This window comes from Girardinichthys multiradiatus, chromosome 22 (genome assembly GCF_021462225.1).
Source record: "Girardinichthys multiradiatus isolate DD_20200921_A chromosome 22, DD_fGirMul_XY1, whole genome shotgun sequence".
Lineage (NCBI taxonomy): Eukaryota > Metazoa > Chordata > Actinopteri > Cyprinodontiformes > Goodeidae > Girardinichthys > Girardinichthys multiradiatus.
The window spans coordinates 10,135,075-10,279,253 of record NC_061814.1 but is presented as its reverse complement, the minus strand read 5'-3'; the positions used below and the strand labels follow the sequence as shown (position 1 = coordinate 10,279,253).

The 144,179-nt window shown below is 38.8% G+C and overlaps 1 protein-coding gene across 1 annotated transcript; it reads right to left on the bottom strand.

Moving 5' to 3' along the window:
- Nucleotides 1-29,349: 29,349 nt before the first annotated feature.
- LOC124859668 lies at nucleotides 29,350-142,831 on the bottom strand. The gene is made up of 5 exons (XM_047352573.1): nucleotides 141,409-142,831; nucleotides 56,999-57,103; nucleotides 50,445-50,581; nucleotides 43,769-43,893; nucleotides 29,350-40,137 (listed from the first exon to the last, which is right to left on the bottom strand). The coding sequence occupies exons 1-5, from the start codon at nucleotides 141,517-141,519 to the stop codon at nucleotides 36,164-36,166; spliced, it is 4,452 nt and encodes a 1,483-aa protein (XP_047208529.1). The 5' UTR covers nucleotides 141,520-142,831; the 3' UTR covers nucleotides 29,350-36,163.
- Between the last annotated feature and the right edge of the window lie 1,348 nt (nucleotides 142,832-144,179).

Below are 144,179 nucleotides of genomic sequence, written 5' to 3'. Positions count from 1 at the left end.
TTGAAGGTTGACGTTTTTTGTATTAAAAACACTTTTATTTTATTGGTCGGATGAAATATGCTAATTTTGGGAGATAGTAATTTTGGGTTTTCATGAGCTGTATGCCAAAATCATCCGTATTAAGACAATAAAAGACCTGAAATATTTCAGTTAGTGTGCAATGAATCTAAAATATATGAATGTTAAATTTTCATCATGACATTATGGAAAATAATGAACTTTATCGCAATATGCTAATATTTTGAGAAGGACCTGTAAGCTGTTTTTGAAAGGAAACAAAATCCTGTTTTAAATTTCAAGAAAGATGTGTTGGTGCTTAATTTGAATACTTAGGTTATGTCATGACTCTAGGATGTTTCCTGACCCACATGCAGAATCAACTTCAGGACTCAGAAGATCTTACATAAAAATATTTATTTACAAGAAAGGAATGATAAATAGTGCAATAATGAAGGTTTCTGCAATGTGCAGAATCTGCAGCAGCGTCTGGAGGGAGAGAGGTGCAATAAGCTGGAGTGGGAGGTGGATTGAGAAATTTGTTTTTTAACTTGGATGACAGCATTAGAACTGCTTACTATGTGGTCGTTGGTGGATGACTCTGGAGGATAGCCGGGATCCTGGTGACACACTGAAGAGGATGACTTCTCCACATGAGTTTGAGTTTCAGAAAGGGTTTCAATGTGAGTGGAGAACGTGGGTGTTTGAGATCCAGACAAAGTAGGGACAAAGGATGGCTGGAGAGCAGGCAGGCAGAGGATGGCTGGAGATGCCAGACCTGCAGTGGACAACTGTAAGGATTTACAGGAATCCTCATGGAGATTCTACCAAGAAGGCTAACCATTAGGCAAAAAAATAGGTCGTCCAACAGCACCTCCCCAGCAGCCAGATAATTCAACAGAGATCCTCTGTCAGGAAAGATCTCAACACAACTCAAACTCACATTCACTTACAAGGACCATGACAGGTTATGGTTATGATTATGCATGTAAAAACATTGTATCCATCATCCTGGATGAAAACACCACAATGACTAACATTTCAGCCCTCGTTTCCAATTTTCAGGATTTGTTTTAAACAAGCTTTCAAAGTTCCTGTTTGTGACAGAAAAATCACTAGCAATGCCAGAAATGACACCGTCGAGACTTTCACTTCAAAATGAAAGTAAGCACCATGTTTCTTTAATCCATTTAGGTCCTCTGGACAAATCAGACCTCTCCACCTACCTGTAATGTACTTCACTGTCAAATCAGATGAAACCTTTAAGGCGAATGTCGATGAGTAGCTGAAATGACAATCATCTCCCAGTTGCTGCCAGTTCATCCACTCAGCTCCTAAACCCTATTCAGCCAATCATTCACGTAGCCGCTGCTGCAGGCCAGAGTGATTGCCTCTTGTTCCGACAGTCCTGGCAGTGGCAACAGCGAGCACAGCCAGGAGACACATTAGCAATTCATCATCAAAATATGACTGCATCAGACTTTTTAGGCTGATTTCATCCAGTAATCTGTGAAATGTGAACTTCACAGCTGGGAGACACAAAGAACAACAGATGATATACCCATGAATCTGTCGTTAGAATGAGACTAAAATAAACATACATGAAAAAACACCTTAAATTATAAATTATTTAACAAAACTAATCCTAAATGCAAATACAGTGCAAATCAATCCTGCTTCAAAAGAGGGAACCATTTTTCTCAGTGTTAAGGTCTGATAATTAAGTTAAATTCTAAAACATATTGCCTAATTTATTTTGTGCTTGGACCTAATTAATTTCTAAGTAAAAAATCCAGCATGAATAATTTCTGCTCGTATTTTAACTTCTGCGATTTGTTTTAGCTTTGCACACTGTTGGGCGAAGCTGGAAAGCTGTAACAAGTTTATCACCTGTATGACCAAAGTTTTCCCATATTCACAAAGCCATAGCAAAGACAGATTTTTTTTTTTTTCGCATGACTTCATTTGTATGATGTTTTTTTTGTTTTTTTTGTAGAAAAAGTTTAGCAAGATTCATAATGTCCCTTTTCATGCTAATGTGCATGGAGCCAGTAGTAGAGCAGTTAGTAGATGTTGAAGTAAGACTCTAAAGTTATTAGTAATGGTTCCCTTGCCTGTGGTAGAAAGATAACAGAGAGCTTACTAAATAGTTTTGCATGCTGTTTTATTATTGTTTGAGGTTCTTGTTTTGAAGTAAGATAGGAATTAGTTAAGTTACCCTGTTGTATAGACAGAGTTTTCTAAACACTGTTTGTCAGGTTCAGTTACAAAAGCAGCAAAACCTCCTGGCACTTTTAATCCAGGAGCGTTTTGGATACTTTGTAAAAATAGAAAAAGAAATACGGAGTAACAAACTGCACAGGTTAGTGACATGCTAACCATTAGCTGCTAATAGATTTAAAGCTTGCATCTGCTTTTAAGCTTAATACAGCCTGAAAGGGGATTTTGTACTGGTCCCAAGACTGGATAAATGTAGATGGTTGTGTCAGGAAGGCCACATGTATCATCCCAGTCAAGAACATGATTTCAACACTGGATCGGTCGAGGGCCGGATTAACAACTGCCATTGGTGCTGATGACAGACAGGAAACTTGTGGAAATTGGGGTAACGTTGGTTGGCAAAGAAGAAAAAGAGGTGGAAGTTGTGTCTGTTGGCAGAGAGAGAAGAGGAATGACAAGAGTCTAGAACTGAGAGTAGGGAATTTGAATGTTGGGACTGTTAGGATGTATGATTATTGAATATAATTATGTATCAAAACATATTATTAAAAATCATAATTAGAAGAAGTAAATTCTAACCAAAAATCATTTCCTACAAATAAAGATCAGAGATACACTCTGGTGATTTGACTATTGGGCTCACAGCACTTAATTATTACCATTAGTTAATTATCATTAATAATTATTAACTATAACCTTGCCAAATGTCAGTGTGTTATCAACCATTTCACTGGATGGTGGGATTTGAACCTTCTCTTGAAAGATACTTACTCTTACACAAGCAGCCCTAAATCTTGAACAAAGGGTCATAAAACTCCAAGGCAGGCGTTCCTGGCTGATTTGGCGATCAGCAGGACGAACACATCCAACTTGAGCGCAACAGTATTCAAACAGTAAGTCAAAACAGTTCAACATAAAACACTTCAATCAATATTGCATGCAACAAGGTAATACCTTGGATTAACTAATGATGATACTAATTCACCTTAACTATGCCTTACCCTGCCCAGACCTCTAAATACGCCTATCCAATTTAATATAAAAAGAACAAAATTACTTTGACGTTGATTTCTTCTTTTCCCTGGCTTGAGGATGGGTTGTAGGTCTAAAGAAAAAACAGGGGAGAACCAGAGTGTCATGCAACCGTGATCAATTAAAAAACAGTAAACTTCTCATTTTATCAAAATGGGCAAAATATGACGAACCATCGCAGTAGACTAGAAAAACAAGGAGGATGTCATCTCCTTGGAAACAAAACCTCTGTGGGCTATCACCTGCGCATGGGTGCATCTAACGGTCTTCAATCGGTATATGAATTTTCTGATGTTCCTGTATCAGACAGATTTCCAGCTTTCAAGCTCTTCTGGGAATGGCCTGTCTGGAGGAAAAATAAACCCCCCCACAGGCTTCTATTTCTCCTAAGATTGCCCCCTTACGCCACAGCGCTTCACTACAGCAGGGAAATGACTGTTAAAACTTTGTTTCCTCAGCTTTTTATAGCTCCAATGACATCAGCTTCGATGTCCATCACTGCCACGAATGCTGAGCTGTGCATGTCGAACTGCACAGCCCAGTCGGTCTATCCGACCATAATGGATGACCCAATGGAAATTCAAGGTGTGATGTTCAATGTTGTTACTGGTTATGCCCCACAGGTAGGACGTGAACAGAGGTGAAAAGGAAGTATTGGGCAGGTTTGGTATGTAGAATGACAGATGGTGGTAGACTTTGCAAAAAGGATGGAAATGGCTGTCATGAATACTTCCTTCCAGAAAAGGCATGATCACATGACTTAAAAGAGCGGAGAGTGGAGCACACAAGTGGATTACATCTTGTTTAGAAGATGAGCCTTAAGGAACTCAGTGACTGCAAGGTAGTGGTAGGTGAAAATATTGCCAGGCAGCACAGAATGGTTGTGTGTATAATGACTCTGATGGTTAGGAAGATGAAGAGAACAAAGGCAGAGCAGAGGTGGGGGATGCTGAAAAAGGAAGAAAGTTGTGTAGCTTTCAGGAAGGAGTTGAGACAAGCTCTGGGTGGCCAAGAGGTGCTTCCAGATGACTGGGCAACCACAGGTAATGCTATCGGGGAGACAAATAGGAGAGTACTTAGTATGTCTTCTGGAAGGAATGTTGATAAGGAGTCTTGGTGGTGAAATCAGGTGTACAGACTGTGTATGGAGAAAGGATGACAAGGAAGATGGAAGAAGTACTTTGGAAAGTTGATAAATGAGGAAAATGAGAGAGAACAAACAGACTATTGTGGATTAGAAAGTAGCAATAATTGGTAAGGAAGACATTATAAAGGATGATGAGTGGAAAGACAGTTAGTACTGATGATATACCTGTAGAGGTATGGAGGTGTCTAGGAGAGATGGCAGAAAGGTTTTTAAAAGTTGAGGCTGTTTAATGAGATCTTAGAAAGCAAGAAGATGTCTAAGGAAGGGATGAGATGTGTGCTGGCACCAATTTTCAGGAAGAAGGGAGATTTGCAGAGTTTTGGCATCTACAGAAGAATGAAGTTGATGAGTCAAACAATTAAGTTATGGGAAAGAGTAGTGGAAGCCAGACTGAGATCACGAGTGAGCACCTGTGAGCAGCAATGTTGTTTCCTGCCAAGAAAAAGTACTACAGAAGCAATATTTGAGGTTATTGAAGTACAGAGGGGGTCAAAGGGCGTTGAATTGAGTTTTCGCAGATATAGAGAATGCATATGATAGGGTGCCAAGAGAAGAACTGTGGTACTGTATGAGGAAGTTTCAAGTGGCAGAGAAGAAGTTTAGAGTGGTGCAGGACATGTATGAGAGCTGTAATACAGGGATCAGGTGTGCTGTAAGTCTGACAGAGGGGATCGAGGTGAAAGTAGGGCTGCATCAAGAATCGACACTGAGCCCCTTCTTGTTTACTATGCTGATGGACAGGTTGAAAGATGAGGTTAGACAGGAATCTACATGGATTATAATGTTTGCAGATGACATTGTGATATGTGATGAGATCGGGGAACAGGCTGAGGAAAATTTAGAGAGATGGAGGTTTATCCTGGAAAGGAGAAGAATGAAGGTTAGTCAGAGCAAGACAGAATATGTGTATGTGAATAAAAGGAACCCAAGTGAAGTTGTGAGTTTACAGGGAGCAGAGACAAAGAAGGTGGAGAGTTTTAAGTACTTAGAGTCAACATTCCAGGGCAATGTAGAAAAGAAGTAAAGAAACGTGTCCTAGTAGGGTGGGACAGGTGGAGAAAAATGTCAGGTATTATATGGTATAAAAGAGTATCAGAATGAAAGGAAAGGTGTAGAATATGGTGGTGAGACCATTGATGCTGTATGGTTTAGAGACAGTGGCCCATCAGTAATAGGATAGGATAAGTAATGAGTTCATGTTAAATGTGTTGAAGATAAAGCCAGACAGACCAGGCTGAGATGGTTTGGAAATGTAAAGAAAAGGGAAAGTAAATACATTGGTAGACGGATGCTGAGGCCGGAACTGCTAGGGAGGAGCCCTAGAGGACCAAAGACCAAAGAGGAGATTAATGGATGGAGTGAAAGAAGACATGAAGGTTGTGGGTGTAAGAGAAGAAGATGCAGAAGATAGGGTTAAATGGACACAGATGACTTACTGTGGTGACCCCTGAAAAGGAAAAGCTGGAAGAAGAAAGAAGATCTGCTTTTAAGCTGCCTACTGATGAAACACCAGAGGTCTAGTTTAATTTTATATTGAGTCTAGACCATATTTGGTCATCTTTAGTTAAAAATCTGAATGGCTAAGCATGACTAGGAAATTTTTACACAGGACAGATTCTTTAGTACTGCCCAACTCTAGCATTAGGGTTTTTGTTTACAATTGGCAACAATGAAGACTGAAGGCTTAGACTAAGACTAAGATAATATTCACAAAATTTGGATTTCAGTTTTGTTTTTTTCTCCAAGTGTTGTCTGGGTCAGTTATTCATTGCGTTTTGATAAATTTAACCACGCTAAGCTTTTTTGAAGTTGGGTGATTAGCTGTTAGAAATTCCCAAAAAGAGAAATACTTGAATTGAGCTTTGAACCCCTGCCCTACTTAATAATATTCCACTTGTAACAAGAAAGGTAGGGATTCTTAGATTCGTCTCATCTCATTTTCATTATAATGTACCATCTTGTGAGCTGAATGTATCATTACTCCCCTGGTAGGATCTGTTATCTATGAGCGGATTTGGTGTTTTGAATCAGCCAACACAAAGATGGGCCAGCTTTGTTTTAATTGTTTGGTATGTAAACACCGGCTGCCAGAATCAAATGTTCTGGTATTTAAAACAGAAACATAATTTGTTCTGTGTTGTTCTGAGAACTGTACAGTGACTGGAGACAACTCACTTTGCACCACTTAGAAGATACATGTTAGGTTGGAGAATGCACAAATTAAAATAAAATGTAACACACTACTGAACAACAGTAACAATAACCAATGCATAAGCTCACTTCATCCCTTTGTGCCTTTGTCATTATGCATGTAATAATAGCTGCATATGGTCTATTGTCCCAGGTAGTAGGAAGCAGATGCTTCTTGTGCAAAATGTAGAAGACCTGTGACATATATTAACATATATTAATATGTGGACGGGCTTAATTTAAAAAAGCTTAACATGACTAAATGTACCACAGCACGACAAATGGTTATCAAATTTGTTATAGACAAATCTTTTCATAAACATCAACACCACGCAAAAAAAAAAAAAAAAACTAAAATGAAATGAAATTACGGTGGATATTATCTTGCATTAAGCAAATGATGAGCTGGTACACCCTGGACAGGTCGCCAATCCATCACAGGGCAACACAGAGGGCAATCATCCACACACTCATTCACACCTAAGGGTGATTGAGAGAGACCAATTAACCTAATAGTCATGTTTTTATACAGTGGGAGGAAACAGGAGTACCTAGATAGATACGAAGTCCATGGGGAGAACATGCAAACTCCATTCAACGTGGCCAAATGTATCAAAACAATAGTAACCACATTTCTTAGGGACACATATTGTTATGGACATTAATAAATACCTGGCTAACTAATTACAGTAACTTTCAACACTGCCATGCCAAAAAAAGTCGGCACCAACAAAAAAGGTCACACACTCTCACATTTCGTTGAACTGCCTTTAGCTTTGATTACCGCACGCATTTGCTGTGGTATTGTTTTGATAAGCTTCTGCAATGTCACAAGATTTATTTCCACCCAGTGTTGCATTCATTTTTCACCAAGATCTTGCATTGATGATGGAAGAGTCTGACCGCTGTGCAAAGCATTCTCCAGCACATCCCAAAGATTCTCAATGAGGTTAAGGTCTGGACTCTGTGGTGGCCAATCCATGTGAGAGAATGATGTCTCACGCTCCCTGAAACAGTCTTTCACAATTCTAACCTGATGAATCCTGGCAGTGTCATCTTGGAATATGCCCGTGGAATCAGGGAAGAAAAAATCCATTGATGGAATAACTTGGTCATTCAGTATATTCAGGTAGTCAGCTGACCTCATTCTTTAAGTGTTTAAATTTAACTGATCGCCGATCACGATCATTCAGGACTTTTTTCCGGCCACATTTCTTCCTCGAAGATGATGGGTCCCGACTATCTTTCCAGTTTTTAATAATGCAATGGACAGTTTTTAACCCAATTTTGGCAGTTTCTGCAATCTCCTTAGATGTTTTCTCTGCTTGATGCATGCCAATGATTTGACCCTTCTGAAACAGACTGACATCTTTTCCACGACCACGGGATGTGTCTTTCGACATGGTTGTTTAATGAGAAGCAACTCATTGCACCAGTTGGGGTTAAATAACTGGTTGGCAACTGAAACATAATTGCCCATGCAGTAATTATCCAATGGGAGGCTCGTGCCTATATGCTTAGTTAAATCCAGGTGGCGACTATTTTTTTGGCCATGCAGTGTATAATTAATAAATAGTCCAATATCCAATAAAAAATATGTTGGTTTGATTAGAGGTAACAATCAGTCCCATTTCGTAAGAGTGAGTTAGTCCAATTGGGCATTGGAACCACAGTTATTAGAAATAGCCTATAGTATATAGCTTATAGAATCCTTTTAACTTACAGAAAATCATCTGAATCACTGATTTCCACCTGCCCTCTTCAAAACACTCCCTTATTAGAACTCATTACCAAGATCCTGCTTGGGATTTCTCTTTTGTTAGACATCAGCTCAGTGTCAGATATGTTGTATCCTGAGACATTGAGAATATAAATCTCTGCTAGAGCTTGTGCATCTGGGTTGAGACATCCTGTAGATAAGAAAATGAAGGTCAAGGGAACTTGAACACACTTTGTTACTGAGCACAAAATAATTATTTCCTCCATCTTTGGTTTTGTTTCCCTGGATGGATCTGTAAGATTGTTTATGTTCAGACACAGCACTAGTGTTAGATTTGATTACGGATAATGAATCACTTTGCATAGCAAGTGTTTGGAAGTTGTTACGTGGCTGCTACTCTCTCGGCTCTATTTATTTTTTTTGACTTGGTCAGAGACTATGGCAGTAACTGTGTGTGTGTGTGTGTGTGTGTGTGTGTGTTTTTGTGTGTGTGTGTTTTTGTGTTTGTGTGTGTGTGTGTTTGCATGCAACGTGCGTCTAAAAGAAAATGGAAAGAAAAAAAATATATACAGTGAGGTGGGGTCTACCTTCAGCGTCAGCATGATGTTACCCGAGATACTGGTGATTGGATGATGGATATTTTTTATAGTGTTTTTTTTTCCCAAAAGACTCTAAAAGTTGTTCTCCCCCATTTCTCCAGTGGTTAAAGCAGTGCAAGGCATGTAAGTTTCCCAGTGTAACAGTCTTAATAGCATCAAGTTGGCTTTCCTCCAAAACAAAACAAAAAGCTAACTGTAGCCAGACCGAAATCAAGCTCAGTTAATGAGTGCCGAGGTAAAGTCTCCTTTTCTGATGTCTTCCAATACCGTACTTCTTTTTTCTTTTTCAACAAAATACTCATCTGTAACTGCTGCAGCAACTCCACGCATGCCGATGTAACAAAGTGCAATGGAGAGTTCTTCAGTTTGAGGCAACCTCTTGTTTTGTCTAAACAGGGGCACCAAGGGGAAAAAAAGAAGAAGTGAGGTGCACATAGTTGTCATAAATGAGCCGAAAAGTGGAAAGACTCGAAACTAAAACAATGTCAGTGTTTGAAACCGGAGCATTGACAGCATGCTGGAATAAAGGCCCATCAGAGCTTTCACTGACTCAGATGACTATAAGATGTGTGATGTGTTTCTGGCAGCCATGACCCATTTCTGCACTAAAGCAAGAATGATCAAAAATCTTAGAACAATGTTTTTGCTTCCTGCCTTTTCTGCCTCCCTGTGGTTTGAAGCACTTCAAGCCTTGACTTTCTGTGAAAGGAAATGTTTGGCCCGTCCTGCACAGCCATTACCAAGGAACCAGCATGTGTCAGCATATCGGACAGAGTCACACTAATGCCCTGAGGGTCCCATCAATCCACCACTTCCCTGAAGTTAATGTAGTAATGCCACAGGGGTCACACGACGCAGATCAGCACGGGGGTCATTTCAATACGGACGTAGCAGTTAGTTCTGATCAAATAGGACAAAACCCTCCAGCCGTGGTTGAACGTGAACATTTTAATAACCATGAAATAAGGAGACCTTTTACCATACCGCCGCCCTGTCCAAGTAACGTTCCAGATTTAGCAGCATTCTATACAGACATCATGCGTATTATCATTGAATTAGCCGACGCTGCGAGATCGTTAACCAGACGTAACGACGTTGTGCAGCTGGAATTAGTGGGGGAAAATCTCAATCGTCACATCACATTTACTGTTACAGATGATGGAAATATGATCCTGCCTGCTTTCGAAAACTTCCTCGACGATTTAGTACAATCGAATGCAAATATACCTGTAGATAATAACATGGAATTTGTTCTTCAGGTTGTTAATGACCCAGCAGGAGGTTCTAAGCGTAAAGCTGCAGGAACGTTAGACTGTGAACTGTTTAATAAGAAAATGCGTCATTTGTATATTATAAACAATACCGGTAATCAATTATGTTTTGCAATCAGCCTCGCACACGTCTCTGATCCTGAGCTCACGGATCACCGTGCTGTAGAACTGGGGAGGAGATGGCAGCATCAGGCAGGCCTCGACGAGCTAACAGCAGTTACTTTTAGTGATATTGGTAAATTTGAAACCATTCTGAAGAGAAAAATTGTAGTGTTTCACAGAACCACGGGCTCTACTGCTCTGTGTAAATTTGAGACCAGTTTCCCTGATCGTTCAAACCCTCTGTTTTTGCTGTTATTTCAAGGTCATTACTATGGGATAAAAAATCTCAAAGGTTTTATGGGGTGCAGATATATTTGTAATTACTGTTACACCAGCTATGATAATGCAAATACACACCATTGTGAAGGTTATTGTCCAGTGTGTCGAACATATAAATGTATGCAAGAGATTAGCAATCCTGTAAGCTGTGCAGGCTGTCAAAGAATCTGTCGTAATTCCTCATGTTTCAGCAGACACAGGGAACCGCGCATCAGAAATAGTGCTGACAGGCCTATGAGTGACTGTGAGTTGGTAAAACTGTGTAAAGTATGCAAACGGATATACGTTATTCCAATCAGTAAACCGAATAAACCACACGTGTGTAATGTAAAATGCAGTATTTGCGGTGAAAATGTACCCCCCAGCCTAGACATTACATGCGATGATCATAAGTGTTACATTCTGCCTTGCAGTGCAATTAATCAGCTTGATGATAAACTGATTTTTTATGATTTCGAATGCCTCGTCAATGAGAGCGGCGTGCATACCCCCTTTCTGGTCTGTGCTAAAACGTTGAAAGGTGATGAATGGGACGCTTATGGACTGAATTGCACCCAAAAATTTCTCCTGCATTTCAGGAGGCCGAAGTACAGAGGCTTCACCTTAATAGCGCACAATGCGCGGGGGTACGATGGTTACCTGATTCTCACAGCAATGCTGCAGTTAGGCATTAAACCTCATCTCGTCATGGTAGGAAGTAAACTTCTCTGTTTAACCGACCCTGATTACAGGTTAAAATACATTGATAGCCTGTCCTTCATGTGCATGAAGCTTAGTGCCATGCCGAAAGCGTTAGGCTTTACCGATCAAAGCAAGGGTTTTTTTCCCCACCTATTTTCCTCTGAACCACGTCTCCAGTATGTGGGGCCTTTTCCTCCTCCATCCTGCTACGCTGTAGAACGCACGAGTCTTCAAGAACAACAGCTGTTTAGCAGCTGGTACAGAGAAGCGAGCAAAGAGGTCTTTGACTTTAAGAAAGAAGCTATTCGTTATTGTAAAAATGACGTTGAAATTCTTTTTCAAGGATGCTTAAAATTCAGAGACGAGTTCTTTAAGGAGACAAGTGTGGATCCGTTTAAAAGTATCACAATAGCATCAGCCTGCATGAAGGTTTTTATAACCAATTTCCTTCCTCCTCAAACCTTAGCCATTCCATCACCTCTGGACTACAGACGTAGCAGTAAAACGTTCTCCAGCGCGTCCATTCAATGGCTCGGCTGGATTGCAGACAGCAGAGCCATATTTATCGAGCATGCATTAAATAGGGGTGAAAAGAAAATCGGGCCATATTCAGTGGATGGGTATGCAGAGATTAACGGTGTCAAAGTTGCGTTTGAATTTTACGGCTGTTTTTTCGAAGGCTGTAAAAAGTGTTACATGCCTCATGACAAATGTCCGTTGAGAGGGGTTGCATTTGAACAGTTTTACGCAGCCACTGTTGAGAGAAGCAAGGTGTTACAAACTGTGTACGGCCTTCGTCTCGAAGTCATATGGGAGCATGAGTGGATTGAAATGAAAAAATCAGACCCTGGGGTGATCAGCTTTCTTGAGAAAGTTAATGCACCCGAACCGCTATCCCCCCGGGATGCTCTGTATGGTGGTCGCACCTGTCCTATGAGGTTGAGGTACACAGTGGAACCGGATGAAACTGTACACTATGTGGATTACACATCTCTGTACCCTTATGTAAATGCTAGCTGCGTCTTTCCCCTCGGTCACCCCACCATCATTTACAAAGATTTTGATGACCCCAGCAGCTACTTCGGTATAATCAAAGCTGTGGTCTACCCACCACGTAACCTGTTGTTCCCTGTTTTACCTTACAGAACATCCCAAGGTAAACTTGTGTTCACTCTCTGCCGCACATGCGCTGAAATAAATAACCAGTCAGGTCCCTGCATGCATAATGATGAGGACAGAGCTCTGACGGGTGTTTGGGTGAGTGTAGAACTCTGTAAAGCGTTGGAGTGTAGTTATCGTCTTGCTAAAATCACAGAGGTGTGGCATTTTGAAAAGAGAAGTGATACCATTTTAAAAGGTTACATTCATTGCTTTTTAAAGGGTAAGCAGGAGGCTTCAGGCTATCCGTCTGAAGCAGTGGATCAGGAGAGTAAGTCAAAGTATATAAGTGACTACAAACTGCATCAGGGCATCCAATTAGACCCTGAGAAAATCGAGGTGAATCCTGCCAAAAGGCAGGTTGCAAAATTGTGTTTAAACAGTTTTTGGGGGAAATTTGCGCAAAGAAGTGATCTGTCTCAGACCACAGTCATCACTAACCCTGAAGACTTTTTCAGCTTCATGTTCTCGAGTAAAGTAGTAAACTATTTTCATTTTTTCAACCCTGAAATGTGTGTAGTGCAGTGGAATTTCAGTAAACGTGTCATATATCCACCAAGTAAGACAAATAATGTGTTTATTGCAGCATTCACCACCGCTTATGCACGTCTAAAACTTCTCAGCAGCATGGAGAAGTTACAGGACAGATTGATTTATATTGACACGGACAGTTTTGATTTATGTGACAAAAAATGGTGAAACTCCTCTGGAATTGGGAAATCATCTGGGTGATCTTACTGACGAGTTAGATGGTGACAGCATTTCGGAGTTTGCATCGACAAGACCCAAGAGTTATGCATACCAGACCAAAAACCGTAAAAATGTAATGATACGTGCTAAAGGCATCACTCAAACGCATTAATGCAGCCAGAGGGTCAATTTTGACAGCATCAAAGGGCTGGTCGAGGGCTACTTACAGGGGTCAAGTGAGGGTGTCATTGAAATCCCTCAACACACGATCAGGAGGGATAAAAAGAGATTCCGTTTGACAAACGCGACATTTCTTAAAAAGTTTCGACTGGTGTATGATAAGAGACGTCTTTTTTCTGACGGGACAACTCTGCCTTTCGGTTATTAGAGTTGAAGAAGAAATAAAATAAAAAGTCACATGGATTTACAGGAGATTGATTTTGATCCTAGATTTAGAGCACCTTTTTCATGTATGATAGTTGGACCCAGCGGCTGCGGGAAAACTTTCTTTGTAAAAAGTATTTTACAAAACTGTAATTATGTCATGGATATTGTTCCAGAAAATATTGTATGGATTTACACATCTTTTCAACCCATGTATGCTGAATTGCAGAAGATGAATAAAAATATTACCTTTGTGGAAGGATTGCCTCATTCTTTTGAAGATGAAAACCTGTTTCCTCCTGATCAGAATCATCTGATTATTCTAGACGATATTATCGCTCAAGCCTCAGATGATGAAAACGTGATGAAGGTCTTTACCCAGTTTCGTCACCATTGTAATATGAGTGTTATGATGTTGACTCAGAATGTTTTTCATCAGGGAAAGTTCAGTCGCACTATTAGTTTGAACTGTAATTATATGGTGTTGTTTAAGAACCCGAGAGATAAACTCCAGCTGAATATACTGGCCCGCCAAATGTTTCCATCTCAAAAGGGTCTCTTCTTGGAGAGTTTTGAAGACGCAACGAGAGAAGCTCATGGATATTTAATCATCGATTTTACGCCTACCTGCCCAGAACATTTCAGACTGAGAACGGGGATACTTCCTCAGCAGTGGCCTGCTGTGTACGTGCCCAGAACAAAGTAAGTCATCATGTCTGCGCGTATAAAAAGGAATTTACCATTATTCAGAGCTTTGTACCAGGCCTGTCCACAGAAACGTAAAGATATTCTCGCACACTGCTCTCCCGACTTTATTCAGGCTCTGTGCGAGATTGCACTGAATATCCTAAAAGGTAACATTAAACTATCACCCTCTCAACACCGACAACTGAAGAAACAAAGAAATATCATCAGATTGTTGGGTGATAAAAGAACCGGGATAAAAACTAAACAGTTGGCTCTCAAAAAGCAACGAGGTGGTTTTATTCTCCCCATCTTAACGGCTCTTGCACCCTTGATCAGTGATCTAGTGGGTGGAATCATCAGGAGATAATGTCTCTCAGAACATCGCAGAAGATGTTTCTCATTTCACCTCATCAATTCAAGCGTCTGACCCAGTCAGACACGTCCATCAGACAGACGGCGGAGGAGAATTTGGATGCTGAAATGAGAGCGATATTAAACGAGCCGGGTTTGACTTCTTATGAAAAAATCAAGAGATACGATGCTCTTCTCCAGAGGTATCTGACTTTACTTAAGCAAGGTGTCAAAGAAGAAAAGCAGCGGGTCAGTTTAACGCTGCAGCATGACACAGAGGTTCCTGAACATGAGCGGTCCCAAGAAAAACAAGGCCCAGGGCAGGACGAGGCCCCTAAGGATCAGGTTCTTACGGAAGTACTGAAAAGCCTTCCTAAACACAACCGTAAAAATGCCGAGTACATTTTGAAGAAATTATCCGAAAGAAGTGAGAGTTGGACTTCGCGAGGTGAATTTGTATTTAAAGGAAATGTTATAAAAGGGTCCCACATGATTGATTTGTTGAAAAATCTCATGCTTCCGTTTAAAAAATCTGGAGCCTCACAAACCCGAGGATGGTCTGATTTTCTACACACCTTGTCAGAAGTAAACATCCCTATATCTTCAGTCATTAACCCTTATGCTCGTGAAGAATATAGACGTTTCAAAACAGAGGGTACATCGATTGAAAATGGGGGTACACCCCCCAGCGTTAAGCAGAGAAGAAAAAGAAGAAGAAGGCAGATAACTCATTCTCCCTACTGGTCGAGATCTGAGCTGGAAGATCCAAAAAATGCTGATGGGAGATCAAAAAGGTCTCTTCGTAAGACGACACTACCACCCCGATGGATTACATTTTCACCATAAACCGTTATAAGAAAATGAAACATGTAGTCTATTTCTTTTATTCAATAAAATATTTATTGATTATATTTTTCAAATCTAACTTCATTCTCTACTTCACACACTAACATATGATATCATTACACAAATATTAAATCATAAGAAGAAGAAAAAAAAAACAAACAATGAAAAAAAGAAATAAGACAATTTAAATTCCATAACAATCCATAAATATCTCCAAAGAGCATGTTCCGTGAGTATAAAATTTACAACTTTGATTAACGACACATTTCTGATATTTTTTCACAAAGTTAGATACCATTAAATCATTCTTAATCACATCTCCAGTGTATTTCGACAACACTTGCTGCAGTGATAATCCGCACGCTCTATGACATAGATAAAAAATGCAATGGTGACCGCACACAGTGGACAGAGTGTTTTGAAGCTGATTATTATGATACAATATTTTTGAGGATCTGTCTTCTAAAAATGTTACAATGCTTGACGGGTAGAACTCGAAATCCGGAGAGAATCCATAAGAGTCAAAAAAGCTGGATTGACCATTCTCATCCAATGTCAGAGCTAGCCAGTGTTCTCCCGGCATGTGTGAAGGATGTGTGTTCACAATAAAGTAGGCCGGCCCTGGGAATTTGTCAGCTAGCAGCGGCAGCTGGTTGCACGGCCATACACCACAAAACAAATCAGGCTCTCAATTTCATGATTATTCATGCCTGATTAGATTAATAATAATCCACCAGCACACACCTCTTTGAATCAATCTCTAAAATAGAGTCATAACAAGCGTAGATGATCAGCGTGGTGGTATGAGGCAACGGGTTTCTGAAGCGCATTTCCAATCTTAAATTCCCACTGGAAACTGGAGATAGAGCATCTGTGTCCTCGCCAGGGTTAAGATTAAATGTGAATAGAGAGTATCCTTGATTAAATTCCTGACGTGTTATACTCAGTGGAAGATCTTTTAGATGTCGTCCTGTAGCCGTAAACAAGTTGTAATACTCTCTCACTGAATTACCTTGGTTAAAATTGGGCTGGAAGGCTTTAGCAGGAATTTGTCTGCCATCCTTACACAAAGCTAAATATTCCATATCAAAATGATTAAAGTCAAACGGATTGAGATTGCGTGTTCCTGTAAAAGCGTCATGATCCAGTAACGCAATCACCACATACTTGGGAAAGACGCCTAAGAAAAGATTCTCTTGGTTGCATACCCTTGAATTTTCAGGGATGGAATATGTTTTTACATTCACACGTGAAAGTGGATACAGAGCATTTGCTTTCATTAAAGCTGAAGCGTGCCCCAGTCGTACAGCTGGAGAGACAGTAACTTTTTTGATAAAAAGAGATGCTCCTAATATCCTGAGTTTTATTTTTATCAGTATGTTTTTACTGGTGTGATTTAAAAATGGACCCACTAAGGTGTCCAAATATGTCTCATATTAATTATTTTTTCTACCGGCTCTTGAAGTTGCACCCTGGTAACAACACTACCAGATGGCAGCAGTAATGCACCTTGTTTGCCAATAACCATGATGCTTTTCTATGGGTGCTAAGTTCAACAATGACCAACCTAAGTAAATGTTTAATGGATGTGTTTCGGCTATTTTGGTTGGACAAGATGATAGATAATCAACGTAAGCCCCTGCACTATTTATATATCAGAGTAGTTTTGTATTTTTAGAAATAATGGAAATAAACGTTTTTCTGAAAATGTAAACATTGTATACTATTAAATAGTTTTTAACTGATTGTAGTTCTAACTTGTCATAAATTATTCAATATTATGAACTTGATCAAATCAAAATAACACCGAGCAACCTTCTGCTGGTAGATATTTATTGGAGTCAAATACCCATAATTTGTCACACAACACTATAAGCAGATAAAGAAAATACCTTAAATGATAAGTAGTCAGTTTATTACAAAACTTCCTCATGGCAGGTTTGAACAGACAAATAATCACCATGAAATAACAACAGGCGGCACAATGAGATGACCCCAAAAACATAAATTGTTTTTCGGGTGGAGAACACAAACATTTTTTCTCTTCTCATTTTTTTTTTGTGCTTTTCAGTAGTTTTGCATTTGATCAAGGTTACTGACACTATTATGAAGATCTTTAACCCATCAGCAGGACTGGTATCTGCTCCGTTGTGCAAGAAAGAACAGGATGAGTGTTGCCAGAGCCCTACAAGGTGGCCTCCAGCGGGCCCCTGGCGTGAAGATCTTTGACCACACCATTAGAAACAGACTTCATGAGGATGGCCTGAGGGTTCGACGTCTTCTAGCAGGCCCTGTGCTCACTGCCATGGAGCTCCACTTAAATCCAACTAAACATCTCTGGGAACATCATGTTATGGTCCTTCTGAGCCCACTAGGTTGCACCTCACCCATCATCTCATAAGGAGCAAGCTCCAATGTTGTCAGTCATGCATACAAGCATGTGGAGGCCAAATAAACTACTGAGAACTGTTTTGAGTTGGTGCAATGACATTTGAGCAAATTGTTGCATCAGTTTGTTTGCATTTTAATTTTTATCAAATGATGTGACTTTATTTTGTTCCTAACACATCACCCATTCTACATCTGTAAGGATATCCAGCCCAAGCTGAGTTTGATGTGTTTTCAAAGTGTGAATTTAATATTCACCGATGCTGTTTCAGCAGAGAAGCAATAATTACTTACATATACCAAAATTCAACTTAGTCTTGAGAAATTAGTGGAACTGTCAACATGTCAGTGTGTCTAACAGAATTTTATGGAGTGAAACAGACATCTTTGTTTTTGTGAGGAGCTTTAACATGTCAGCTTTGTAAACGTCCCTCCAACAAGCGCTGTGTTTGATCTAACTCCAGCTGTAGTTAATGTAGCCTGGAGGCCTTAGCCTCAAGCAGAGATAAGGCAGACTGCAGTGGTCAGATTAACTCATGTCTCCACACCTCCAGAATTTTTCAAACTTGTAGTCATTAGTCCCAACCAACATTTTATCACACTGGGCACGTCTCAATTGGTCTTTTTCATGTTTTTAGAAAATCTGAAGCTGCAATGAGAATACCTAGCTGCAGGCATGACGTCTGACCACAGGGGCAAGAAAAAAACCCTTGTAGGAAAAATGGTGTTTTATAATAACAATGTGTTGTTGAGGCTAAATGGATGTGTCAGAGCATTAGCAGCTAAAAGACAAGATGGCTAACACTGCTCGCTTGCAGACTTTCATCCATCTATCTTTTTTTCTCTACCCGACTAATCGTGTTTAAGGTTATGTGGGAGCTGGATCCTGTTCCAGCTGGATGTAGCATACAGATCACTTGACCATCAAACAGACACGATTGGAGAATTCAGATGACTTAACATTTCTGTTTTTGTGCCATGAAAGGACACCAGAGTACCCAGAGAAACACAATGGGTGACATCAACCCCTTGTCAAAACAGTCAGTTAAAATCAATTAATTGCAAGGGGCAAAGAACGCATGTAGAACGTGGAACAGAAGGAGGATCAGAAAGCATTTCTATGCAAGCATAAGGGAAAAGTTTGTTATTCACACATTAACCGCATTCATGTGCCTGTTGCTTATCAGATTACTTTTAAGAGTTTTGTTTTTTTTCTTATCTAAAAACGAAAACAACAAAAGCAATTTGTCTGAAAACCTAAAAATAGGTTTTATCTTTAGTTTTAAATGCGACCCCAATTTCAATGAAGTTAGAATGTTGTGCAAATAAAAAAACAGGATACGGAGATTTACAAATCCTGTTCAACCTTTATGTAGTTGAATAAACCACAAAGACAAGATATTTAATGCTCATACTGATAAACTTTTTTGTCACTGGTTGTTTTTGTTTTTTTTGCACATATTCACTCATTTTGAATTTGATGATTGGAGCATGTTCATAAAAAGCTGGGACAGGGTCATGTTTACCACTGTGGTCCGGAGCAGCCAGCAGTGTTTCTGGGTGTTGTTGATGTATGGCTTTCTCCTTGCATTGTAGAGTTTTAACTTGTAGATGTAGCAACAAAGTGTGTTAACTGACAATGGTTTTCTGAAGTGTTCCTGAGCCCACATGGTAATATCTGTTACAAAATGATGTCAGTTTTTAATGCAGTGTCTCCTTGGGGTCGAAGGTCACGGGCATTCATTGTTGGTTTTCAGCCTTACTGCTTACATGCAAAGATTTCTCCAGATTCGCTAAATCTTTTGATTATCCCTAAATTCCTTGCTATTGTACATTGAGAAACGTTGTTCTTAAAGTGTTGAATTATTTGCTCACGCACAAAATTATGAACCTCACCCCATCCTTGCTTGTGAAAGACTGAGCCTTTCAGAAATGCCTGTCCAACTTTTTTTGAAGATGTTGCAATCATCATATTCAAAATGAGGGAATATTTGCAAAAAAAAAAACCATAACGTTTATGTTTGAACAGTGAATAACATGTTTTTCTAATGTATTCAATTGCATTTACGTTGAACAGGATTTGCAAATAATTCTATATTCTATTCTTTTTTTTATTTATGTTTTACACAATGTCCCAACTTCATTGGAACATTGTTTTCACCTGGAACAATTTCATCTTTTCTAGGAAGATGGTTTTACAAGGTTTATGGGTATGAGAATTTTTCACCAAACAAGTCTGCAATGTTCTAGACTCCAGAGACAGCATCCAAACACTTGGTAATGTACAGTGAGGCTTGAAAGCCGCTGCTTGGCCATGGAAAGCTAATCTAATGAAGTCTCAACACATTCTTTTTGATCTAATCTGAACGCCACATAAAGGTTTGAGGTCTGTTGCCATTTTCTCTTTAGAAAGTTTTGAAATCTGCACAATATGCGCCTCAGCATCTGTTGACCCCACTCTGTGATTTTACCACATCACGGCTGATTTCTGTCGTTCCCAATTGTTTTCACTTTCTTAAAAAACCACTAACAGTTCATTGTGGAATATTAAGGATCAAGGGCATTTCTCAGCTTGGCTTGTTGCACAGGTGGCATCCTGTCACAGCACCATCCTAGAATTCACTGACCTCCTGAGAGTGACCAATTCTGTCTCAAATGTTTATAAACGCAGTCTGTATGCCTAGGTGCTGGATTTTATTCACATGTGCCCATGGAGGGATTGGAAGACCTGAATTTAATGATTTGGAGGGCAACCCAACATATTTGATGATATGTATGACATGATACGTCATGCCATACATATACATGATATGTCTACTGTATGAGAGTCAAATAATAATGAATGAGGTGTGGAGAGACCATGTCCCACTCTCTTGAAATATTTAAATACCATAACAATTATCACCTAATAAAACCTGTCTCAAAAAGCAGTATCCAATGCAGTCTGCACGTGAGTTCTCTGTTAAAGTCAGTGTAAAGTAATATTAAGAGGCTTAGATAATAAAGTGAGTTTCTTTATGCTTTACAGCCTGTTTGAGACTCTTATTATGAGGCTAGAAAGGACGTTGTTCCTGAGGTTGTGGTAAAAGAGTTAACTAGTAAAGGCTTCTTGCTGGACTGGCCAACAGTTGTGCCTCTTTTCCATTAGTACCTATTCTACACGGTTTGGTTCGTTTCCCATTACAACTGAGTACCAATCTCAATGTGGGCAGGATCATCAAGCAAGCCAACCCCAAAGTTTGGAAAAGTAATGTGATGTAATTTGTTGCGACACAAATATAACAACAGACTTGACTGCTGCTCAGTCTATGGCTGTTGTCACACTTAGAGTTAAAGAAAAGATCCAGAGAAGGGTACAGGCAGCAAGACGAAGCACTCTGGATAAGTACAGGAAAGAGAGGGAAGCCATGGAGCGGTATCAAACTGAAGGGTGCAAGCTAGAAGATGAGGTTAAGCTAACGTTACCTAATGCTAGCTTGCTATTGTGGTCATATACACAATAAGCCCAGCGTACAACAATTAAAAGTTGAAGATATTAGTTATTAAAATATGCTGTGACAAGTGATGCCACCGCCTATCCAATCAGTGACCGACAGTCTTCTGACATTGTGTTTACAGCATGACTTGGAATGACCAGAACTGCATCCAATCAGTTCTGGTCTAATTACTAATGTTTGATGAAACGTTACTAATGGAAAAGCCTGAATAGCGGGTAGAGCCGTACCGAACCCCACTGAATAGTGACTAGTGGAAAGGAGCATTGAAAGGGCATTGAATAAGTTTTCACTAAATTTAAATCAATTTTGTGGCAACATTTAAAGCACTCAGAGAAAAAGCAACAAAAAGGATTAGAACTGAGACAATAATTTCTAATCACTGTATGTCTTGGACAGTGTGGCTGAAGCAGGACCAAAATGCAGACAGCAGTATGGGAACCATATGGTGCAATGAAACAAAATTCAATAACAGACTAACCACTTAAGGATCCTTAGTGCTTAATTAAAGACTCCTTTTGTTTTTGTTGTTGTTGTTGTGATTAATGAACCTTTTTTGGTTTATTTTTAAATGATCCCACTCTTTACAAAGACCATCCCATTGTGAAAAATCATCAACTCCAGCCTGCAATTTTTAGACATCCATAAAATTTAGACAGTTAACCAGCTTTTATCTCCAAACAGCGGCCAGATTCTCTGGTGATCCTTTTGAACAAACTGTACAACTTCACTCAGGTGTGATGGGTGCATTATCCCAATTGCAAGTAATCAGAACAGTCCATAGTTTTGCTGTCGTCCATTCCTGGTGCTTTTAGATGTGTATTTTGGTTGATTATGTTGTTGGAGGAGCTATGAACTGCAGACTTTCCAAGAAAAATAAGTCTGTAACAGCTGTGGGGCCTTTTTGTCTCACACTGGGGTGGCTGCTTCTATTTCAAAGCTTTTAGTTTTTTTTTCTTGTGTGAAAACGGAACTGTTATGACTTGATGTGACAGAAGGCCCTAATTTTATCTCATCAGTTGAAAGGACATGTCTTAGAAGAAATCTGGCTTGTCACTCAGTATTTTGATAAACTCATGTCAGGCTCTTTCTTTCCCATTTGTCTCTCTCCCTATAGTGATGACGTTTTAGATGATTTTTTTTGTTTGTTGCTTTAAGTGGTGCCAATTGTCAGAGCTGTGTGTAATGAAGTGAACACTTTTATATCATGATCTGGTCTGTTTTAAGTACTTTTGTGCATCTAAGGTGGCGCTGTTGTTGATGTTTTTGCCTGAGCTGTCTGAATGAGTTGCATTTCAATTAAATTAAAACTAAACACAAAAACTGCATACAGTAGATTTTTAACATAGCTACATTTCAACATAGAATGTGAATATACAGTGGAAAAAGAGATATTATGCCTTTATTTTCAGTCAGTCAGGTTAAAGAAATTATTTTTATTATCTAAATGCTAGAATAATAAGGGATAGAATTTGTTAGAAATATATATTTTTACTTTCGTTGAAGTCAGAAGGTAGGAGTATGTCTCTACCACTACCGTACTTCTAGAGACTGACATTTTTGCTAAGTTTTCTTTGCAAAATACTGCATGCTCAGTTAGATTTGAGGAAACAGCAGTTTTCAGGTTGTGCCAAAGATTCTCAAATGGATGTTGGTTTGCTTTGACTGGGCCATTCTAATGAAACAAAATCCTTTGATCTAAACCATTCAATCGCAGCTCTGGCTGTATGTTTAGGCTTGAATTTCCGTTGGAAGGTAAACCTCTGCCTAAGTCTTCAGCCTCTAACAGGTTTCAGTCTTCCACTAATTGCTCTGTATTTACCTTTATCTATCTACCCGTCAACTCTGAACAGCTTCTCTGTCCCACCAAAGCAAAGATCCCCATAGCATCATGCCTCCACCACCATGTCGGGTTGTTTTCAGTGTGGTGTATAGTGCAAAGCCACCTTTGTGTAAAGATAAAAGTTCAATTTTGAAGTCTTCTGACTAGAACACATTCTTCAACCCTATTTTCCCCCCACATGGCTTGTGACATTTCACTTCTTATACCTCTATTTAAACAGGGTATTCTTTTTGCCACCTTCCATGAAGAACATATTTGTTGAGTGTGCAACTAACAGTTGCCCTTTTGACAGATTCTCCCACCTGAGCTGTAGATCTCTGTAGCTCCTCCAAAATTACCATAGGACTTTTGCCTTCTCCCACCCCCCATCCTATCGGTTTCAGTGGACATTCGTGTCTTGTAAGGGGTGCAGTTGTGCTACTGTATAGTCTAAAAGCTAAAACACGAGAACATAACTTGTTCAGTTATGCATCAATTGTATCAGACACAAGCATGACTTATGTACAACAGATGACACTGTCGCAACTCTAATCAAATAACAGAAACACACCTCAAGCAGTCCGAAAGTCAGCAGGAATGTATGTGGGGACACAAAAAGTGGCACACCGACTCGGTTGCTGTAGAGCAAGCACCTTTAGTAGAGTCTGTGTTCCAGTGCTCTGTTGTACAGGATTGCATTTGCTTGCATCACCAGGGTTGTCAAATTGATAAAGTTGCTTTGTTAATATGCAGAATTCTCATCTATTTGCATGGGTTTTCTCAACTTCAGAGTACTAAGAAATTTTGGCTATTAAGATTATTTTTGTGGAAAATGCAAAAATGTTCTCTGTGATTTATCTTAGTATGCATAGGAAAATAATTTACCTTCAATGCTTAGAGGACTAAAGCTTTTGCTCACGTTTGTTGAGTATGTGTCTAAAACTATGAACAGAACAGAAAGGAATAAATGTTCCTAACATAAAAACAAGTAATATTTGCTTTCCAATTTGTTTTCCAGTTCTCTTAATCTCTGGAGATAATTCTCCTTTCGGGGCTTTGAGACAGAAATCATAATGAAGTTAAGTGCCTTACAAAACAAATAATTCATACATTTTTTATCACGTTTGTTTTACTTCTGTTCAAAGAGAGTGAAGGCTGCCACAACAACTCATTAATGGGCCTGATCTTGAAGAGCTTTGTCTTTTTGCTCCAGTCAATGTGAGCAATGGACACCGCTGAGGTTTCCTTAACACGTTCTTGAGTAATTTCTGTGGTTGAAGCAAAAGCAGCAGACTGCTGATGCACTAAGATGTTCATTAAGCCTCTCATAAAGCAACTTCCTGCACTAAAACATTCATCAACCTTCTGTAGAAGATGTGGGGAGAGAAGTACACATTTGTTTTAAGACCATTTTCCAGTCAGATTTTAATGTGAGAAGGTTCTTTGTTGGTTTTTAAAGGTCAAGTAAATTGCTGAAAATCGTTGATTCTGTACTCCACTGGGTTCATCATGCTCACTGAACATATTCCTTCCATACCCTAAACCCACACACACACACACACACACACACACACACACACACACACACACACACACACAGGTTCAGAGAAATATTCCACAGACTTTCACACAGCCCCAGGTGTTGAACATGTTGAAATTTGACGCTATTTTAGTCATTGAACATGATGGTCCCAGCTGTCGAACCCCCCTCTGGCCACACACACACACACACACACACACACACACACACACACACACAATCCCAAAGCAAGCCTCTATTCAACCCAGGGACTATGTACATTTGAATCCTTTTCCCTCGTTTTCAGTTACTAAGCTAAGTTCTCTTTTTGTTTTCTGTAGTTTTGAAATAATCTGTAAATTTAACCTAATTTTGATCGTTCTGTTTGTTTAGTTGCAGTTCTTCGCATTCCACTTTTGCCAACAGTTATGTTTTTGTTTTCAATTCCAGTTTTCTTTTGAACATATCTTCATGGTTTAGCTGGGGAAGTCTGTTTTATAGGTTTGGGGGACCCTGTTATCTGCTTGCATCAGCAAGGGCATCCAGCATAAAAACCTGGTCTCTGTGTGAGTTGTGCTTACTTGCTGTTGCGACCCCTGCATAAGTGAGCAGCTAAAAAAGACTCCTTCTCAGGTTGTCTTTTGAACAAACGGAGAGAGGGTGGACAGTTCACAATCATCAGTGTGAATGTTGAATCAATGTTGGGATCCATTTTAACAGCTGTTTTTCCAGACTGGACTTATCATACAACACACAACTTCAATGAATTTCAAAAAAAGGAATTGGGTACACAATTTTGATGTAGTGTTGATTTATTTTAAACACAGGGTCAGAATTCTGTACCTAAGCTTGAACATATACTTACAACCATACAAATATTTGTTTAAATATCCCACACAACATTTTAGAGAACATATAGATTCCTTGTAGCCATCAAAAAGCTTTTGACATACTCTGATAGAATATTGACCGTTTAAATAGTTGGTTCCCTGCCATAAACTTAGGTTTTTAAAAATAGGTCATCATTTTTCAACAGGGTTGAGCTCAAGGTCATTCCACAAGCTTAATGTTAACCTGTTTGTTCCATTGCTAAACCATGTTTTTCAGGATTAACGCTATGTCTGAACATCCAATTTGTTTTCCAAATTTCAAACATCTAACTGATGATTTAAAGTGGAACTAAAGGATTTAGAGGTAGTCCATCCACCTTGTGTGATACATCACTACACCTAGTACCTTCAGCATGATGCTACAGCATTTTTTAAGTTTGAAAGCATCACCCCCCCCAATCCAGTCCAACTTCTTCTTTTTGTGATCGGACAGCTCTGTCTTTGTTTCTTTTCACCATAACATGCTGCAAAGTGTATATAAACTTGAAGGTATCCCTCTATATTGATACATTTGGTTCACTGTAGGGAGTGACACTCGTCTTCTAGCAGTTTCAAGTTGATGATCGGGTTTGTTGGCATGTGTTTGATGTTTTAAAGATTGTTCCTGGACTTTATAAAAAATATTCTTTCATCTGAGCGTGACAATTCTGGTCACAGTGTTGGGTCTTGGACACAGCTAGGTGTTCTAGCAGTATAGTTAATACACATCAAAATGGCTTTAGGGTGGACAAGGCAGGCTAGCATTAAGCTTCTGGAATGGCCCTAACCCCAAAATCATTGTGTTCTTGACTGCCAACCATAAAGTACCACTGCTCTCATTTAGAGAGTGGATGAGTCAACATTTTCAATTCAGCCCTGAATTGTCTTTCTGTTGCTCACTTATTTATTGTTAGTCATCAGCTCCTTAGTATTGATCTGGTACAATTTATTTTGCATTCTGAGACTTTATTTTCTTATTAGCTTTTCTACTATCTAGTTCATTTCTCTGAATCTGCATTTAGGTTTTGTTTTTTGGATATCCTGCCATGCAAAGCTTTCTGTTTAGGTCTCTGTAGTTCATTAGGACTGTTTTCTATCTGGCTGACTCCAATGGATTGAATGTTTTTGACAGTCTTTTAGTTCATTTCACACAGAAAAACAAATCATGTCATATTTCTGGTTATTGTAAGGCATTGACCTGCCAATAGCAACTTTAGCTGATTCAGATTTCTCTTTAAGTGAGCTATTACACAATATTGCCAAAAGTATTCCCTCACCCATTCAAATCATTGGATTCAGGTGTTCCAATGACTTTCATGACCAAAGATGTATAAAATCAAGCTAATACGTATGGAAACTACTTCTACAAACATTTGTGAAATGGGTCCTCTCAGGAGTTCAGTGTATTCCTGCATGGTGCCACCTGTGTGAAATTTATTTGCTATTTAATATTTCACAGTCATCTACAAACGATGTAGAAGTGTCTACGCACTTGCCTGCCTGCATCCTGACAAGTTTACGTTTGGTGCAAAGGGGATTCTGGTTTGGGGCTGAACACTTAAGCTAAAGCATTTCAAGACAATTTCTGGACAAATTTATGTTCCCCAACTTTGTGGCAGCAATTTGTAGATGGTTGATACTTGTTCCAACATGGTTGGGCATCAGTGCATAAAGCTCCATGAAGACATGAGTGAGCAAGCTGGCAAAGAACTTGACACAAAGTCCTGTCAGAACATTTTGGGGATGAATTAGAGCAGAGGCTGTGAGGCAAGCCATCTTGTCCAACACCAGTGTCCGACCTCACATGTACATCTGGAACAATGATCATAAATTCTCATAAATAAACTTTATGAAAAGCCTTCAATGAAGAGCTGTAGATGCAAATGGTGTGCCGGTTTTCATGTTAAAGCCCTATGGATTAAAGAATGGGATATCACTTAAGTTCATATGTGTGTGAAATCAGATAAATGAATACTTTTGACAATATAGTGTATAAAAAGATTTAAGAAAGGGAATGAAAATATTTTTTAAGCCTTTTTGTTGGGAGGATTTATTAATAATTCACAAACAGTTACAAGATGTACTGCCACTTGTGTGGGAGGGTTAGTGTTTCTACACTGCTCAAAAAATAAAGGGAACACTCAAATAACACATCCTAGATCTGAATGAATGAAATATTCTCATTGAATACTTTGTTCTGTACAAAGTTGAAAATGCTGACAACAAAATCACACAAAAATCATCAATGGAAATCAAATTTATTAACCAATGGAGTCCTGGATTTGGAGTCACACACAAAATTAAAGTGGAAAAACACACTAGAGGCTGATCCAACTTTGATGTAATGTCCTTAAAACAAGTCAAAATGAGGCTCAGTATTGTGTGTGGCCTCCACGTGTCTGTATGACCTCCCTACAACCCCTGGGCATGCTCCTGATGAGACGGCGGATGGTCTCCTGAGGGATCTCCTCCCAGACCCGGACTAAAGCATCCGCCAACTCCTGGACAGTATGTGGTGCAACGTGATGTTGGTGGATGGAGCAAGACATGATGTCCCAGATGTGCTCAATTGGATTCAGGTCTGGGGAACGGGCGAGCCAGTCCATAGCTTCAATGTCTTCATCTTGCAGGAACTGCTGACACACTCCAGCCACGTGAGGTCTAGCATTGTCCTGCATTAGGAGGAACCCAAGGCCAACCGCACCAGCATATGGTCTCACAAGGAGTCTGAGGATCTCATCTTGGTACCTAAAGGCAGTCAGGCTACCTCTGGCGAGCACACGGAGGGCCATGCGACCCTCCAAAGACATGCCACCCCACTCCATTACTGACCCACTGCCAAACCGGTCATGCTGAAGGATGTTGCAGGCAGCAGATCTCTCTCCACGGTGTCTCCAGACTCTGTCACGTCTGTCACATGTGCTCAGTCTGGATCTGCTTTCATCTGTGAAGAGCACAGGGCACCAGTGGCGAATTTGTCAATCCTGGTGTTCTCTGGCAAATGCCAAGCGTCCTGTACGGTGTTGGGCTGTGAGCACAACCCCCATTTGTGGACGTCGGGCCCTCATACCATCCTCATGGAGTCAGTTTCTAACCGTTTGTGCAGACACATGCACATTTGTGGCCTGCTGGAGGTCATTTTGCAGGGCTCTGGCAGTGCTCCTCCTGTTCCTCCTTGCACAAAGGCAGAGGTAGCGGTCCTGCTGCTGGGTTGTTGCCCTCCTACGGCCTCCTCCACATCTCCTGGTGTACTGGCCTGTCTCCTGGTAGCGCCTCCAGGCTCTGGACACTACGCTGACAGACACAGCAAACCTTCTTGCCACAGCTCACATTGATGTGCCTACCTGAGCCACTTGTGTGGGTTGTAGAGTCCGTCTCATGCTACCACGAGTGTGAAAGCACCACCAACATTCAAAAGTGACCAAAACATCAGCCAGAAAGCATAGGTACTGAGAAGTGGTCTGTGGTCCCCACCTGCAGAACCGCTCCTTTATTGAGTGTTTCTTGCTAATCGCCAAAGATTTCCCCCTGTTGTCTTTTCCATTTGAACAACAGCTGTGAAATTGATTGTCAATCAGTGTTGCTTCCTAAGTGGACAGTTATATTGTGTTGTTTAAGTGTTCCCTTTATTTGTTTGAGCACTGTATTTTAAAGCAAATTAAAAATATAGATATGACGTGTTGTCTAAATGTTCTCCTGAAAGAGTGGTCAAATATTTCAGTAGAAATAGTAGTTTCTAGACAGCCTTCCCAGAAGAGTTGAAGCTGTTGTAGCTGTAAAGGGTTGGGCCCATTAGGGAAGAAATGTCGTTAAAATGCATGTGAGCAAAGGACAAGTGACCCAATACTTAAGGTAATACAATGTATTTATGGTGCTAAAACAAAACAAACATGCAGACGTATATTCTGATTTCAAGTCTTCCAGATTTATTCAAACTGTCAGACTAGATTCACTAGCTCTAATATTCAGGGACATAATTTGTGTGTACAAGTTTGATATTTCCCAACAAACAAAAACAATCTGGTAGATATTTGTTTGACAGATTTCAAGACATTTCTATTTCACAAAATTAGAAAAAAAAATGCTTTTTTTTTACGTCATTTACTTGACAAGAACTTAAAAGAATATGTACAACAGCATGAACAAGAGGACAAATTAAGTTAGTATGCGGCTCATTTACTAGCTAAAATAGGAGTACATGATACAAAATCAGCCTCATTCAACTGAGGATTCGCTACAAAAATACATCTAATAACAGCTTTGCTCTTCTCTAATGTACACAGTTCATCACAGTAATAAATAAGACCTATGTTCATAGAGAACATTAAGTTCAAAAACCTCTTTTGTTGTGCACTCCTTGTTCACACATGCTTTCCTGCGCTCAAAGCTGCAAGGAGAATTTTTTGTAACACCATGGTTCATCAGTTGCTCTGTTGGGTTATGCCTCACCCTGCAGACATGATCTGTAAGAAGACTTTTTGATGACCTCAGGGAGCGAACACAAAGTGGGCACCGGTGGGGACAGCTGCAGTGATCAAACAACAGCATGTGTCCATGATTCTGCACGGCTTGCTTTATTTTATAAAGAGCGAACGCTGTTCCGCCCACAGCTGCTTCTGCCGGATGAATTTTAATGCAGATTATTGTTTGCTTTATTTGTTTGCACCAGAATAATCTATTGCCGGGTAGACGGATAGGCGCTACATGCTGATGCCCCAAAGCAATCTTTGCCAGATGTTCGACTTGAGAGGAGTGGGAGAAAATGTCAGGAAGGAAAAAAGCTTTGCGTAAGAAAGAGTTGGAGTTACTCTGCTTTTTTCTCCTTTTCCTCTGTTACTTTCAGCTGTCAACGTGCATCACCAATAATCTTCTTCATGACATATACCAGAGATAATTAGCATTATAATAAGAGTGAAAACAAGTGGTAGCATAGTTATTTACTTAGGGAAAATGGACTGGACTTTCCGCATTTGATTTGTCCTGTTGCAGCCTAATAACAACTAAAAGCAGGAAGCTGCCGTTGATAAACGGCTGTTTTAGCGTATGATTACCTGACAAACCTTCACATCTCCGTGCGTTTCATCGCTGCTCTGATGCTGGGCTGAAGTCAAATACCTCATGTGACGAGCCGAATCAATTACTGTGTGTTTCAGCCATAACAATCCATCACTTTGGGATATTTTAAACTGACTAAGATGGCAGAACATCAGCTGTGTGAAATGCTGAGTGTAAAGGTTGGAGCTGTTTCTCAGATCAAAGCCAGTTTACAGCACTTCACATTTAGACCCACTAAAAACATCAGTGGGTCTGTAGGAAGAAGTTGTAGCCATGGTTTTCAAACTGTGGTACAGGTTCTGCTGGTCATAGCTCCTTGAGCTGCCTTTAGGGGTACAGACACAAATCAAATAGGGAGTGCAGTGAAGAATGTTTTGAGACTATCCTGTCTAAGCTCATGCAGGCTACAGGTAACTGAGAACAATTGCTGGTGACAACTTATTTCTCTATGAAGCAGTAACATTGGGAATGACGGCAACTCCAACTAAACCAACTACCAGCTGCTAGTTGGACATAATGTTGTAACTGCTGTGCTCAGCGACTGGACAACTACTTTTAGCAATACTAGTTAATACAAGCTCAGACATTTTGAAAAAGCCAATGCAAGTCATCTTTTATTATTGTGTTAAGAGTTCTGTCACTACAGTGCTCCTTGGAAACATTAATATTCACTGAGGTGTATGTGTTATTGAGCATTGGAAAACCTCTGATGTGTAGTCTATTCTAGCTGTTAGTCTCCAGCAAATTACTATAGTTTTTTCTGGGTGCCTAATATTTCTTGGCAGTGACAAAATAGCTGGAGTCAAATATCTGACTTTAGTTATGATTATTCTTTCATTGTACTCTGATAGCTGTAACACACCTTCTTTTCTGGTAAATAAAGTTATTTACTGCATAAATATTACACTAACAATTCCTATTGGACCACGTGCCTGTTTTCACAAAATGGCAAAAGTGAAAGGTATTTCCAGTTTTAGTGCCGCTCACCTCAAAGTTGGAGTCTCGTTTTTTTCTTTTTTGTACAAATTCCAAAAAAAACAGCCAGTTTTATTTATATATACTATATATATATATATAAAACTAAGGCAAACAGAATAACCTCTGTATAACCTCTGGTTTATTGTCTCTTCACTCATTGCCAGCTGCAACCTTTATAGCTTTGCATGGTCAATGCCTCAGATTATTTCTGACCTGTTGAAGCCTTATAATTAAGCTCTGACCTTCAGGTCCTCTAACCAGAGATCCTTAATAGCTTCTCAAACTAATTTAAATCCTGAGGGGATCGTTTCTTTCAAGCTGTTGCATCTCATCTGTGGAAGGAGCTGTTTATATGTTGTATTGACTGTTGGTTTGTTTAAAAAGCAACTCAAGGGAAAAACCTAAAGCCGTTTTCTACCAGTTTTTTTTATTGTTTTTTTCCCTATTGTATTTCAGTGTAATGCAGTTTGTAGTTTTAATGATAAATGAAGCACCAGCCAAATATATTGGCATCTCTGTAGTACTCATATTAATGGGGTTGTTTTGGAATTTGTTTCTTTGCATCACAACTATGTTGGACAAAATAGGACTGAGCACTTCATAAAGTTGAGTCTCATCCTGATTTACAGTGGATTGACCAATCAACTAACGATCACTAAGAATATTATTTGGTTTGATTTATGTACACTACATCCATAATAAAACTTAGCATAGAAGCCTTCACTAAATCTGATTAACTCTCACAATTCTTGCATCTGGGATGTGGGGTTTACATTACAGAGTCTGCATTTGCCTTTTTATTCAACTTTGTTGGGCTAGATCATTACAGGTACTTTAGTAATTGCATTACTATATCAATTTATAACACCTTGCATTTCATATTTAAAGAGAAAGCAGCTATTTCTAAATGAAAATGCAAAAGGAACATCTTATTCCATATTAGCAATTTGTGATAGTGCATTGCCCTGCAGAGACAGCCTTTTATGCATGTACCTCTAACAGACCTGGATAATGTGGTTGAAAGATGAATTACTCTTGGATATGTTCAATTAGACTCCGACGTGGGTGGGTGGTCAGTGCATGTTCCAAAGTTTTTGCCTGAGGCTTTGACACAGAAGTAACAGCAGCAGATACACAGCAGAAAAAGCAGCCCATAACATCAGAGACTTTCCAGCAACAACAGAGACGGAGTTCATGCTGCTGCCAGCCGCCAGCTAAATCTATTTGTCAGCCGTTTTGATGTTTAAGGCAATAGGTCAACTTGGAAAAGGTTCAATAAAATCAAGGTGACAGGGATTGTTTTGCCAGTTGTCATAAAAAGTGTCACAAATGTGTTTTGCAAACTTTGGGAAAGTTTTTGTGGTGGCAAATTATGTATAAATTATGCTTACATTTAAAACCCATTTTCACTGTATTTGTAGCCCAACACAAAAATGATCAGCTGACTTCATGTCTGCATTAGAAAGTTATGATGAAATCTATCTATTAATTTAATTAGAAGGCTGTCAATACTCCTGTCACACTATTACATATCTGTGTTGCATTTCAGTTTCATAGGAAGATAAACTGCCTTAGGCAAGTAACGATTCAGTGAACACCTTCCAACACATTTAACACTGTTGCAGATGTTTTCTGATCACTAGATAAGCCAGGCTGAGACAGACTTTTGAACATGTTTAAAAATTATCTTATCTCACTCTGATCTCTCTTATGAAACACTATGCAAAAGCTCTGTCTGTGCCAATGAAGGTTCACTCACCTGAGGTAGCCGGATGCTTGAAACTGAAAATCAAACTGCCGACATGACCTATTTTTTGATTAATAGGTCCTGATGAAGGACTGTGTTATTAGGTAATAAAGTGGCTCTGGCATCAGTGCTCTGAAATTATTTATCTGGATCTAAACCATACTGAGAAACTGAAGTCAGTTTTCAAAAACCAGGTGATGGAACAGACACCAATAAACTGAGATGAACTGTTGAAAACTGGGTCACCATCAGCAAGGATTTGGCCCAGATGTTGATCACCAGCATATCAGTTAACAATGCAAACATGGACTCTTCACATAACAAATCTCTCGTTTTCTCATTCTTTAGTATACCTAACAAACATAATGTTAAAAGTTTAAAAAAATCAATATTTGTGTCACTGCCAAAATGTGTGGTCATAACTTTCTAACAAAAATAAAACCACTTGCTTTTCTGTATGCTTTCTGGGACGACTGTAGTCCCAAAAAAATCTCTCAGTGGGTTTAGGTTTATTGTTCATACACAATCTCAGAAATGGAATGAGTTGTTCTAATTGTAACACCAATCCCTTTTGCTGTGTTGAGATCTGCTGTAAACATAATCAGGTTTCAGGAATGATATAAAACCATCTGATGATGTGCTTATCTGTGCTTTTATACTGAATTATGCATCCCCTTTCCTTCTAACCATTTCACCGGTGTCCACCTTTAGTGTCTCCCAAGTTTGGCCAAAAGCTGCTGTGACATTTTGCATAAAGCCCCTGCAAAATGTACCACCAGTTTGTATCTACCTGCATCTCAAACTGCAGTAACACTACATAACCAGCCTGACAATTATTTCAGTCAGGTCTCTACTTGGTTCTGGTCCAGTCCACGTTTTGTCACATTTTGTCACATTTGTCATGGTGTCCTTCACAGAGCAACTGCAATTTATACTGAGACAATATTACATACAGGTGGACACTATTCATAAGGTGACTTCACAAGAGAAGTAGTGGCATTAGATTTTATTTAGGAGTGTCAGAAAAAAAAGTGGATGAATAAAAATTATATGTAAAGATCTTAAATGAGAGCCATGTATAATTTTCCTTCCATGTCACAATTACCCACTAGTTAATGTTTGCCTATCAGACGATATCTCAGAATAATACATAGAATTTTGTAGTTTTGCAATAGAAATAGTTCAAGGCATAGGAATACTGCTTTAAGCCACTGTATTTCTTTGTAAATGAAACCCGCGGGGGGGTGTTGCTCATATTTGTGTTGGTTCATCTGTAACCTACAAAGGAGCAGAAAGCCTTTCGCCTTTTTGCTTCATGCTTTTTGTAAATTCTCATAAAACTCTGAATAATTGCTCTTCCATTTCCTGCTTCTCTTTTCAGGGACTGGAATTCACATTTTATCTGCCTATTACAATTCTAACTGTATAGCTCTTCCCTGATTTTACATATTCAGCGTAGTCTGGCAGAGTGGTCAATTTTACAAAATTCTTGCAGCAGAAGCAGAGATATTTCTTATATCAAAAGCATTTTCTTCTTCATCTGACTTTGGCACCAAAACTACTGCTAATGCAATTTAGAGATAGACATGTCAATAAAAGATGTTGGTATGTCATGGGGGTGTTGGTAATGTTATTACCAAGGCAATAATTTTCATTTAAAACTCAGCTCTTTTCTTTTCAGATTTGTAATTTTCAGCTTCAAGAATCTGTTTCAAACACAATGCTTTAATGCCTGTACATGAACACTGGGGCTATAAAAACATTTTAGTCCCCCATAAATATAAATAAAAACTATTAAAATTAAACTTTTTTGTTTTTGTCATGTTCCATCCACAAATGTCTGTGTTTTTGTATTTAGATTTTAGGTGGTGGACGCACACAATGCAGTGCATCACTGGTAACATGGATTTTAACAGTTTCACAATAACAAATCTGAATAATGTAGCCTGCATTGATATTTACCTCACTTACTTACTCTGACTTGTAAAAAAAAAAAATCTCTCTCTCTCTCTCTCTATATATATATATATATATATATATATATATATATATATATGAAGAGTGTCTGTCGCACAACTGCAGACTAGCCAAAACATGGCCCTCCACCTAAACTGACAGTCCAGATAAGGAGAGCAGTGATCAGAGGCAGCCAGGAGTACGATGATAACAATGGAGGAGCTGCAGAGATCTATAGCTTAGGTGGGAGATTCTGTTAATCAGACAAATATTAGTTGTGCACGCTACGAATCTGGCCCTTATGGCAGAATGTCACTGTTGATAGAATTTTGAAAACCATGTATCATTTTTTTTGTCCTTTTCAGTTATCTTGTATTTGTCTAATCCCAACAACATACAGCTTGTGTTTAGCACAAAATGTGGGAAAGGTGAACGTGTTGAAGGGCTATAAATACTTTTGCAAGGTACTGTAACTCCTAAAAAAAGTGCTCAAATTGAACCTCTCAGAGAGAAAATCCACACCTAGCAAGGCAAACAACCTGTGTTTCTGATCACAGAGTGAGGATATCTGAAAGTATGCAAGGCTGAACTTTTTTTCCTTTTGTAATGTCACTAAAATTCACCCTGAAAGCAAATCTTTGGTTTAAAATGCAAAACGGGAGCCTGAACTGATTTCTGCCAAGGGAAACGAGCCTCAGCTGTGTATTCATACCACGATCCCACCGACTGCACACCTGAGGCTCATTTAGAGCAGGATTGCGGCTGATGAGGATAATTAGCCATCTTTTATTTATTTATTTTATTTTTTTCCAATATTTTCCAGACATGTGAGCCAGTGCTTGAGTGTAAGAATCGCGAGAGGCTCTGCGTCAAGAAAGATCCGCTTTGTTTTCTGATTACGCTCTGCTTAGATTCACCTAAATTTCACCCTGGATGTGATATTTAGGCAATGATGTGGAACTTCTCATGAAAAATGGCAACCTAGAGTAACACCTGTAAGGGCAAGACAGCTGGATGAGGAGGAGGGTACAAAGAAGGGGGGTGACTCTGAATGGGATGAAATGCTGCCCCTAAGGGGTAAGGACTAGGAGCTTCCAGTAGTGGGATGGGAGAGGAGGCATAGAATGAAGGAGGAAGATGTGGAGGAGGAGGTGGTGGTGGAGGGGGAGGAGCAGGAGAGAGGTGAGGGGAGAAAGGGGGAAGAAGGTGGGGGAATGAAGAGCGGTGGAGGTGGGACAGAGGTGGCAGGAGGGAGAGGTTGTGTTGGATGAAGGTGTGCTGGAAGGAGAAGGAAGAGGAGAGGGATGGCTGGAGGAGGAGTGGAGCGTGGAGGGGGATGCAGTGTGGGGGCAGGTGATGAGGAAAGAGCTGCCTCTTCTCTGAAAAGAGATGCTCAAACTCTATCCCCTTCCTCCTCTCCCTTTCCCTCTCCTCCTTCTCCTTCCTCCTCACCCACTCCTTCTCCCACTCCTCTCTCTTCCTTTCCAGCTGCTTCTCTTCCTCCTCCTTCCTCTGCCTCTCCCTTCTGAGTACATGTTCTGCTTCATTTTTGGTGCTGGTGTTATTAACAGTATTACCGCTGCAATTACAATCAGGATTACTGCTGGAATCATCGCACTGACCACCATCAGTTTCACTCTGATGAACACCGCAGCTTCTATAATCACTTTCTGGATCAGAGAGAGGGGTTCTCTCATTAACATGACACTGTGCTTTGGTTTCACCCTCATTGCTGTGATCGCCTCTGTCGTTTTTATCAATAGAGTCACAACTGCGATGAAATGTGTGATCAGTTTTGCAGATATCCCTGCTTGTGGACACTTTTTCATCATTTGTATGTTTGTTTTCACACTGACAATCGTCGTTAGTGCTACATGTGAGGGGATCTGTTAAACATGCACACACAAGTGGGTCGATTTTATTCAAGGTAGACTCAGGATTCTGGTCAACCATACCTATATGACATCCCCTGACAGACTTGGCACTGTGATCACAGCAGGCGGCAGAATTACGTTCATCGTCACTGATAGACTTCTCAGTACCCTGACAGTGCTGTGTTTGTGTGTTACAGGTGTGACAGTCAGGGGGTTGTGTCAAGCCTTCGGAGTGATCAAAGTTTAAATGACTGCAGCCATTAGCAGCTCCTCTGCTGCTTGTGCTTACATCACAACAGCAGGAGTTGTGTAGATTGTTAGAACTGCAGCTACATGTTTCCTCCTCAGTGATGGAGTTGTGGCACAGGGACTGTGTCCTACAGAGTGAGTGGCAGTCTGTAGATCTGAGCTCCTGAAAACAACAGTCGGCTCTCCCACTGAGGTTGAAGGTCAAACTGGCCTCAGCTCTTTCTTGTCTTTTCATTAGAACATTCATGAATCTCCTCAACTGCCTCCTTCCTCTTCTCCGTTTCTTTTTTGGCACAACTGGCTCAGAAAATCTTCCCTTCCTCTTTCCAGCTGTTCCTGTTCTCTGCAGTGTCGTTGTGAACAACTTAGAAGGAAGAGCTGCGTCCCCACAGGACGATCCGGTTTCCAGATCTCTTTCCGAACAGTGTGGGCTCTGAGCTATCATAGCACAGTTTTGTCCTGCAGGTATTGTTTGTGTTGGACCACACGCTGTGTCTCTGGAGGAAGCGGGGATGGGGCTAATCGGTTGATTTCCTGCTGTTTCTCCATGAGGTTTAAGCACGAGACACATTTCCTCCTCACATGCTGTGTCTCGACGGGGAAAAGTAACACCGCTAATCGCTAGCTTACATCTGTTTTGCTCAACATCCTCATTGCTGCTTATCTCAGTGCTCCGCGGATTCCTTTGCTCCTGCCCATCCTCCTTCCCCGCCTGAATGTCTTTGTGCATCACTCCTGTCCCTTTGTCATCCTCAGCAGGGTCGGGTGTAATTGCAGGACAGTGTGGCATCTCCATAACTGACGTGGGGCCGGGGCTAATCACAGAGCTGCACGCTGCACCCCTGCAGAGGAACTTTCTGAGCCCCAGGCCCCATCCGGAGGCTGATTGGTGGGATTGATGCTGGCTGGCCTCCCGCTTCACCTGCAGACACAGCTGGTTACACCGATTACACCGATTCACAGGAAGATTACTTAATAGCTCTCCTCTCTTCTCGTCATTTCTACCTGCCCTCTCTCGCGTCGTCTGATCTTCTCTCATCCTTTGCTCCTCTTCCTTCGTCTTTTTTTCTCTCCCTCCTACCAGGCGATTTGCAGCGAGATTACTTAATAGCTCTTTATCTCTATTCTCATCTTTTATGTTGCCCTTTCTTTTCAGCTTCTCTTCCCCCCTCCCTTCAAACATCTGACTTGCAAAAAGGGGACTCATTATCCTTCCTTTCTGTGAGTCTTTTTTATTCACCATTCCTCTTCTTTTCTTTCTCCCCCTCCTCCTCATTCCCCTCCCCATCCCTGCCCTCCTTCTCCTCCTTCTCGTCGCTGTCGTTTGAAGGCCCAGCGCCGGCGAATGGTGGCATTCTGCAGAAACGGGAACAAATTTTAAAGCGTTTTCATCTTGGCAACTGGAGCGACCCTGGATTGCATCGCCACCATCACAATGGTCGTCAAGTTCCACAGGATTTCCTGCCTGTCCTCCCTCTGCCTCTTCTCCCTTTTCATCTATTTTCACTTCCCTTTCTCCTTCTGTATCTTCATGCCTCTCTTGGCAGTTGGGTTGTTTGATCACAGATGGCTTTATTCCCTCCCTCTCTTCCTCCAGCCCTACTTTCTTTTCGCTGTCCTCTTTTTTGGCCTTGTGATGAGCTCTGAAGTCATACAGCAGAGGGTTGATGCTATAGGAGATGGAGGGTGATGTCTTGGTGTAGTTGACCATCTCTGTGGGCCAGAGAAGAACCCTGCTGCCATCACGGCTTAGAACCTGACAGAAAGGCTCCTTAGGACGATTTGGAGGAATAGGCGATGATGCTTTGTAACAGGTTAATGAGGGGAGGCTTGATTGTTTGGGCTGTGTTGGAGTTGGACTCTCATTTACCACACAAGACAAAGACTTCTCAGGGTAATTTGTGGCAGGGCAAAGCAGATCTTTCTGTGTTGTGTCCTGATTGTGGACCTCATTGGCTCTCTGTACTGAATCTGTGCTGACGCTGTCAGAAATCTGTCCTGGTTTGTCACCGTTTAAATAAAGATGAGATCCAGTCCCATGTTCGGCCTCATTGTCCTTACATAATAAGAGCTGGGCTCCACTTCCACTAATAGTCAAGTTCTCTGTTTCAATCACATTGCGATTGCATGAAGAAATCTGGGCTTTATTAATAGACAATCCCAATGATCCTTTATCAGCATGCTCAGCTGGCTGGAATTCAATCTTACTGTCCACACTGCACAGGTTTCCACTGTCCCAGGCATCCACATCTGAGGACACTGGAAACTTGAGCCCCTGATCAGCAACTTGCTCTCTGAGGTTTTTTGCTCTTTCCTGATTTGCCACACCCACTGGTTTTCCTGACAACCCTGAACCCTGTCCAGCTTGGATGAAGACCGCAGCCGATTGGTGCAGGAGGACACAGGTCCGCTTAGGCAGGGAGAAGGACACAGGGCGAAGTCTGCTTGTCGCTGACATAGCATCAGTCGTGCTCATCGCCTTGCTTCTGTTGTCATTTGTGTTCACTTCAAGGTTGTCGCAGGTTTTTGTGGCAGTGGTACTTTTTGGGATATCTACAGGAGTCATCCTGTTGCTCATGTAGCAATGAGGCTGTAAATGTTTGAAGAAATGATTGGAAACAGTACAGTTTGTGCCATCAGGGTTCATTGTGTGGTTGGGTCTGAGGTGACTGCAGTCCAGGTTTGTCTTTTTGAGGATGCAGGGTCCTTCAGCAGCACCTGCAGAGTTGCTTTCGTCCGTTTGGCCATATGCCCACTCAGTGTTGCTCAGGAGTCTGGTCTCGAGTGCAGGGTCTAGGGGGAGGAAGGGCTGGATGAGTGGGGTCTGAGGCCCTGGATAGGAGAAGAAATCAGAGGATTACTACTGCTGACAGGGCTTATATTTACATGCAACACATCACAGGATTATATTTCTACCACAGCAACAAAACAGTGTAGGAAGAAAACTGTTGCAGATCGGACTTTGTTGAGACTTTTATACAATATTCAGCTCATGTTTCAAGATTTTCTGTTTTGTTGCTTTTAGCACAACTGAATGATTTATTAGTGCAGGACTGACTAAAGAAAAACATACAGTGACTTGCAAAAGTATTCACCCAATGGCATTTTTTTGTTGCCTCACAACCTGGAATAAGAATGGAGTGTTTCAGGAGTTTGCACCATTTCATTTACAGAACATGCCTACAACTTTGAAGATGTGTTTTTTATTGTAAAGGAAACAACAAATGGTACGAAATAACAGGAAACTTTAGCGTGCATAAATATTCCCCCCCCCCCCCCAAGGTCAGTACTTCAAAAGCAGTGACGTTTATGAGCGGTGAGGCACAGACTCCTCTGGAGTTGGATGTACAAATATATAAACCCTAAATAGAGGCTAATATTTCAATTTTGACCTAAATTGAAACATTAATTATTTTAACAGCTTTTAATTATGCTACGCTAGTGTTCAGTCTGTGCTGCAGTTCCAATTCCAAGTCAAATCCGTGTACTCTACGCTGTTTTGGGGTTTACAACTCTGGTTGAAAAGAGTGGGCCATCTTTCTCCCACTTTTTTAAAGCAGATCTTTCAGCTCCAGAGTTGTTCTTCCTCTCTCTAAAACCTCTTGTATCGACTGAAAATCTAGATTGGAAAAATCCTTTTCCATTTTTGTAATCTTTCATTTTGTTGTTACCGGTCTTGACGTTGAAAACACCCCTGCCTTCTGCATAGCTGGAGCTGGAGCCACGTGCTGTTAGCTGTCTTTGTCTATGGGGCTCAGCACTGCCCCCTCTCAGTGCTGCACAGTACTTTTTGCTTCACGCTGTACATTTTCAATGCTCATTTATGGCCAATTAGAAAGATTATATATATCACACACATTCATTAAATATATCAGACTGTGGAAATTTAGCATTTTTAATACATGTGTAATCCAGCATGTATATTGGTAATATAAAGAGAGACAGCAATGGGCATGCGCCAACTGCCTGCATCAGTCAGTGTGTGTGACACAGCACCACTGGTGGTGAGGCACAGCTATTCACTGCCTCACCACCAGTTTTACAATGAACTGTTGTACATTTTATCATCATTCTACCATGAAAAATAAATGGTTCAGATCCATCAGTGAAAACCCCAAATTTGTGATATTCATGCCCATAATGCCTTTTGGTAAAGTTAAATGAGTATCTCACTTGTTAATTATAAAAATTAAAGGTTTTAAAGGTTTTATTCCAATAATTTAACATTGATTTTCTCTAACCCTTTTAGTGCACAACAAGCAGCCAGACACTCATCTGTCTGGACACAGGTTTGTTAAATGATTCAGACAGATAATCCTGAGCAGAGGTTTTCAAAGGACTCATATCTTTAAAAGTTGTCTACCATGTGCCTCCTTCTTATGCCTGGAAACACAGTTTATAAAATATTTGGGTTTTTAAAGAAGCCGAAACTTAAAATGAATTTTCACCCTATTGTGAAAATGTGAATGCATTTAGCACTTAGAGAGACAGGAGCTGTCCAACTTCTCTTTCAGCTTTGACTTTATAATGAGAAACCTTTACCGAACGAGGGGGTGACATATTTTCCAGATCAGAGAGGATGACAGCTGATTGTTTCTCTGAAGTTTGTGTTATGCTTTCTTAGCTTTTAAAATACAGCCATTTTGCACACAAATCCACTTAAGATGAACTGAAGGGATCTGATATCAACTCCTGTTACATAACAAGTTTTGACAAAATGACAGAAGGTAATTCAGTTGAACAGGTTCTCACAGGCAAACCTACTTTATGTAAAGATTTACTATGGACCTAATTCTAAGCTGTGCATTTCGGTTAATCAATCTAAAAATATATATATATCCCCTGCTCCCTCCACACACACAGAGAAGTCAGTGCTTTATAGAACCTCCTATCGCCTTAATGAGAGCTTCCTTTAAGTTATGTTTCTACCAGCTCTGCACATCTAGCAACTGAATATTTATGGGGATATTTATATTGCTGGAAGGTGAAGCTCCACCCCACTCTGATCAGCGTTCTGGTCCCTGCTGAAGAAAAGCATTCCCACAGTATGATGCTATGTTTTGCAGTGCTACTTTTGCTCCACACACACATTTTACCTGGCCTTCTTTCAACAATGGTTTTCCACCTTCCACTGTTTTATAGACCAGGTTTGTAGAGTGTGCTACTATTGTGCTAAATAAACACCTGATCTGTATATTGCTGCAGCTCCTCCAGAGTTACCATGGGCTTTTGGTTGTAATGCTCTTTTTGCCTGCTTTGGTTTAGGTGGATGGCCATGTTTTGATAGGTTTGCTGTAGTGTCTTACGCTTTCCATTTTCAGATGATTGATCGAACAGTGCTCTGGTCTTTAAACAAACCTTTACAGAACAGCTGGATTTATACTAAAATTAGTTTTCACACATCTGGACTATTTAATAATTATGTGACTTCTGAAGGCAACTGGGTGCACTAGATTTGATTTAGAGTTATCAGAGAAAAAGGCACACCACTCTTTTCAGATTTGTATTGGTATTTAAATTTTCTTTCATTTCACAATGATACACTAATTTGTGTTGGCCTGTTGTGGTTGCAATGTGACATCAACTGGTGTATTTCAGAAGTAATTGTTTTCCATAATATTTACCCAAGAGCAACTAAAGATCACAATCCTGGTTTGACTGGGACTTTATGGTGTTTTGGTTTAAAATCTTTATTTATTATTTAAATCAATTTCTTCTTTGATATGTAAGAAAGTGCAGCTGAAAAAAAAAACTGAAAACCTTTTAAATGTCTTAAATGACATGCAGTTTTAGTACAGCAAGGTTATCTATAAAAAAAACGTCCTGCATACTGCAGTATAACTCATGGAAAGCTCAACAGTATTAAAATATGAGTTTCACCCTATCATTGTCAGATGGGGCCATTATTACAAATGAGTGAGATCTAATCTAGGCAATATAAGTATGGGGTTTTTTTTAAACTAGATTTAGATTATCAAAATTCTTTATTTTGGAAAAAAAAACAACTGAATACCTTTTTGTTGAATTATGGGCTCAGTTTAGCTGAACAGTTAAGGACAAAATTAATGCTACAACTTATTGTTAATGGTTTTCAGTTGGGCAATAAAACAAATGTTTGTGTTAATTTACTCAGCAAATTCTCTCTGCCGCATTTTCTACCGCTGAATTGAACTGTTTTTGGTTTGAGAAGCTTTAACAGTTGCTGCTCTTTGTGAATCTCTGCAGTATTATTTCATGTGCTGTACAATTGCCCAGAACACAATTTTCTTGTATTGCATTGCACTGCTTCATGTTCATGTCTATCTCATTTCATTTCTGTTGACAACAGAAATAATTCAGCAGACCACACGCCCATTAATCCCTCAGTATCAAGAGTGATCTCCTCATCACCAAAACCAAACACACTCTCATAAACTATTTAAGCAGCCCAGCACATGACTTTTAAGCGGATAAGAGCTCTTACTTGTTACCCGCTCGGCGCCACTTGAATGGAAATCCTGCCAGTTCCGCTCAACCTTTGGTTGTGGCTGATTCTCTGGGTCGATTGCCACTGTGGTGGACCGGAACATGGGACCAGAACCTGGAGCACTGAGGAGAATAAAGAAAGAAGAGGATGAATACGGAAAGAATATGGTCGAATTTGGAAAATATTAGAAACTGAATCAGGGTGATTAGGGAAGGTGAACATTGATGTGAACAGAAAGAAGAGACAGGAAAGGAAAAGACAAGAAAAGAAAACAAAAGAAAAGAAAAGACAGAATGGCAGGAAAGGAAAAGGAAACCAGAGATAAAAGAAGGGGGGAAATAAAACAAAATAAATACAGAAAAAAGGAAAGAAATCACTGACGAGTTAAAAAAGAACACATTGAAAGGAGAGGAATTAAGGAGGACAAGAGGTAAAATCCAGCTGAAAAGAAATGCATCTATTCTTCTCACTTTGTGCTAGAAACCGACTGGCATTGTTTATCTGAAAATGGGAATGACAGCCGATACTGAGAATATTTACATTCAGTGAGTGTGTGCTGAACACAGTTTTGTTGGTCAGAAAGGCTTTATAGGCTTCCTGAAAATCCATATGAAGCCACACAAGATGCAATTTCTTTTACAGGACATATATCGTCATTTACATAACTTTTTTTTTAACTGTATGCATGCTGGTAGTTCCTGATAGTTACATTCATGTCCATGTACAAAGTGCAATAATGTGAATAATATAAAGCTAACACACCTGATATATATACAGTCTGATATATATGGTTGCTAAAGAGTGAAAAAAGATGCACAGTATAATGTACAATATAATGCAATTCTATATAGGGACGGGTACCTTTCACATTTGAACCGATACGGTACCGATACCTGGTACCTGGGAATTGATACTGGTACTCAACGGTACCAATTTTCGGTAGTTTGAAGGGGTTTATGTGGTAATAAATATTAACTCCTGTGCAGCCAAACTTTTGAACGCCTTCTATCAGACATGCTTTGTTGTCTGTGGCAGTGGCTCCTGACGTCATTACGCTTCTGTGTGTGCAATGCTGTGTTTATGTCCGGCATGAAAAATGTTCCACTCTTCCACTCCCTCGGTGTCACAATGATGCGTTTACGTACCGAAACATGGTACGGTTTGATTTTACGTGGATAGGTACTTACGGAATTTGGTTGGTACCTATAAAAGTACCAAATTCGGTACAACATACTTGGGCATCGATGCATAAAGCAATGGCCACACAAGAACAAAGTAGTAATACTTATTTTTAAAGTACAACATGAGTTTAAATGGTAAACATTTACATAATCTTTTTTGCCTGTAATATACAACAAAGGAGAATCGTCAATTTTGACAAAAACTACATTTAAAGAAATTATTAAAAAAACAGCATTCGGATAGATTTTGTAACTTCTGCTCTGGTTCTGAGCTTCATACTCTAAAGGCTCCCTTTAGTCGGGGGACAAATTCCAACATTTCTCACGCTTTCTGCCATGGCGTCATCAGACTAAGAGAAAGAGCTTATTTGCCTTGTAGGTTTGGAAAAACAAAGCATTATGCCTCATTTACATGTGATCAAACTGAGTCTGCGCAAAGACATAATTTGCTTGGGGAAGCTGTTTCAAGAGCAGCTATTCAATTGATTTGTCTTTGGATTTGGAAGCAAGCACAGACTCGGGTTTGCCAAAATGTAGGACCTACAAATGCCTTTGCAAGTTGTTGAAGAATGGTTTTCTAAATGTTCATATTACCAATGCAACTTCACAGAGGATAAAATTGATCATTGACCTTCGATCAACCAAACCAAACTGTTTTAATTTTTGTGATTCAAAGACTTTAGCTGTGCTACTAATAATAGTGCTTTAAGGGCAATGATACTCAGAACACATACAGTCCAAATTTAAAACACATAGTTTGGCATAAATCAGGGTTACAGACAAAAATGCTATTACTGAATAAGTCACTTATGCGAAAATTATTAGAACAAATTTAGGGTAACATGACAATGGAATTGAACAGAAACTATAACAGAATCAAGTGTTTTTTGCATTGTAATTCCTTTAAAATTGTGATGACTATCTGGTGAAAACCTGGCTTTGAGTTTAGGATTTGTTCAAAATGGTAAATGGTAAACGGCCTGCACGTGTCTCATGCTTTATCAAGTCCCCAGAGACTCCAAAGTGCTTTAGACTACAATCAGTCATCCACCCTTGCATACACACATTCACACGCTGACAGTGGTAGACTACTTTGTACCCACAGCTGCCCTGGGGCACACTGACAGAAGTAAGGCTGCCATACAATCGGCGCCACCGAGCCCTCTGACCACCATCAGCAGGCAAGAAGGGTCAAGTGTCTTGCTCAAGGACACAACGACAGAGACACACAGAGCATGGGTTTGAACTGGCAACCAACCGGCTACAGGAGAAACCTCTACCACTGTTGCCATTGTTGCCAGTGGTGTTGCATTATGCAGGGTCACCCCACACTCTGCATGCATTACAACAGCTTACTTTCACAGTAAAATCTGTGGAACTGAAATCTGTGGAAGTTCTCCACATCGGTTTGTCAGTGAAAACATTTCACATTATGAAACAAGTAGAACAAAGGAAACCTTGAAATCCAGAGCAGCTAATATTCTACATCAGGAATAATAACAGGAAAATGGCGCTTTAAAAGCACTTTAAAACAGCAGTGGATCCCTTCAGTTCTCAGACACTAAACAGTGTTTGCGATGATGCAACTCAATGATAAACAGTTTTTTTAAAGGGCAGCAGAAAACTTTAAATGAGGACATAATAATTAACAACTACACATTCTGTGTTATTTTTAAATTAAATATAAACCAGATATAATTTTAAATGATTGCAAGTTTTGTTGTATGGTTCGTATAGAATCTTGACTTTTAAGCATAGATTAAAGAGCTGTGAATGTTTTTGATGATGTCTGCAGGGACTGCCTTCTGGCACGGATCAATGTTCTCTTGGTTTGGGCATGTTTGGGTTGTGACTTTCAGCTCTGAGCTCAAATCGTGCTCACATGTGGCACTGTAGACGCTGTATTCTCTTCTTGGAGGCATGCCAGATAAACCTCCTCAGAACATGTTTTTAGCAAGAAGCAGCCAAGTCCATGTTTTGTTTTTAAACATGCACGCTCAGATATGTTGATGCTTCAAACACAAAAACACGTGTGTAAATAAGAGTTGATAAACATAAACATGGCAGTATGTCTCTCAAAGATGAGTTTACAAATTCTGCTGTTTGTCTCTTTCTATAATATTTATGCAACCATGTTTTGGTAGTTTAACTTATTTCTTATTTTTGACGTTAAATTATTTTGTCCTTTTAAAATGTATAAAGCAGTAGCTTTGCTTTTTTTAGTTGAGTGTATATAAACCTCGATAATTGGCTTTTATCTTGTGGCATGACTAATTCTTGTAATCATAATTCTTTTTTGGGCCTTTTTCTTCTTTTGTTTAGTATATTTTTAACAAATTTTGTGTGCTGTGTAAATAATTATTTTATATACAACATTTTCTCTTTAAACCATTGTCTGACTTAAAAATCTTAATGTTTTACATATGATATAAAACATAATAATAGTGAAAAACCATTATCATGTGACTGTGTGAAACATTTAACTGTTTTTAATCTGTTTCTAATAAATAAACAGCAGTAAGCTTTTTCAGTAACCATGGTAGGTTCAAGGGGTTATTTTTGTACCTCCTTAATTTCCCCTGCAAGAACAAGGGCCAAATCAGATTAACAATGAAGACATTTACCCGAGGGGTAAAACAAAATTAAATAACTTTTGCAGAAATTTCAATTAAAAGAATTAAATGAATAAGTGTGCAAGGTTTTATTAGTTTTTTTTATTACTCAATAATATTTAGATCTGGTGACTGTGCAGGCCATGGGAGATGTTCAACTTCACTTTCATGTTCATCAAACCAGTCTTTCACCAGTCTTGCTGTGTGTATTGGTGCATTGTCATCCTGATACACGGCACCACCTTCAGGATACAATGTTTGAACCATTGGATGCACATGGTCCTCAAGAATGGTTCGGTAGTCCTTGGCAGTGACGCGCCCATCTAGCACAAGTATTGGGCCAAGGGAATGCCATGATATGGCAGCCCAACCCATCACTGATCCACCTCCATGCTTGACTCTGGGCATGCAACAGTCTGGGTGGTACGCTTCTTTGGGGCTTCTCCACACTGTAACTCTCCCGGATGTGGAGAAAACAGTAAAGGTGGACTCATCAGAGAACAATACATATTTCACAATGTCCACAGCCCAAGATTTGCGCTCCTTGCACCATTGAAACTGACGTTTGGCATTGGCATGAGTGACCAAAGGTTTGGCTATAGCAGCCCGGCCGTGTATATTGACTCTGTGGAGCTCCCGACGGACAGTTCTGGTGGAAACAGGAGAGTTGAGGTGCACATTAAATTCTGCCGTGATTTGGACAGTCGTGGTTTTATGTTTTTTGGATACAATCCAGGTTAGCACCCGAACATCCCTTTCAGACAGCTTCCTCTTGCGTCCACAGTTAATCCTGTTGGATGTGGTTCGTCCTTCTTGGTGGTATGCTGACATTACCCTGGATACCGTCACAAAGACTTGCTGTCTTGGTCACAGATGCGCCAGCAAGACATGCACCAACAATTTGTCCTCTTTTGAACTCTGGTATGTCACCCATAATGTTGTGTGCATTTCAATATTTTGAGCAAAGCTGTGCTCTTACCCTGCTAATTGAACCTTCACACTCTGCTCTTACTGGTGCAATGTGCAATCAATGAAGACTGGCTACCAGGCTGGTCCAATTTAGCCTTGAAACCTCCCACACTAAAATGACAGGTGTTTCAGTTTCATTGTCCAACCCCTGTACTTGGAACAAATATTCAAATTGTTCTAAAGCACTTTCTCTGTGAAAAATATGATTTCCTTTAGTTAACAAAGACCTGCTTATTCTCTCAGTACAGTAGTACAATAAATGGCAGATAAACTATTAATTTAACTCAAATTCCCTATATAAATATGTTCCTAGCAACAACAAAAAAAATTTAAAACTGCTACACACTTACTTCAATGTTTATCTGCCTAAATGGTTGTCATATGACAAAAATCTAAATAACAATAAAGGACATTGTGGAGCAATAGTATATAAGAGTTTAAAACTTCTATTTTTATAACTTCTTGTATTAGCTAGTTGTGTTGCACTGCACAATATATAACAAATATATTTTCAACTTTTTGCTATCTAAAATAACATTCTTTATTTGCCATTAATACACATACATGTGATGTACATCGTGCTTTCCGGGCTAAATGTTCGATTTCCAACATCGCTTTTCCATTCATACCGACCACTCAAAGCACTGTTTGCTAGAGCCACATTCCCTCAGTCGCACTCACATTCATGTACCAATACATAGATTGGTAGGCAACTTGAGGTTAATTGCCTAACCCAGGGGCACATTGATATGTGGTAGGAGAAAGCTGGAATGGAAGATGAGCACTCTCCCTTACTGAGCCACAGTTGACATTGGCTGACTTATATATTTTAGCCAACACAAGTTAACGGTCTTAAAGACACTTTGAATGAAGAATACGTGAATTAATAGCTGCTACTCTATGAATTTATAGATAAATTATAAGGAAAAGGTGATTTAAATCAATCTAATTCAGAAAACAATATAAATGAAATTAAAAGGAAATTTGCCGTGAGGTCATTGTTGCCAATTTCTGATGTGAAGATGTGAGAAAAATATATTCAAGCCCTATTTTTGTTATTTTAATACCACGTCAGGTGTTTTTAACCTTTCCTAACACAGCAACTTTGTTTGTAGCAAGCAGCTAAGAAAGGTTATGAGATTAAACTCCATTTTAGTGCATATCTGGTTCATTTTAAAATAATTTATAATGCCTGAATTGCTTTTAGGTGCTTCATTTTTAAGATCCCAGAGGTGAGCATGTAAAACTATGAAGGCTTTGACTCCTGTAGAGCACGACACTATCATTGGTGGTGTTGTTCTTATCTGTCTGTCTCCTGCTATGACATGTCCAAATGTTAGCAGTGAATTAAGCGAACTCCTGCTGCTTAAAAGCCTAAATACAACCCAGTTAGATACAAAACATCTTTTTTTTATCAAGCCTGTTTTCCAGATTTCAACAATTATATGCCTTTTACTGTTTTTGGGCTCCACCTACTCAGATAAATATGTTGAATAAATGTTCACCTAACCTTTTCTGTATGCTGTTTTCATGCTGAGTACATGTTAGAATTTTCTTTCATAGAAAGCAACATAGAAAGTACTTTCATTAAAGCTGAGAAAATGCAGGAAAAGGATAAATGTCAGCCCGATGAAATGATAGAGTGAATGCAGTGAGAGCTGCACAGTCAGGTGATTAGCTTCTGCAGATTTATTATTACAAGCAATCTCTTATAATAAATACATTGTAATATAAAAGAACATAAACTCAAAGTTGAAAAAAATATCTTTGCAAAGACGTAACATTTTCACAAAAGTTGCATAAAATATTCAAAAAGCAAACCAACATCTGCTGCAGTGAGAGACAGTTGTGCACCACTAGAGCAACAAATGGATTAAAGTGTAAACAAAAGAAAAAATGGATGTTGCTCACCACTCTCCAGTCCTCCTCACGTCACGTTGTTGGACTCTCCTCAGTGCTCTCTTCTCTCTTCTCTCCTCCCTGCGCCTCCTCTGCCTCCTGCAGGCCAATGCTCTATAAAACTCCCTCTGTTTCAGCTCCTTCAGGCGCTGTAGGACAACCAAAGTTCTTATTGTTTGTAGTAAATTGAATACTACATGCATTTTTCTTACAAAATATAGGAGGTCGTATGACTACAGTGTTAAACAAATCTCTTTATTTAAGTTGAAGCATGTGGGAATTTACTGTTTGTAGGGTCCTGGTGAGATATTCTACATGATGGATCATGAAAGTGAACTTTTTCTGAGCATGCACATATCTGCCCTGGTGACATCAGGGTACCTGTCTTTATCTGTTCCATCAGCTGGGTTGAGAGACGTTTTAGTATATCTAAGACATGGGGCTCATACCCACTGCTGTTCAGAATTTGAAGTAGGCTATGTCTAGGCTATGACCTCATCACACTGTCAACCAGCTCACAGTGTTCCCAAAAAGCCTTTGTAAGAATCCTGGCAGCTGTTCTCTAAGAAGAGGCATGTGCTACACTTCCTGCTGGAGTGTGGGGCTAAGAGGGGTGGAAAAGGGAGCACACCTCCAAATTGCATACAAGCTCAGCGATACAGATTACTAGAAATCAGCACTGCAGCTTAATTATATTGATAAAATCAACTTTAGTCTTGAGAACTTCAGTCTAACAGAACTTCAGTCACTAGCAAAACAAAAGCAACAAGATAATTTAGATTTTGTGTGTATGATTTCTTCTGATTAGACCAACCAGGCTTACTAGTACATATACCAGGATGGGTTCTTAGCATTCGTGGATGAATATTTAGGGGTTCACTTTGTCCAGGAAGGTCTGTGGTCAAATCCAGCATTACTAATGATAATAATGATGATGATAATATTATTATTATTATTTCATCATCATCAGAGAGTACATTTCTAGTTGTATTTTTTATTTAAATTGTAATGCATTTTGCCTTATTTAATCTTTTTTATTAGTTAAACCGAATAAAGTCAGACTGTCGAAAAATAAATAGTAAAGAAAAAAGATGCAAAGAATAAAACAAAAAAAAAATACTTTTAACAAAAACATAAAATATACATACATTTTCCAAATAATAGGCTCATGAATTAGCATTTAATGCATGATACATAATCTGGCTATATAACTTGAGATATCACATCTGAGTAAGGTTTGTTTTGCATGCATGTATGCTTCTTATATCACCACATTAGTCCTTGTTCATTGGAAATAGTCATGTTTTTGATGTTGCATCTATTCTTTAAAGATACAAACAGGACATTTGCTGCTGTGAAAAATATATTAAAACCTTAATTCATTTGTTTCAAAGCCATTTTAGATCGTTTTTAACTTTTTCTAATACAACTAAATTGTGTAGCAGGCAGGTAAAAAAGCTATTCGATTAAATTCCATTTTAGTTCATATCTGGTTTATTTTATAAAACACCCTATGTGCACCTTGTATTTATAAGTTTTTATATACTTTTAAATACTCTGTTAAATTAAGTTTTCTTCACATGAGGAGAAAATAATGATTAAATATTAACTGATAAAGCTGTTCTTTGTAGATGCCTCACATTTTATGCAAACCATGAAAATTATTACTACATCTTTTAAATCAGCACAGCCCCATCTGACAAACACCCAACCAGCTGCCACTGGTGCTCACTAAGTCAGCAGAATCAGCTTTAACCCGGTCCAGATCAGCTTAATTCACTTACTGAACTCTGTCTGCAAACCCACAGCTACTTACACACCATGTGTGTGTGTGTGTGTGTGTGTCACAGATAAAAATGATAATAACACAGGGATGAGTTCACATCACAGACAAAATGACAAATAGACAGCAAGGCGGGCAGTGGGAATGACAAATGGATGAGTGAATAAAAATAGACAGACAGATGAAACACAGAGGCAAGCAGGCAGGCTGGAAAACAGTTGCAGTGGGGTTTGTTAAAGCTTGTACTGCATGCAGCCTCTGCATTTCATGGAGTGTTTGGATGTTGTGTTAGGGTGGAGGAAATGACAGCAGGGCTCACAGCAGGCTGTAATCAGAAGCCCAAAATATCTCAAACTACAATCTTAGAAATGGGAGTAACTCACCACAAAGCAAACTTTAGAAACTTTACATCACCACAAGTTTATATTTATTTACTAAGAGGAAGTAAAATTAACACTGAATCTGGACTTCACTAAAATGCAAATTCTGATTGTTTTCAAGTGGGATTCTGTGTGTTTCTTATCAGCAGTTAGTGTCCCACATTGCCTTTAAATTTTTATGAGTCATGTGTTCATTAAGAATTTAAAAAAGGTTATTATATTTATCAATTAATTCATTAAGTGAATTGTTCCTTTTCTCTTTGACTGTTTTGTTGTTTTGCTCTTTTTGTAGAAACATTCGTATCCAGAGACTGATGATTGTCACTCAGAATCAGCTTTATTTTAATCTTGCAAGAGACAAGGATTTTACAGCATTGGAGATGCGCTCAGTAGTGCTGCCAAATCATTCTGGTTAGACAAAGCAAAGGTTCTCCTTATAAGCTACAACAGTTTTCAAGGTAACTCTCATGAGACCCAGAGAGACGAGGTGAAACCTGTTGTCCTAGACATAATCTTAACAGTGTGGCATCCATATTACCTCACACAGGCTGAGAAACCATTACTCTTAGACTATATAAGAGAAGAATGGAACAACACTGAGGGGTTCTAATACTTTTGTCAGCTCCTGTACCGTATCAAAGAGCAAATCAAGCAAGGCACTAAAATGTTCTATAACAATCCACCCTCTTCGATCATAATGAAACAAGTTTCATATGTTATCGAGCACCCAAGAAAATCAGTCACCTAACTCTGACCTAGAATTATAGTATACTGATAAATAGATAGATGATTAATTGAATGGTCCTTGATGCCTCTCAGGTCCTCTTTCAGGTTTTTGTTGTTTTTGTTTTTTTTACCCCTATATCTAAATTTCCAGGACTGACAATTTTTTGGTTCTCTATTTTCTGCTCGGTTCATATTTAAAGGAAACACTGCCCAACATGCTGTACCAGGTTAGGTAAAAAATAATTATTCAAATTAGTTTTATAAATGACGAGTAGCATTCTGACATGTTTTGAGTTAGTATATAGTGCCTTTGAATGAGTGAAAAAAAAATAGGCACCTGCTGTTGAGAGTGTGAATGGCTGTCAGTGTGTTTTTCTATGTGCATCTGCATCTGTGAATGCATGTGCATAAACTACAAATCGGACCTTCTCATCATATTCCTGGTAAAATGTCAGATAAAATAAAAACTCAATCCAGGGTTTATCAGCCTTGTTTACCTAGGTGACAGGGTTAAACAGAAATAAAAGAGTGAATCTGTTCCTTTTCATATTTTACATGGTGTCAGCAGCCTGGGCTTAGAAAACAGTTTAGATATTCATCAATCAAGCATGAAACCATGCAGCACAAAAGCTGATTATGGGACGATGAGCCCTTGGGCACAGGCTCTTTAAAGACCCCCCTCCCCCCTTAAGCAGCAAATTAAATTGCTTTGTTAATTATACTGTGGGCTTACTGTAGCATTTGTGTGGAATTTACTGCACAGCTGTGTTATGTAGGAATTAATGAACAAATGCATTATTAAAATATGAAATCAGCTCACTGTTCTGCAGATACTTATTAGGATTTCATTTCATTAGTAATGAGATTTTTGTACGTTCCCTCTGCTTATTTATTTGAAATAAGACGAATCGGTCCAAGGGCTTTCAGTGTGCCTCTGCTCAGCAACTATCCTTAATCCAAGGCTGCACTTATTATCTTTGTTTTTCTTTTAACAAACTTAGCATGAACAACTGCTGGAGATGCCAAAGGGCCAAAGTCAACAAACAAAAGAAGCCCAACTGGTAGTTTTACCTCCACCCAGCTCACAGATGTTTGGTGATTGCTTTACAAAGAACAATGACTGTGAGGTTCATCTGCTTAGGTGCCTACAGTGCTGTAAAACGTATTTGTACCCTTACAGATGCCTTCTGCCGCTTTTGCTTTTTGGCCATGTTTCAGGTAAGCAAATTGTTTTTATTTGACTAAGATACGTGAAGAAAAAAAAAAAAAAACAGTTCCTAAATGATGATTAAATGTACGAAGGAAAAAAGTTATCCAAACTAAGCTAATTGTGAAAACGTAATCGCTCCCCTTTGAAAACTATGAATTAACTGTGATTAACAACATATTTTGGAAGACTGAGTTTAAACATGATTATTGCCACTTCTACAAGTTTCAAAAATTGCTAAAATAGAACCCATCATGCAAGATGAAGTAGGCTACAACATCACAAAGGGCAAATACGTCAAGCCCTGATCGAACGAAACTCAAGAGCAAAGAAGAAATAAAGTCACTGACATCTATCAGTCTGGAACGGGTAACAACATCTCCTTTGGGATCCAGAGGTAGAAAAGTCAGTCATTATTCACAAACAGAAAAAAAGAGAACAGTATAAAACAGAATAAAACAGTGGTGACCCCTCCCAAGAGTGACCAATTATGCAATTAATTAGGACTGCAATGATGACTCATCCAGGAGATCACAAAAGAACCCAGAAACCCATCTAAAGCACTCCCTTGTCTCAGTAAAGGTCAGTGTTCATGACCCTACAATTACAAAGGACTGTGTCACATTTGTCACGTGACAGTTTGATCATCCCCAAGCCTTGTGGGAAAATACTCTTAAAAATATTCAGTTGCCGTAAAACTAACACAGTAACAGAGAAAAAGAATATAATGCAGATAAACATGGTGGTGGTACTGTGATGAACTGGGGCTGCTTTGCTGCTTCAGGACCAGAACTATGGTGTAGTATCCTGCATTATGTGGCTGAATTAAATCAATTATGCAAAGAAAACAGTTCTAATGACGTATAGCCTTTCTAAAAACATCATTGTTTCCAAAAGGATGACCTTGAACTAAAAGGCGGGCGACATAGCTGGAGGTGTGCAGGCTGGAGAATATTACTGCTTGCCATTTCCTGCAAATGTTGCAGTCTCCAACAATATGCCCTAAATGCTCCTTGTCCTCCAAAAAACCTAATAACTCTGACACGCTGCTAACTGTGACAAATATTATGGCTCTTTCATTGGCATGCAAGTGAACAAATGATAATTGTGGCAAATACATGCCTCCCAGTGTCTATAATTTTGAAAATATCAGAGCAGCTGCAAGTTCCCATTCTGCAGTCATCCACATTTAGCAAACTACGGTTAGATAAGTAACCAAAAATGAAAAAGATTTTAATATGTGGAATAGGGAAAGCGAAAAATCTCTAAACCTTTAGGTAAAATCTGCAAGATGCACTGACTCATTGTTTTTTGATTTTCCGGATTTTTACTCAGCACTAAAAATAAAACAGACTGAATATTTAGCTGTGGCTTGCTGAAGAATTCAATCACCCTAAGCTTTTCCACATTTCGCACATGATAACTAAAAGTTCAATGGAGATACACCAGGAATCCACAAGATAGATCAACGCAATTTATACCATACCGTTTCCATTTGCAGATGATGGATTGAACAGTGCTCTGTGAGATGTTCACAGCTTGGGATATTGTAGCATAACCTAACCTCCTCTGAGGTCTTCACTGAACAGCTAGATTTATACTGAGATTAAATTGCCTCCATATATTGTACCAGTTAGGCGATTACTGGAATCAATTGTTTGCACCATAATTTATGTATGTGTATCACAGTATACTAGCTTTAATATTAGCTCATGCCACACATTTCAGATTATTCTAAGATTTAAAAAATATATATATATATTTTCCCTTTATTTCACAACTAGGCACTTCTTTGTGTTTGTGGCAGGATGAAGGAAACCTCTGTGCGCCTTGGAAACTACTTCCACCCATTGGCCATTTCAACAGTTGGTTACCATAAAGACTGAACAGGACTAGATAGACATTGCTGAGCAGGTACAAAGCTTTGTTAGGGAACTCCCCCTGAGCTTGTTGGCTGCATATAGGAAAATGAAAAGGCAACATTCAGAACAGAAAAAAAAACAAAAGGCTAAAATCAGAAATAATTCCTAGGAGCTGGGCTATAAAAGACCCAATTTATTCTCAGAATGACTGACATTGACATAATTTACAGATTTGTTCCCATTCTTCTTTTCTGACAAAACTTTTCTATCAAAAATTTATATCAAACAAATGTAGCTATTATAAATACAAAATGCAGTTTCCAAATGATTTTAATATGTTATTGAAATGAGCCTATTATTTCCAGACCTGTAGATTGTCCAAAACCAATAAAATCTCAATAAAATGCATTGAAGTTTGTGGTTATTATTTGACAAAATGTGGCAAAACTTTAACAAGTGTGAATACTTTTGCAAACCACTGTACTTTGTTGGTAGTCAGATGCCAGACTTGATTCGTATTTTGTGGAGCTGGTTTAAAACAAGTCCACATTCCTGCATGGCAGGATGAAGGAAACCTCTGTGCGCCTTGTTAAAGCCAGCTGACTCACCTGCTTGTGATGGTGGTCATAGGAGTTAATGTGGTTCTCGTACTGCTGCTGTCTCACGTACTGCTTGTTGCACAGCTCACAGTAAAACCTGGAGTTTCCTTCCTCCTACAATGAGATGGAGAGGCAGACAGAATATGAGGAAAATGCTAATAATTTTGACTTTTCTTTTGTGTTCAGCATCTTTGTAAGGATCCAGAAATCAAATCACTTGAGAAAGAAACAGCTCCGCATTACAGATTTGTTCCCATTCTTCTTTTCTGACAAAAATGTTCTATGAAAAATTAATATCAAACAAACATAGCTATTATAAATACAAAATGCAGTTTCCAAATGATTTTAATATGTTATTGAAATAAGCCTAATTATTTCCAGACTTGTAGATTCAAGAAATCACTTAGAAAGAACCTGTTTACCAACATGAAGTAGGGCAAATGATCTCAATAAGCATCATCCTATCCTAATAAAATAAAAAAATCAAAATCAGAAATAGAAATAGAAATAGAGACTTAGCAATGACCACGGTCATTATCCAGCAATGGAGAACAATGGCGGACCTTCCCAGGAGGGGCTGGCCTGCCACAATTACTTCAAGAGCCATTTAGGGCTCATCCAGTAGGAGACATCAGTTGTCATAGTTAAGCAACTCATGTTTCAACAATAAGAAAGAGAGTCCCATGGAAGCCAAAGAATGGCATCCACTGGACTCTTTGCTACTTCAAGATGTGGAGACCTCGAGAATTCTGCTCTCCAGCAAATGGGACCTTTCAGCCATCAGTGACCTTAAACTTGAGTGCACTTGGGAAATGCAACGGAACAAGTATTGAAAGCACCACAGCAAGTCCACCTCTGAATGACTCAAAACAAATATAAACAATGCATTTAGACTGCTCTAGTTAAAGTCTGGAATTAAATCTGATTGAGAGGCGGTGGCCTACCGTGAAACAGGACATTCATGCTTGAAGTGGCTGAATTAAAACAGTTCTGCAAAGAAGAGGGACTCAGTGCCACAAGCACTTGATGGCAGTTATTGCTGACAATTTAGTTTAAAAGACATACACAGGGTCGGTTTTACATTTATCTAGAGAGAGAGAGAGAGAGAGAGAGAGAGAGAGAGAGAGAGAGAGAGAGAGAGAGAGAGAGAGAGAGAGAGAGAGAGAGAGAGAGAGAGAGAGAGAGAGAGAGAGAGAGAGAGAGAGAGAGAGAGAGAGAGAGAGAGAGAGAGAGAGAGAGAGAGAGAGATAGAGAGATAGAGAGATAGATAGATAGATAGATAGATAGATAGATAGATAGATAGATAGATAGATAGATAGATAGATAGATAGATAGATAGATAGATAGATAGATAGATAGATAGATAGATAGATAGATAGATAGATAGATAGATAGATAGATAGATAGATAGATAGATAGATAGATAGATAGATAGATAGATAGATAGATAGATAGATAGATAGATAGATAGATAGATAGATAGATAGATAGATAAGAACCACCAGTTAACCTGTTCACCAGTTAAGAACCACAGTTGTTACCAGCTGTTACCAAGGAATGTAGTGTTGCCAGCAGACTAAAGGCTAAGAATGCGTCTTGCTTCCAATAATGTTTATTTGTATATTTTAACCATGAACAAAAACAGTTAACAGTTTATGAGTAATGTGTGGAAACAGACCACATACATAAATAATGAAATTTGTAGTCTCTGGACAACTCATCTTGAAGGGTTTTTAGTAGTTTTTAAGGTAATTCCAAGCTAATGTAGCTTCTATTTGTATCCGCCTTCAAAGCTGTATCTGCTTTCAAACAACACATGGAATCAGATGTCTTGCCCTAAACAGAAATTTCCCAGATTTTCATGGAAACTCCAGAAAGGCTCAGTACCATGACACACAGGGGAAGGTTGAACAGTCACACAAGCAGAAAAGAAGCTCATTCAAGTTATAAACACTGACTGAAAATATAAATCCTGAAAAATACCTATCACATCTCATTTGTATGATTGTAAATCATGACTTTGTCTTAGAGTTAGTCATAAAATTAAAATGAAAACAAAACAACGTAGGTGGGACTGGTGAGTTACAGTCAGAGCTAGCATATGCAGTGAAATGTGTTTATGGTGATGAGTATTCATCTTACTCAGGCTTTTAATTTGTTACCTGTCATACTGGGTGAGTGTGTGATTGGGAGTGTGGGGGGTGTTGGTGTCCTCAGACTTTCTCATATAGAGTGATGGAGTCTCTCTGGCTTTCAGTAGCAAACAGGTCATTCAATCTCAACTACTGACCAGTGAGTGGATGAGCAAACAGAAAGATAGAGAGATGCATGCCTTGAGATCCAGTGAGAAGCTTACAGACACTCAGCATGGCAACCATCCATCCATTGTCAACACTTATTTATCCTTACATGGCCAAAGGATAATAGACATGAATGTAATTTATTGTAGGCTTTTAAAGATTTATTTCAATTGTGCCTTTACCAGAATGGAATGACTAAGCAACATACAATCTAAATGTTCTTCTTTAAAGAAGTTTGAATTTATTGTGGATTTTCTCCAATTCAGTCAAAGGTCTTCAGTCTTCCTTGGGAGAACTGGTAGAGCTCATTTAAAGTGGTTGGTTTTTGGGAAAATCTTTCAAGCATAGTCCATGTAGTTTTCAATAGGATTCATGTAGAGAGATTTTATCTGATTCTCCTTATTATCAAAATCAATTCTGATGTGTTTTAAAGCATTGTCCAATTGAAACATCCTGGTGTGTCCAAGTTTCAACAGTCAGCAGTGGCTTTTGAATAACCAAATTTGCACTCATGATCTAAATTAACATGTTTTATGAATTAAAGACTGTTTCATTTATGTTTTTTTACTTATTGTGTCAGTGCAGGTTTTGTGGATGTGATATTTGTTAGAGTTTATAGAATGTTCTTATAATTGCTAACCTGTTTTAATATTGACTAACCATGTTATGTTTAGTAAGTGTTATGTCCTGTTGTGAATGTGTGTCCATGTGCTCGTCATTTGTGTTTTTTACCTTCAACCTTACTACAGACTACAAATGAAAATTTGCCCTTGTGGCTAAATCTGGCATGTTGACAGTCTAATGTGCTCATAATAATTAATATGCGCTGTCCCTCATTAAATAAATATAAACATAAACTTTGTTGATTAGCGGTTGCAGAAAATTGTTTTAAAGTTGTAGAATGTCAAAAATTGGAGGGACCAGTACGACTGTCAGGCATGATGCTGCCACCACCATGCTTATTGTTGGGACAGTAGGTTTGAGACACTGACATTGACTCCTACGAATATCCTTCCTGTCACTGTAGGTAACTATCTCAATCTTTATCTACTTTGGGCATGAAAGCCTTTCTCCATAAGTCATTTGGCTTGTCCAGGTTGGTAGCTGCAAATTGTTGTTGAACTTAAAGGAGTTGATTTTGGAGCAGAGGTTACTTTTTTTGTCGGCACCCACTCAGGTCATGGCAACAAAATAATTGCTTCATTGTGACACCGCTGTTCATAGTAGACTTGACCCTTGCTAGTTCTTTGGTTGTTTGTTAACATACAGACAAATTTCCTTTCATAACAGTTTGGGTATTCTTTCAGACTTTAGAAAGCAACATATCTGAATTACTTGTACATAGGGAACAAATTAAAGTTGGCCGGTCCTTGTCTTTACATATGCATAAATATTTTCTTTTTAAGCCTATCCCATTCCAATCTAGTCTAAACACAAATGTTTAAAGTGAAACATCCCTTTCACCCCACCCCAGCAATGCTGTCTTTTCAATGTATCTTCAACGAAACATTGCTTGGGCCCTTAACCTTTTCGAGTCACAAGACATTTTAGAGCACAACGTATTAAAAGATCTGGTTGAATGAATGTACATATTTGAGACTTAATGTATAATTTTGACCCTGTGTGAATGAAAGAAAATTTACAGTAAATTTAAATCAGTTGGGTTTAGAAATCATTGAAGTTGAATGTTCAGTCATTCCATTCTACAAAAAGCATGCTTCAAATAAGTAATGTTTCACTATTAATGATCAAAGGCTATTATTCAATTGGAAATCATGTGTCCTATGCTTATATGTTGCAACATGAGGTTTCAACATGATTGAGACTTCTTCTTGTGCTTGTGTATTTTTTGTGTAGCTCTAATTAAATAGCATTAAGCCTGAAAGCTTTTCCAATTCCACACAGCTGTCTTGGTCCATACGGCAAATTCTTAGCTACAGTTTCCATTTTCAGATTTATTGAGGCCCTGCTCACTGGTCATCTTCATAACCATCATCATGTCAATGGGAATCTTAAAGCCATGAAGACAACACCCACTGGCTAAAGATCATATTTTGATCATCAAATTGTTTATGTGATACTCTCCTTTTGTTTCATGGTTCAGGTAGTCAAAGACAAATGCACTATTGTAATTAGTAGGAGAAAAATCAGCCCATACACCACGGAAAATTCAGAATGGCTTCTTTTTTTTCAATCTAAAACTAACGCACAGTGCTCAGGCAGCTGATTACATCTTTTTAATTTCTGGACCCACTCAAGGCCTCCTCTGAATATTTTGACAGTCCTGGTGGTTCGCTACTGACAAACACATGCAGTTTCACACAGTTAATGGAAGATCAAGATATCTTTAAAAGTTGGTAAAAATTTAATCTGTGACCTAACCTTCAGTTGATGTCTTGCCAGAAGCTTTTGTCTCAGAAAAGTGTGCTTAAATCCTGAAGGAGAGGAAGAACCTTAGACTAAATGCAGACTGAATAAGTTATAAAGAACAAATCGAAACAACCAGAAAGGCAGAGAGAAAAAAATCCAGCTTTGTTTAATCCCTCACTACCCCAAAATGGCCACCATGTTTGAGCATTACATCAAGGATCTCCTGCTTCAGTCAGCATTAGCTCCTCAGACTAGTGATTACTGCATCTACAGTAATCCCATTAAGCATCAAATTTATGTTGCATTATTCTATTACCAAACGAAACATTACATTTGCATTATTTAATCAGGGATGGCATAGCTTTGCATTATGTCATTAAAGATGTCATAGGGTTGCATTAGCCTGCTGAAGATGGCTTTCAATGTCCATTAAACATGGCCAGCTGGACGGCCTGGAAATTGCTGCTCAGTAATCTCAAATTAAAACACATTACAGCTCAGAAGCGTTTTTTTGCACAGCCTTTACTGCAAAACACCAGGAAGTATTTGCTTGTTGCCATGAGAAAATTACTTTTTTATACATCTTTTTATCCAGCTGAGGGAAAGATTTGAGGAAGAGTTTGTGGAAAATGCCTGACCTATCAAGTGAATGAATTTTTCAAAACCCACAGGACCAACTCTCTGATGTACAGCTGCGAGGGGAAAAACCGACCTCCTAAAGCCAGACAGCTTATACCAGCTTTCACTGCAAGGTTGTAGTGTGCAAAATTACCTCTGAAAGCAGCTTGTTGTGTCTTATTCACCTCCTTTTTTAATGTGTTATACTACACATGTGATGCTGTAGATAGAAAAGACAGTGGAACAAAACAGAAAATATAGGCAAATTATGAAAATTTGTTCTAATTAAAGCCACTCAACTGAAAATGAAATTTTTTTTTAAACAAGCTTGTTAGATTCATTATTGTGATAACATAATTAAGATAGTCAGCTATCCATCCATCTATTGTCTTCTGCTTATTCTAGATTCAAAAAAATGAATCAGTGACATGTTTGTTTTTTTTCTTTTCAACTGGTTCCACATAATTGTATTTAGATTTAGAATATCTTCATTGTCTGAAAAAAATGTGTCTTGGATACAGACACTGGTTGCTCCTTCAGTATGAAATCTCTGAAAATCACAGAACATTCACAACTATATCCACTTTCTCCAACTACGTGTAAGACATTGTCCAAGTACTGAATTATAAAATCAATAAAACAAAGAAATAATTACAATAAAAACATGGTACTACAGTTTAAAATCTTGTAGATCATATCTGGTATTCCTGCAATCACAGTTTGGTGTTTTTGATGCTATTTAAGGCTCTGATGGAGAGGGGAACAAATGAGCTTTTGTAGTAATTCAATCTGCATACAGAAACCCTGAGGCTCCGACCTGAAGGAAGAAGCTGATATTCTGAATGAAAGATGTAAGTGGGGTCTGAGATCATTTTCTAGGCCTGTCTGATTATTGCTTCCATAAATATGGTCTGAAGTGAGGGATGCTGCTTGACTCCCATTAACTTCATAGCTCTTTGTGTGAGCCGGGTGAGCTGGGCCTTCATTTGGACAGACAGACAGGCAACCAAGCCAGGCTGAGATGCTGTGCCTAATGATGCTCTATATTACAGCATGGTAAAAGAGCAGCATCACCTTCTGACTGACACCGAAGGCCCTCAGCCTGTGGAGAAAATGCTGTCGCTGGTGGACCCTAGTGCAGACATAGTCAACCTGAGCAGTCCATGAAAGTTTATTGTCTATTTTTATCCCAAGGTATTTGTATGAATCGACCGGGGCAATACTGTGATTATGAATGATGATGTAAGTGGTCTCTTTGGGTGGAAGATCATTTACTTTGTTTTTCATACAATGAGAATCAAGAAATGTTCCTCGCACCACTGGTCTGGACAAAATGTTGGATCTTCTGTGTGTAGGTTATTAAATCTGAGATGAGGCAGAGAATGGCTGTATCATCAGATAATTTAAACATGAAGTTGTTGGGTGTTTTAGAGATGCAGTTATTAGTATAGACAGTGAACAGGACAGGTAACTGACACACCCCTGGGGGGCACCAGGACTGATGGTGAGAGGATCAGACAGAGACCTGTACTGCCTGACCTGCTGTTTACCAGTTTTTCTCGCCATTTTATCACAATAGAGGTTAACGCAATGGGTCTAAAGTTTTCGTTCTCTTGCGGGCAATGCTTTTGGACAATAGGTGTAATAATTGCCCCTTTCCACTGAGATGATACCATGTGAGTTTTCAAAGACTTCTGAAAAACTGGCTTCCAAGCAGGTGTTGAAGGGGACATATTATGCTTGTAAATCCTTCCATTCTTATTGACATTAGTCTGTTTGAACACCCCCATGGACAGATATATTTTCAAGTTTATCCTGTCAAACTCCTCTACAACTACATCACATCACCGTCCTTAAAAAGCAATCGTTAGTTTAGAGCAAGAAAGATGACGTAATCTGACTTTATGACCTTAGGTTTAACTAATAGAGAATTAATAACTTGATCCAACAACTTCAAATCACTGCAGGTGGACAAAAGAGATGTTAGCAGAACTAAATGTATTTTTTGTGTTAGTTTGACAAAGTATGCTAACTTATTTAGCATTTTTTTTACTCAACATAAACAAATCATGTAACTTCAACAACTGAAATTCGCATTCTGTCAACAAGTTTTTAAATTGCAACTCATTTTCTTCAGTTAGTTAAACTAAATTTAAATTTGTCAACAGGTTCTGCACAAATACATTCAGTAGATCCAATGCAATTTTGTGATCCTCTTTATTTAACACCACTTGTTTGCTAAACATGGTGCCATTTTGTTTCAGACATGTTCAACATAACTGTCTTTGCACCAAGTCACCAGTCATGAAGAACATCACATTGTGCTCTCATATAAGAACTTTGACTTTTAAAGTGTGTCATATTTGAAGCAATAATAAAAGATAAAAGTTAAGATTCCAAAACAGAAATATTAAAACAACACAGTTTAAATAATTTAAAGCCAAAGATTCCACACGTTGCAACCGTGCCTCTATATTGCACCGTTCTACCACTATAGTTGCCCAACAGTTGCCCAGAAAGGCCAAACCAAAGTTCACAACATTAAGCCTCAGCAAAGTCAAAGATATTCAGCATCCTAATGGACCATTCACAGTGTGAACATCAGTCATAAGAATAGTAGAGTAAAACATAGTGTAACAATAGCATTCTGAGGGTTCACACTGCTGACAGATTACATTTAGCAAATTGTTACCCCACCCATATCCTGGAAAAATAGTTTTCTTACCTCTCAGTGCTGTCTGTTGTGCTAAATATGAAAAAGAAGCCTAAAGGGTGTGGGTGTGGGCACTCTAATAACCCATCCCTCATAAGAACACAGTAAAGAAACTTCAAAGAACCGTTCATTTTCCCACAACACTTGGCGATGTGTCAAAGGTAATTTGATGCTTTGTTGCAGCATCGAGGGGTTGCGGAGGTAACTGGTCCAGCAGGGTCACCAGGGAGAGATCCCAAGTCGTTCCCAGGTCAGATGGGATATATAGTCCCTCCAGCAAATTCTGGGTCTTCCTGGGGTCTCCTGGTAGTGGGATCCCAGGAGAAGAATTGTATGGTGGAAGAAGACCTGGCATGGTGGCTCGGGCATCCTCATAAGATGGCCCGAACTAATTCAACAATTTTTTTTACAAGGTGGAGAAGGTGTTTGTATCTCCCCCAGATGACGAAGCTCCTTAAACTTTCTCTAAGGCTGAGTTTAACCACCTTGGCTAGTTGAAGTTTGTATATAAGTGTTTCTATAAAAACCTTCTTCCTGGTGTGTAACAGTAATTTATTTTATTTTGGCAGAGCCATCTATTGTTCAAGAAGAGAACTGCAGTGAATGCTTTGCATGTCAAGCACCAATGTAACCAGCAGTAAACAAAAATTACTGCTGGTAACCAGGTAATATTAGTTCTGCAAATTGTTCTTCCACATCTTGTGATAATACTGAATTATAAGCTGGTGTTTTCATTTTGACTCTGTAGTGTTTCCTTTCTTTCACCCTAAAGAAATAATGTGAGATAAAGAGAGTGGGGGAAAGCATCAAATAATCAAAATTTTAGAATGTCTTCCTCAGCTCAATATCTTGAAATGTATTACTTTTGCAGAAACAGAGCTGGCGGCTGTAACTAATTTGATTTTCCATGTCTTGTAACTGGCTTGATAAGTCTGAGGTGTGAAGTGAAGCTCCTCTGCAGCCTCACACGCTTGCCGAGCAGATCCAGTAAATGACTTTCATACTGACAGATCTTTTTTCCCTCACCTCCCTCAGGGTTATGTTCTTTCTCCAAGCTTGTACTTTCTTAACACTAATGACGAACCGAAGCCACCATGAAGACGGACGCTTTTATCAAGCTGGAGGGAGGAAAAAGAGATAAAATGAACAGACTCTTTGCTGATCATTCTTGTCTAAGATGGAATCATTTCTGCTTTGTTACAAAAATTATGAAAAAAGGCCACAACCTCTTTTTGATTCTTTGTCTGAGAAAGATAAGAAAACGCAATAGTTACTTATCTTTTAGCTGCATGTTAGGGTAATTACATCAGTTAGTGTCTATTTCTCCTGAAGTGAATGAGTTTTTCTTAAGGTTTCACAGCAGAAAATGAATAAGAACAGATTGGGGGGTTATACAACAAAACATCTTACAAAACAATGACACCACAGGATCCAATGACCCACTACATGAATTGTGTTAGTCTCTTGGCGATAATTCAGATAACGGAAGTTTACTTTAAGGCAGTTTAAGTGCCTAATTGGCAAACAAAACACTACAGCTTTTTATCTGCACATAAACAGAACAATTTGCAATAAGAACCAACCGCTGAAAGTAATATACATAGACACTGACTGATAGATCTTCTGTGCTTTTTATGTCTTTTATCATTTTTATTATTACATTATATATTCTCGTCTTAAACTCTGTCAGAAACTGTTGAAAAACTCTCCAGAGATATTAAAACATTTTGAATTAATAGTGAAATGAAGTTAAATGAAATGTGTTATAGCCACCAGTCAAAATAAAAGGGTTGAATTTAATTGAAAAGAATGCAAATAGTTGACGTTTAGCATTTTACCAAATTCAATTCAATTCAAAAATACTTTATTAATCCCAAAGGGAAATTAAATGTTGTTGTAGCTCATTATGAGGTTTTCCTCAAAGAGCCGTTGTAGATGCTGATGGCTGTGAGCAGGAAGGATCTCCTGTAGCGCTCCGTCTTACAGCAGATCTGAAGGAGCCTCTGACTGAAGACACTCTGTTGTTGTACAACAATCTCATGAAGAGGATGCTCAGGGTTCTCCATAATGTTCTTCATTTTATGAAGAATCCGTCTTTCCACAATGATCTCCAGAGGTTCCAGAGGAGTCCCCAGAACAGAGCCAGCCTTCTTTATCAGCTTGTTAAGCTTTTTTAAGTCCCTGGCTCTGATGCTGCTTCCCCAGCAGATGATGGCAGAAGAGATCACACTCTCCATCATCTCCTTTGTTTTAGTCACGTTCAAAATGAGATGATCGTTTTCACACCATGCCACGAAGCGGTCCACCACCTTCCTGTACTCAGCTTCTTGTCCAACTCTGATCCACCCCATGACTGCAGAATCATCCGAGTATTTCTGCAGATGACAGGAGTCTGTCTTGTACTGGAAGTCTGAGGTGTACAGAGTGAAAAGGAATGGTGAGAGTACAGTCCCCTGTGGTGCTCCTGTGCTGCTGACTCCCTGGTTAGACTCACAACCCTTCAGCTTCACAAACTGTGGTCTGTTTGTCAGGTAGTCTTTGATCCAGGAGATTGTTGAGGCCTCCACCTGAGTCTTCTGGAGTTTCTGACAAAGCAAATCAGGTTGGATTGTATTAAATGCACTGGAGAAATCAAAGAACATGATCCTTACAGTGCTGCGGGCTTTGTCCAGATGACAGTGGGTTTGTTGAAGTAGGTATATGATGGCATCTTCAACTCCAACTCCACAGCGATAAGCAAACTGAAGGGGGTCCTGATGGTTTACTGTTTGCTTACTCAGGTGGGCCAACAGGAGTCTCTCTAGGACCTTCATGATGTGATTTGTTAGGGCAACATCTCACAGATATTGCATAAAATATAACAGGTGTATAGTCTTTGAGCACTGATGGATGAGTTTTCTTTGGTACCGGAACAAGACAGGAGGTCTTCCACAACACCGGAACCTTCTTCTGGGCCAGGCTAAGGTTGAAAAGGTGCTGCAGAATCCCACAGAGCTGCTCTGCACAGGCCTTCAGGACTCTAGGGCTGACATGATCTGGACCTGCAGCCTTATTCCGATTCAGTCTCTCCAGTTGTCTCTTCACTTGACTTCTTGAGACACACAGGTGGAAGGGGGAAGCAAAGGAAGCATCAGCATCTTCTGATATGATTGAATGCAAAATTGTAGAAGCAGAAGGGTCTAGGGCTGAGGTTGAAGATAAAACATTTGAGGTGTTACTGGACAGCTGTGGGTCCTGTGGGTCAAAGGAAGATGGAATATCTGTTTGGCTGTGAGCAGGAGAGGAGGATGCGAAGCTTGTTTCCGAAATAAACCAATCAACTCATATTATATTATATTATATTATATTATATTATATTATATTATATTATATTATATTATATTATATTATATTATATTATATTATGTGCTTCTCATGGAAAATAAGAGCTTATATATTTATTGTGAGGATATGCAGGCCTTCAAATGGAACCACTGAGTGCCAAGGCCAAAGCTTCATTTCCCTTATTTCCTCCATGATGAGTCTAGTACAATGTCGGTTACTGGAGCAAAAATTGTCTTTTGGACATTTGCTGGAAATTGGATTGGGAGTGAGAACAAAATGAACACTGCTACAGGACTACAGTGGACTGCCCTTGATAACAGTAGCTGTCTTAATGCAGGGAGTTAAGTTGATTACAAAGGACAACACAACATATTGCAGTTGCACTCTGGAATTTGATTGTGTTCATTTGAGAGTGGGATTCACTTCCATTGTGTGCTAGGCATATCATCAGCACAGGTGAAGCTGTGAAAGAGTCCAGCTGAAACCAGTCTAATCTAACTGGCTTCACGTGTAAAAGCTGCTGCGCAGAATACTGACTATGAAAGAACGATTTTCTGGATCACAAACAATATTACGATGAGAGTTTTAGTCAGTGGCGTAGGCGGATATTGATTTTCAGCCGGGCCTAATAGAAAACAAAAAAGTCGAAAAAATATAATTGTAAGTAGTTTGTTTCTTTTGGCAATACATACATATAAAGTGACACCAGAAGCCAACAGAAGCAGCTTCTAAAGGAGAAAGCTTAGAACAAAGCATCCCAACCAAACACAACATGGAAAACCTGTAAGGTATCACTTACATAGCAAATAGTTTAAAAGAAACCTCCAACACAGACACACAGTGACATTTCTGTGCTCAGGCTGCTTAAAAACGGAAGCCCGTATAATAATAAAACTGCAAGCACTAACACAAAACAACTCAAAGTTCCACAACCAGCACTGCAAGAATTTTTTCATCATCACCGTATGCTATACCAGCATCACCATGACCTGGTACAAAACTGTCAAACAAATAAACTAAAGCAAAGTGAAACATTTTAGGCCTACCTTTGTGGTTGTAATAATACATCCCTAAAATGTTATACAAGACAGAGCGAAGGGCACTGGGGCTTGCAGTTGAAGATGGATATTGTTTCATTGTAAACCAAGGGTTGGACAGGCTCCGGTCAAAGGCCCTCTGTCTTCTTGTAGTTGAAGTCTTTTTACAGTACATGAAGTGATTGGCAGGGCTATAAGAACCTTAAGTAGTGTGCTGACATTGGGAAATATTTCTGCTGGACAGCTATTCATAGTTCCATAAGAGATGGATAGATGTGTCCCAGATCAATCTCGCGTCTCTTAATCCATCTCTCCTGAATGAATGTTCCTGCACAACCTGGGACAATGTCTGCAGCATTTGGAAAAATGGCATCCATTGCTACAGTATCATACTACAAACCTGAAGAAAAGAAGCATAATATTTCCTGATATCACAGTTCCAGGATGGCTTGTAAATCTTGGCCCGAGTCTCTGGTTCATCAATAGCAGATAAATCTGTTGGTGGTGATCTCAAGATTTCTGCGGGGTAACACTCACACTCAGGTTTTTTCCTCTTCTCCGTCCCTAGTATGGTTTAATGGGCTTTAACAGCACCTTTGTTTCTGTTAGTAAGCTACACGGCAAATTAGCTCTGCCTCCCCATCCGATGACACCATGGCAGAAAGTGTGGAAAATGCAGGAATTTGGTACGCTCGACTATGATACCAGAAAACATTTGCGGACAGTGTGCGCGAATTTTGCTCACAGTATGTCTGGCTATCTTCTGCCCCTTAGCCCTAGCTTGTCTGCAGAGTTCAGAAGTGCAATGAATGGATTTGTTGCCTCCCACCACCACCAAACATATAATGTTAAAAAAATTTAATAAAATAACATTTTAATATGGCTTTAAGTGACACCCTTGAAAAAATAAAACAAAATTGTATATATATATACATATATATATATACATATATATATATATATATATATATATATATATATATATATATATATATGTGTGGGTGTGTGTGTGTGTGTTTTTACAAGGCCTAGCCGTAGCCACACCCATGATTTCAGTTTGAGTGCAGAAGGCCTGAGAAAATGAAAAGTGTCCAGCAAACACCTGCATGTCTTCTAAAGAATTTGCTACAGAATTGTGTTGCTACCAGTGCAGAGCTTGTGTAGCATTGGTAGCATGTTAGTTAGAGACAATGAGTATGTCCATGAGATGACAATTCACATGTAACAAAAAGGGCATTAAATAAGCCTTGTTTGTTCAAGAAAAAAATATCAAGAACAGACTAAAATTCCTCAGGAAGCACCAGGATGGATAGCATGATAAAGGAAGGTAAATAAAAGTAAAGCAAAGTTGGACCACAGAGTGAAATTAATGAATGCACTCCTTAGAACTGTTCTGACCCATTATGCGTCTTGATAGTGGGAGAATGCTCCTTTGAAAATTGGTCCACGCCTGGATCAAGAGTCAGACTTCCTGGTGCACCTTCCTCCTAACTTTCTAGGGGGAGCCCAGGTCAGCCACAGTCTGTCTGGGTGGGCTGTTTTACAGTGTACTGCTCCTCAATGTGGACAGCAAGGTCCCTTATGCTGACGTTTCCAAGGTGGATAATCCAATATGTTTTAGTTAACAATCAAAAGCAACTCTAAACAAACGGGTATTAAAATTGATTTAAAAGAACTCAGGGATTCAGTATTTTTCCTATTCCAGATTAGTGGAGCATAAGAACTGAATGCTGCTTCTCCATGTTTGGTTCTGGTTGTGGGGATGCTGAGTAGGCTTGAACCAGAAAATCTCAGTGGTCTAGAAGATACAAAGACAGCAAATCTTTATTGTATTTAATAATGTAATGTAATGTAAATATATAAAAGTCTGGATGAAAAGATACAAGTACATTTTGATTTTGAGGTTCTCCTGCACTATTTAGTCATCTTTGAGGTAAAATAATGTTGAGTTTATTGCTGATAGGAGCAGATTTCCCCTCCACCACCCACTGATGTAATCTTGTATCAGGAGAGAGACATGAAAACGTTTTTGGCTGCTTGTCAAGGCTTTGGCTCTGGGGAGCGCGCTCCTCCTCGCTCTGCTGCTGGGGTTGTTGCATTTCGTTTAGCCAAAACAACTTCCTGTTTTCTACGTGAGCGTGCAGATTACCTTTGGGATGACTTCGTTGACAGAATCATGCTGGTACAGTCATAGTTTGTGTGCTAAACAAAGTGCAACAAAGGAAGCCCAAGGCTGAGGCTGAGGCTGCTTTGACCTGACAGCAGCAGCTCTGGCTGGGACCATAAAGGCTGTGAAGCCCCATGCTGGCAAAGTGGATCTGGCCTTCACTGGACTCTTTCTCACTTTTATCCTTGTATGTTAGATATTTGCTGCTGACTGAAGGATTGCATGTCACACCAAGGGTAAAAAAGTCCTTGAAGGTAAGGCAAAATAAATCTGTGAGAATACAATAGCCAAACCTCTCACAAAATAAAAACTAAATTGATTCTGAAGGCACATTGAACTGGGCATAGTTTGCAACATTACAACATCAAACTTCAACATATTTTGATTTTACTTTTATGTGAAACACAAAGTATGGGTTTAGTTTGAATTGAAAGAAAAACAGCAAACATGTTGAAGAAGGTCCTTGGGTCAGATGAGACTAAAACTAAACATTTTGACCTGGATGCAAAATGGACAGAATTTATATAGAGCTTTTGTAGTCATACTATTCCCTCAAAGTATTTAACACTATAGCCATATTCACCCAGTTGCTCTCACAAATCCGCGCACATTCACACATCAATACATAGAATGGTAGTAAACCTGGAGTTAAGTGCTTTGCCCAGGGGGACATCGACCTGTGACAGGAGGAAACTGAAATTAAACTCACAACTTTAGCACTCTTTTGCCAAGCTACTTACAATACGCAGATCGGTAGGCAACCTGGGGCTAAGTGCCTTACCCAGGAGAGCATCACCAGAATCAAACCTGCATCTTCCCGACTGCAAAATGACTACTTCTCTTAGTTAGCCACAGCTCCCACAGAAGATAGAGGACCAGTCCTCCCAAAGATGTGAAAAGACACGGAATGACATCCTAGTAACAAACTTCAGAAGAAAGTATGTGTCAAAAATGGCCTTTACCCTACATTACATATATGCGTTGTTATGAGGTGCACCAAGACAGGACAGGTTACTGGCCTGTGACCTTAGATCCTTTTATCCGAAGTACTGATGTTTTTAAACAAAATGCGTTCAAAAAGGATTGCTGGGCACCACATCTCAGCCGCTGACCAGACGCATCCCTTCTGGGTTGCTTGATAGGAACAAATAGGGCATTTTTGGATGCACGTCTGCATCACTTTACTATCGAGTTCAATGCGGGTTCAAACATGACACCGCATGATGTTGAGGTCATCCCTGCTTCTACATTCTTCTTCCAAAATAACAAGAAGGGTCGGCTTAGATGTCAGCTCAGATGCAGTGCACATTTGCTGGATTATGAGAGAAGTTAAAATACCTGTGAGCTAACTTGCTTTAAGATAGTATACCATGGCTGCATGGGACAGCTCCACCATTTGTACCTGCCCCGAGACCAGCAGTATGCCCAGACTGACAAGCCTCTAACTCATTAAGGGTGATAATGTAATAATTGAAATAGAGTCATATTACCCTTCAGTACATGAAAGGTAAATTTTTTTTACCAGTCTGTCTGGGTGGTTGACTGTTTGTTTAAGTGACCAGCATGTTGCTCATAGTGCCTCGCCATACATAACTAAAAGCTGGGATATGCTGCATTTTAGACAAGCATACTTTTCTTAAGTTTCTGTTTAATTTCACTCAAACCTCCATGATGTTGTTTACAGTATATAACCATGGAGAAAACAGCTAAATGTTCCTAAGATTATTTGGTTGTATTTCATCTTCCTGTCATCGTGTCAAAATAGTGAGAATTTTGTAACACAGTGTGAACAGAGCTAATGAATCTCTGGTGTAAATCTAACTGCTGCGTTCGGGATCTGTGAAGAGGAGAGTCCCAGTTTATTAAGGATGCTGAGCTGGTTATTAACTGCTCCCAGAACCAGCACAGATGTGACACGTACACAATTAGTGTGATGGTATGGTGACAAAGTGAGAGTCTTTTTGTAAAACATGCACAGCTGCTAGGAGAAAATTATACTGTTCTTGCACTTCTTATGACAAGTGAAGAGATGTTTTTTATACAGCAGGTTTTTTTTCTCTTCAGTAACTGAAAGTCTAGTTTTAAATGAGAGAACAGAAAGGCATGAACAAGAGGAAAGTTGGGGACAGATTGCACTTGGTAATAATCTTTTTTACTCTGGAATAATGGACTTCTAATATTTGAAAATTTCCTTGAGACCTTTCCCAGATTGATGGGTCGAAACAATTGCTCCTTTTAGGGTTTCTGTGGATGCGTTTCTTTCTTGGCATGATGTTGAAGTTTATTAATTTGAAAATAGAGGCACATAAATATGAAAAGAGCAAATCAATATGCTTGAGTTAGCATGACAGCTAATTCTCATTGACCCTTGGCATACATACATACACACATACATACATACATACGTACATACACACATACATACGTACATACGTACATACATACATACATACAGGGGTTGGACAATGAAACTGAAACACCTGTCATTTTAGTGTGGGAGGTTTCATGGCAAAATTGGACCAGCCTGGTAGCCAGTCTTCATTGATTGCACATTGCACCAGTAAGAGCAGAGTGTGAAGGTTCAATTCGCAGGGTAAGAGCACAGTTTTGCTCAACATTTTGAAATGCACGCAACATTATGGGTGACATACCAGAGTTCAAAAGAAGACAAATTGTTGGTGCACGTCTTGCTGGCGCATCTGTGACTAAGACAGCAAGTCTTTGTGATGTATCAAGAGCCACGGTATCCAGGGTAATGTCAGCATACCACCAAGAAGGACGAACCACATCCAACAGGATTAACTGTGGACACAAGAGGAAGCTGTCTGAAAGGGATGTTCGGGTGCTAACCCGGATTGTATCCAAAAAACATAAAACCACGACTGTCCAAATCACGGCAGAATTAAATGTGCACCTCAACTCTCCTGTTTCCACCAGAACTGTCCGTCAGGAGCTCCACAGGGTCAATATACACGGCCAGGCTGCTATAGCCAAACCTTTGGTCACTCATGCCAACGCCAAACGTCGGTTTCAATGGTGCAAGGAGCGCAAATCTTGGGCTGTGGACAATGTGAAACATGTATTGTTCTCTGATGAGTCCACCTTTACTGTTTTCCCCACATCCGGGAGAGTTACGGTGTGGAGAAGACCCAAAGAAGCGTACCACCCAGACTGTTGCATGCCCAGAGTGAAGCATGGGGGTAGATCAGTGATGGTTTGGGCTGCCATATCATGGCATTCCCTTGGCCCAATACTTGTGCTATATGGGCGCATCACTGCCAAGGACTACCGAACTATTCTTGAGGACCATGTGCATCCAATGGTTCAAACATTGTATCCTGAAGGCGGTGCCGTGTATCAGGATGACAATGCACCAATACACACAGCAAGACTGGTGAAAGATTGGTTTGATGAACATGAAAGTGAAGTTGAACATCTCCCATGGCCTGCACAGTCACCAGATCTAAATATTATTGATCCACTTTGGGGTGTTTTGGAGGAGCGAGTCAGGAAACGTTTTTCCTCCACCAGTATCACGTAGTGACCTGGTCACTACCCTGCAAGATGAATGGCTTAAAATCCCTCTGACTACTGTGCAGGACTTGTATATGTCATTCCCAAGATGAATTGACGATGTAATGGCCGCAAAAGGAGTACCATACTAATAAGTATGGTGCTAAGTGGGTTTCTTCTACACAAGGTGCAGCTATAACACGTGTTGGTAACTGGAGCACATTATAATTAGCTGGAAATGAAAAAGGAAAATATTTTATTGAATAGGATCATTTCAGTTAACACATCTGAATAGCAAAATGCCAAATCTCCTGCTTTTGTAGTTGGTTTACTTTGGTTTTGTTCTATGACTATATTCACAATTACCAAAACTTCCTTTTCTCCATGATTTTAGGTCAATTGTCAATATGTCTGGAAAAAGAAAACACAAAACATACATAACTGTGAAAGTTTGATAAAACGAGCCCTTCTCTGAGATCTTAGAAATGACTTGTGAGTAGTTTTTACGTTTTTATTCGGTGTGTGATCCGTCACAAGCATTTGCCATTTCTCTTTATGTCTTCTGGCTAAAACACTTTTAGCTAACAGCTTTGACTTTCTTCCTTCCAGAGCAGATATTAACCATAAGTAAGGATAAGCACCCTACTTGTAAGACAAGTGTCTCCCATTTTTAACTGCAGGCCAATCCACAGGCCAGGCATAGAATAGTCCACCAACCTCTACATTCATGACATTGGTGACAGTGGAAAACTCTATCCTTAACAGGCTGGAATGTGTATAGGTGCATTATAATGGCTCATTCCTCCCAGAAGCAATCAGACTCTATAACCAGTCCTGTTCCCACAGGCTACATAAAACAGAAACAATATCAATACTATCAACATAAAAACCAAGTCTTTAAACTGCTCAGATAGACTCAGCAGTATTACCTCCATCAATATGCGATTACCATCCAGTCCAGTTCATGCCTGTATATGCTGCTGTAGTTTTTTCACTGGATGTTTTTATACTTGAGATACTATACTGTGTTTTTGCATATTTATATCCATATTTTATCTTATATATTTGTTATATTTGTTTTTACAAGATGTTTTCTGTATTTTATAAAAAAACATTTTTACTGCAATTAAAAAATCCTAATGTTGGAGTAATGAAGCATTATTATATTCCATTCTGCCGTTGTTCAGAGAGGCAAGGAAAAAAGACTGTGCCTGGACAATTTGCGTTTGGGCATAAACTCAGCTTTCTCACTTACCCACCCACTCCTTCAGTTAAATAGCTGAAATATTATGTCTTTTGGCCTTCTGGGTATTGGTCACTGCAGTGCAACGCAAGCCTGACAAGTAGCACACATTCTACGCAGTCACTTTGCTCAGTAAAGCAAGAAGCCAGAAGAAATAAATGGGCTTCAGAATATCATTGCCATTGGCACTTTTTGACCGTGACAGACATGCGGCGAGCAAAGAGCAAGCAGAGTGCATCACACAGCTTTGTGGGCTCCAGCGCATGCCGATGTCAAAGTTCAAGATACTTGAACTTTGGCCACAGTGCGCAGTGACAAATACACGCTCAGCCAATTGAAAGGCACTTATCAGCGGGAAAGAGCAGAAAGCACAATGAAGAAGTTGATATTGTGCATTTCTGAATTCCTTTAACTTTTTGACACAAGTTCAAGGCTGTACAGGGACATCAGGAGGAAAGCTGCAGCAGGGAAACAAATGTCCTGCCAAGTAGGCATGGCAGGTGTGTTTTAAGTCAGGCAGCTTATTGTAGGTAGGCAATGGAATCTGTCGCTGTGAAAATTGAGCTCTGTCACAGACCTGAACTCCCCAAGCTACTCTCTGAACCTGAGGGTTTTGTGCACCTACAGCCTCATCTTCCTTGCCGTTCTTCTTCTCCTAAGCAAGGCTAGTGCTAGCACTGGCGTCTGAGCATAGGACAGTAACATGTTTGCTGCTGACAACAAAACAATCAAATAGTCCTGCCAACCCAGCCAGTGCGCTGAACCCAGGCGCAGCGCAAACCGCTTCCTGTCAAAAGGCCTTATAGGTGGAATTGATTCCCATTCTTGCTTGATCTACAACTTCAGTTGCTCAACTGCAGGTCAGTCTAAAACCAGAACTCTTTCACTATGAAGTCATCCTGTTGTAACACGTGCAGAATGTAACTTGGCATCGCCTTGTTGAAATAAGCAGAGACGTCCCTGAAAACGCGTTGCTTGGGTTGGCAGCAGATGTTGCTCTAAAACCTGTATGTACCTTTCAGCATTAATGGTGCCTTCACAGATGTGCCAGTTAGCCATACCATGGGCACTAACACACCCATACCATCACAGATGTAGCGGCAACTGTATTAATTGACAATGGTTTTCTGAAGTGCTCCTGAGCCCACGTGGTAACATCTGTTACACAAGGATGTCAGTTTTAAATGCAGTGCCTCCTGAGTGGTTGAAGGTCATGTGGATTCAATTTTGGCTTTTGGCCTTGATGTTTACATGCAGAGATTTCTTCAGATTATTTAAATCTTTTGATGATTTTATGGACTGTAGATTATGAAATCCCTAAATTCCTCACAATTCTATGTTGGGGAATGTTGCTCACGCAGTTCACAAAGTGGTAAACCGCCCCTCATCCTTGCTTGTGATTGACTGAGCCTTTTGGCGATGTTGCTTTTATACCCAATCCTGACACTCACCTGATTTTGTTAGTATTCCGCAACTTTCCCAATTTTTTGTTGCCCCTGTCCCAGCTTTTTTGGAACGTGTTGCAACCATCAAATTCAAAATGAGTGAATATTTACAAAAAACTAAGTTTATTAATTTGAACATATCTTCTCTTTGTTGTGTTTTCAATTGGATTTAGGTTGAACAGGATTTCTAAATCATTGTATTGTTTTTATTTATGTTTTACACAATGTCCCAGCTTCTTTGGAATTGGGTTTGACTTGTTTAGCCTTTCTTTTGGTCTCTATTGCGCCTGGTCGTTACAAGAAGCTAAACTCATAACCATAATATTACATTTTATGTTTAGATCTTTGACTGAGCACTGCCAGGAACCATATAATTTCTACAATATTAACCTGATCGCTGCTATTTTCTGTAGAAGCCATAAATAGATCAATAATCTGGTTATCAAGTTGAACAATTTCCTAAGCAATAGAAGTGCTAATGCAATAGAAGATGCATGGTTTAAGCTGAGGTAGAACAGCTGCAAATAATCTTATGCTCTAATGACTCTACAAAGTCATTAGAGCACACATTTAAATCAATTTGAACTAAATGACTAAACCTTTGACCTGGATTATTATTATGATCATAAAGAAATATGAGATGTTTAGTTGTTCCTTTAATCATCATTTGTTCAATAAAAAGAAAAGCAGCCATGTTTAAACAGTATAGTTACACAGTGTTACAGCCCCAGGCAATTTTCCCGGGGTCCTCTGTTGTCCGTGTGTGTTTGGGAGGTTTCCAGGTGACTGGTGTTGATTGGAACTGGACACAGAATGCCACAGTCTCCGTTCGAGCCCAAAGGATCCACTTCTTTCCAGGAATTTCTCCTCCTTCTCCCCAACGCAACTTTGTCTTTTAATTTTTAGGTTTTTTTTTTTTTTGGATTCTTAGTTGAGTTAGTATTCCAGAACATAAGTCTACCAGACTTCGTAAGAGGAAATATGAATTTTGTTCATATTTTACATTGAGATGCACCAAAAAAACCTGCTTTCAAATCAGATAGTTTTCAGATACAGAAATTAAAAAATGATTTCCAATCCATGAGTCCTTTCAGGTTGCATTGAAAGCAACACTGATATATGGAAGTCGCTACTGAGAGGTGGACCCTGAAGGTTAGCTACTTTCAGTATCAGCGAGGTGTTTAACAATTAATTCAGAGGAAGTACAAGTGAGATGTAAGAAGCTGTTTAACAGGATTTTTCACAAGTCGGGGCATGTCTGCAGTTAATCTAGGCTGCCAGAGGTCAAGTGAGAGCAAGACTTTCAGCAGATAACAGGAAGGCTAGTTGGAGAACTGCAAAGTTGCTCTGGTTTTCTTTTCATACTTTTAAGGGTTTAACCTAATGGATTTGGAAACATTGGCAGCCTTTAGGAAATCCCAGAGTTCAGATAATGCTCTACATTCTCTTGGAAATAAAAATAGAGACTGCTAAGCATCCTTTTGCTAATTAAAATGCTAAAGACATTTAAAAATATCAACAGTATTATATGTTTTTCATAATAAAAAGACCAGTTCAGCAGGTTTTCTTCCACACATGCACAATATGACATAACCTCTGTTCCTAAAAGAAATGGTTATCGACCACTCACAACACCAGTGTTTGAAAAGAATGTTTAGAATAACATTCATTCTAATTCTTTAATAGAAATCTGAATTGGCTAAAATCAGTACCTTTACAAAAACCAAGGATCGCAAATCAGCCGCAAAATTCTCATCAGTGCCATTTAGTTTTTCCTTTCATTGTTAAATAAATTCTGGGCTCATCCTATTTAAAATTGGGTCACCATAATTTCCACTCCACCGCATGTAATAACAGTCTCTGTTATAAGGTGACACTTCTTCCTGCTCGCAAATATTTTTCCCTTTAAGAGACAAATACTTTCCTCACCCTTTAATATGGTGTCTATGAAGCAACTGCACTGTCAAACCAAAATGCATATCAAGTTTTGTGTTGGTCTTTGGAGAGATTCTTAGTCAACAATCTGTGGTACTTGTGGAATTTTTATCTTTTATAGATGCTGGCAGAAAAGGCCAGTGTAGTTTTAATTGGAGACTCCGTGTGCTTACATCAAAGAGGGGATTAGCCATTTGTTATGCTTGCTAAAAACCTTCCGTTCATAATTTCAGGAATGCACTTTTTCGGGGGGAAATTTTTATCCTTCGATGTATTTTGCTTCCCAAAGAATAATGGGGAGTAGCAATGTATAAACGGCACTTATACATGTAGGTTTAAGCTAGTCTTCCCTTTGGGATTCATGTGCTCAGAAGTAGTAGTGATAGATTTCATGGTTGAAGAAGTTGTCTCGAGGACAGTGCCATGGTTCTGGTACAGTTGTGAGCATGCTGGTTGCTTTGCCAAGCTGTTGGTAATTACTGAATAAATAACCTGTCCTCTGAGAACAGTGGAGGAGTTAGATTTTCGCTCCAGGTAGAAGATGCTCTTTTTTGCTTATTTGTTGGTCATGGTTCTCTTAAATTGCCTTTAGAAGATTTTTCTGAAGCAAATGACAAGGAGAATTATTGAAAAAAGAGCTATTTTTATCATTTTTCAACTCAATAATTTAACTTTTCCTGTTTTCAGAGCAAGTCAAGTTTACAAATAAATGTGAGCTGCTTAGCTCACATTTATTAAGGTTCCTACCATTTAGAGTTCCACATTGTGACAAAAATGCTTAGAAATTTCTAGAAATACTTTTTGTTTTATAAATATGTGCCTTTGATACTGAAATGTTGCTGCAATGAAATACCAATTATATTACTTTGTATTGTACCAGTTCATGCTTAACAAGACAGGTTCATGCAGGTAAACAGATTAATTCTTGTTCATTCTGAAGTAAGTTTACTTCTCCCTAATAAACTAGATGTTGTACATTTATCATATTTTGTCTGAAAAATATACAATACATATATCAATCTAAAAACCTATACACTGCCTGGATTGATCAAAAGGTAACTGGATGCCACACACGTGGATCCTGGAATCCCTGAAGCTGTACAAGGCCACAACTCTATGAGATCCTTCTTTGCAAACTCCATGAGGCTGTGGAAAACCGTCAACTTTAAGACAGTTGCCCAAGTCTTAAGCAAATGTTATGATCCTCAGATGTTGGGGTTTTTTGTGTCGCTTTTCTTCATTTCCATAGTTCATTCTTGTGTTTTTGTACATTTTGAATTATCTCTTTGTATTATGTATTATTTCTCTTATCTCTGTTATCTGCTAGATTTTCCCTAGTGTTTCTGTGTATCTGTGTTCAGCTCTTGTGTTCATTAGTCTCCTCCCCTAAGCTTCCTGCTTTTACTCTCTCCAGCTGGTTCTCATGTCCTTTGTTCACATCCATTGTTCCATTGTTCATGTCCATTGTTCACATCTGCATTCTTTGCCTTTCTTTACACGTCCCTCAGTATATAGGTTCTCTGGTTGTTTTCAGTCATTGCTGGATTCTCTGTTACATCACAGGATAGTCAGCCCGTGCTTCATGTCCTGTTTCTCCTTGTGTTTCTACTGTTTGCTTTCATTTTATTAAATCATTTCACTCACCATACTGCTCCCCAATTTCTGTCTGCACTTTGGTCCCTAAAAAAATCGACACAACTTGACAAAGGAGGTATATACCAAGGAGATAATCTGTCCCCACTGCTGTTCTGCAAAGGCCTCAACCCAACTAATCCAAACAAATTGGCTATGGATACTGACTTAGAAATGGGGTCACCATCAGTCATCTCCTCCACATGGATGACATCAAGTTCTATGTTAAGAGTAGGTGAAACATTGACTCACTGATCTCTAAAAAACTGAGCTCTAAAAAAAGAGCATTAAAGTTCCATCCTTAGTACAGTCAGTCATTTTCTACCACTTATTCCATAGTGGATTGCGGGGAAGCTGGTGCCTATCTCCAGCAGTCTACGGGTGGGGGGCGGGACATACCCTGGACAGGTTGCTAGTCCATTGCAGGGCAACGCACAAACAACAATGCACACACTCATTCACACACCTAAGGGCAATTTTTGAGAGACCAATTAACCTAACAGGCATGTCTTTGGACTTTGTGAGGAAGCCAAAGTACCCGGTGAGAACCCACGCATGCACGGGGAGAACATGCAAACTTCATGCAGAAAGACCCCCAGCCGGGAGTTGAACCCAGGACCTTCTTGCTGCAAGGCAACAGTGCTAAAAACTGCACCTCCATGCAGCCCATTCTTAGTACAGTTTTGTATAAATTAAATATGACAATAAAATAAAATAAACCGGTGAGGTCACAAATACATAAAATAATAAACCATGAGAATTTCACACCTTTCATCCCGACACGCATACACTATACAAAGCAGGGGTGCATCAAAAGTGACAAACATATTCCAAAATGTGTAAGGGACTTCCTTTCCACTGGATATGCTTAATTTCCTCACATTTAGATCCAGGTAACATACATTTTTTTAATCCAGCAACATACCTGGTAAGATAAGAAACAGCATGACAGCAGTTTAAACTTCAAACCCATGCCTCTTAAAAGGGATTTTGTCTCGTGCCTAGTAACACCGTAAAAGTACACAACTTCTCTGAAGGGAAAGCTTCCTCTGAGTCATATTTCAGCAGAGCCTTGCTCTGACAAAGTTCCTACAACTCAGTAAGACTAACGCTTAAAGCATGTTTGAAAGTATCTGTAATGTTTGTAAGTAAACCCTGTTTAAACCAATAAACTTTATGTTTCTGAGGTAACAACTTGTCACAAGTGCCAGCCGTCAGATGGATGAGTAACTTGGGTGGCTACAGTCATGGTAAAACATCTCCACATTTCTTAGTCATGCTCCAGCATTCAGGAAAACAACAATCTTTTTTACGTACTTTGCATTTGGCCTGAAGGTTCCTGAAAAGTTTCACAAACTGAAAATGTGATGATTATTACATGCTGCTTGTATTTCAGGTGCATTATGCTCCTCATGTAAGTTTTAGATTACCATCATTTTTCAGGTAGCTGCAGCAGAACGTTTTTCACAATGTTACAGAATGATTTGTGTTTTTAATCTTAAATGTGAGTACACAACAGAGGAACAAAAAACTAGATATTTATGAAAAAGTAAAAACCAAAAACTCAACAAAGATAACAGAAAAAACTGAAAAATTACATATTCAATTAGAAAATGGGCTATTTTAGAGGTTCTGTTTGGAATTGAGTTCCCCCTCTCATTTAATCAAATCTGTCTACAGGCTTAATGACAAACCAATCCTGTTGAATTTTCTCTTGTATTGTGGTTTTTTTTTTGTATTTGTTTTTTTTTGTATTGACTCCTGGTTTAAGAAACATTGTCATTATTGCTGTTTTAGCTGCTGAAGTTGATGAAAATTATTTGGTAAATTTTTTGTAAATGTGCCCAGGGATGGATTGGCAACCAGTCCAGGGTGTACCCTGCCTCCCGCCCATAGACTGCTGGAGATAGGCACTAGCTATCCCGCCACCCACTATGGAAGAAGCGGTAAAAAATGACTGACTGACTGTAAATGTAGACATTTTAGCAATGAAACATTTTTTCAAGCATTTAATGCAGGGTCAAAATAAAAGAAAATCATTGGCTTTGTGAAAATAGGAGCAGTTTCTTTAGCAACTAAAAAATCATATCTTTACTAATAGTGACAGTGTTGGCTGTCACTATTAGTAAAGGTCCCTTTCAGACCATTCTCTGACATGGTTGCGTGTGAAAATCCCGGTAATTTCTGAAATAATTACACCAATCTCTCCAACAGATGCTGCCACCAACTTTCTTCCAAAGACTGATGCTTGGTTTGAATTTTAGCTAGTAGTCTTCGTCACATATAGATGCCTAAATGTATTAATTTTCTATCATGGCACTGGTTTCTTTACTATTTGCATTAAAAGCAGTTGAACATGAGTACCTTGGTATAAGTGACTGATAAGTGTATCGTATTAGGTACATATAATCCTTTCATTTGATTTCAAGGGAATAAATCTCTCCATTGTTGTTTATAATATGATGTAGAAACACCTGCTCTGTACCTGTGATGCAATAATGGATGCAAATTGCACCTTCTGCTTGACTTAACTGGAATGTTGGCGTAGCATGTAGTTCGAGCATTGTACCTTTTAAACTGAGTGCAGGGATAAAGCAAAAAGCACGTGCAAAAGATGAGCGAAACCAGACCTGCAGCTTTGTAAATTCAGCAGTTCAGATCAGTTAATTTCTTAAAAAAACGAAACAGACTTTGTGTAACAGCTGATGCCCAGACAGTATGGGGTAAGAATGCTGTCAAAAACAATGTGTATGTAAAGACTGAAATGTGTGCATATTAGTCAATAGTTGTGCATAAGTAAAATCCAAAAGAAGGTGTTGTATATTTTCTCTATAAAAATACAAAATAAAATGTTACAGCTTCAAGAAATTACAAACACAAAGTTCAAGTTTACAGTTGTGGTTTATTCTTTATGAATACAATATGCTATAATAGTTTGTGAATACGATTTCTTTTCTATGAGAAGACAAATTTACATCAGCGACTTGGCGTCACATGATCTCAGGCTGGTTAGTGGAGCACAGAGTCAGTCGATTTGCGTTGCGCATGCGCTGTCACATTCCTCACCACCTGTAAATGTAGTGCCGCGATTGGATGATGCAAAAAGGTAATGGGAGATAATTCAGTCTAAAAGGAATATTAGGAACAGAGGGGAGATAGGGGGGGAATCAAGAGTATTATAAATAAAGCACTGTTCTTATTTTAATGAAATACAAAACTAAAACATAGAATATAGTGGGTGGAGATATACAATGATGTACAGTAGGTGGCGGTATGCAAGTCTGAATTTGTTGCGAACCGCCAGCAGAAGAAGAGAAGAAGAAGCAGCAGCACTAGCGCTAAGATGACGGAACAAGAAACTATGGTACAAAGCCAGGTAATGTTAAAAAGTTCATATATGTCTTAATGTTGTTAATATATGCTCTTGGTCCGACATCTTCGTCATATTCTTCAAAAAGAATAAACAACAACTGTAAAGTTGAACTTTGTGTTTGTAATTTCTTGAAGTTGTAACTTTTTATTTTTTATTCTTATAGAGAAAATATACAATACCTTTTTTGGATTTTACTTATGCACAACTATTGTCTAATATGCACACATTTCAGTCTTTACATACACATTGTTTTTGACAGCGTTCTTACCCCATATAACAGACAAGACATTCCAGTAGAACTCAAAGTTCATAATGATTAATAACAAGCTTAAGCCATGAAGAGTTTAGTCAGGGCTCATTATGTCTATCTAAACTCGAAAAAACTGAAATGACTCTGCACGCCAGCTTACTTTCAAACATATTTAATGAGAAAAAGTTTCCAAACATAAATAAATAAATGCACATTGGGCTTTTCCAGCCACAATCAGAACCAAATGATGTTCTTCCCAGGGAACTCAGAATGTTATGAGAAAACCATCGGACCCGTAAGTTAAAGCTCTTAGAAAAGCCTGGAACCAGTGGAGAATGCTTGTTTTTACACTCATAAAACTAAATTAAAAAGTGTGGGGTAAATGTTTGGCCTTGAGCTTGAATTCCATCATCCCACTTGTGTGATATCTGGCTGAGACCTTCATGAAACATCCTCTCTCCTCGGCTGATCAACTGTGCAGCGGAAAATTTCAGCAGTCAATTTGATTTCCTGCATTTTTTTGGATCACAGAAGACGGAATCGAAGAGGTGGGCTACTTTCCAAAGCGCCAAGAAGACCTCACGGACTTCAAAGCCAAAGGCAAAATGTGTGTGCAGACCAAAACATGCTTGTGTACGGCCTCCTACCCACGCACACATGTAACACACATCTCACACACACACACTTACACACAGAAGCTCTTCTGTGTCTTGATGGCGAACATTTCATGGCTCATTTGTCTGAGGCTCTGAACAACAGAAAATGAGAGAGACAGAGAAATAAAAACTAATGATAGAGACAAAAAGAGAGGGGATGAATAACAAAAAGAAAAGATGAGAGGGAAAGCGAATAATAAAAAATGAAGACGAGACAGTGGAGGAAAAATGGGGTGTTGGAGTAATGATGCAGGAACAACAACCTCCTCTTTGTCTCCATGTCTCCTCTCTGTCTTGTTCTTCTTATGTCTCTTCTCTCTGACTCCATGTATCTCTGTCTGTCTCTGTTGGTCGCTCATCTTTCAAGTTCTTTCATCATCAGCCATGAAGCAAAGACATGAACGAGTCAAAACTCACTCAGAGACATTTTTTTTCTTCTCGCTTGAACCCAAAGCACAGAGGACATCTGTGGGTTACATCAATGGAACGGTTACGGATATCTCTTGCTGCACAGAATCACCAAAAGAACCACAAACTACACCACAAGGAAGCAAAACAACCCAAAATATAGCAAGACGTATGAGGAGACGCTGGTATTGTACTGTATATTGTTATCGGGAAAGAAATAATAATATAATGACATTGTGATTTCTCATAACCAGCGAAGCTCTTTGTCTCCGATTTTCACAACTCCCAGTTGAACGAAAACTTACAGTTGCTCCAGCAGCAGCGTCTGGTTATTGGTCTGCTCTGAATCTCCGCCAAAGTGGTGGACAGGATGTTAGCTGACCTGCTATTGGCCCCACCTTACCGGCCTCATTAAAATGATGTGAGATTTTAGTAATATCTTGGGGAAAAACTAAGAATCACAATGTTTGTGTTTTGAAAAGTAGAACAAAGCTTTAATAAATTACAAACAGCTCTTCAAGAATCTGTAATAATTGTAAAACATAAGCAGTCCGTATTTTACAGTTTTTTATGCTGTTTGATTTCATAGTGGTCTTAATGCCAATGAGGCAATGAAATTGCTGGTTCTTGTTTTTTCACAAATACATTAAAGGTTTAATAAATCAAAATTTTTGTTTAAAAGTATCTTTGCTTAGTATAGAATTATAGTATTATTATAGTATTTCAGATTTTGAACTACAGATGACTGTATGTACTCCAGACTCATTTTAAAAAGGTGAAATAGACCTGAAGTATAGTGATGCTGGAATCCTTAGCTTCTAAGCAGCAAACTAAAACCAGAGAGCAAAGTGTACCAGAGTCAATTTCCTTGTTTGTATGTACGAACTTGGCAATAATGCTGATTCTGATTCTGAGTTAGCTGGTCGCAGTATTCTCACAGACTTTATAAAACATTCAGATCTATAATCTGTCACCTTGTGAATTTTTCTTTTTTTCTACCAAGTTCCCAAAATGTTGACACAGAAACAAGTGATGAAGGCTTCTTCAACTCATTGATGTTGTCTCGCTTGATGAGCTGACTGTTCCAGTTGATTCCGTCAACACAGCTGAGCACCTCAGGAACTAAATTTGTTCTCACTACAAAGAGTCTCAACCATAGATACACTGTGTCAACCTTATGTACACCAAATCACAGAGGAGTTCCCAAACTGACAGCCCCTGACAACTCTGCTTTGCAAGACAGAGTTAACTTTGATGAGAAATATCAGGATGTTTTACTATTACACATTTCCAATACACAACTAATAAGTCCATCCATCCATCCATCCTCTACACCCGCTTATTCCTTGTAGGGTCCAGGGGAGTGTTACCCCTCTCCGTTGATCAATGTTAACAGTTAACCTGACAATCATGCTTTGGTAGCTGGAGTCTCTGATACGCATGCACTACAATACAAAGTAGTCTTTTCCATGTAATATTTCAAGTTATTATGTTATTATGTGATATCTGATTTTAAAGATAGTGTGGGACAGACCTGTGGTGGAAACATGTTATGTTTGGATATCGTACATGGTGTAGGTTTGCTGTTGTTGAAAGTTAGAGTCTGTTCTTCTAGCAGTTTACCTGTGGGATACTTGTAGATGACATAAAACCAATTGGTGTATAGCACAAGAAAGGCACAAAAATGACCAAGAGACACTATATGTCACCAAGGCCCACTGATATTCAAAAAGACACAAAAACAGAGACAAAATATGCTGAAAAAAGAGACACACTGTTCCCCAAATAGCTAAAGCCAACCATAAAATAAACTCAACTAAAAACACTTAAGTTGAACACAAATGGATGTGTATAGAATATTACAAAGACAAAAAATGACAATTACCTACCAAAACTGGAACATGAAATTGCAAAGGGACCATAAATACGCAGTCAGTTGTAAAATAACTACAACAAAACAAATGAAGAGACATAAAGTGACCACAAAGAGGTATGCAAAGGTCACAAAGAGATGCAAATCAACAGAAAAACTGAAAATGACAACAAATTCATACTGTAAAGCCGCAAAGTGGCCAAAGAACTACAGATCAGAAAATAGCTAAATAAATTTAACATGACAAAACAACCAATAAGAGACCTAATGTGATGCAAAGAGATGTCAGGTAATTTGAAAGAGACATAAAAAAAACAAATGACAATGGAGTACAGTTGCAATGTAAAATGTTAGAATAACAATTAAATCACAAAAGAGGTTAAAAATATCTGAATGTAAAGACACAAAACAATCAAAAGTGACAACAAAAGATACACAAAGGTAAGCCAGATGAACAAAATACAAGGCCATGAAAATACAAAATTCACAAAGAAAGTTGTGATTACAACTCTCTGTGACTGTGAAACATTTTTAAATTAGGTACACTTTGCTATTTCCAGGGTGCCTTCAGATTTTATAGCAAATTCTGCCCCTATCTGAATGTTGTTGCTGAAATCGCAACACATCAAACCAGGGTTGTCATTTTCCAATTCTATGAATCTCAACTTTTCACTGATCTGTGGCATCAACGAGGCATTTTCATCCACACCACTGGATATTTTCTTATTTGTGGACCATTCTGTGTAAACCAGAGAGATAATTGTGTGTAAAAATCCCAGTATATCTGCAGTTTCTGCCACCTGGCACCAACACCCATGTCACATTCAAAGTGAAATAAATCCCCTTTCTTCCCTATTCTGATGCTTGTCATCTTCACCATGTCTAGAAGCCTTAGTGCACTGAGCTGCTGTTATGTGACTGGCTAGTTCACAATTTTTTTCAGAATCAGCTTTATTGGCTAAGACCGTGTGCACAAACAATGGCACAGTCTTGGGCAATAAAGCTGATTCTAATACAAATAGGGATAACAATAAAACAGGTGTACCTATTAAAGTGGCCAGAAAGTGCATATTTATAGAGAAATTATCATTAACCACAACTGAAGAAAAATAATTACAAATTCTACTCCAATTACAACAACAAAAGGAAAAGGAAAACATGGAAAAGTGAAAAACCAGAAATAAAATGACAACAACAAAGGTGGAAAAATACCTAAGGTGGAATAAAAACAAATCAAAAAGCTCAGTGGATGTAAAACAGATAGAAATAGACTGAAAAAAAAAATTTAATATGAAAAACAATCTCTAAAATCAAGGCAAAAAGATGTCAAACCACCATGAAGAAACACAAAATGGCACCAAAGACACAGAAAAGGAAACAAAAGAGATGCCAAACAGCTGCAAAGAAATATTACTTTTCAAACATATCAAAGAGACACAATATAGCTATGAAGTGAAGCAAATCAAATTCAGTGGAACGCAAAGCAGCAGCAACAAAGCCACTTCAAAGAGACATTAAACTCCTTCAGTTAGGATGTCGTGATACTGCTCACATCTGATGCTCCACATGCAGCTCATCTCCAGTCAGAAATCACTCCACATTTTTAGTTCCACCATCTATTTATGACAGATTAAATAAGCACATCCAGGTGTATCCGCCTCTCTTGTCCCGGCTAATTTAAAACCATCCGATTGGTGTGTTTCAAACACCGGCTATCTCAAGGGAGGTCCTTAAGCTCTGCGTAACTTTATTCCAACTTTAATGCTGCCCCTAATTAACACCCCACAGGCACCACCAGCCTCCCTTTATTAGATCACTCTGATTGAAACCGACACCAAATGTCTGTGTTTTATAATTCTGCTCTCTGTGGTTTGAATTATTAAATGACAAAAAAAGTGGATATAAAAGAGTAAGAATATACAGTGTAACAGAAGAGGAAATGAGTTTCTGAGGAGCGAATTGCTTAGATAGGAAAGTAACATCTCCGAAATATGACTCCTTTCTTCTCCACGTCTCACTGCGACCCTCCTAACTTTCCTCCTTCTCCATCTTCTCCACCTCCTCCTCCTCCTCTTCCTTGCCTCTGCTGCCTCATTACGAGCTGCTTTAATTAGCCCATCTGATACGGCAACTGGACTTCAGAAAGATGGCGAAGGAGGGAGATGGAATGATAGAGACAGGGAGGGAGAAAGAAAGAAGGGAGGCGGGTTTTTTAAGTCAGCAGTGTACTTTGTGGGTTAATTACAGAAAGTTTTTCCTCAACTTCTTGATCAGGGTACAGGAAACAATATGCTGATGGAACAATGACGAACCAAAACACCAAGAAGTCAGAAAGGCATTCAGAGTGAAAAACTGATTTAATCACTTTAGTTTTTATAGAAGTTAGTATTTATGTTTCAAAAACTACGATAATTTTGTTTTGTTGACTGAAAGCTAATACCACTACAGCATGGCCTTCAAAGGTATTTCACTGTAGTATTCAGACTTCTTGGTCTCCATCTAAGCCAGGCTGCCACTGATGTTTTGGATGTTAAAAAACTCTCAGTTCTGGATTAGGGCTTAACTGCATAGGTTGTCCTGCGTCTCTGATTCTGTTTGTGGTGTTCATGGACGGGATCACAAGGCACAGACATAGAGAAGAGTATGTTTGGGTTGGGAACCTATGGGCTTCATCTTTATTTTTTGCAGATGAGTGTGATCCATGGACAGATGGACAAGTGGATGGATGTTTTTGTTGCTTGAATTAGTAACACATCGTATATGTGTAGTTAACTTTGAGTTAAGTTGGATGTTTATGCTCATACAAAATACACCACAGAGAAACACCTTCTGTTTTTAAAAAAGATTATATGTAGCTGCATGTGGTCATAGTGACTTCAGTCTGAAAATATTTGTTTTAGTCTTTAGGACTAAAACCATATGGCTCCACCTCCATTGTGTAAGTGTTGTTGCTCCTCAGTGTGCTCCCACACAGGCAGGATAGCAGCCAGATTGCAAAGTCTGTTTAATGCCAGCTACTTTTTTAATGGTGTGCTCTCATGTGAACTGCTATTATATAGGGGAATATGTTGGTTAAACACTTAATGGAAGGCATCTGAAGTTGTGGAGATGTTTCATCACTTATTGAAAAGGAGTGTTTGGTTCTAAGGACTGATTTAGGGACAGTTTTATGTTAAGTTAGTTAAAGGGATACTTCAGATGTTGTAAAGTGGGGATCTTTTAAGAAGTTGTGAGGAGTCAGTGTCTTACATATAATAGGTAACTCTCTTAGCATCTTCACTGTCATTAGCTTTCCAATAAATAGACTGGGTGGGGTCAAGACACAAGCGAAAACCTTTCCTAAGGTGGAGATTTTCAAAAACTCACTTTGTGGTGTATCAATGTGGACTGGATAGTCAGAGATGCACAGAAACAATGTCACAAAGGCCCACTCTCCACACTGCCACAACTGCTTTCTATGCTAGAAACTACAACAGAAATGGATCTGTTCTGCTTTTTTCCCACATCTGTCTGACTTTATCCTCACTCTGTTTCTATTAGTCAAGTCAAGTAAAACTTTAGTATCCCAAAGAGGCAATTTGCAATGCAGACACCAATGAAAACATAAAAAACAGCCACACACCAAAAAACAAAACAAAACAACAAAAAACTAAGTCCTCACAATGTGGACCTGGAAGGCTAATAGCAGCGGTAATAAAGGATTTTTTTCAGTCTGTTTGTCTTACAGTAAGGCATTTTGTAACTCCGTCCTGATGGTAAGAGCGAGAATTCTGCTCACAGAGAATGGCTAGGATCAGCCAAAATGAACCTAGCTTTCTTGAAGGACCTAGAGTTATGAAGGTTGCTCAAATCATCAATAGATATCCCAGCAATTTTACTGCAAACCTTAATAATACTTTGCAGACAATTCTTACTTTTTGATGGAAAGTGACCCGTACCAACAAATAAAAGCAAAGGTAAGAACAGATGCAATAAAACAAGAATAAAACATCTTCATAAAAACAGAGCTGACACTAAAAGTACAAAGCTTATGATAAAAGTGCATACGCTGGTGTGCTTTCTTTACCACACAATCTACCTGTGGCTCAAAACTCAGGTTTTCATCAATGAGTACTCTCAGGTATTGTGGCACCAACTCCACTATTTGGTCATTGATCACAACTGGAGAGATCAGTGTGTGGATTTTCCCAAAGTCTACGCACATTTATTTTGTTTTATTGACATTAATATTTAAAAAGGATTCTTCACACCAGTTTAAAAAGTCATTGACAACCAAGCCATGTTCAGAGATTTCTCTGCTATGAAGTGACACAATGACAGAATCAACAGCAAATTTAATAATGTGGTGTCCACTCTATGGCTCTGGCAGTCATTAGCGTATAAAACAAATAAAAGAGGTGAGAGGACACAGCCCTGAGGAGACCCAGTAGAAGATTTTAAGCTACGATCATAAACTGATCATAAACACGCGAAGTAAACACTTTATCTTCCCTCTTAAAGTAAAGGATTATTAAAGTTAAATTGATGATTTCACTATTATAATTTTATCTCCTAAAAAAGATAGTATGAAGCAGTTGTCCAATGCCTCAGCATTAATATTTGAGAAATTTAAAGTTTAATGGACACCTGTGTAAACTCTGCTTGATCACCATTCTCCACTTGGATTTTTAATCATCATCTTATGTGTACAGAGTTGTGCATTACTTCCTTCATAAACTATAGCTTTTTGTTTCTAACTGACATTATTGAAAATAAATTGGTAGGAAACACTGAACCCTGAAGTTGTACCAAAGTTGTGACAGCAGGATGAAAATGAGGCGGGCATACTGACATTAATATTGTATCCCTTTCAAGAGTGTTTGCCATGTTGTTTTACGAAGACGACCCACATTCCATCCAAACAGACTAATCCTATGAATAAACATTGTTCAAACGAGACATGGACCAATTCTCTCTCTCTAACAAACACAAACACTCACGCTCTACGTTGTCCATGGTGTTTTGAGAAAAAGAGCTCATCACCGAGGCTTTAGAGCAGGATTCATCTCACACAATTATGGCAGTATTTTATATTACTTTCTGCAGACTGTATTACTCACGGTGGATTAAAGAAAGAGGCAATTGTGTTGTGCTTTAATGGAGAGGCTGAGCATCACCTTTCCATCTCTAAGTAAATGAGAAGCCACGCTGCTGCAAAATGAGCCAGTGGGCACACTGCACACCCTCCACGTTATAATCAATATTAAAGGCTTTCATGTGGCCGACTGCAGAAATATAAAACAGAGTAAAAATTTTGATTTAAGATGTAGATTAAAAAGCGAATGGCAGCTTTGATAAGATGTATTGTCAGGGGACATTTTTCTTAGGCGCTCAGATCGAGTACTATTCGTTTATGAGTAAACGGGATCATGCGAGTGTATGTGCATGTAGAAGGGAGGTATTTGTAGCCAGGGGGCCAGATGGAGACAAATGGATGATCTTTCCAGACAACAGCCCTCCAATTAACACAGACACAGTCACACATCACACGAGCCTCATTCAGACGCATTCCTCTCGCACAGCTTCTCACATTTCCTTACAAACACTCGCAACATGAGTGTGGTGGGTTCAGATGCTATCTGGGTAGTTTTGCCACAAGTTTGGGTTTGAGTCAGCAAGAGATCAAAGATAGGCTTGCGCTGAGCTTTTGGCCTTCGGTAAATTATGTTAAAGTTTTGTGCAGATTTTTCCTCTACCAGTGGGTGTCTGTGAAGATTACAATCCATTACCACAGATGGTTCTGCCCCATTTCAATTCATGTTGGATTATGATGATGTGGTCCATCTAAATGCTGAGCCGTGACTTCACCACTCCAAGTTAATTATTTTAACCCTGGATGTTTTTTGACCTGTGTTTCTGATTTTTCTGATTGTTTGTTCTCTACTCATTAGAGGATGTTTGTCTGTCTTCATAGGTCTTCTCTATCAAGTGATAGCGGCTGATTAGGTCCCTCTTAACATCCAGCTGGTCAAAACATTTTGGTCTCCAGTGGTTTCCATTTGGCAGCGTTTGACAGCAGTAGTTTTATCATTGTTGTATTGTTTTCTTTTACTTTGTTGTAGAGAAAAAGAGTTTACATAGTTTGGATTTTATTTCATGTCTCTAATGTCATAAGTGGCTTGTAAATATCTTATGTTTCACCCATAGATGGAACAAATACTGTTTGCTTATCTGGGATTTAAGTCAAGGAAGTGGATGAAACCATGAATAGTTCTAAATCCCAGTCAATCCTGACCCAATACCTTCAGGTGTCTGCTAAAACGATAAAGATGAAAAGAGATTTTATTGCATCACAGTGAGTCTGAGCATACATCCAAATCAACAAAGTAATGGCTTCATCAGAAGACAATGTTTTGGAGTAGCCAAGCCAAAGTTCAAAACTTATAATCTTTGGTTCCCATGAAGAGTGCTGTGAACAAGAACCGAGTATCACCAAGTCAAGATGCAACCATGTATTAGTTTGAATGGATAGTTTGGTTTTTCTGAAGTAAGGTTCTGTGAAGCTATTATCGGTAATAGTTATCTGATCCATAGTAGAAACATGTGATTTCACCTTTGGCATTTTGGGAATTAAGTTTTAGTGAAATGTACACCGTTTTAACTGACTTAACCAATTTAAATAAACTGTAACTTAAAATGTTCATGTTACTGGGATACAACGCTCTGTTAGTGGTTACTAACACCCTTCAATTTCACAACAGATCGCAGTTATGTTTGGTGCTGTTTAGTTCAGCTAAACAACGTTAGCGTTTCGGTAGGATGTTGTGTTTGTTGAGCTTGCTGACTGCAACTAGTTGTTGTGCTCTAGCTCTGACGCAAATAGAGTCAACTTTTAGATTTTGCATTAGTTGTGCAGCAACATTGCAGATGTTGTGTTCCTGTACTTTCCAAGTCTCTTCAGTTTTTCGTTGAACAACTACATTACCTGGAAAGCTCAACTGGTCTAGTTGTTTGAAGTCATAATCCCGTAGGCTGATAAAGCCTACATCTGTCTACCTTGTTAGCTTCCACCAATCCAAATATGTACCTACATTTGTGAACAGGCTCATGCTGATGTGACATCTTTGTACTACAGGTAAAGGCATAGAACCTCCCTTAAAAAAATATTTATTTATTCATGCAAAAAATTTAGTTTTTGTTTGACTAGACTGTATAAATACTTTTGCATAGCACTACACAATACAATTCCTACAATTCTGCCGGAATTAGGGCCAGGTTAGAGAGATTTTTCAGAAATCCAGCTGGTTTTTCCTCCTGGGAACTTGAAAACACCAGCATCTGAGACTTCAAATAGCAAACGCAACTGGCTTTATATGTTTTCCTTAAGAGGAAACAACCAGAATAAAATTCTAGAGACCTGTTAGAGAAGTGAAACTAAAGTAAGTAAAGAATCATCTGTTTTTTATTCATCTGAATTTTCTAAATGTGCAAAATATTGCAGTTCAAACTTAGTGGAACTTACATTATATCACATTATTTGATTCTGAAGTGTATTTTGTGTGGTTGTCTTCATGCACATAAGCAGGAGCATAATGACCAGACATTTAGCAATAAGCTTCAGGAAACCTGCCCAAAGGTTCAGATATTGACCTTATTTCCTAATCTTCTAAAAGGAAAGTCATTTAGTCAACACTCCATATCTAACACATCACATTTTGAAAAGCACAGCAGCCTCATCTGTTGAACAGTATAGTAATTAGAGACCTGTAAATACATTCAGCACCTTAATGCTTTGTCATATGGAGCACAAGTATCAATGCCAACCTTCAGCTCATCTCTGTCCTCCAGCAGGAGTCTGAGGAACGGGTGTCTGAATCCTGCTCCGTGTTATAGATTTCCCAGAACCCGCAGTGTGGACGGGAATAACGATTTCAGATCGTGACTCCAAAGGAAGGGGGAGCCTGAAAACCTTTGTGCTGCTTGTAGTTACATGGCCCCGTCTTTAACCTCCCACCTCCCCCGCTCTCTGCCTCCCGTGCGTCTGTTTCTATCTCCTCCGGTTGGCTGAGCAGGCGTCCGGCTGAACCGCCGGGCCAAAGACAGCATGACCAGGAGGAGGCTTAGTTTCACTTACTTTCCCCTGCCCTTTCCCCACACGTTTAATGAAGTGACTTTTTGCTGAACCTGAACTTTCCCTCATTGCATTCTGGGAGCTCAGATCGCTTCTTCCAAACGAAAGCAGCAACACGAAAACACGCATGCATGCATGACACATACGTGGACACACATGTTCTAGGGGCAGATACACTGTATCACACTCACACACAGGCTTAGTTAGGATTAGACCACACACACAAACACACACTGCACATATCCACTCACAAACAGGTGCTGACTGTAACTCACACATCCACTCTGTCTTCTTTCCTCCTCTCCATCTCACACACACACTTGAGTTCTCATTATCATGCATAGTGGTAGTGGTTGCATTGATTTCCACTCTGTCTTAAACTTAGTCCACACAGAACGTGTGTGTGTGTGTGTGTGTGTGTGTGTGTGTGTGTGTGTGTGTGTGTGTGTGTGTGTGTGTGTGTGTGTGTGTGTGTGTGTGTGTGTGTGTGTCTGTGTGTGTGTGTGTGTGTGTGTGTGTGTGGTCAGCTTGGCAGGGCTTCTCCAGGCTGAGTGAAGATTATGGCTCAGAGATTTTTTTAGTTCTCTTCTTTTTTCCCTCCCTCCCTCTTTGTTCCTCACTTCTTCTCTCTATTACACACACAGAGACACACACTCTTCACTTCCTTCACTTTCTCTCCTCCTGTCTCTTTATTGCACTTCACTCCATCAATCTCTGTCTTTCCTCTAACAAACAAAACGTGCCATCAGAGAATTTGTAAGGAGACCAAAGGGACTGAGATGAATAGATCGTGAGAAAAAGAAGAAAATGGAAAAGCAAAGGGATGAAGTAATACAAGAGAATGAAAGAGAGAGAATACAGGAGGGTAAATAACAAACAGACAGATTTGACAGACTGAGGGGAAAAGGAAGGATTCAGCAAATATCTGAGGTTATTTGGTAAATCGGGAAGCGACAACAAAAATCCACCAGAGAAGATTGATGGATGAAGTGGTGAAACGGCACACTGGTGTCTCGTCTTGATGTGTTGCTTTCAATAGCTGACATCCAGTCCCTCGGACGTTGTATATTGTAGCTGGAAGCTTGAGTCGCTTCCCTCCGGTTATAGAGGATGCATAGCCGAGATCTCTCGGGCATCACTGCTATATTATGGGATGTCTTAACCGCTGGCATTGCTCCATTCTAATTAACTACCTCACAGCGTATATCTGGCTCCTCAGACATTTGGTTAATGGTTTGCAGCAAGGCATGAGCAATCCAATACTGCAATTAGAGAAGTTTACTAACTTCCTATCATGAGATACCTGCAATATAATCAGTTAAAGCCTATAACCACAATGTTAAGACGCATTTTTTGTCTCATGCATTTAGGTAATGAATTTCATCGTGGAATCCTAGCAGATAATCCAATAAATCTCTGTCATTTGAGCTGAGTCAGGGTAAATGATTTAAGCTACATAATAAGCATTTCTATGGTGATGCTGATGAACATGTTAATCATGGTGTGGAGCATTTTTGCTTATATTTTTACATTAATGTGGACTATAAATCTCAACTCACCCACGAACTCCCCAAATATAGACAGTTTATAAAATGTCCGACCAGAGAGGACAACATTCTGGATCACTGTTACACCACCATCAGAGACGCTTATCACGCCGTCCCACGTGCTGCACTGGGCCAATCCGACCACACCATGGTCCACCTGATTCCTGCATACAGGCAGAAACTAAAGCTCTGCAAACCTGTTGTGAGGACGACAAGGAAGTGGAGCAGTGAGGTTGTGGAGAATCTCCAGGCGTGTTTAGGCTGTACAGACTGGGATGTGTTCAGGACTACTACCAACAGTCTGGACGAGTACACAGAGGCTGTGACTTCCTACATCAGCTTCTGTGAGGACAGCTGTGTACCATCATGCACCAGGGTGAGTTACAACAACGACAAACCCTGGTTCACAGCTATACTCAGAAGGTTAAGACTAGATAAGGAAGAGGCCTTCAGGAGTGGGGACAAAGACATATACAGAGAGGCAAAGTACAAGTTTGGCAAGGCAGTGAAAGAGGCCAAACGACTGTACTCTGAGACGCTCCAAAACCAGTTCTCAGCCAACGACTCTGCGTCTGTCTGGAAAGGGCTCAAGCAAATCACCAACTACAAGCCGAAAGCCCCCCACTCCATCAACGACCGACGCCTTGCCAACGACCTGAACGAGTTCTACTGCCGCTTTGAAAGACAAAGGGACAGTCCTGCAAACATCCCCCATGACGCCCCCCAACACCTGCAGCCACAATCCACCCCACCCCCCTTTTTTTTGCTGACAGGACACTTGTAACCTGTAACTCTATGCATTACATTAACGCTCAGCATGGACTCCTGCTTTACTTGCACTGCCATACTTGCACAACGATCACCTGCACTGTTGTATTCTCACTCACTTAAAACTGTGCACATATATTTATATTATATTGTAGATATGTTTATACTGTTTAATTTGTACTGTATTGCACCGACTACGCCAAAACAAATTCCTTGTATGTAAAAACGTACTTGGCAATAAAGCTTTTCTGATTCTGATTCTGATTCTGATTCTGATTCTGAACTCACGCTCAGTTAAATACAAACTAAGGTTGTAGAAAAATTAAATTGATCATTTTGTTTTGATTTTGGCTCCAGATGAACACAAAAAAACATAATCATAAAAAATATTTACATTATTTGTTTGACATTTCCACTTTATCAATTATTATCAATCAATCAAATAATCAATTACTTTATCTATTTAGCTCTTTCCAATCCAAATAAGGAAACCAAAGTACTTAACAATGAATACACAGAGATATAGAAAACATTAAAAACAAAGATCATTAGTTAAGATAAGGCAGAGGTCAGTGACTTAACGAAGGTCAGGATGAAGCCGGTTCCAGAGTCAGGGTGTGGCCAAAGAAAAGGCTCGGTCACCCAACGTTTACATTTTGTCCTAGAGACCACTAATAAATGTTGAGCATCTGATCTTAAAGACATGGTCCTGGTATGAAAACAGTAACTCAGACAGATAGATGGAGGTAAGGCCATTAAGAGCTTTGAAAACCGATAATAACATTTTAAAATCTATTCTAAAACATGCGTGTCAGTGTAGGGAAAATAAAACAGCCGTGATGTGTTTCCGCCTGGGGGTGTTAGTTACAGGGCAAGCTGCTGTGTTTGGAACAAGCTGGAGGCGGCTGAGAGACAACTGGGTGATGTAGCAATGTAGATGTAGTGCGTATTGCAGTAGTCGATTCTAGAGCTGATAAAAGCATGGACAGCCTTCTCCAGGTCAGTGCAGATTAAAAAAGGCTTGACCTTGGCTACAAGGTGTAGATGATAAAAACTTGATGGAACTACTGAAGCCATTTTTTGATCAACATTTGTTGATCAACAATTGTTGATCTGCACGTCGCCTGCATTGCAGTGGAATTTAACATTAAGTTAAGTTATTATAGATTCAAGCAAGTATAATTAAAATAAAGGAGGAACAAAGATGGAACCCTGTGGCACCCCACACAAAAGTGGAGGAGAGATTGGATGGAGGAGGAGATATTATTGATCATAACAGAGAAGGTTCTGTTGGTCAGGTAGGAGGAGAACCCCTTCAGCACATTACCATAGAAGCCAACACATTCTTGCAGGCAGAACAGGAGAAATGATGTTGCTATTTTGTAATGTCCGTTGGGATCATCGATTTTGGTCAGACAGACCGACTAGGCTGTGCAGTTAAACATGCGCAGCTCAACAGGCGTCACAGCTCTGACATCATCAGGTTTATAAAACACACGAAAACCAAATTTTCGTTGCCATTTCCAGCGTGTCGACGCAACGTAGGTGCATATCTAGAGCAACAGAAATTCGCAGGAGAGTTTAGCATTTCCTCCACAACCCAAATTGTACATCTTGTCCATAAAACTGCTGGTTTGATCTTCATAGACACTCAATGCGCATATATTTTATTTTATTATAATGTTAAGATAGTCATTTTACTCCCTTTTGTAGAATAGTGCATGTTTAGTTAGGTGAACGTTTTTGGACCAGAATAGTAATTATATCAGGGCTATATGGTTTCAGTAAATGTTCACATATATAAAGAGAAACGTTTGTGTTTATTTTGTGCAAGAGTGATCTATCTGTCAAAATAAGGTCAAAGTTCCCCCACCGATCATTGGAGCAGTGATTAAGCGTGGTTTTGGTTAATAATGATCAAATATTAATAATAAACTAATAAACTAATTATCATTTATTATTAATAATTAGCTAATTGTAATTATTAAGAGCTTTGAGCCCATAAACACAACACCACAGTACATCTCTGATTTTTATTCGTAAGCAATGATTTTGGGTTAAGAAAATTATTTTTCTGAATTACGATTTTTATTTATAATTTGTGATAAATATTCATTAATCAATAATCATAATCCTTACATGTCTCCCGACTGATGCGAGAACTGACGCATGGCACACACGAAATGTCCTGTGATAGACAGCACCATTTATGAAATGATTAAAAATGCAAAGCCATGCAAAGATAAGCACCTGTGGTGAGAGTGGGAGTGGGAGGGTAAAGTTTCCAAAATAGGTAGAATGAGTTAATTTGTGTAGGGAAACTAGATTGGACGAAACACACATAGATACAGTGCTAGCACCACTCTGCTACTGTACAAATTTGTGCAGCTTGCTGAACAGTGATCTATGAGCAAATATAATGGAAAAACATTATCCTTTAATCGTCCCTCAGTGGGAAACTTTCTGTTCAGCAGCAAGTTAATAAGCAAATGGAAGCAGAAAGATACAAATTGTACAAAGATTATTTTTCAAGTATAAATGTGTAGGATCTTTATAGGTTAGTGCATAAAAATGAGTAAATTTGTTTGGTCAAAATAATTTAGTAGTTCGGACTGTTACCGAGTTTCCCTTGTGGTACTTGCTTATAATTTATTTAAAATTTATGAATTTTGTAATTTATTTTTTTTAATGTTTAGCTTTTTTATTTCCAATTTAAAATTTATTTTTGTTTATCATTAAAGCATATTAAACTGCTCATTCTATTTATGTTTATGTTTTTATACATTACATTACATTTGAATAAATATTGTCAGAAGATTCAACAGGAAAGTATATGGGAAAATCTCATTTTTACAGCAACTGACTTTTCAAGTGCACTAATTTCCTAATTTCAAGTTTTCAAATTTTAATATTGACCAAGATATTGATGATTCAATTTTTTTCAGAAATTCATAACCCATATAGTATTGACATTGGGTCAGTGAGTACTCCATTTAGGGCTCCTGTACATTTTCCAAATTTCTTAGCTGGTTTGGAGCATTTTTAAAATGCAAATCCAGATGTTTAGTATAAATTCATACTAAAACCCTACAAAGCCCAAAAAACAGAAAGATGGATGGATGGATGGATGGATGGATGGATGGATGGATGGATGGATGGATGGATGGATGGATGGATGGATGGATGGATGGATGTTTAGTATGTGTATACTAATACACCATTTGGATCAATAGAAGGATGTACAGATGGATTGATAGATAATGATAAACAGAGAAATTAATGGATGGATTAATGTCGTGTCATCTTTTATATAAAAACAACATAAATGACATCTGATGGAAAAATAAAATAATAATCCTAATTATAAAGTTAGGCAGTGGATCAGAGAATAAGCTCTTTGAATGCAGATTATTCCTTTCTTTTTCTACAAAATTATGCAGATATCATCGAAAGGTTCAAGTCTGGGTGAGAACCTATAATTATTACAGGTGTACCGATACATTAATCTCATGAGACAAGACATCATGATATTATTTTAGAGCTAATTTTTGGGAGAACTAGCTATCCCCATTTCAGATCCTGAAATTGAAGAATTGAAGATGCTGCCTTTTGTGTTTCAAGAAACAGAATAAAGATTTCATAAATATCAAACTGTGTTTTAAAATATTTATCTTCAGTGCAGAATTATCCAGATCAGTTCTATCAATCTTTGTATTTTAGATTTTGAACTAGTGATTATCAAATATACAAGGGGGCCATTTGTAAAATGCAGTCCGGGCTCTTAAAGAACTTTGAAATAGCCAGTTAGCTTAGCGCAGATAAGAAGCTCCAATGCAAATGCCAACTTTAACATTGTTAGCAACAAGCAGTTAGCTAGCACACAGTGCCTACAATTTATCTTGCCACCCTGAAATATTGCATTGTTGCCTGTAGTGAGATTACCAAGCTTCATTTATCCTGTTATATATTACTAACCTAATAAATGTAGCAGGTATTTAGTTTTAGTAACTGGCATTAAGTTTGCCTGCAACCAACCTCTACATGCAGCCACATGGCTAATTTAGAGCCTTTTGGGACAGGACACTTTGAGTTGAAGGCATTATGCGATGCACAAAGGCACCAAGGGGATATGTTTTTATACATCAAACACTCAATGGAGAGCTATTGCAACAGTTGGAGCACCTAACAGTTGGTGGCGACATCCACAACGTCTGTCCCTCACCTTTTCTCTGATTGGTGTTCCTTGCAGTGATGTTTTGTCTTCAGCTTTGCCTGGATTGCCTGCCTGGCACAATGGCTGTTTGCCTGCGCGCAGATGTTTGGTTTGTGTGCCACTACAGTCTGTTGTTGTGTCCACTGCTCAAGTTTCCTCAATGCCTCTTGCCTTGCTAAATGTCCGCTCAATCAAAACCAAATCTTTTGTCCTGAATGAGCTGTTTTTGGGGGAAACATGGCACCAAAGTTTGGATTACACTTATTTTAAGGCAATCTGCCCAGCTGGCTGCTCTGCTTTAATGAATCCTTGTCTTTCAGGACATGGTGGAGATCTTGCCATTGTGTTTCTGGTAAGATTCGCATGCAGACTGATCAACCTTTTTCCTCATTTGAACTACAGATGACAAAGGTTGGTTCTTTGAAAACCTTTTACTGTCTTTTAATCTATCAACCCTGAGGTGAGGCTGGGGAGCATCTTCTCCTGCACAAGAACCATCAGCACCGGCGCCTCCCAGGGTTGTGTTCTCTCCCCACTCCTCTTCTCCATCTACGCAACTGACTGCACCTCAGCGGACCTGTCTGTGAAACTCCTGAAGTCTGCAGATAACATGGCTGTAATTGGACTGATCCAGGACAGCGATTAGTCTGCATACAGACAGGAGTGGTTTCACTGATACCCTGGTTGGGTTAGGACCACTTGGAATTTAACCCACTCAAGACTGTACATACCCTCAACAATTCTGTAAATACTGTGGACCACTTCCGGTTCCTAGGAAGCATCAATGGCTTATAGCCTACCTTTCAGAAAGATCCTTAGAGTCTTGGAACAATCCTGCTTTTACTGTGCATCACTCCCTTAGGTCAAATAGTATGCTATTTTATAATATCTGTTTTCATCTATATGCTGATGACATACAGTTGTACTTCTTTTAAATTGTCAAGTTTAAATAAATGCTTGGCTGCGTTTAGGAAATGGTTAAAACGGGTTACAGCTAAATACCAACAAAACAGAAACATTGATCATGGAAATTTCTGAAATTATGCAGCACATCCGTTTCCCAGGTTCCACTGTAAAATTTTGCCTCAGAGACCTGGTTGTGATAACTCAATGTCTCTTGATCGTCACTCCAAGCAATTAGCTCATAACTGCTTTTACCATTTAAGAAATGTTTCTAAACTCAGATCTAAGGCGTCTAACTGTGAACTATATACATGCTTTTTTTTTGTCTTGCGTGGATTATTGTAATGGCCTGTTTACTTGCTTCAACAAATCTGCTGTTCATTGTCTCATGCAGCAAGACATTTAACAGGCAAAAAACAGGAGTTTCCCCTCACTGCCTACTGGCTAATTTTAGATTTTATATTAAAACACTAGCTTTAACTTTTTGGGAACTGAATGATCAGGCCCCCAATATGTTATTGGCATGCTTATGCCCCAGTCTCTTTTCAGAGCTCTGAAGTCTGCAGATCAGAGACTATTGTTAATCCCACATATTCGTTTTAAAACGGTCCTTTCAGGCCATTGCACCCAATTGTGGGGCTCTCTCCTATTGTTTCTACATTGTGTTGATGCCATGGATTCTTTTAAAATGCAGCTAAAGACATATTTATACAGACACGCCTTTAAGTAATGTGATGTCTTTTTCATGTGTGTTGTGTTTTATTTCTTGCATGTTTTGTGAAGCACTTTGTGATTTTATCTGTAAAAGGTGCAATACAAATAAAATCTTACTTACTTTGCTAAGAAGCGAGGCACGTTTGGTGGAACATTGACTCCTGTTGCCCCTTTTTGATTATAAGTGTTGCTTCTGTTGCTTTACGACGCTTTAACTGCAAAAGTTTACTTTCACTGTAACTTCATAGTATTGTTTATTTTTTCTTAATTCATGACAATTGGGAGGTTAAAATTTGATGATATATATACACCATGCTTCAGTACCCCCAAGTGGCCTAATAATTATTAAATCAACCACAAAAAAGGTCAGGCGGCTGCAAATTGGAGCCACTCCAAGCATTTAGCATGCTGTAGTGAGTTGTTCTTCATCAGCCCACACAGTGCGTCTACATACCATAGTATGAGATAGAGTAGCATTTACACTCAGTCAGTGCTGCAACATTTATTTAGCATTTGCATTCATTTAAATTACAGTAGTGCCTATGTATAGTACATGCAGTGTGTAAAATAAGTATTGCTTTCTAACGGGGCTATTGACATACAATTCACAACGGATGTCAGCAACAACCCAAGGCATGCAAAGAAACAAAAGCAGATGATTCCACAAATGAAGTTATGATTAAAAAATGGGAATGGTGCAGGGAATAAGTTCTTAAAATCACACACAGAGATGTATGATAATGCTTATTGAAAAACTTTTCATGGTGATAACAACTTCGAGACTTCTCCATTACGGAGAAACTAGTGAATGCCTTGATCAGCAGGTGTGTCATTTCTGTGCACAATGGTCTTCAGTTTTTTTTCCAGAGATTTTTAATTGAATACAAGTAAGATGATTGACTTGGTCATTCTAGCAATTTTACTCTCTTGCTCAAAATTCAATTAAGAGTTTTCCTGGCTGTGTGTTTGGGACTATTGGCTTTTATTTGTATGTGTGGATTATTTGGGAGAATTTGATGTCAGTGGCCCCAGTACCTATGTATTTGCCGTAGGCATCCATTTGAACAAATTTGACTATTCTTGGTAATGCCTTCCTAGGGCACACCACTGAAATGCAATCAAGATGCACAATGGTGTAATGGGAGTATAAGATTTGCCTTAGATAATGCATCATCAAAGGATGACGCCCAGGCAGCATATGGACAGGCTTTATCGGGTACAAAGGAAAGCCTTTACTAGAATAATTTGTTGCAATCAACTGAGATTTCACTTACAAGCTTGTTAAGAATTTTGCTTCTTCTAGATAGACTTTTCTGTAATCCCCACAGGACTGTCAACACTCTACGTAATGCAACATTTGTACTCGTTAAGCAACTGTATGTTCTGATGGTTCCTTTCTTTAGTTATCTTCGTGGTATATCACTAGCCCATGTTCAATATTTGGCATCTACTCGTTTTTTGTTTGGTTTTATAGCTTTCTCGGTAAGTCAGATTTCCCATTGAAATTTTAGCCAGTAAGTTGTTTTTTTTTTCCAAAGTTGGAAAACATACCTTTTGGGCCTAATGAAAATACATGCTGTTCAATCTCAGAACAACACTGTATTTCCTTTAAAACACATAGGCTCACATTTTGAAAGGAATGATGTCTCTACTGCCAGCAGTTCTCTTTTCAAGTTATGTTAGAAAGCTGTGTCAATGCAGTGATTTCAAAAACTGTTTGTTTTTTGAGTTTAAACAATATCAAGACTATGCAACTTTTTCTTTTTTACTTCTTTTACCACATTAACTTATGTTCATTCATTAAACTAATGCACTATTTTTCTGTATGAAGCAACTTTAGTCAAGGAAAACTGGAGTTAAAAATGTTAATCAAATGTCTTTCTGATGTTAAATGTATTTAAAGTTAAATTTCATAATAAGACCCTTCAGATTCACCTGGATTATGTTGCATGCATAAAATATTTATTTAAAAGGGGCTCTGAAGTTGTGCATTCTCACTTAACTATAAATGTATAGCAGAAGGTGCTTTTTTCACACTATTACTAATGCGAGTAGTGATGCTGGCCAGATGAAATGTTCACTGCATGTGAAAGTTAAAGAGCATGACTCTTTGTAAAGCACAAATTGTTCATGAGAGGTGTTAATTAGTGAGCTTTAGAGGTGATGCTAGGCGAGCTTTTTTAAAACTAGATAGAGGATAGAGAAATAAGATTAATTGACTCTGACCTGATGCTTGTGTGTAACCAAGAATGAAAAGAATGAGTTTTGGTTGCAGAAACGCCTTGTGTTATAAATAGTGACGTATTGTTGTCAAGAAGCTTTGTTCCAGATGGATGAATCCATTTGTGAAGCTAAACGAAGATTATTAAGGTTTACTGGCAGCCCTCATGTTGCTTGCATCAGTATGTGGACATTCATTCAATGTCTGTTAATCTGGAAAACTGAAAAACTATTTTCATGATATATTTCATTATGAGGACAGTTTCTTCATTCTTTGGCTACTAGACATATGTGTGTAACAATAGGATTTCTCAAATATGATGATTTTTCTGCAGAGGACGGCAGTAGTGCTGCCATTCTTTGTTACGTAATAAGAGTTTTATTTTAACCTCCTATTTTGTCCTCCAAAACTAAATCTATATTTCACCAAATCCTTGTATGCAATTAATAAAAGTCCTAAAATACAGACAATGAATGTTATCCTCCTTCAAAAAGGATATCAAGAAGTGTTTGTGTTTGTCCAGCACAGCAGAGATAAAGGTCCCTGTGACTGTGGTTTCAGTTTTAATCTGAGACTCTGATGCAAGGGCGTAATTTGCAGGGGGGTTAGGAGGGTTATGACAGGCGTCTCTCAAAAAATAATAAACTATGTAAAAAGTTGTACTAGTTTAAAAAATATTTGTTTTTATTAACATTTTATTAAAAAATGGCATGCTGAAAATGATTTATACATAATCAATGGAAAAATGTTTATTGGCATAACAGCAATCAAACCCTTCTTATAAATGCAGAGCAGAATTGAGCATGTTTCCACTGTGTTTTGGTGATTTCTCTTTGTAAAAAAGTTCCAAATCGTTGAGGCTGAAAGGGCCTCTTTCCATCTGCCTAATCTTTAACTTTCTCCACAGGGATCAAGTAGGGACTCCAACAATGTTTTAGTTGGTATTTTCTTATAGATCTGTTTTTTCTCTGTTCATGTACATTTGGTAGTCTCATTGTTCACTTGTTCTGTTAACTTAGATGTTTCCTGTTGCCTCCCTGCTCATCTGTGTTAATTACTCACTCTCCCTCAGTTGCTGGTTTCTGAAAGCTTTATAATCTTCAACACAATTATTAAGCTATTTCTAAAAAGGTGCCAACTTAATTAAACATTAAATTTCCCAGGCTTCTTACGTTGTGCTCATTTGCTCCACTCTGCATATGTTTGCCTCCTACGTGGGGAAATTATATATTCCGAGTATGCCAGAGTTGAACTGACAGATGCAAAGTACAACCTTGCGGTGCCCTACCTCGATCCTTCTTGTCTCCTGTCTGCACCCGCCATAACTAATTTCTCCAGCCCCTCTAATCCCAATACATCTCTTTTATTCTCCTGCCCTCTCTCACTTACTTCCCTGCCTTTACATCATCCTCTGTCGTCTCACTTTCCCCTCTCAACCCGTCTCTTCCCGTATTCTCATCGGTCTCCTGCCTTGCCGCTTCCATCTCGACTCCCATTTCTCCCCGCCGTCTTCATATCTATCTCTAGCCCTGTCAGGGGTGCTGGAGACACAATATAATTTGGAGAAGATGGCCTGGGCAGACCTGCCAATGCACTCGCTCACACAAACAGGGACGCAGCTTAGCTCGGCTATCCGTCGTCTTTCTTTGTGTTTGTCGGGCCACAGCTAAACTAGATGTTATAAAGTGCAACTGGTGCTCTGTTTGAGGGGAGCTTGAGAGGAGTTGGTAATGTGGGGGAAAAAGAGGTAGACAAAGTTAGAGGTGGGAGAAGGAGAGAGGCAGTGGATTGGGAGAGATGGAAACAGGAATGAAACGGGGGGGGGGGGGGGGGGGGGGGGGGGGAAGCAATCCAGTTGGCGCTGATAGATTTCTGGGAGAACAATGTTATCTCTGCTCTCCTCTCCACACACACTCCGCGGACACACTCAGATGCACACATAAACTCAGTTGTAATAGAGAAGAGCTAACAAATCTTTGTGGAAGAGTACATGTATCCGCAGCTTTCTTCTTCTTCCCTTTTTTTTACAACCAAGAAACGCTCGAAAGCCGGCGCAGCAGATTTACAAAGAAGTAAGTCGAACCAGCATGAAATAGAAACCGAGGCAAACTCGGTGCTGAATTGTGTGTGCGTGCGTGCGTGCGTGCGTGCGTGCGTGCGTGCGTGCGCGCATGTGTGTGTGTGTGTGTGTGTGTGTGTGTGTCCTGGCTGTGGTTTCTCAGTGCTGGTTTATTTACATTCAACACTGCATGAGGGCGCGTGGAGAGGAAAGAGGTAAACCGATGGAAGATGGAAATAGCGGCGACAGAAAATCTGAGCCAGTTGATATCGTAGATGTGGTGAACGAGCAACAGAGATGACAGGGAAACTATTTTAAAAGCATCAGATTAGATGACCACAAGATATCCCAGCAGAACAGGGATTCAAGGATTGCTGCATCACAAGCAAGTCTTTGGGTATCAAATGCTAATCAGCTGTATATTTAAATATTGAACAGGTCAGATTTACATCAAAAACTAGTTTTTCACCGGTCTAATTAAAATACCCAATGTCTCTGTTGTAATATTTTACCCATCCTTGATAAACTTTAAATCCCGATTTAAAGAAGCTTCGTGGAGCGGTGTGAGTTTTAGCTGTTATAAATGGAGGAGGGCAATCTTTTGAGGATAAGATGAAGTTTCTTTAGAAAGCTTTCTCTAACACAGAATTGATTTTTTTTCCATCCAATGGAAGATAATGCAATCCCTCTCACAAAGGCAAAGAGATATGCAATTGCCTCTGTTAATTATTTTTGATGGCTTGGCTTTGACTTTTCATTCATTAGTTCATTAGTTTTAAAGTCCAAAATCACTGAACAAATGATCCAGCGTTTTAAGGACAAAGTAGTCCAGAGTCTCTGCGTTTCAAATATCTGGTTAAACCACAGTGATACAAAATATATTGCAATGTGTGAAACGACATGAAGTAGCAACAATAGCAAACCTGACCCTAAGGGCAGAGCTACTGTATACAAAACCAAGGCCAGGTGTGTCCTGGAGTACTCCTGCATCGCTTGGATGAAAGCTTCCCAGACAACTCTCAGGGAGTTTGATGGCATCCAAACAAAGGCATTGGTGAAGATAAGGATTTTACCCACAAGTACTAAGCCATCATCACACTGAGCCACTGCAGAGCAGTTCTCTATAGGATGCACACTCCCAACGGCTGATTCCCCAAAAGCTCAACACCCATCCGTGGTTTGGCCCTCCCTAAGGGCCCTTCCTAAGTATCTGGAGACACTGGCGTGGCTCCAGATACTGTATTGTTGGAGATGCTGCCTCAGGTTGTGTTCAAGCCTTTAAACAGAGACCAAACAAGCACCTCCTTAGCACTGGACTGTAGTCCCATAAAATTAATGACACTCCAACATTCAGAAGGATCTACAGTATCTACCATAGCCAGATAAAAAATGTGGTGGTATATGTGGTGCAACACAATGACCAATTCTTTGGTACAACTCTTTAACTCAATCTGTGCGTGATGAGTCAGGATGTTGCATCTGCCCGTTACTTTAACAGTTTATACTGATATTGTCTACAGGCAATGCCAACTGAAGAACAAGGAAATCCATCAATCTGCAAAGTTATATTTAACATCTTCCTATTGTGGTAAGCTAATTTAGGTTATAGAATGTTTGCTTCTCTTTCCTTTTGCATAATTCTAGCATTCCTGATCTTTTTCACTGATTTTCCTTTTTGTTATCTCCTATCTTTGTCCATCACAACCTATTTAACAGAACCATCCTGTGCAACTGAAACAAATTAAATAGTTGACAGCTACACAGCATGTAGTTGTATGAAATAAACATAGCATCCAGTCAAAGATTTTCAATTGAGAAATTTTGTATTCAGGTTGATCAAGGAATTGTTATAAATTGAAAATTAATTAATAAAACAAGTGAGAAACCATTACCACATCTTCCAGTTTGCCCAGGTTACTTACTTACTTAGAAGTAATTAAAGGTAAATCTATTTTACTTACAACTTTCCAAAAACAACTCCAACAATGTCAAAGAGTCTCCAGAACTAGAATCAAAAAGAGACACAAAGCAACAAAATCAACACTTTCATTTAAAGTAGTGTCAAAATTACAGCTACAAGGAAAGTAAACAACTAAAGCGACACAAAAAATATTTTATAAACAATGTTCTATAGCCAAAACGAAAACAAGGAACCATGACAATGCTACTCATAATTACTAGCAAGTACAACAGTAAACTGATCATATCTCTGACATAATAGGTCAAAACCCAAAGGTCTCCTGGAGAATACCATTATATGCTGGAATACTACAATTTACAATGTTTCATTAACACCGGTGCTATAGTTGTGAGAAGTTCTTTTATCACAAAAGTAGATAAATGGATTCATATAATATTTGATATAAAGAACAACTGGCTGAGGCAATAAGCTCACAGTTGAACTTTATTTAAATTAAAACCAGTTTTTATTTAACAAATTCATATTCATATTTTTCATATTTCATTTTCATTTTATTTGTATTCATATTTTTTCTGATACACAATGATGCAAGAATATCCAAAAATGTGTATCCTTTTTTTTTTTTATTCTCAGTTTTTTTCACATTCTAACAAAAACTGGTATTAAAGCTGTAGCACATCTTACAATTGCTGACAAGCTTTTTGTTTGTTTACAATGGTATTTATGACTATTCATGTTGTGCAACGGGCCCCAAGTCATGGGCTCATGGGTAAAAGTAAAGAGTTTGTGAACCTTGTGAAATTCTGGACCAATAAATGGGCTTGTCATTTGCTATATATCAACATTTTAAGCACACATTTGTTGTTTAATGGATTCAAAGCCAAGAAAAAGTGAGACAGCTGTAAAGACTACATGTTAAAATGGCTACTTTATTACTGTCGTTTCTAATTCTGAAACTAAAAGTGGGCCAGCACAAAGCAGGCTGCTATTTGATTTTGTTTTTAAATCTCAGTTTGCAAAGTCTACACAGACACATGAGAGGTGCAACAAACAATTTCTGAAAAAAATCAAGTGCAAACTGGCTTTGCTGCAGCTTTGTTTTAAATGTACGATGAACTCTGGGTAAAGATGTAAAGATGAACTCTCATCTCTCAAAGGACTTTTATGACTCCACCGAGAACAACCCAAAAAACTTTCAATGCAACTCCTTCAGAGTGCATCCCTTCAATATCTGATAGAAGAGAACCCACCGAGTCCAAACATGCACAGGTCGGGTAAGGAGGATACCTTCAATTGTTCATTAAATGAGTTTGTTTGTTCTCACACTGTGACAGAAACACGAAAGGTGAACCTGAGAGTCAAGCTGACCTGAAAAACAAACAGAGTCCAACTCCCTGTTGCATACAAATATGTTCATTCTCACTTCTTATTACTTGTTTATTTTCACTCCCTTCTGCAAGGTGATTAATGAGGTGATCACTGATGCAGAGACATCTAGATTTAAAGTTCTCATTTTTCCATGTTCAGTTAGTTGTAACTAGTTCTGTAACATAATGGACAGCCAGATGGTAGAAAATGAAGACGCTTTTCCACAACGCAACACAAGTGATCATGTAGCATTTACACTTTTCACAGACATCACAAAGTGGCTGCTGGTGTGTAAAACATTCGACAAGTTCAGCCTGTGAATGTCCGCACATTCAGAAGTACAAAGCCGATGTGCTGCATTGTGATTTTTTTTTTATAAATGTGCCCTTTTGTCTGTGCGAACCTGTCAAAATTAGATTAGTTTTCCACAGCAAGGGTGGCCTTTACACAAACACACTCCAAGAAACACCCTGACAGCCAGGCAGACCTTCACACACATGCACACACACATATTCAGGGATAAACTTTAGCTTCACTCTGTGTGTGAGGCCAATTCATTTTGCCACAAGTGGTCCCAGATTGGATCTGGTCAGAGTCCCATTACATCCCACCTTGGATGACCTTAAAAAAACCTCCCAACACACAGAAAAACACGCACAAATACACACACTTTCAAATGATTTTCAAAAACAGGTAGCCTCAGCCAGACACAGATCAGGTCATGAGTGCAGATACTCTCCCCCCCACACACACCCAGACAGACCCACAGTGGTATTGATTGTAACATTATCTAGATGGGATCATTTCTATTGATTCGGAAAGACGGGTCACGCTGATCAATGCTATCTGCTCATCTGCTCTGTCATTAGAGCAGAGCCTGAGTGCCAAAATATCTTTCCAGAGTAGTATCTTTCCAGAAAGGCCACCAAGCAGGAGAAGGAATTACATGTTTGATCTCGGGTAACAACTGGGGCCAACACTGCCATCGTGCCCCATGGCAAGGGCATCTATATGTCATCTGCTCAAAGGACTTGTAGTGAACATTAGCTAACAGGCAGTAAACAGAGATAAGGAGGGTTGGAGTTCATGCTGCAGTCAGATTGTCTCCTTTTATTGAACCTGAATGCATCTGCATTCTGTGTGTTTTATTTTTTCTCTGAGAAGAGCAACAACATACAGTACAGACCAAAGGTTTGGACACACCTTCTCATTCAAAGAGTTTTCTTTATTTTCATGACTATGAATATTGTAGCTTCACACTGAAGGCATCAAAACTATGAATTAACACATGTGGAATTATATACTGAACAAAGAAATGTGAAACAACTGAAAATATGTCTTATATTCTAGGTTCTTCAAAGTAGCCACCTTTTGCTGTGATTACTGCTCCGCACACTCTTGGTATTCTGTTGATGAGCTTCAAGAGGTAGTCACCTGAAATGGTTTTCACTTCACAGGTGTGCCCTGTCAGGTTTAATAAGTGGGATTTCAAGCCTTATAAATGGGGTTAGGACCATCAGTTGTGTTGTGCAGGCGGTGGATATAGTACACAGCTGATAGTCCCACTGAATAGACTGTTAGAATTTGTATTATGGCAAGAAAAAAGCAGCTAAGTAAAGAAAAACGAGTGGCCATCATTGCTTTAAGAAATGACAGTCAGTCAGTCCGAACAATTCGGAAAACTTTGAAAGTGTCCTCAAGTGCAGTCGGAAAAACCATCAAGCGCTACAAAGAAACTGGCTCACATGAGAACTGCCCCAGGAAAGGAAGACCAAGAGTCACCTCTGCTGCGGACGATAGGTTCATCCGAATCACCAGCCTCAGAAATCGCAGGTTAACAGCAGCTCGGATTAGAGAACAGGTCAATGCCACAGAGAGTTCTAGCAGCAGACACATCTCTAGAACAACTGTTAAGAGGAGACTGTGTGAATCAGGCCTTCATGGTAAATAGCTGCTAGGAAACCACTGCTGAGGACAGGCAACAAGCAGAAGAGACTTGTTTGGGCTAAAAAACACAATGAATGGACATTAGACCAGTGGAAATCTGTGCTTTGGTCTGATGAGTCCGAGTTTGAGATCTTTGGTTCCAACCACCGTGTCTTTGTGCGGCGCAGAAGAGGTGAACGGATGGACTCTACATGCCTGGTTCCCACCGTGAAGCATGGAGGAGGAGGTGTGATGGCGTGGGGGTGCTTTGCTGGTGACACTGTTGGGGATTTATTCAAAATTGAAGGCATACTGAACCAGCATGGCTACCACAGCATCTTGCAGCGGCATGCTATTCCATCCGGTTTGCGTTTAGTTGGACCATCATTTATTTTTCAACAGGACAATGACCCCAAACACACCTCCAGGCTGTGTAAGGGCTATTTGACCAAGAAGGAGAGTGATGGGGTGCTGCGCCAGATGACCTGGCCTCCACAGTCACCGGACCTGAACCCAATTGAGATGGTTTGGGGTGAGCTGGACCGCAGAGCGAAGGAAAAAGGGCCAACAAGTGCTAAGCATCTCTGGGAACTCCTTCAAGACTGTTGGAAAACCATTTCAGGTGACTACCTCTTGAAGCTCATCAACAGAATGCCAAGAGTGTGCAGAGCAGTAATCAAAGCAAAAGGTGGCTACTTTGAAGTACCTAGAATATAAGACATATTTACTGTTGTTTCACACTTTTTTTTTTTTAAAGATATGTTTTTGGCACTAGTGGCCTTTATTTTGTATTTTTCTTTTGACAGTAGGTGGACAGGAAAGAGGGGTAGACATCTGGCAAATGTTGCCAGGTCTGGAACAGCTGCTTTGAGGACTGTAGCCTCTGCACATGGTCGTGCGCTTTCACCCCTACACCATCAGTGCCGTGCCCTGTTTATTTTTGTTTTGTTTTATTTTTTTTAAAGATATCATTTCAGCCATAGTGGCCTTTATTTTTATTTTTTGACAGTTGGCAGACAGGAAAGAGAGAGGGGGAGACATTTGGCAAATGTCACTGGGTCCGGGACTTGAACCTGGGACAGCTGCTTCAAGGACTATAGCCTCTGTATATGGTCGTGCACTTTCACCCCTACACCATCAGCGCCACACCCTGTTTCACACTTTTTTGTTCAGTATATAATTCCACATGTGTTAATTCATGATGCCTTCAGTGTGAAGCTACAATATTCATAGTCATGAAAATAAAGAAAACTCTTTGAATGAGAAGGTGTGTCCAAACCTTTGGTCTGTACTGTATTTTCATCCCGAATGAAGACAAATATTTGGTATCTCTTAATCGGAACTCACAAACATCAATACTTTGTTTTTATGGATTTTTTTTTAATATTCATTGCTAGATTTGAAAAGTTATTATGGTTTAAGGTAAAATGCGTTTTAATGTCCTTTAAAAACAAAAATCCCATAAATAGCTTCATCGTTTTGCAATAAGTTTATTTCCCATTGTTTTCACATTTATGAAAACCTGACCAGGTTTGACATTTTTTATTTAAGCATTGAGCAGCAACTTTAGCTGTAGAACATACTTAATTAAATGAAAAAAAAAAACAGAAAGGATTCTGTGTGATGAAAAAGTTGTCCTATTTGTCAAAAAATTAATCTTCCAAAATTCACTCCTGGCCATATTTGTTTTTTCTTGTTACTTAGTCACTATAACCCTACCACACTATTGCATCTCTCCCTTTCGTTTCAATGCCGTTGGAAACCAGAATGCGATGAGGAAATAATAAACCACCACCACCTAACTATACATTTAACACTGTAGTGTAAAGAATACATAACTCAGCCTACGTAGAACTGAAACAAAAAGGTGAAACTGATGACATAGCCTACTTTCAGATTATTTTGGCTTATCTGACCACTCACCCTTTTAAGTGCTGATTGATGCGAAGTTTCTACTGTACCACCAGGTGAAATTAGCACACACACTTCTATTACACACAAACACACACACTCACATGCATAACCTAAAAGGCTATGGTTCACACCAGTAAAAGTTCCTATTTTACTGATGTGCCTGTCTGCTCTCTTGATTTAATAAAGTAAGTCCTGCAGTTTGAATGCAAATGGAAAAACAGAAATATTTGGTAGAGCATTTGGTATGGCTGAAATGCAGAAACAGGATATGTGTAGAAAGAATCAAATCAGATAATATTTCTATCTATTCTGTGGGAGGTTTGAAAAAGCATCCAAATGCAGAAACTGTCGGTGGTGGAAATGAGCAGTCTTTCATAACCAAAAACAAAGGGGGCCTACACCTACAACATGAGAAGAGTAGGATACAGAGGAGCATAACAGAAGAATGAAGCACTGAACAATGGAAAACAAGGAGCTTAAATACTGAGGCAAGGGTAGAGAACGAAAAAGGAACCAGGTGAGTTGAATCAGAGGGAATGTAGAACAGTTGTGGCAGAGTGAGAGCAGGGAGACTGAGGGAGGGAGACTAAGTAGCAGAAAATAGAAAGGGAGCTGAACTAGACACAAAGGAGAACAAGTCTAGCACTAGAGAATAAACCAAAATGCACAATAAATATTGAAACAAATAAATTATAATTAATAAAAGTCATTAAGAAGCTAAACACAATAGAATGAACAATAAAACATGGCCTAGACACAATGTGTGTGTGTGTGTGTGTGTGTGTGTGTGTGTGTGTGTGTGTGTTATCTCTGCTGGGAGGCGTGGTTGGGGATTTAAGCAGCTGCAGGACAACCATTCATTGCTTAATGGTAAATCCATGTGGTTTTCTTATTTTGTTGGTGATCCATTCGATGGCAGATTTCCTTCGGATCTTCATCTTAACCATGGTTGTCTGCAGTAAGTGCCATTGTTTCTCCCAGCTCTCATCTGCCTGCCCGCTCTCCACCAGTTGCTCTCCTCCAGCATGAGTCTCTGTTTAGTCTCACTCCCAACTCTGTGAAAAAGTCATGCTATACAAACCTTCTTCAAAAAGGATCTCCACTACAAATCCACCATCAGGATCACTCGTTGCCCCTTCAGATCCTCAAGCCATGTACCAGAAATAAGCCATTTCCATTTTGTTATAACTCCTTGCAATATTTATTCTCCTTCCTCGTCTAATTACCCCTCCTTCCTTCCAGATGCACCCAAGCCACAGCCTCAGCAGTCCACCCATATATGTTGTCACATTTCCTATCTGAAAGAATTTGTAAATAAATCCTTTAAATCTTCATCCGTGTCGTGAGAGTGGTTCTGCATGTGAGCCAGGAAACTTAATCAAACCACAACATTTACATTAATTTATTATATTTTGAGAGATGCCGCTCATTTCCTATCAGAAACAAATTTCTTAGTTGTATAAAACAAATTAAACATTTTTATCTGAAAGTGGTGTGAATAATTCTGGCCTTAACTGTACATGTAGGACTATGCGAATATATTTAGCCTTTTCAATTTCTTTATTTTTTATGATTAATAAACAGGCGTTTAAGTAATCTTGGAGCAAAACTAAGCAATAACTCTCCAGGTTTTCTGACAATTGTTCAGCAACTTAACTCTGACCTATGAATCATTCTAGCATTAAACAGAACCTAAATGTTAAGGATTGACTGGGATTCCGTATTTGCAGAAAAGACAACCTAAGAAGTTTTTATCGTCTTTAAAAGATTAAAATAAAGGCTGGAGAAGAGGAAGCAGCATATATGGGTGGTCAAAATCGTTTGCGCTTCTTGCCTCAGTGTCATTGGAGCACAGCACATGATTGTTTTGTTTTTTTACTGCAACCTAGTGTAAAATTGCTGGCTCCATTTCAATGCCATCCAAAACATTTTTTTCTTGGTGGGATGTAAACTACCAGTCAAAGGTTTGGACACAACTTTGTCATTTGAAGACATTTCTTTATGTATGACTTCCTACATGGTAAATAAAAACTAGAGATATCAAAACTATAAAGCAAAATGTAGCAAACAGAAAATTGTGAAATAACTGAAAACATCTTTTATATATATTTTTTAAATATCCTCCCGTTGCTTTGATTCTATTGGGTGGTGGCCTAGTGGTTACAACAGGAGGTTTGTGTTCCAGAGGGGACACAAGGGGCCAGGTTCAAATCCCACAAATTACCACTCTGGGTCCCTGAGCAAGACCCTTAGCCCCAGAATGCTCCCCGGGTGCTGCACAATGGCAGCCCACTGCTCCCTGTAAGGGATAGGTTAAATGCAGAGGACAAATTTTGTTGTAATGTACATGTGCAATGACCAATAAAGATGATAAAGATGACCTTCATGAGGCTGTCACCTGGAATGGTTTTTCAACAGTCTTGAATGAGTTCCCAGAGGTAGGAATAAAAAAGACAAACCATTGAACGTGAAGGTGTGCCCAAACTTTAGACTGGTAGTGTATGTTCTCTTCAGAATTGTCCGGTTTGCCTGTTTAACTTGGTACCAGCTTGTCAGGTTTATTGGACAAGTGTCTGCTTACAAACTATTATGGGTTCTGAACTCATAAAGTAAGGCACACCGGTGCAACTAGTTAGTCTGAAGCCTCATAGGGTAGTTTGTAGAGCTACCACAGCCAGCAACAACCGTTTACAGCAACAACTATATGACTAGGACAACATCAAGGCTCTTGAAAATGATTAGGTCTCTGGTTATGTGGTCTTGACAACAGCACTCCTCATATACATGTGACTTTAAAGGCCTTGTAAACAATGCAGTCTGCCTTTATTCGTTTATTCAGGCATGCAAAATACAGCTTCCTAGTGTTTACTTATGAACAAGACAGAAACCTTACATAAGAAGACTTAAAGAGAAGGGAGGGAAATGTTTCGATCAAGGGACAGCAAATCAAAATAACTGGTGTGAAGGAGGCAGTGGTGTATGAAATAAACTGCAGTATAATTAGATTTCGGTTGGACCTGTTTGAATTTACTGTGAACCTTTGTTGAGAACTGGTGGTGTTAAGTTAATTAAATTGAATTCTCTCTATTTCTTTCAATCTATGCTTATTTAGCTCTAGATACTGGCATTCCATGGCTACCATTAATAGTCCAGTTCAAACCCATTACAGTCTGACCAAATTCATCAATACGATGCACATTGCCACATTCTGAGAGCGAGAAGACAATCAGAAAGGTGTGTAAAAACAGTGGCTAACTTATATCTTATAATTTAGAAGTGAAGGCAGGTTATGCAGTAAAATGCCATCTGTCAAATCAGGCCATCCTACATGGTTCCAAATGACTCCCCTAGTAAAATAAAAGCCCATTTAACAATCTCCTTTTAATTATGTGATTTTTTATTACCTGCAGCTGTCCTCTTGAATGATTTGATATTTTAAAAATGAAATTGATAAACTAGCAACATATGACCAGAAAAAAAATTGCTTAGTTTTTTGGGGAATTGTAGATTTTTATAGCACCTTTTTTATTGAAAGGGTGTATTTTCCCCATTTTTGCTCTTACAGTAACAAAATCTAAAACATTTACGAACTTTTATGCATATGTCTCCCTTGAGCAGTTCTGACCAGATGTGTTCATTTTACCCTATTAGTGTTTGCATGACTGCTCCTTAAACCCCATGAGCACTTGACATTTGCACTTAACATTTGTACGAACCAAGTATAAATGTAAATTATGTAAATTCTGCCATCTATTGTCCTTTCTCAGTCTCCTGTTTTTCTACTCGCACTATGTTTTAATAAGTTCTCTACTTCCTATTTTTATTCACATGTGATTGTGACACCCAACCATTGGACATAAAACAGGGTTATAATAGCATCATTCAGAAATATGACCATTTCATTGTACTGCTGCATTTAAAATATAAGCTAATTTAAACAGATTTATAAATCTTTAAAATAATTTTATGACATTCATTTGAAAATACAAAAGCAATTTATTTTACTATTGCTGATGTCCTAAATCTAAAGTTAGTATTAGCTAAAATATGAAAGACAGAGAGGTTATTTTAAACAATTTAAAAAGAGGAACACAGAATATACAGCGTGCATGAGCTAAATTTAACCCATCAAAAGTTATTTGTTACTTATGCAGAGTAAAACGTCATTTCTGTTGTTCTGCTCCTTGTAAATTAGGGTTGGAAGCTTTACAAGTTGATGTCAGGGTATCTGCTCCCTCCAGTAGTTAGTCTGCGGAGAATGTTTGCTAAACAGAGTCATTCTCCTACCTTAGCTCTTCAGTCTACTCTGACAGACAGTTATTTTCCAAGATTGTCTGTTTAAGTTACAGATGCCATGATAACCCCACTGTTTCTTTTACCTGAAGACAGTAATTCTTCCAAATTGGCTGTTTATCAACGGACATGATCATTCTCCTAGGCTGGTTGAGTATTTCACCGAAAGTCACTGTATTTCTCCTAACTTGACTTTTTATGTTGCCAGTGGACATGCTACTTCTCATGACTTGGAAGCTCATTTTACTATTAGACACAGTACATATCCGATGGCTGCTTATTCTACTGGTAGAAATTGTAATTTATCTAATTTAGCTTGTTCATTCTGCCAGTGTACATGGAAATTCTCATAACTTGGCTGTTTTTCTACTAGTTAAATGGTAATTGTCCTAATGTGGTTGTTTTATTTAATAATCGACACATGCTTATAACTTGAGAGATATGATCACATGACTGCCTATTTTTTTCACTACTTTGCTACTTCCAAACTCCCCTTTGATTCTTTATTGTTTGATTTTAACCAGGGTATTTATTCAGGGCATTCTCCTTCTTTCAGCCGGTGGGGGAGATGGGGAACTACATCAGGCTTTTTTGGCATGTCATTAATAGTCATTTAAACTGTAAAAATTATTTAAATGATATTTAGTGGTTTTGAAACAATTATGTTTTTAAAACTCATCTGTATGTAAAGATGCCTATCTAGCTAAGTGAAATATTTAATAAGCAATCTTCAAAAACAAAATCTAATTTCCATGTATTTATTTAGGTTCAGTGGACCAGTTATAAAATCCTTCATTAGTTTGTATATATTTCTCCTCAACTGAGATCAGGTGCCGCTCTCTGACCTCCAGGTGTCTTTAGTCTGAAATGCTCCCCTGAGTATCGACAAAAATGTTTTCGGATTTATCTCGTCCTCCTGCGGCTTGCGAGGACACGAGGTTCACACAATGACAGCAGTGAATAGTCACACACTATCTCTCCATCGCAGACACATGCATCAGAGTGGCCTCCAGTCAAGCGTGTCTTATTGGCCTTCTGTTTGACTTCCCATTGAGCTTGGTGAGTGTGTGAGAGATCCAGATGGGAATGGGCTTCTAATCACGGGACAGTTGTTGTTTTTATTATTATTTCATTGTTGTTTTTACTGCTCAGTAAACTTAAAATAAAGAGCAGAGAAATTAGTTAAGGAGGGAAAGATGAACAGAGGGTAAGATTTTAGAAGAAAATAGAAAGAAGGAGAGATTAATGAGCAGCAAGTATTACATTAAAAAAGAAAGAAGCAGGGATAGAAACGAAGAGGCTGAGAAAAACAAGGAAATGGAGACAAAGCAAATGTAAAATAATGAAGAAAAAGCAAATAAATGAGATTAGCTACAAATGCCTCAAGAAATGAAGATGAGAGACAAATACAGGAGTATATGCAAAGAAGGAGGTATATATCAGGAAGAGGGGTGGGATTTTATTTATGCAAGTGGAAGACAAGTGAGAAATGACAAAAAGGAAAATAAGTGAGTCAAATCAGAAAACTGTGGAAAGACAAACTCAAAGAAGAGAGAGAGAGAGAAGCTGAGACATGATGGAGGGAAGAGAGGATAAGTAGAAAGCAAGGTCATCAGTGTCAAGTCTGAGGAGTAGAGCAGAGCACATTAAATGATGTCGGGACTCCTTCAAGTCAGATAAAAGGATGACAAAAAGACAAATAAGTTGTAAAAGTCATGTGGAAAACCAGGGAAGGAGACAAAATGAGGGGGCGAGAAGCAAAAGAAAACAGAGATGATGAGAGTAGCAAGCAGTGAAGAAAAAAAGATTTTTTTAAGTGGGAAATATGAAAGGATGACAAGATAGACTAAAAGTTTAAAACAGGTGAATATGTGGACAACATACATTGGACAAGAGGAAAGGAAAGAAGTAAAAAAAAATTAAAAAGCTAAAAAAAAAAAAAAGAATGAAGACAAAGGAGACAAATAATGATAAAGCTAAATTATGAAAGACCTGTCAATATCAAGAGAAGAGGCGGAGTGCAACAAACAAGAAGGTAGAGAGTAAAAATGAGAGTGTTATAAAAAGCTGGAGCTTGCAGGAGAGGATCAGGGAAGACAGCAGTCAAGTATTAGAAAAGTCTTAGCTATTTATGAAGAGAGAATAAAAACGGTTGGAGACAGAAAAAAAAATCAAGTAAAAGTAAAAAATGAATTATAAGTTAAGAGAATTCATACAATAACCAGAGTGTTGTTTCACTGAGTTATCCAGGAAACAAACGATCAGCTTTGAGTTGCTGTAAATTTATGTTATATGAGCTATTCAGGAAAACTCAAGATTTTTGCATATTGCTATTATTTAGGGATGTCTCAATTTGATCCCAGGTATCTGCTCAAGATTCCAAAAAAAGCATTTTTAAATTGATCATTACTGGAGTCCTGGACGAAACCTGGGAGAACCTTGGTGTACTTTTTGAGGTTTTGCGATATTTTCTTTAAATCACACAAAAGTTTGATGTGCACAATTTAAAGACTGTTTCTACAGACATGTTATCTGGTTGATCTAACAATTCTGGGTTTTCCCTAATAACCTAAGTGTTTTTACTAACTGAAATTCCAAGTAATAGCGAGACTGTATTGGTTGCTGCATTTTATTACCTATCTATGTCATGTCACCAAGAGCGCTGCATAGAGAGCAGCTGAAACACTCGTCATTAAGGATTACAACAGTTACGGCAAAGCTCTAGGTTTATATAATAGAAGAAATCTTCCAGGAAGTTTGGTGGGACTGGAACTGCAATAAACTGTGTTACAAGCCAAATTATTAATGAGTCATATTAACATAAAACAGAAGGGAAATATGAATAAAATATGAATTAGCGTTAGCAAACTGCTTAACATGTGTGGAAGCAAGACGTATATTTAGGTGTTTAGCTACAGTCAGATGAACCGTTTAATCCCTCTACAGTTTAGAAACATGTTTCTTTCTCTCAGAAACTGTTGGGACAAAATTATGTTGCTATGAAGAAAAGCAAATAGAGCAGCATCTGAAGGAACATTGGTGTATGAGGGAAGTGCTACACAATCACAATGCTGATGTAGACCACATAATACTGAATTGTAATGCTGATGAAACATAATGTTATGTTAATCAATTTAGTTTTTAACCATATACAGTGTACGTGGCTTTCATTTTTTTATGTATTAGGTTGGGCGTCAGTCCTGGCAGAGTCCCTTCACTAAAGGACTTGGATCAGTTTTAGGTAGCCAAATACTGGTAGTATGAAAATTTGAGATTTGTTATTCCCCGCCCCTCCTTTGCTATGAGACTGATTTGAAAAAAAAATGTTTTATTGTTGCAGATAAATTTAAATGAGAACTGTGACAGGATTAAAAACCAAATGTTATTTACCTTTAGGTTCAATGATACTAAAGCTCACTGTCTTGGTTTCCAGATATTTTCTTCAGTGATCTGTATCCAACCCCTGTCCAGTATGTGTACATTAAAGCCCTCTAAAGATGACTCTTATCCTTGAGATGCAATAGAACAGCTGAGTCTTGACCCAAGGAGCTGGTTCTTGTCCTGAGCCCTATGCTTGTTTAGTCTAACTCATATGAAGATCTGTGCATTCCTCGCTGCACCCAGCAGCACTCTCCATTGCTCAGCTTGTGTTTTCGATAGAAGCTCGACTCCCCTTACCAGGCAGTTTTCATAACCATTCACACCCTGAATGGTGCAACCAAAACACCTCACATGTTTTCCACGCAGGGGAGACAACAACAACTCACAGGATTCGAGACAAATGTGTGGCCCCACCAACTATTAAGGTGTGAACAAACCAGCAAGTGTTTCAGTTTCCTGGAACTCCCAACCTGAAGGATGCTTTATGATAAGCGATGAGAAATCAGAATCAAGATAAAAATATCTCATTGTTGATGAGCAAGCTAATATCAGCATGCTACACTTACTTGTTATTATAATACTCTATAAAGAACTGAATGTCAACAGGTGGTCATATTATAGGTAAAAAACGTGTTTTTGTATTGCTTGTTTAATCTAGATTTTTTCATTATTTTTGTATCAAAATCAAAAACAATTAGAAGAAAAATTATTAATAGCATTATTATAATAGCAATAATCAATATTTTATTTTTTCAGCAGTGTGGATCATTGCTGTTTTTCTGCATATAAAAAAAATTAGATAAACACTGTGGTTTAAATTGTTGGTCCTCATTCCTGGCAATGTTGTTGTAGTATTCATTCAAATGGCAACTTTGAGCAAGATAACAGATTTCGCAGTGAAGCAGTTTTTTAATTACTATATTGTGAGATGTATTTCTCAAGTGACTGGTTGAATTTTTTTAAATAAATTCATTAATATATATTGACCTACTCCTGCAAAGCTTGGGTATGACCACAAGTTGCACTGTTTGCAGCTACCCCTATAATTAGACAAAGATTAACTAGTGCCTTTGGCAGGTGCATGCAACATGCACCCAAAGTGACATGGAATTTTACATCAGTTATCAACAGATGAGAAATCTAGATGACTCTAACACCTGAAGTTGAAGTCTGAAAACCCTGTATTTTTGCTCATTTCACTTTGTTAATAAAACACCCTCAGTGGTTGGGATCCTGGTTGGGCTACAATTGACCACTAGGGAGGAAAGGTTGGCTTGTGATCAACAGCACTCCTGAGTAAAGAGCAGGTGTTAATTTAGGTTTATAAATAACAGGTGATGTAGTTGTGTTTTATGATTGGTAATAATTTATCAGTCCATGAGATCACAATCTTTCCATCCCTGAGTGTATGCTCATCCTGCAACAGAAAATTGCCCTTAAAACGTCTGATTTTGGGAGGCAAAAATCACAAATATTGAGTTGTCCACAATTTTAAAATGCCATATTGATTTCAAATTATATCATGTTTTTACTACCACTTTCCTTCGTAGCAATTGAGGGTGAAAATGTTTGTGTTTCCACATACTTTTTAATGGTATTCGCTGTGCGTGTGAGACTATTTGTTTACATGTACGATGGCTGGCTCCGATGTTGCACGTAATTCCCACAAAGCATCCTGGGTTATTGGAAAATGGTGGATACTGTGAAGGAATGATATTTGTACCCAACAGCAATAAGAAAAGCGTGCACACACACACACACACTGCACTGGTCACTGATGCAAGCTTAGACAGTAAAATCTATAACTGCAGGGATGTGGGGGGATTGGTGCCTATGTCCAGCAGTTATTGGGCGAAAGACAAGGTACACGCTGGACAGGTCCTCAGTCCATCAGAAGCATAGATATTATAAGAAAAAATATGAGCACTAAAATTCTTTGCCACTGTGTTAAATATATGGTTTCCTTTTAAGGGTTAATTTCAAAATGTTTAAAATCCCTGAAAGCTTAAAAATGTTTAAACTCACAATTGTGACCTCATATTTATTATGTATATGAATCTGAATAGGCAAATCAATTTTTGTTTCCCTTTAAATTATGATTCTAAAAAAAACAGATCATGCAAAAAAACAACTCTTCATGCAGACCCAGAGTGCTTTACCACTGGTGGTTTTAGAGAATGCCAGAAAGGCCTTTTAGTTTTACTTTGAGGACTTCTTGAGCAGAAAACTGTTTTTTAAACAGGAGGATAAAAGAATAAAGAAGAAATAACCAAGTTTTAAAGAACAAAATGGAAAAAAAGCATGAGCAGACAAACATGGTTGTAAAAGTCTTTTTCAGATTGATGGACGTAAATGAATGGTGCAGTGCAGATTAAATGAGCAAACTTCACATAGCAACTAAAACTTTACCTCTGATCATTTTAGCATTTCTTACTTTTCTCCATCTGCTTCCATTTACTCTGACTACCCCTCCCCCCCCCCCTTTCATCTCCATGTCCCTCCCACCACATTTTCAAGGTTCATCCAAGTCGCGTTGACGCCTACTCACCTTCAACAAGCTACCTCAGTTTCCATGGTAATTGAGTAACGACAGCGCTACATAAATATATTCTTTAACATTCAGCTCCCCACAACTCATTAAGAACATCTTCAGATGAAAAATTATCTCTCAGGGTGTTGTTTTTCTTAAAGGGCCAGCCTCCCACATCCAGCGACTCTGAGCTTTTAATTCCTGAGAGTGTTCACAAGTACAAACCTCAGAGGAGATCCGCCTGGATTTCTGGAGTGCAAAGAACATTTCATGACTTCATATGTCATTCAGCTGTCTTTCTGCGAGATGTTTTACATGAATGAAAAGTTTAATAAAAGCAGCACATCCCAACAAACCAACTCACAGCTGTTTCACCGCCTACTGAATCCCCTTAAATGTGCCTCTCGTGCTCCTTTGTCCGTCTGATTTCTGCTTTTAGACCTATTCTAAAATGATAACAGTTATTTTATGAGAAATCGACAACAAACAACATATGCACCGAGTCTTTGCTGTTGGCTCACTCTCCAAGCCTAATGGGAGCTGGCCCCCATGCAGTGCCTCCGGATTTCTTCTTGCATGAGGATTTTCTGGGGGATGAGATTAAATCCTCAAAGATTTAATGGAGCTTATGTTTGTGGGTTTTGCTAAACATGTTATTTTTTTTGCAAAGTTGTACTGTCACGGAGAAGCCCAATTTGCAAGCTTAAAGATGTCAAGATATTTAATAAAATGTAAAAAAAAAAAAATGAAGATTAAACTGAATAAAGTGTTAGCAGCTTACATAAAAAAGTAACAAGGCAAGTGGACAGACATTATTTAAAAGTATTTCTGAAGTGATGTTTGTCTATATACAGTCAGTTCAGAAGTATCCATCTTTTGTTCCATATTTCCAGTATGGTCATCTGATTTTGTACTTTTTATGAAGGACTTGGTCAGAATATGTCACAAAGAGAAATTAGAAGTGATTTTATGAAATGCCCTGCCTTTGAACTCAGGTGCACAAAACTCTTCATATTTTTTTTCTTGATAAAGGTTTTTTGTCAATTACTGACATAATAGTTCCACTTTTAACAGTGACAGTCATGTGAACTGTTAAGTGGCCTGGCACCACCTGTCTCTGTTAAAGCACTCTGACATAGCCCATCAGGGGTTTTACAAGCAGAAACTAGGGTTGCTTTCTAGGTGAAGGTGAATCTAATTACATTTGAGATTTTTTCTGCACCAAGCCAGATCAATTGTGGTGCAATCCAGACTCCAGCACAGCTGTTAGACTACTGTATTTTAGATTTTTATGTGTATAATGTTTTACTAATTTTACAATGTTTTCAATGCTATGCAATGTGTTTGCAGTATCTTGCAAAAGGATGTATTTTATGTTTTTTTTCTTTCATTTTGTCAACTGCAATTTCAAAAACTCTGTGTATTTTATTCTGATTTTCTGTGACAAATTGCAGACTTTACTATAGGAACCTTCTTCAGGAGCCAGGGTAGTTTATGGGAACCAGTACTGCATTACCTCCTATCATTTCAATAGAATTTACCAGGGTAGAAATGCACCCCAGAAAAAGTTCCCGGTATTGAGGTAGTTCTTTTTCAATTACCAGTACCCTTCGGATGAAGTCTTAACTTAAAATAAAACGTTTATTAACTTATATCTATTCAAAATAGTCTTCAGCTCACATTTTCTGTAATAGATTTAAATCATTAATGTCAATGTTAAATTTATTTATATAGCATATTTAAAATTAACAACAGTTGATGAAAGAGCTTCACAATTACACCACAAATCCTAAAATAGCAAATAGAATAAAACTGTAATGAAAAGAATTAAAACACAGAATAGTTAGGTTTCCTACGAATCGTTTAGTGTCTCATACTCACCTAGACAAAGGCAAAGAGAAAAAGTTGAGTTTTCTAAAAGACATATAAATGATTCTACGCTGTGAGCAGTGCAGACATGTAGAGGTAAAGTATTCCACAGTCCTGGGGTGGACACAGCGAATGCTTGATTACCTTTACGCTTTTAACTTTGATCTCAGAACATCGAGGAGAAACTGCCTGGTTGATCAGAGAGCTGTAAAAGTTGCGTGGATGTTGAGGAGATTATGTCGGTTCAGACCCTTTAAAACTAAAGTATGTTTACAGCTGTATGTGGTGGTAGTAAAGTGATTTAAAGTAATGCTTTTTCTAAAGTTTTATATATAACAAAAATGTATTTCTGCCATCTTAAGACAACTTCAAGCTTGGACATGTGATAACTTTTCATGCAACACTATTTACTAACCCTTTAAACTTCCATCAGGTTGGAATTATATGGTTAGTTACATTGTCTATCATTGTTCAAACACTGTGTTGGTCCATAGCCGTATATAAATATCCTTCAACATTAAACACATATTCGAAAATGACCCTTGCAAACATAGCTGTGCTAAAATCAGTATGCTTTACATCCAGTGTTACTCTTGAGTGTAATATTTAAGGTATAATATCCCACATAAACATCTTTAGAAAACTACGACTAAGTTTAGTTTTAATCACCAGCAGCAATGAGACTGCCAACAGAAAGGAGGGGAGGGTCCTGACAGAGAACAGAACAATAACCTGTTTCTCAGTGTGCATGGGAAGCAACTGAGAATAATTCAAGCCCACACTGAAATATTCAGAGATCATTTCTAACCCACTGCAATAAGACTGTTTAATCTGCAATCACTTGGAATAGTATTACAATCCTGTTGCACTGACCCTCTCCCACACCAGCCACCCTGCACATTTGGCATTACTCAGTTAAATTTCTTCCTCTACTTTACCCTGTTACATCTAATTAGTGTTTAAGTGACATATAATTCTCTAATGGTCTTTGTATTGACTGACATAACTGTAAAAACAAAGCAATTAATTATTTCATTGAACTTTAAATGATAAGTAATCGCAACTGTTGAAATTTTCCAATGGTATTCTATGTTTACCGTTGTTTATTGTTTTTATTCAGCTCTTTATTAAATATGATCTTCTGTTTGTTCCTGTTTTGTCTCTGATGAGTTTTATTTCCAGCATATCTTGTTTCTATATTTCCTGTGAGTAATCTGTCTGAATTTGGTGCTCTGTTTTCTCCCATCCTATCACTTGGCAGCCATTGTTCTCTGTCAGGTGTTCTGCTCAGCGTCAGCCACAGATTTATCTCTGCAGCTGATTTGATTTTGTGTTCAATCTTTATTTTTGTCATTGCACTTCCTGCTTTTACAGTGCTTTGTGTTTGTTCATAAAGAGATCTGAATTATATTTTTCTGCATTTCCTGCATCCATATGTGGGTTCCTTATCCCTCAATCTGACATTTTATTATATCAAACATTTTCAATACATTACAATCCATCCCTCGTCCCTACCCAAATACTTTTCAGGCTCAATGTTGACACATTCCTGTGTTTACCTCTGGTGTTTCTCAGTAGTTTCTTTCGATGCCTTTTGTTGAATTGCTTTAGGATTCAAACTGTTTTAAAAAAGGGTTGCAAAAGGGCACAAACTATCTATGGTAAGTTAAGAAGAGAATTTTGGAAATTATACAAATTCAAAACTTTAAATGGCAATTGGGCCTGATTTACACAAACTGTATCCAAAAAATCTTTTTTTTTTTTTTGGAGACATACATGTAATATTCACATTAAAATTACTGTCATAGATCAAATATATTTACCCAGTAATGTCAAACGTTTACTTTAAGTAGCCCAGACTCCTGTGTGGTCTCAATAGTCTTGTGATCTGTGCTGACAAATCTGACCTTTATGGTCCGCAGTTCTAGAAATCTGCACATAAGGGAGGAATGAACAGTTCCATGTAGGGGGTGTGGGGTTAACAACCTTACAGTAAGCAGTTTGGAATGTGCATATGATCGAGTTAATAACCAAGGAAAGTTTACTAACTTTGAAAAACAAATTGCAACTAGTTTTATTTGGCTTCTTTTAGTTATTGTCAGAGAAATGGTTCTCTTTTGTTTGTGCATTATACAGGCATTTTGACAAAACCAAAATTCAAGATGTGCATGAAGAGAGCTTCTGTTGTATCTTTTTCGATATTTCAGTTCATTTGGGGGTTTTTTTAACAAGAAGAAAATGAGGTCCAAAAGAAAAAAGAAAGCCAAGAGACAAGCTGTAATCTGTCACTATTAGAAGGCAAAACAGACTCCTGTCAGTGTCAATCAATATCAGCTGCTTTAGGTCTAATTGATGGCCTATGCAAAGGTTTCTTATTACCAAAGTATCACATAAGCTGTTTCTCAAGATGGGTAAAAGAAAATAGTCCTCTCCAGATCTTTGCAACCTTAAAGTTATGACACACACTGTTGGCATTGGTTAGAGAGATATTTCTATACTTCTGAGTTGAGAAATATCAGTGAAAATCTGTAAATATTCCTGTATTTGAAAACTTCATTAAATGCTGATATGGTGTTCAGTACTACTGCAGTAAAACAGCTGAGGTGTTGACTGTGCACTGTGACAAATATTAATAATCCTATCTATTGCAAAAAAGGCAATGGTTCCAGGTTTTTTATGGGGCTTTTTGGCAGCACTAGTGGCCTTTATTCTTTGTATTTTTTGACAGTAAGCTGACCGGAAAGGGGTGTAGAGAGGGAGAAGCCATGCAGCAAAGGTTGCCTGGGCCGGGAGTCAAACCCATGCAGCTGCGTCGAGGACTGAAGCCTCTGAATATGGGCCGTGCGTTTTACACCTGTACCTCCGCACCAACCCAGTGAGTTCTTTTTAAAGCATTTTTATTATTTTGTACATTTCTCACAATAAATAAAATTCCAAAAATTATTATAATTAATAAGTCCATATTACTTGCCCCTAGTAGAAAGAACAGAATTTCTCCACAACAAGATGCTCCATACACAATGCTTGATCGAGGAGTCAAAAGAACAATCCGAACAGTTGTTCAAGAGCCTCTCACAGAACTACAGGATTGCCTGGAAATAACTGGTCCAGTTTATACATGAAACAATAAGTTATGCTCTACACCACCATAACCTCTATTCACACTCACTGCACAAGACTCCACTGCTGAAGAAAGACCATGTTGAAGCTTGTTTAAGGTTTGCTGCAGAACATTTGGACAAGCTAATGAAATACTGGGTGAATATTATCTGGTCAGGTGACATCAGAACTGAACTCTTTGGATATCATGGCACCCAGCAGGTTGGGAAGAGTATTAGCACTGCACTTGAACACAAAACCATTTCAATAGTGGTTAAGAGGTGCAAACATCATGGCACCAGGCTGTTTTTCAGCATATTGTACTGGCAGACAACAAGGAATGGAGAAATTGACTTTCTTGATACAATTCTGAAGATGGAGTGAGGATGGATATTTCAGCTAGACAATGATCCTAAATACACACCCAAGGAAACTCTTAATTGGTTTCAGAGAAATAAAAACAAAGCTTCTAGAAAACAATCCATCTGCAAATTAGAGGAAATAACTTAAGATCAGATCAGAGTGCAAAAAAGAGAACCTCAGAACCTTTAAGATTTTTTTTCATCTGAATGAGATAAAATCACTTCTGATGAATGCATGTGGCTACTTTCTTCATCCAACAAATGTACTGAAGTTGTCTTTACCAAAATCATCTTTTTCACTAAGTATTCAACAAAGGTGTGTTCAAGACTGATTGACTCTGCACTCATTTACTACACATGCATTGTGTGGCTATTTGTGTGGATTACTTGGGCTGTTGCTGAAATCTAGGGTGAATAGTTTCATTTTACTGATTTTTATGATTTGCTGAAGCCACAACCCCAAGACTTTAATAAACAGCACATGCCTTTGCTTATACTCAGCTGTTTCTAACTACAAGTAGGAACTGAGACTAAAGTTTGAAACATAGCAAAGTGCAACTTGCCCAAAGTCAGAGTCAGACTGGGGAAAATCAAACACACATGTCCCGTAGTATTTTGCAAACCCCACTCCTAAAACACAAACACACACACACTTGCGCTTCATTGCAGCAGATGGCTCCACAGTCATAGCTGATGTTTCACACGTCAATAGAGCACTCCCTGTACTCACAACATGGAGTCATCCCATGTTAATCGCAGCAACCCGACATACAAACAAGCTCACGCATGCGCCTGGCGGAGTCATCCCAGACAAAATCAAGACCATGCAAATATTTTCGTGCATGCACATAGTGCACTCATGCACAGTGTCCTTATCTGTACTAATTTATGGAGTGTGTAGCCACTTTGTTGGCAACTCAGCTCAAAACTCATAACACACACAAGTTTATATCTTTAGCTGCAGGGAGTTAGGGGAGGTGTTCATCCTGAAGTCAACAGCCCCAGATGAGGAGATTGCACCATAACCCCACTGCGCAAGGACATCATTGCATTTATAAAACACTGAGCAGCATCTGCGGTGCTAACTGAAAGCACTCAACACTTAATAGAAACCTGTGATGAAGCAAATAAACTGAGACACTGTTTATAGGTCCAGCTAATAAAATCAGAGGGTCTTTTACATCAAAAGCTGTTAAAACCAACTGTTCACCTCAAATGTCTGATATTAGAGCTGAGAAAAAATTAAAAGCTCAGATGTAATGTATGTGACGGCTGTGTGTGTGTGTGCATGTGGGGGGGGTGGGTGTTATTAGGCACTATTAAACTGACTGGAATCAATGTATCTATGCATCTATAGCAACAAAATTCTGGCCTTTGTGATATTAGGAAAGGTGCAAAAACATTTCCCCGACAGCTGGTGGGCCTGTATAAATGAATGTGACTGTGAAGAGCCTGAACTGCAAAAAATGCAAACACTAGCAGAGACAGAGGAAGAAGGACTAGGAGTGGGATACATCTCTTCTTCTGGATAATTATTAGTGCCGCTTTCAGAATTTGGACCACCCAGTGCGGATCTGAGACAAGCCAGGCTGACAGCAGGAATAGTAACACGGAGGGACACGGGCATCCGGCCCAAATTTCTCTGACACATTCAGTCCAATTAATGAACAAAAACCCACTTGATTCAGAGCAGTAGGATTTGTTTTCCTCTAAAAAGGACAGATTTGTGATGCAACTTGAGATGTTTGATGTGCAACAGCTCACCTGAGTACCCAGTGAAATAACTATTAAACAAATAGCATAGGTTTTATGATGTGCGCAATTGTGATGAGGTTCTGAGCAGTCAGTAGTTGCTTACCTGCAGTAGATAGCTTGTGGCTGACTTCAATTAGCTAAACAGATATTAGTATTTTGTGAACAGTCAAGCTAAGAGCTGTCAGAAAAGGACTATTTTCTAGAAGGATTTTCACTTGGGATGCCCAATCCGATCCCTAATATCAGATCAGGGTTCCAGTAATGGCTTTTTGAAATTAGCAGTAGCCTTTTGGGGTCTTTGATGAAATTAATCTTCCGACACCTGTTGTTGGTCCACTGTCTGTCATTTTGTTATTGTTAAAAATCACAACCTATCTACCTTTGTAATAGGCTGTTGACATTATTTCATTGATCTACCAAATCTGGGGTTTCCTGAAAAAACAAAGTACTTATTGCTGTCTACAATGACTTTGAAAGTGGGAAACGGGGTGCAACATACACAGATCACCACTCTGTTATAGGGAAGAATTAGAAATAAGAGACAGTCAATCATGGATGCAGAAACAACTAAAAGCAATTTAGAATTGCCAGTTAACTAACATTGCTTTTTTAGACTGGGAAGAAAACCAGAGTACCTGGAGAAAGCTCATGCACGAGGAAACAGAGCTAGTGCCAAGCAGTCACTAGTGGAATAGCAAAATCCAGTTCCTTTTATTATGCTGTAAACTGAAAACATTTGGAAAGGACAACAAGGATCCATATGAGACAAGACACCACTATTTTCAGCTTTTACCTTCTAATTATTACACATTTCTGAGGTGAGCAAAGATATTGATATTAGTGGCTTTTTGGTGCAGAAGGTTTTAGACTGTCCAAGAATCCCCCATAACCCCACTATAGCTCCTGAGTCTACACAGTAGCTCTGGTGGTGAGTGCTGCTGCATCATGCATGGGATTTCTTCAGGTACTTTGATGTTCCATTGCTGTCTGTATATCTACCTTTAGTACTTTTTAACTTTTACCAAAGCTTTACGACACAATAATGCAGAATGGCATTATTATGTCATTCTGCACACACAACCCCACACACGCACACACAATTCTTCTTTTAACCATGAGTTTCTTGCCTTTGGAACAACATCCTGCTTTAAACAGTCAGTACATTCAGTTAAAATCTGTTGTTGTGTGCCAAAAACAGCGATTATTTTGCAGAATGAAAGCTCTCCTATCTGTGCAAGTGTTTGCAGGAAGCAAGCTTTTCCATTTTGAAATAGAAATAGCTGTTGGGACCCACAGCCATAGAAACAACATTAAGACTCCGGTACAAACTTTTCTAGAATTTTCCAAATAAATTGCATTTAACCGACTTCCAGCAACTGAGGAGGGGGGATTATGCCACTGGCTGCATAAAAGCACCGCCCTTTCCACCCGGACTACGCTGCGAGGCTGACTGGAGAGGCAGCGCGCTAATGTTTCTTTGCTGGCAAAAAGACAAACTCTTCAAACTGGATCCAAGGGTGTCATAAGATCACGCGATCATATGCCCAAGTTAAGTACGGATGACTTACTGTTGAAAGAATCAGGTATTCATTCATGAAAAGGGGAAATTAAGGTATAAGCATTGCTTTACTTTCTCTCTGAGGCCTGCAGAAGCAAACTGTATTCCAGAGAATTCCCTGCAGAGACGCTGTCGCTACAAGCCAAGTCTGAAGGAAGGACAATGGCCCCGCATCACAGTGGTTACGGTAATGTGCAATTGGTTGGCAGACAGAACGAGCCGTCTTTCATCCACAGCTACGGAGGTTAGCTGGAAGCTAACCCTTTGTTCACGGAGCTTTATTCAAACGTCGCCGTTGCCCGGACAACTCCTCCTCAACACAATTCAAATGAGGTTAGGGTTTGGGCAGAGTAATAGAGAGTTATTTAGGATGAAATGATCTAAACATTTTTCATTTTATGAAGTTTGGTTTTGTTTGTGTTGAACTCAGCTATCTTGGTGCTAGCAGGCCATCTTCTCAGCACGTGCTCAGTTTGTGTTCTGTGTTTGTGTGTTTTTAAAGTTAAGACAAACTTTATTTAAAGGGTGATTTTAAACAAAGAAGATTGATCATTGCATTTTAACCCTTTTATTAATGGTGTTTTAAAGGTGTGTTTTTGATTCTGGTGCTATCAGCCTCCATTGTTAGCTTTAACTGCTAACAATTTAGGACACGTGCTTGCCTGCTAGGGAATATTTACCCAGAAAGGTTGTTAGTTTTCAAGCTAGTAAATAATAGTCCCTAAATATTATTTTACTAAATCTGATAACTAAGTAAACACCATTAAGCCCCATTTCTCCAGAAAGATTTGGCTCTTTTCCAAAATATTCCCTTAATAATATTTCTTGAAATATTATTTCAATAACTAAAGGCACCATTGAGAATTAGTCATCCAGATAGTTGGTTTTATTCAGCAGATCATTCTTTAAAACATTATTTTATTAAAATAATATTTTATCTGATCTTGCATTGTGAAGGGTTGTCTAAACATTTGCTGATTATTGTCTAAGTTGGTTCCAAGACTAACTTAACTTCACTTCCAGATTCTTCAAGATAATCCTTGGTTCTCAAACATAAATAACATTGTATGGTAATGTTGCATCACTCTTTCAGTCAGGGTTTTCAACCATCTTAAATCAACTTGTTTATATTGTACATAGCCCATTAGTCTTCCCTATTCTTTAATTCTGCTTGGTAGTTAGTTGGATTGTTTTAGCATAGTAAAGGGTTTGTTATTTAAAATATGTTTGACTTTGAGATTACTTATTTTTGTTAATAAATTCTTGTATTTTAAGAAATTGTGTGAATTCATTCCATGTGTGTGCAGAGTTTGGCTGTTCAATAATGTCAGAGCTTGGCTCACACCTTTCTATTTTGTCCTAATAAGATTGCCTTACTGGGCTGGTATTCACAGGACAACCCTTAACAGACCAAAATATTATTTGATAAAATATTAAATATTAAATAATATTTTCTGATTCATAATCACAACATAGCCAGTCATAGCTGACTTTATTTTTTCTTTAATCAGCAGTTCGCCCTGGCTATTAAATTTCAAACCTCCTGATTCTTTTTCCCCATATCATGCCTTCTGCCTCATACAGTGATGAAATCAGAAATAAGTACTATATGGATAACCCTTAATATGTAATAATATTCTGAAGTCTTAAAACTTGCCTTATTGTACTGTAGGATTGACCAGAATAAATGCTGACGTAAAATCGACTGTTTAAAGTTAATATGTTTCCAGAGTTTCCCCCCATTCAGACTCGGCTATTTCTGCACTCTCCCGAAATCCATTAATGCTGGCATGAACACATCTCCATCATTTTTTGGTTGCCAAGCATGTTATTTAAATTTTTTAAGATGTTTCATGCAATTTCATCAGACCTGCCTACACTAAGGAACTTGGGGATAAAATTAGCTCAGCAAGGTGACTGCTGACAGTCGTGCGTGGTTGTTTGCCAATTAAAAACTCTTGATATAGCTTTCTATTCCAGGTTTAGGGAATGAACAGAGTTGAAGAAGTGCCTTTGAAATAAGACAGTTTTCTTGTGTGGATAAACGCAGAACATATAATTCATGGTTCTACTGTGAGGAAGAAACATTATGTGTTTTGTTTTATTTAGTTTGATACCACTTAAAAGCTCTTTCTTGATGAAGGTGCAATAACAGCTTCATTACTCTGTCATCTCTTTAATGAAGCTCAGTAATTAATGTGTTAGAAGTGAGCGAGCATCTGTTTTTTTCTTGCCTTTGACAGTAATTAATTAGAACCGAGAGTACAACTTCTAGGTTTCTCAGAGACAAGTCTGAAAGTAGAATTTCCAACAACAGAAGAGCATAAAGTTAGGAAATGTGATACTCTCAACTGAAATCAGTCAAAAAAACAGCATCTGTTGAAGTTGGATAGTCTTCTTTCAGCAATAAGCCTCCCGTCTGTTGAGAGCAAAGGGTAGACTTGTATAAACTGTGCAGTGGGAGGACAGTGGAAAGAGGGTTCTAGGTCACAAATCAACAGGAACTTCATTCATTACATTTCTTTACAACTCAACCAAATGAAAATCCTGATCATTTTATCTTAGGATTCCACACATTTTCCAACTCTAAAAATACTTCATATATTATTATCCATAACCCTGGGAGATTTAGATTTAAAGGAACCCAACAGAAAGTAAAATTAATGAGCTCATAACCAAAGATAAATCCATAAAATACAATTTCAAACATGCAAAATAGGGTTTAATTGCTGTTAGACCAGTGAATATTTTTTCAGTGATTGTTGAAAAGTATATAAATTATTTTTAATATGCCCTCTTTCAAGTAAAATGCAAATAAAAACGATAGTGGAATTAAATGACATATATTTGGGAATACCCTTTTGGTCTGTACATGTGTCAGATGAATGCAGCATTGCTAAAGCTACTAAAGCTAACATGCACTCCAAGGTTTTCTATCAGCACTAAATTAAAGGATTGTTTCACTGTTTTTTTTTAAAGGAATACGTACTAGATTCAGTAACTCTGTGAGGTACATGATATAATGCTATTTTCTCTTACCAGTAAGATCCCAGGCACATAGACGGAAGAATTCTTGTCTTTGGTGAATAGTTTATTTTTTCTAAAAACCACAAATGAAGAGACTTTTTTTTTCTTTAGTCAATCTTTTTACCCTGTTATCACAAGGTTTCCTCTGGTTTTCTGTTCTCTTCTCACCTTTTCTGTTTAAGTTCACTCAGAATCAAAGTGCTTATTGATCAGTCAGATATGTGGCATATCTTTCCAACTGGGTTCCTAAATCAGTCAGTCATTTTCTACCGCTTCTTCCAAAGTGGGTCGCAGGGAAGCTGGTGCCTATCTCCAGCAGTCTATGGGTGAGAGACCCTGGATAGCTCGCCAAACTTATAACCTGATTTGGTTCCGGATCAGGTCCTTGGTCTGCCATTTTGGGACCTTCTATAAAGTTTTAAATCACGGATTATGTTCCTCGGCCAAATCAGTTGTCTGTGGTGTGTTTAAATGTGTTATATAATTTATAAAGAATCTTTATTGATCAAACAAATAGCTAGTCCTGTCTAGTATCCATCAAAAAATATATATACATAACATTTGCATATCAGTCAGTTCTAATATTATGATCAGTGACGGGATAACACAAGTAACAATAATGATCGTGTTACATCGTACTGTTGTGCTGGAAAAAATACATTCATATCAATGTGAGGTTGACACCTTCCACCCACCTATACTGCAGATAATTTACACCCTTTCCATGTCAACACCCCCAACAGCTGCAGCAGCTCTCTAACAGGACAGCAGCGTCCAATAATAACACAGTTTGGAAATGGATCAAAGAACATGCTCAAGTAGTCATTGTTTTCCTGTACTCAAAGGTCTGAGACATACCAGTCTGAGCGCATGTTTGGGAAGTAATTCTCATCCACAAAACCCCACCAAGTTGTTTTGCTATCCAGGTACCAGAAAGCCAAGAGCATCCCAGATATTCTAGTCTGAACTGCTTTAGCAGCAACAACACCTGTCCAGTATTATTCAGATGGTTGTAATGTTATGACAAATTATTGTTCTTTCAACATTTGCAAATCATTACATCTCCCTGACTGGGCAGACAAGAAATTGAAGGAATAAAAAGCAACCTTTGCTACTTTTCTTTTCTGTCACTAACAACAATTCATTATTCTAGTGGTGGTAAATTCTGTAGTTGGAGAGAGAGAGTAGTGTTTAAAGGATTATCTTGTTCAAGGATTTTTGTAAACTTTTATACACTATGAAATAAGGTGCTACTCTTATGATAAAAAAAATCCTATTGTGTTCATTCTGCAGCAGTTCTGCTTCCCTACAAGCCTGCAGAAAGAGATCCTTTAACCTTTTTCACATAGAGCTTCCACTGAACCCAGACGTTCAGCATAATAGCGTAAATGCCACTATTGATCATGTTGGCCAATTTTTTCGAATACATTTTCTTTTGATATTTTAATATCACACACAGAAACCTTTGGAGTTACAGCTGCAGAATCCATCGATTCTCAAGGACTTAGCCTTATCAAGTCACAATGGATTGTTGTCAGAATGTATGATTTACAGTGGTCAGAAAAACAATAGGGATGCCAGAATTAAATGGTTAAAACTAATATGATAAAACTTCACAAAGGTATGAGATTTTTTTGCATGGCGACATTTTTATTTTTTTTATTTTAGCTATCATTCATGACTCAGATTATGATCTTTTCTTACTAAATGAAGGTAAGATGTTAACTTTGGGAGGAAGGTTGAGCCTCATATCCCCTCTGAAATCAGATAGTCTACTCATAGCTTGTTACCGGTCCTGCTTTATGATATTTTTTCATCCCACTCATTCTCCTCATCCTTTAATATTATGCTTTCTTTACACCGCTCCATCTTAACCCACGTTCTAACCTTTTCATCCCACTCATCCAACTATTTACAACTCTAAATTTACTCATCCACCTACAATCTTTTTTTATGTCTGTTTATCACTCAAATTTTCTGCATCCCTGTTTTCAATGCCTTTTCATCTAGATCATCATTCTTATCTTTTTTTTTTCAACATGTCCTGTCTTGGCATTTCAGGCATCCCACATGAAGAAGCTGATCACCTATGTGTGCAAGGGCAGATTTGCTCCACTAAATGATATCTCAGTACGAAATCCTAGTTGTGTTATTAACTTAAGTAAAGGGAGACTGGATCCTGAATCAATGAAGGCAGGCCTCATTGATGTAATAGTGACTTGTGTTTGTATGACCTTCAACCATTTGGATTATCTGTGTCTGTAGGTGGGTGGGTGTCGTATCCGTTTTTCTGATCATTTTGATCCACCTCATCTCTTTAGAACTCTGTTTTAACACTTATCCACTGATTTGGTGCTTTGTATGACATTTATTCTCTTCATTTCTCTTTGTGACTCAATTTCATCGCACTCATTCTGCTATTGATGTCTTTTCATTTAAATAGTCCTCCTCATCTTTTTTTTTTAGGATCCCTTCATCACACTCATCCTGCTGTTTCATCCCTGGTTCCGTCATCCCTGTTAACAGTATATTCATCCTCCTCATGTTCACACTAATTCAACTATATTCAGTTTAACTTCAGTTGTTCTATTTTATCATAATTCACACAAAAAAAGTCATTTTGAGTGCTATTAAAAAAGTCCAAGCAGAATTAGTTGCACCCTCACTCTAGTTTAATTCACTTTAACAACAAATCAATTCCACTTCATTATTGCTTCTTCTTTCTACCCATATCCATATTATCTGTTCTTGAGCATTTGTCATTTATGTCCTGTCATGTACTGTAAGAAAATATATCCATACATAAACTATGGCTTGCTAATGACGCTGGTATATGATTGGATATCTAGTTAGGGCTAAATTTAAAACTTTGATCGTCTTTTGTTCAAAATATTCAGACTCGAGATTTTAACTGCATTATTCTACAATTAAATCCTCATTCTATTTGTGAAAAAAGAACAAATTTTGAATTTTTGAGTGCTCAATAATTGAACCTATTTCTAATTCTTAGTTTTAATTGTAAAAGGTAGTGCTTACACTGCAGTCTCCAAATGAAACTTAACCTTGTGATCTGTCCTCATCCTCTTTTCCTTAACTTTGATACCAAACTCATAAAAGCAGACAATATTTAAGCAGTTAAACATTGTATAGGAAAAATTTCAGTTTTTTTTACATTTTCTTAAAAATTAGACAGCGTTTTATATTCAAGGAGCTTGTTGTAGCACAGGTCTTACATCATCTACTGAATGTCTCATCTAATGCGTTTTTAGGTGCAGGTCTACAAGAACTTGCTGTAATTGTGTTTGCCAACTACATTCAGAGCCAATGAAGTAAAAATTTTTAGTTTTAGCTATTTAAAAAAGTAAGGAGTGTGACTCATCTGTTTGGTTCAAATCCTCCCCCGCAGCTCCATGACTCCACAGATATTCATCTCCACTAATTTACATCAAGAGATTAATTAAGTGCAGTTAGATTTTTGAGTTTATGTTGAAAGCATTATATACATTTATTGCTCTACTAAAGCTTCTTTAGTTTGGACTTCTTTGCACATGGGATGTGTGATTAAAATGTTAGTCTGCATTGTACACCTAAAAGGAGCATCTACATGTAGACTTTTACAGATATGTTCAGGCAAATACATGGAGCCGGAAAAACTCTTAGTGATGGGAGACCCCCGCCAGTCTCGCCATCTCCTTCATCCCCATCTGCATCTTCCTGCCTCTCAATTAACCTAATGGAAGTGGCAATTAATTAACTCCTCTCAACGAATGATTAAGAACCTGACAATCAAGTGAGTGGGAGGGGTTTATGCAATAATAATTAAGAGGTAATGATTTCCTGGCTGGAGCGTAAATAAAAAAAGGAGGAGCGTTTGCAATCCGCATTAGTGTGGATTTATGTCAGGTGAACATAGGTAGATTGAAAGGTGAAATTAATCCCTGAGAAGCCTGGAGTTCAACAATCTGATTCAGCTCCTTTAGATTTATGTGGGTTAAAGCAGAGAAAAGTAAACATGAGGCCTTACCGTGTTCCTTTGGCCACTGGCTCCTATTGGTCCTCTGAACACCCCCTTGATGCTCCTCAGTTGTCCGTCACGCAGGTGGGTGGAACTGATCACAATGTAGTAGCACGCCATGGATAAAGTTGACTTTCATGTGGTTAAATATCTACCTTTGCAGCTCTTTTCTTGTCTTGAAACTTCTTCCTCTTTCTTCTGTTGTGCGTCTGTTGCCCGTTGGCTTTTATTAGGAATAAGAGAGGAGGAGGAGCACAGTTTCCCTCTGCTGCACTGATTTATTCTCTCTCTTCCCAAGTTTTTGGAAGTTACTCTCAGCCCCAACTCCCCTTTAGTGCATGTATCCTTTAAATATTTCACTCTCTGTTCCTCCTTGTTATTCTGAAATTCTTTATCCTTCTTTTCTGAATTTGCTAGATGCCCCTGTCTCCAGTTAAATATTTCTCTTTAAGTCTTTTACCCATGTCTTATTCATCAATCTTTCCCTGTCACTGAGTACTCTTCTTCTTCCTTTCTCTCTGAGTCTTTTCGCTGAGTCTAAAATTCTTGGTGAAATTGATCAGTCTTGCAGTTGCTCTAACTATCTCCCATCCTCCTCCTCTTCCTCGCATCACAACCTCCTCAGTTCCCTGTTGTTTCTCCTCGCTCTTTGTCTCTGTATCTCTCTAAGTGGGAAGGAAGGCTACTTTTCCCCCCTCATCTCCTGAATCTGTTCCTCCCTCTCCATCTCTTTCCCCTGTTAGAGAGCTGCAGAAGTACTCAGTCCTCTCCTTCCTGTCAGAGCAGGCGTATACCTTCTTCTCAGATGCTCCTCTCCTCTGCTGCGCTGCATGTGTTTGCTCTCTTTCCTCCCTCTACCTCCCTCTCTCCGCTGATCTCTTGCTCTGTGGCCAGCAGAGTGGTTTGCTCCTCAGTTACCCCGCCGTTACCATCTGCCCTTTTAACACATGGAGTGCTGACGCTTGCTCTCTCTCTCCTCCCTCTCATCCATCCCTCCCTGCCTCTCCTCTTGCTGTCTTTCTTCTCCCTTTAATCATCTCCTTCTCTTTTCCTCTCAAGCCAAAGGAGTCAAGCTCCACCTACTGGTTAGCAGGGATTGCACACAGCGAAGAGACGGAGGAGAGAAGAGTGAAGCAGCAAGAGAGATTCCTTGAATCCACTCATGGTGCCTGGACGTTTACCCACAGCTTGCATGAGCAATCTTCTTAGTAATAACCAGATTCATATTCAATTGTTTTTCTTTTTGACTGAAAATGATGTTGGGTTGGTTTTCCTGATATCCTGCTTCTTGATAAAGGTATAAAGACATAAAGTAGATTGATTCAAACGTAATTATTTTGGTGCTCATTGAATCTCCTCCCATTGGAGACACTCCAGATGTAAAAAAAAACATTAAGCAGAAATGTATTACATGCTTTGTCAACATAATACTGCAAAAGGGAAAGAAAGCAAATGAGCAATACTATTAAAAAAACAAATTGTGTTTAACACAACTGAAAAAACAAAAATACTGACAAAATGTCAAAGAGCATGAGGTTTGTGTTCAACATAAGAATGATTTAGATCCGAATAGTTATACATAGAGGAACAGTCATATTCAGAAATTTAGATGCGTTCTGATGAGGCTCGTTTGTCAGATTAAAAGTATCTTTTAAAGTTAATAACCAGGTATTAAACGTATTTTCATTTAGCCCACATCTATTAAAAAGGTTTTTTGTATCTGTGTATACAATATATGTATTTGTTTCATTATTCCATTTTGTAAGGCCTCAAACGCAGAGGAAAAAACTGTTTTCAAAAGGAGTATTTAATTAATTAAGAGAGTAAACTTACAAAGGTCTTACACTGGAAGAGCAGACATGCAGCAGAGGAAAAACCGATCATGGAAACAGGAAGAACCCGCAGTGAGCAGTGAAAACCACTGAGTTTAAATACAGAGGCAGGCTGGAGAAATGACCAGTGAACCAGAAGCTAATGAGACAAAATGTGGAGCAGCTGTGCAGAGCAACCGAAGGAGGGAGGCTAATTAACACAGATGAGCAGTAACACACAGAAGACCAGGAAAGTTACATAAACCTAACAGGAACTGTACTCTAGATGGAATAAAACCAATGACACACATTAATAAACTCAAACACCTTATACCAAGATTTACATAAAACTGGACACCCTACGGAAGCCTGTGTTTTTCTACCAGATGGATATTTTATGTCAGGTTTTACAATATTGCTAAATTCAAGTCATATAAATAAACAATAAAAAAATAAGAAAATACTTTTTAAAGCTTTTTGTAAAACAGAATTTAAAAAATACAATCTCTTATAAGGAATAAATGAGGACACCCCTGCATTTACTGGCAAAATCCAACGAAAAATAATTTGAAATCCATGAATCCTCTTTCAGTAAAAAACTCTGAGTGGAAAACATTCAAAAATCCTGCCAACATTGACAGGTCAGGCCAACCAAACAAGTTCACCCCAACATTGACAAAGACCAGGACTTCTAGAATAGTGGTCTTTGGACAGATGAGTCTAAGACTGAATTATTTGACCACTAAAAAGGGGGACATGTTCGGCATGAACCAAAAACATCTTGGGAAATGAAATCTCATACCAACTGTGAAGCAAAGAGATGAAAGTGTCATGGTTTGTGAAAACTTTGCTGCAGCAGTTCTTGGCCTGCTCATTATTATAGAAACTATAAATTAAACCCAAGAGTACTTGAGTAAACTGTGAGACAATAGATAAATAAATAAAAAGCTGAAGAAGAACTGGACCCTG

Coding starts and splice junctions, on each gene's coding strand:
- LOC124859668 (XM_047352573.1), bottom strand. CDS start 141,519: ATGGCGTGCTACTACATTGTGATCAGTTCCACCCACCTGCGTGACGGA. Junction 57,104..141,408: donor CCAGTGGCCAAAGGAACACG/GTAAGGCCTCAT, acceptor ATCTCATTGTAG/GAGGAAGGAAACTCCAGGTT. Junction 40,138..43,768: donor TGGCGCCGAGCGGGTAACAA/GTAAGAGCTCTT, acceptor TCTCCTATCCAG/GGCCTCAGACCCCACTCATC.